Source organism: Octopus bimaculoides, chromosome 1 (genome assembly GCF_046866305.1).
Source record: "Octopus bimaculoides isolate indiv1 chromosome 1, ASM4686630v1, whole genome shotgun sequence".
Classification (NCBI taxonomy): Eukaryota; Metazoa; Mollusca; class Cephalopoda; order Octopoda; family Octopodidae; genus Octopus; species Octopus bimaculoides.
The window spans coordinates 160,748,590-160,892,768 of NC_142928.1; the positions used below are offsets into that span (position 1 = coordinate 160,748,590).

General features: G+C 35.7%; 3 protein-coding genes, 1 long non-coding RNA gene and 1 pseudogene across 11 annotated transcripts in view; 2 read left to right on the forward strand and 3 right to left on the reverse strand.

The window, feature by feature from the left end:
• The first annotated feature begins 3,122 nt into the window (after positions 1–3,122).
• On the forward strand, positions 3,123–17,515 carry LOC106882874 (phosphatidylinositol N-acetylglucosaminyltransferase subunit C). 2 transcript variants are annotated; one of them, XR_001411041.3, is made up of 8 exons: positions 3,123–3,279; positions 5,038–5,107; positions 6,037–6,188; positions 7,164–7,332; positions 9,117–9,264; positions 10,654–10,820; positions 11,287–11,432; positions 12,998–17,515. XR_001411041.3 is itself a non-coding variant. In XM_014933677.3 (7 exons), the coding sequence occupies exons 1-7, from the start codon at positions 3,183–3,185 to the stop codon at positions 11,354–11,356; spliced, it is 873 nt and encodes a 290-aa protein (XP_014789163.1). In that variant the 5' UTR covers positions 3,123–3,182; the 3' UTR covers positions 11,357–17,515. The 2 variants fall into 2 exon arrangements, 1 of the variants encoding a protein (XP_014789163.1); XM_014933677.3 differs by having other exon boundaries at positions 11,287–17,515.
• On the reverse strand, positions 17,516–90,659 carry LOC106882875 (putative sodium-coupled neutral amino acid transporter 12). Of its 6 annotated transcripts, none has more exons than XM_052972180.2 (10): positions 90,535–90,659; positions 55,678–55,799; positions 48,118–48,193; positions 29,441–29,522; positions 28,296–28,333; positions 27,279–27,309; positions 25,312–25,411; positions 22,604–22,703; positions 21,803–21,896; positions 17,516–19,589 (listed from the first exon to the last, which is right to left on the reverse strand). In XM_052972180.2, the coding sequence occupies exons 2-10, from the start codon at positions 55,746–55,748 to the stop codon at positions 18,823–18,825; spliced, it is 1,359 nt and encodes a 452-aa protein (XP_052828140.1). In that variant the 5' UTR covers positions 55,749–55,799; positions 90,535–90,659; the 3' UTR covers positions 17,516–18,822. The 6 variants fall into 6 exon arrangements, with proteins under 6 accessions (XP_052828140.1, XP_089217778.1, XP_052828132.1 ...); XM_089361652.1 differs by lacking the exon at positions 90,535–90,659 and adding an exon at positions 81,211–81,355; XM_052972172.2 differs by lacking the exon at positions 90,535–90,659 and adding an exon at positions 80,124–80,303.
• Positions 51,481–52,079, reverse strand: LOC149137835 (uncharacterized; annotated as a pseudogene).
• LOC106882876 (N-acetyltransferase 9-like protein) lies at positions 83,370–117,878 on the forward strand. The gene is made up of 7 exons (XM_014933679.3): positions 83,370–83,750; positions 102,370–102,479; positions 107,671–107,727; positions 109,096–109,176; positions 110,100–110,159; positions 111,462–111,556; positions 117,396–117,878. The coding sequence occupies exons 1-7, from the start codon at positions 83,674–83,676 to the stop codon at positions 117,513–117,515; spliced, it is 600 nt and encodes a 199-aa protein (XP_014789165.1). The 5' UTR covers positions 83,370–83,673; the 3' UTR covers positions 117,516–117,878.
• An 8,452-nt stretch (positions 117,879–126,330) lies between these two features.
• The window catches only part of LOC128249208 (uncharacterized), a 20,733-nt gene continuing 2,884 nt past the window's right edge, over positions 126,331–144,179 (reverse strand). Inside the window, exons 1-2 of one of the 2 annotated variants that reach the window (XR_016244035.1) lie at positions 137,579–138,400; positions 126,331–127,238 (exon numbers count right to left, since the gene is read on the reverse strand). This is a non-coding gene — a long non-coding RNA (uncharacterized LOC128249208). Of the gene's footprint in view, positions 127,239–137,578; positions 138,401–144,179 lie in introns of those variants that run through there. The other variant, XR_008265324.1, reaches the window with a different exon arrangement.

The window sequence follows — 144,179 nt, forward strand, 5'->3', positions numbered from 1 at the left end:
GTCCGCCATCATTCTAATATCCCAACGTCCTTGGTGTCTTTCTTCCATCACTCTGATGTCCTGATGAAAACGCTCTCCTTGTTCATCACTAACATCACCACAGTTTTCAGGAAACCTGTCCAAATGACAGTGAAAGAAGTGTACTTTAATACTCATGTTAGCTCTGAGAGCATGATAGCATGTCAGCATATGTTCAACAAGATGCTTATAGTCCGCTGACTTCTTACTCCCCCCCAAAGTTTTTAATGTCAGCTACAAATGCATTCCACGCGTTCGATTCTATGACAGTCATACTGCTTACAAAGTTCTCACCCTGAATAAGTTTTCGTATATCAGGTCCATCAAAAACACCTGCTTTCAGCTTCTCGATGCTGAGACCAGGAAATACTTCACAAATATACTTGAAGCAACGACCTTCCTTGTCTTGAGCTTTCACAAATTGTTTCATTGAACCCAGTTTTATGTGGAAAGGTGGGAAAACTATTTTCTCTCTTGACACAAGTGGAGGATTTATGACGTTTTTCTCTCCGACTATCAATTCTCCCCGAACAGGCCAAACTTTTTTCACTCAGTGCTGTTCTTTGGCATAAAAAAGCATAAAAAACATGGGTATTTTGTGTAGCCAGACTGTTGTCCAAGTAAAATATTTACCATTTTTAAATCGGCGCAAATGATCCAGTTATGACTAGAGTAGTTAATACCTCCCATCACCTGTTTTATCGGCTCGTACTTTTCTTTCAGTGTAGTGGAGTGTCCAATCGGTATGGAAGTATATACGTTAGTGTTGTGTAGCAGTACGCACTTCAAACTGCGTTTTGAACTATCGATGAATAACCATCATGAACAAGCATCATATTCATCAACACCCAATCCAAGAAGTAACTGTTCAGTTTCTTTACAAAACATAAGATCGTCGTTTTGTTCAAATAATGGGGTAAACTCAGCATCTCGGTTGCGGTAGAAAGTGATATTTGGTTTAGCTGCTAACAATTTTTTCTCGCGAAGGCGTGATGCTAACAACTCTGCTAACTCTTTTGATAAATTCATGTCTCGAATTGAGTCACTCAGTTCATCTTGATTGAACAATTTTGGTTCATTTACTGATTCAAAACAGTTAAAATCACTGTCAGCTTGACTGGCATTATCAAAGTCAGGGTTAGAATCGCTTTCATCTCTTCGTACTCTGGTTGTTGGGCAAGTCGTGTGACTACAGCGAGAACTGGAATATCAGCAAATCCCTTGAAAACTGGAGCTGGAAAATCTTCAAAATGTGGTACGGGCCGAATGACAGAGGCAATGGAGGGGTAGGATATTTTTTTCCTCTTCTTCCTGTTGAATCCAATCAAACTAACCATTGCAAAAGTAGCAGTCATCATGATGATTCTTCGGTTCACGCCATATCATCAGAATCCCAGATTTAAGGGAGGTTTGAGTACCTTTTGTCCACAGGCGTATACTCTCCTTGCATGACAGTAATGTTTATAGTGCTTGTTTCAATGCCAATTTGCATTGTCATAGCTTGAAGAACTAAAAATAGTATTTAGATATATCAAGACACAATAGCATTTTGGGTCAAAATTTGTGATGTTTTTTGTTGTTTTTTTTTATGCAGCTCAAACCTGACGTGATGAGAGAAAATGGAAGTAATTTTTGGATTCAGCATCCCAAAATTAGCAAAGAAAGGTTTCTTGTCCCAGCAGAAAAACTGTGTTGACCAGTGTAATAGACATCACTATTACAGAGTTGAACTGCAATCACCTTTGTTCTTGAGAGTAATCTTAGCAATTAATTAAGCTGGATTTTATCCATAAATGGCCCGGCACAATGTATTTTTTTTATTACCCACAATGGCCCGGCACAATCTTAACAGTTACATGGTCATTTTATCCTTTAAGGTAGGGTAAACTTAAAAGTGATCCAAGACGATTTAGTTCTGGTTGTAGAGAATGTGCTATTTTTAAGTCTAAGGAATAGTGATAGGTAGACATTTTTAAGTCGAATATTTCCTATATTTGCAGAGCCAAAAAAATATCCCTGTCCCTGTTTTCCAAGATCATATAGATAATAACGAATGCTAGTGTGTTGGGCAAATACCTTGCGTTATTTCTACCAACTCTTTATACCTGAGTTCAAACCCCGCCGAAGTTGACTTTGCTTTTGAGGTCAATAGAAATAAAGTATCAATCAAGTACTGAGGTCGATTCCCCTTTTCTTTTTTTATTTTCCATTCATTCGGTTGATATCCGACTAGTTATTGCCATTGAAATGAGGGTGGCAGCCAGTACAAGCCCAGGTAAAAGAAAGAGGCTGAGCTAGGGGCCTGCCACTACCAATAAAAACTAGCATGTTACAGGAACATCCTAGTAAACCAAAGAAAACCTTTGTAGCCCAGAAGCAGTTGGTGGGCGTGGACAAAATGAGGAAGTCCCTAAGATTTGATACTATTTTCTTTTCGTCCAATATTCTTTTAGAAGACACCCTCGACGCACTTTAAATAATTTTAAAATTTGTAGGGTCACATTTGGATTAGAATTTAATAAGCGTCCCACGTAGTGGATTGTCGATTAAGATTTAAAACTTATTCCATGCCTAAACTATTAACTCTTTAAGTTAGTATGCATCAAATAGTCTCTTTGCAGTCGTCAAGGTTTGCCAGAAACTCTCTTTGTATATAAGAGTTTTTCTTTCTTTCTGAATAACAATATCAAAAGAGTGAAGGTAACACGACATTCGAACCGAGTTTTCTAGTTTTGTTCTTTTTACATTTCAAGTAATTTATTGTAATCTTAAAGTACACGTGATAATATTCAGGAGTGTGATAAGTTAGCAGAAATAGACCTGCAAATTAAATACCTTATACTTCTGTCTCTTTAGATTATGAATTCGTACTTCGAGAAGTCGAGTTTGTTTCCGAATACCTATGGGATGGATAGACTAAGCACCAGCACTAGACTGCAGCCAACCCCCACAAAATATTGGTATAATGCTGCTCTAGGAATGACAGTATCTTAAAGATGAAATACATTATTTACTATTCAGAATTATGCCTTTCCAATTTCACTTTGAGTATAGAAAGTTTTGTGTGCGTGTGTGCGAGCGAGCGAGCGAGCGGACTAATTAAAGCAGCTTGGATATTATTTGCGAGTCGACAATTTAATAAGTTCACCGAAAAAATTTAAAAAATGACGCGATCTAAATGGCAAAAGATTTTGTACGAGGATCAGGGAGTTAGTGATAATTATGTTGATGAGACATTTTTGGATGAACTCAGAAAAAATCGTATGTCATTATATTTAATGCATAAGTGTTCTTCTAATTAAAGCATTTTTATTCATGTATTGATCGACCCTTATTTAGTTTTAGAGTTGCTTGATTTTAGGCATAGCGTTTTCTACGGTGTAGTTTCGTCGCTATCCGGTACGAGCAAGCCACGAATGAATGAATACAACACTGAAGAGACAAATTGAAACTAAATGTGTATAAAAGAACATTATTTATCTAATTCTCCAGTTATAGATTCACTAGCTAAATTCATAAAGCATCAATAAATGAAATTAACCATCCGATTAAGCACATAATAGTGATTTATGTCGTTGGTAATTGGCATCCCTGGGTTATTTCCCTCGGGCTTTGTTTTGTCCCACCAACATGTATATCATTGTATATGTATAAATATTTCTCCGTTTCCGTTGATCTGGCAGAAAAGTGAATGATTATGTGTCTTTGAGGAAAACTAATAATACTGAACTATTCCCAAACCTGACTGTGTTTGTTAATGATCAGCCTATTCTTCACCTCACTGTAGTTTTTAAATTTCAACTTTTAATTAATAATGACTGGCGCCTCAATTCTTTTCATTTTTGTTTTTAAATTTCATATTTTGAGTTGTCACCCCTGCCTATGTTTGATTTCTCTTAAGCGTTGTTCGGCAATGTTTACCTCTACCTATAGTTTCATTAATTAAAATTATTGTGTTCGCCACTCTTACGTTATGTGAGCACTTATTTCACTGTCCTTACAGCACAGGAAAATCGATGTGCGTGGTATATACATATATATATATATATATATATATATATATATATATATATATATATATATATATATATATATATATATATATATATATATATATATATATATATATATATATATATATATATATATATATATATATATATATATATATATATATATATATATATATATATATTTATATATATATGTATATGTATATGGTTTCACTCGTTGGACTGCGGCCTTGCTGGGCATCATAAAAAGTTTAGTTAAACAAGTCGAGATGGGTTCGTCTTATGAGCCCACGAAACTTTGGATCTTTCTGATCCGCCAAATCAGAAAGACCCGAAACTTTTAATAATATAGAGCTGAGTCAAACTGTTATTAAATCATAAGCTCTATCTTTTTTTTTTCTTTGATAAGATACAAAGTCAGTCAATAGTCAAGGATTTAAATTGATCCTGTTAAGGGATCAAAGTAAAACTACTATGAAGTGAAACTTGATAACCAGAAAGATAGCCTGTCGTGTATGTGAGCGTAAGTGTATACAGGTGTTATTTTTTATGCTATGGATATTGAATAAATGTCTGATTGAAGTAAATACTGGGTTTCAAGTTAATGAGGGGACTTTTACATACATGCCCATTTAAATTGCTAGAAATAAGTCAACTCTCCTTAAAACATATCGTACCATCTTAGAAAAACACACTTTAGATAATGTGGTCTGTTATACTGAAAACAGGACGGGATAATCATACCTTAAATTCCTTTTGATCATAGGTTTTCTCAACCACCGCTAACTTGGAGGTAAACAAGTACTTGGGTTAATGTTAACAAAACCCTTGAAGGCAGTGCTCCAGCATGAGCACTGTTTATAACTGAAAATCTATGTAAAGTGTGAAAATGAATTGAATAATATTGATGAATAGATTGAAATATTTTATAAATTATTAATAATTGTTGAAGGATATTCCTTAAAAACGCAGTGGATACTTCATTAATCATTATTTCTATTTTTAGTGTATATCCGATCCTATGATTACTGGAGAGCTGCTCAGGAGTCAGGTACATTTACTCAACAAATGTGCAGGTATGTTGAGATTGTTGCACTAAAAATTACATCATTCATTCTCCCTTTTCATTAGTTTTTTTGCATCTCCCATTAGCTTTGTATCCGTGATTGACTTTGTCCCCACCAATTTGCAAGTTTTAATATTTTTTTCTGTTTAAGTGGTGAGCTGGCAGAATTGCTTGCACATCAGATAAAATGCTTAGTGGTATTTCTTCCAGCTTTTTACATTCTGAGTTCAAATTCCTCCAAGGTCCACTTTGCTTTTCATCCTTTCAGGGTCAGTAAAATAAATACCAGTTGAGTACTGGGGTTGATGTAATCAACTAAGCACTCACCCCTAAAATTACTGACCTTGTGCCAAAATTTAAAACCAATATTTTCTCTGTTTACCTTCCATTTTTAGTGTTAAAACATGTTAGCAACATTGGAACTTAAATATATTGATAAGTTAATTTGAGATATTCTGATAGTAATTTCTATGTTAGCTTGTGTCACATAGCCATCTGGAAACGATGTTTCCTGGGGCTAAATAGCAGTAGCATTCTTCCCTTTCCTGGGACTACCACATTAAGTTGGCAACAAACCATCACTTTTTCCATTATTTATTTTATCTTTAAATTTTTATTTATAGGATTCAATTAAAAATTCTTAAGCAATGCTAGAAAACAATATTTTTTCTCCCTCATTAATTAACCTTGGAATATTAAATGTCGGAAAGAGCAGTGATAGAAACCCTGGTTCTGTGTTTTTGAATATTTAATTTAATACCTTTTTTTCTGCTTCATTTCAAATTTAGTTGTGAACTATATTGCTTGCTATTTCTTTTGAGCCAGTCCAATAGGCTATACTTCACCCCTTCAAAAATGAATGTTGTGCTAGAAAAATAAAATCAATCAATAGGAAATTCAATTGGTTTCTTTTTTTTTCCTAAATCTCTTTTATTTCAGTGTTTGCATCTTTGTTGTTGTCTTCATATACATGGATCAAGAAAAGTTGAGCCCTCAAGTACTTTTCATTGTTTCTTCTCTTTTGACTCTTATTGGTTATTGCATTAAAGTTATCATACATGACAAACAAGAAATTGACAATAAAAGAACAAGTAAGTGAATTATTGTTTTATCATTATTTTCTTTGTTATCGCTATTTTACACAATCATTCTCCATGTTGGTATATTTTTATGGTTGAATATATTGAAATGGATTGCATAGCACATTACTACTGCAGCATAATTTTTTTTTCCCTTATTGTATTTTATTGGTGCAAGTTCAATTAGGCTTTATTTAACTCTTGCTTTCTAACCTAAGAAAAGCACACTTTCATTTTAATTGCTATTTAACCCCTAAAACTATATCTTATTTTAAGTTAGTAAGATGTGGTCAGCTGGTTGAAATGAAAAAAATTATTGCATTGTTTCTAACACTGTGTTGTGTCCTTAAGAAAATACTTAACCTTTAAAAGTTCAGCCCACCTGGCCATAAATAGATGTATTGTAAACTACTGTTTACAAGCAGTGATGATTTCATTAGTTTGCTCAGCTGGTCTCAAAAGTGCCTTTGCAAAAAATCTGTGATAGATTGACATCATATCCAAGAGAAAGAATACTGTAAAAGTACTTCATACAGAGAGATATAAAACTTCCATGACATACTACGGTAAAGAGCATTAGATGAAATAAGACTTGGTACTAACATTATGAAATTATTGGTTTCAGATTTTGGCACAAGGCCAACAATCTCGGGGAAAGGGGTAAGTTGATTACATCATCCCCAGTGCTCAACTGGTACTTATTTTATTGATCCTGAAATGATGAAAGGCAAAGTAGACCTTGGCAGAATTTGAACTCACAATGTAAAGATGAGCAAAATACCGCTAAGCCTTTTGCCCTGTGTGATAATCCTGCCAGCTGTATGAAATTATTGAAAAATATTTAGTGTTTGATTTTTCACTTCAAAAATTTACCCATTCCTATGAAGATTTCTGTAATGATTGATTAACTTTTAAATAGTTGTTATCAACAGATAATTTTGACAGAACATTTTGATATTGGATATTTCTAAATTTATTCCATTACAGAAATGGATGATCTGAAGACAGCTGTGATATTTGTATCATTCAGTTTAATTCTGTGTCCAGTACTTGTATCTTTGACACAGACCATCAGTACAGATACCATTTATTGCATGAGTACAGTAATGTTGCTCTCCAATGTTCTCTTCCATGACTATGGTCCTCATTCTGCTGTGTAAGTATATGAGACTTTCAATAGTGATTCTATAGTACATAATTCAAGTAATACAAATTTGTTTCCTTTGTAATACATGTTAGCATTTTCAAAGATTGTTATTACCAAAGTATTAAAAATGAGAAAAAATCCATAACATCCACTGCTCTTATGGTAGGAAAGACTAGTGATACATTTACCACTTTCAAATTTGTTGTTGTTGGCACTCCGTCGCTTATGACGACTAGGGTTCCAGTTGATCCAATCAACGGAACAGCCTGCTCGTGAAATTAACGTGCAAGTGGCTGAGCACTCCACAGACATGTGTACCCTTAACGTAGTTCTCGGGGATATTCAGCGTGACACAGTGTGACAAAGCTGACCCTTTGAATTACAGGCACAACAGAAACAGGAAGTAAGAGTGAGAGAAAGTTGTGGTGGAAGAGTACAGCAGGTTTCTCCACCATCCCCTGCTGGAGCCTCGTGGAGCTTTAGGCGTTTTCGCTCAATAAACACTCACAACACCCGGTCTGGGAATCGAAACCGCAATCCTATGACCGCGAGTCCGCTGCTCTAACCACTGGGCCATTGCGACTCCACACCACTTTCAAATATAAAGTTGGAACCAGCAAAAAATTTGTTAAAGGGTATGAGGTCCACATGGAGCAAATGAAAATGTTTTAACAAACTCTATATTTGTTTTAGCTTAACCAGATACATCAAAGAGAAATGGAAATAATGTTGAATCCTCATTCTGTAATTATGGGACACAACAGTCCAAACTATGAGTCACCTGCTAGTTTGTCCATTTTTGGATTCTCCTTGTTTGAATTATTTGATATAGACATCAAACACCATACAAACATTTTACTATAGAACTATTGCTTTCATTAAATTAATTTGTTAATGGGATAAATGAGCCTTGTATTTAGTTTATAGAAACACCTTCATCAATTGACTTGCAGTTGTTTTGAGGTTTTCTTATGATAGGTGAGTCTTATTTTATATATCTACAGCAAGCCAGCTTGGTGCAGTCCATCTTGATGTTGTACCTACAGGAAAGCACTGCAAGCTAAATAAAATGCTTCGATTTGACAGGGTTGTTACTCATAGCAGTACTTTATACCACCCTATGATACCTGCTAAAAGTTAGATTAACTAGGCCATTGAGAGCTAAATGTCTTGGTTGCAGATACAACATACTTCCAGTAATTCATCCCTCCAACTTAATATTTTCACTCAGTAATTCTATTCAATAAAGACCTTGAAAACCTTAATATTTTAGCTCTCTTAAATGAAGTGCTCATTAAAAAAAATTACTACTTTAAACAGAATTAATCTTAAAAAGTTTATATGTGCATTGTCCTTAAATTTTAAAATTTTATCTATTAATACATTGTTATACTTACATCTTTTGCCAATTAAACATCTGCACTATTTATTTGATCCTCACTTTAATTTTATTAATTTTTTTTTTTTTAGTTTGTCAAAATTTTTATTTCGTTTTGGAATAGGCAGAGCAAGAGGAGACACATGGGTCAGAGGGTCACTGAAGAGGTCACAGAAAGTGACAAAAGAACTTTGACAGATAAATAAACTAAAAAAAAATAATAATACTTAAACTAAAGTGCATGTGTTTAATTGGCAAAAAATGACCATCCCCGAGTATAACAGTATTTGTTTCAACACTCATTTTCACATCAAGAATCTTGCAAGACAAATACACAAACGTATTGATTCATTGTTTTATTTATTATATATATATATATATATATTTTGCTATTACTTCAATTTTCATTCCACAGTGTGTCAAGTCCTTTGTCATTGAATGCAGCTATCTTTGCTGCTGTTTGTTTAGCATCAAGACTCCACACACCTTTACATGCTTTCTCGATTGTGACTTTTGCACTTGAAATCTTTGCATTGTGGCCTATGCTTCGAATAGAGCTAAAGGTAATGAAAAGCATGATTTTATTGGTTTATTAATGAATGCAATATATTGTCTTTGCTTAAACAAACAATTCTTTTCATAAGCAGAGTGCATCATTATTTTAATTTTAGTTTTTCACTGCTAATATGTGAGTTGAATAGTCTGAAAAACAAGTTTCTTCCAAAAGCTTTTCTAGTTTCATTTGAGTATCTTAATGTTTCTATTAGATATTAGTTTACTGAACAAAATTATAAATTCTGTTTGATTTTAACATTTGTAGAACTGCTTTGTCACTCATTGCGTGTTGGGTGGTTATATATAAGTTGAAAGTTCTACAAGTTTTATATAAGTTGAAAGATTATCAAACATTATTAGATCAAGTAGTGTTAGATAGCTGTATGATCTTTCATCAGTTACATTACACAACCTTGAAATGGGAGTGATGCATGTTTTAGATTGAGAGTGAATTACTCAACTTCTCTGACTATATATATTAATGCAATATATATGGTATATATTCAGTAATGTATACCCCTGCAGCTAGCTGCTATATACAAATCAATATTATGAATGATAGTAACACAGTGAGCTGGCAGAATCACCAGCATGCAAATTGCTTAGCAGAATGTTCGTCTTTACATTCTGAGTTCAAATTCCACCAAGGTTAACTTTGCTTTTCGTCCTTTCAGGATCAATAAAATAAGTACCAGTTCAACTGTGGGGTCGATATAATTGACTTACCCCATTGCCATAAATTGCTGACCTTGTGCCAAAATTCGAAACCAATACTATGAATGATGGCACTAGCAATTGCTGTTACAATCAGCAATTAATGTTCTGCTTGTGTTGGAAATTGAAATAATACTTTTGTAAGTTGTATTCAACTTTGTTGCTCAATACCAGTTCACACAGTAACTGTATAATTGGATCATTGATGATAGTCAATGCTGTAAAAAGACAGTTGGCTCTATGGTACTAACAGTAATAGTTCAAGTCTCTCGTATGTATTACTGATATAAGACTCTATTACTATGAGATTGTGATATAACATATAATTTGATGTATTCAATACGCATTATATGGTGTGCACAAACAAAATCCAGGTATGTATGTTGTATGAAGATTACATAACATTTGTCTCTAATCTGTCCCACTGCCCAGCTGCTAAGGTAATAAAATACTATATTGGATGCTTTATGTTATGTAGTTCAGTATTTTTCTGATCCAATGTATAACTAGGGTCAGCTTTACTTATTGTCTATCAAGGTTCAATAAAATAATCATCAGAATATGCTATACCTTATCTGTTACAATTATTCAAAATGAATGCAAATGACAGTATTAAATTATTATTTTTTAATTGATTTCTTGATTCTTAAATGAATTTTTTTTTCTGCTGTTTATCTTTACAGAAAAGAGGCTCTATTTGCCAAAATACAATGAGTGTTTTAGTTGGTGTGATAGCCAGTGTAGCATTGTGGTCTGTGTCACCTTTTGGAGCAACCATTTTTATCACTGTTCATCTCCTGATCAATTTTGCTTGTCCAGCATGGCTTTGCAGGCTTCAGTCATCTAAGAAGTAAGATTTAAGCATTTTATATTTTTTCTGGTGAAATAAACGTGTTGTTTCATTGCTTATACTTACTTAGCTGTCTAGAGTTTCATGATTATTTCTCTAAAATCATTTAAGATATACCTTGCTTCAGTCTCATATTAGATCATACTATACATTCTACAATAGAATGAGTTCCTTGTGGGGCATAGTATAACATTCAGCTAAAAAAAATCATTACAAGAGGATAATGTAAGCAATAATTATGTATAAGTTTTTAAGAAAGAACAGCATTACCTCTTCATTTGAAGATATTGATGTAAATCATTAATGGAAGCTATCTAGTAATAATATCTTACTTGTACAAGTTATATATGAATATAATATTAGAGGACTGCAAAATGACATAGGTTTTAACAAAGCCAGATGATTCCTAGTAACTTTAGTTTTGTTAGTATATAAGCATTTAATAAACTTTTTCTTCTTCTTTCAGCAATATTTATGGTCCTTGGGATGAAGCCATCATCAACAGCATAGAACATCCAAAGGCTACTAGAAACTGATAAATTCACCAAAGAGTTAACAGTTTTTTTTCAATGTTGATGTATATATTTAAAAGCTGAAATGTTCCAGAAGTCTGTAAGTAATCATAAACTAGGAAGAATTTGAGATTCTATAAAAACACTTGGCTAAAGTCTCTTTGATTGGGTGAATGTCACTCATCAACTTGTAAACATCCTTCATCAGTATCTGCTTCAAGGTTGATAATGAAATATCTGAGATTAACAATTACTTTAAGAGACCATGTCTTTAACATTACGAAACAAAACTAATTTATTTGGTCGCTTCTTAAGGGTAATCGTAATCTAACCCTTTCGTTATTGTCTCACTAGTTATCAAGATTCTACAATCAATCTGTCAAATAATCCTTCACTGCTCACCACCACTGTTAATATCCTGAACAATTTCCTTGATTGATCCAGTTAACATCAGAAATGATTTTATGTTGGTGAAATCCTAAGTATTAAGAGTGTGAATAATCTATGTAGGTAGAGATTAGGTTTGATAAATAGCAAGATATTGCCTCTTCCTTCTTGAATTTAAACTTCTGAGAGGATTTTACTTATGCTGTCTTTATTGCCACCTGTTTCTTGTTTGAGTGATTCTTTAAGGACAGCAATGGTATGAAATTGGTTTCTTTATCTGGAATGAATCATTGTCAAAATGTTTATCAACAGATAACATGGTGTAATTCGTTCATCTTGTTCAGGGAAAATAAAGGCAAAGTATGTAGAGAATATATAATTTTTTCCTTGGTAAATAATTAATAATCCAAGGCAATATATTTAATTTCATTTACATATTTATCTTCATTTGTAAAAAGCTGTTCTGAGATGTCATTTCACATTAGTCTGAAGTGTTAGACAATCTTGTATATTATGTTCAAATAGTTGAAGATAAAAGAAGGTTAAGTAATAATTGATAACTATTTTTGTTAAAATTGTGTTGTGGATAACTCAGAAAGAAGAATAGTGGAGTAAATTGATAAAGCTAAAATGTTTAGTTTATAATTAAAATAAAGAGCAATAAATGAATACTTGATTGTTGCTGCTTTAGGCTTAAAAAGAGTTAGCTAGATGTTAGTATTATAGGAAAACTTTTGGGAAATTTCCATTGCAGCCTTTTGGGAAGGCAGGGAAGTTGAGTGTTCAACCATTTATTCTTTTTTTCATTTCAGTCATGTGGCTGCAGTCATGCTAGTGCACCACTGTGAAGGTTCTTGACATTCCACATGTATATGCCCAAAATGTGAGTTAAAATAGCTGATTGTCTCTCTGCCTTCACCAATAAACTGAAATGGAAAATTTCCAGAATTTTCCTGAGGTTCCACGAAATGATCAAATGAACTAGGAAAAAAGTTTGCCAGCTTTTTCTCTGTATTGAAATGACATTGTGGACTTTATTGATCTCAGAAATTCTCCTGTCGACTACAATTTTGTTTTGTCTTCTAACAGAGGCTTTCAAGCATCTGTAGAGATTCAGATTGATACTATTCTCTGCATGGGATCATTGGTAGTTTATCACTGATAGTGGCCAGTCTTTTCTCATCTGATATTTCTGGTGCTTCCTGTCTTTTTTGTCTTGTTCAAATAATTTGTAGCCCAAATAACAGACTTTCTTTTTTTCTCTTTCCTTTGCAACAGTTTTGAACTGTTTTGGCTGGATGTCACAGAGTGTGAGGTTTCACTTCAAGATGTCTCTGAACTTCAGTTATGGTCTTCCAAGATGACGCTTTCCTGTCACCAGTTCAGAATTAATATAATCTTTGAAGAGTCAATTATTATTCATCCTTTGAATATATCCAATGCAGCTGAGTTGATGTCTCATGATCATTGTTTTGATGCTTGCAATTTTTGCTTGTTGTAGGATATTGGTGTTGGTCTTTTATTCCTAATTAATACCTAGTGCTGAGAAACGTTTTGATGGAACTATTCATTAAGAAGTTGATGTCTTGCAAGCATAAAGAAGTGTGCTGATAACTACCGCTTGGTATGCAGACAATTTGGTGTACCAAGCAGTAGTTATCAACACACTTCTCTACACTTGCAAGACATAGACTTCTTAACAGACAGGTTGGTGGTAGTTTTGAGTTTGAGGTCCTTGAAAACTCTTTGATAAACTATTCTATATGGAGTATGGGCCGCACATATCCTGTTGTTGATTTTGTCAGTGGTTGTATTTGAAGATTAAAATGGAACCAAGTTATAGAAAGCAGGAGACCTGTTTGGATTGTTGTTGACAGTTATTGTGATGTTTTGTTGTGGGGATCTTGGAGGGAATTGATACAGGTTTCTAAGTCATGCTAATCATTAGGCTTAAATCACTTATTTGTTAGAAGTAATTTTGGTCATGTTTGGATTCAGAATTAACATCTGCATTCCTGAAATGGTGTTCATTGAGGTTTATACATCAACAAAAATTAGCTTTGATTGAAGACACCTGTGTCATACTTGCTTTTTCTACTTGTGAAGAAGACTCATTTTCGTTTACAACAATCAAATGAATATCACAAAGGTATAGTGAAAAGGGGGTCGGTGCAAGTATGTTCTGTAGCTTCACAACAGTTTTCACCTTAAATGCTAGCCATGTCAATTCATTTGATAGCACTTAACACTTCAATTTGTTGTAAAAGATGGCTATAATATTGGTTGGATGCTTTTACGTTATTTTGAATTATGGCAAAAAATTTCAATGGAATGCTAAGTTTCTGAAGTATTTTCCACGGTATTTTATGCATATCCTATGGAAAGATTTTGCCAGATCATAAAACAAGAGATGTAGGGGCTTGTGCTTTTTGGCTTTTTCTTGCAGTTGACACATAGCAAAAATTATGTCTACAAAATCTGCTCTGTGACTCAGAGAAAAGTTTCAATAATTAGCTGGCAATCTACTAATAGGCAAGTTAAGATATAGATTCTGTTTATTAACAGCAGATATTATTTTTTAGTATTAACAATTGGCCTTTGATTTCCTGATACATCTGAGAAGGCTACATGCAATATTTTTTCATTAGTGCTATATTTGGCAGCAGCCAAATATGTTTCATGTTTTAACCATTGCCTTAGTTGTGTTGTGAAGACATATATTTCTGCTGCTGCTCTACTCACCAATATTTGATACTAATAATAATGATAAAGATGGCTATGATATTGGCTGTCAATATTATTTTGGTATTTTATTCTGAGTTCAAATCCTGCAAATGTTAAATTTGTTGTTCATTTGAGTTTTGCTAAAAATAACCACCAGTAATATACTGGATTTAATTTAACTGATAATACATCCTCTTAACCAAAAATGACTGCTTAGTTCAAAGAAAACAATATTTCAACATTAGAAACTATCATTCTTCTTGATTCAATTGATTTTTGTGGTGTACTACAAGATTCAACAAATGGTTTTAATTTTTTATATTAGTACATAATAACCAATGCTATTTTCTGTCTGGTGCAACAGTAAAAATTATTCATAATATTTTTATGTTGGAAATTTCTAACATCACTTTTTTTATACTTCAGTATATGAAAAGTCATGTTTTACTGAAAATTCACTATTGTTGCCTCCTATTTTAATTGTTCTAGATGAGACAACTCTAGATTTCTTATCTCTGGAAATTAACAATTTTATAATCTGCTCTCCCTTTTGAAAAAGAAAAAAAATCCATCAACCTGGTCAACTCGTTGAATCTACTCAATCTTCCAAGAAGCTGGATGCCTTGGGTCTAGTGAGGCTGATGAAAGTCTATATTGATGTAGAATTTGATACTGGTACTAGTTTTTTCAAGATTTGTCACATGGTTATTGAAATATATTTTTTCAGTAAACATGTTATCAAGAATCTTTATAATGTGAATGAAATCCCAATCTGAAGTAGTTGCTTGTAAAGCAAACACTTCTAAAAGTTTTGGTAAATTTGTGACATGTATCAAAAGAAGTAATGATCTTTGTAGCTTATTTTTGCTTTTTTTTTTTTTTGCTGATTAGATACATCCTCAGAAATGTGCTTATGAGTAAGGATTTCAAAAAATGAAAAAAAAAAAAGAAACATATTCATTAATTATGATGTCGAAAAAATTACTTAGTAAACCTTGCAACTCTGTTGAGAGTTCAGACCCCTTGGCATGGTGAGGTCATCTTCGAGTGAAATATGAATTATTCAATTCTAATATTAAAGTTCATTCTTTAGAACATGGTCTCCATTTATAAGTTAATGATTAAGGTAGTGCCAACTGGTTTAAGTTAAGTACATATCTTGATTTGGCTCTATTTTAAATTTTATTCATATTTTCAATCTTACTTGTGCTCTGACTTTTAAATCTTGGATTAAATTTTTTATTCTTTAAAATTTACTATTGTTTCTATGGCAATGTGATGTGAATTTTGTTTGAAGGGCATCCAGCTGTAGAAACTCTGCCAAATTAGATTGGAGCCTGGTGTTGCCATCCGGTTTCACCAGTCCTCAGTCAAATCGTCCAACCCATGCTAGCATGGAAAGCGGACGTTAAACGATGATGATGATGATGATGATTGTTATTTACATTGTTGAATTTATCTAAACTTCGTTTTTGAAACTGTTGTACTTAAATTGCACATGAACTTTTCTTGTAAAGTAATCAAGGGGAGTCAATCAGATTTTTCTTCAAATATTTCGGTGAATGTTGTTGAGATTTACTGATGATCTTTCCAATGATCAGAGCAATCTCACACCTTTTAATCTAAGCACTGATGAGCTCCAGGTGAGCCCAATTTTCAACCTAATTTTAGTAATTTTGCTTCACTTATGCTGTTGTTACACTGAAGCTGCTGCTACCTCTTAAATATAATGAAGGCAATGTAAAAAGAACACATTTCATCATTTGATGCATGTAATTTATTTGCAAATCATGTCCTGAAACATGTGGAATATTATTCATTTCAATTTTGGTTTAGTGCAGTTTAAATTGGTTTGACTTTTTAATAGAGTTGTAAGGACTAAATGTTTTATATGATTTAATTTTATCGTCACATTCTGTGTTCAAATCTTACTAGAGCCTGCTTTTCCTCTCATCTTCCAATGAGTGGAGAAAAAAAATAGTGGTTGAATACTCTATATCTTCCCTCCCACAAGCATTTGTAACCTTGTGCCACTAGAAATATTGATGCAAGGTCACAAATGGATGTGGCCTTCTGTGTCTAGAATATTTCTAGACACAATCTAGATTTCTAGAGGTTGGGGATTAGAAGAATTCATAGAGTTAGAAAAAGGTCCTTTGATATTTAGTTATATCACTTTGTTCTGAGTTCAAATCCTTCAAAAGTCAAAGCAAGTACGAATAGTAAACTGGAGTTGATTTAGTTGACTGTGCTGTTTCCAAAAATTCATAGCTTTACGCTAATGTTAAAAATTGATACTTCTGATTTTTACTGTTGGTGTATTTAAACATTTTAAAAATTAGTTTATCATTTCACTCTTCTAAAAGAGTATTGGTAGATTTTGCTACATTTGAGACTAGAACTTGTCTTTGTTCAATATTTCTAGCACCAATTTCAGGCGATGAGCTGGCAGAATCATTAGCAAGTTAGACAAAATGCTGCTAAGCATTTTACCTATCTATGTGTTCTGGGTTCAAATTCTGCCATGGTCGACTTTGCCTTTCATCCTTTTGTGGTCAATAAAATAAGTACCAGTTGAGCTCTGGGGTCAGTGTAACTGATTTACCTCTCTCCTGAAATTGCTGGTTTTGTGCTAAAATTTGAAACCAATATTTCTAGCACCAGCCATTGTTTAAACAGTGAAAAAGTTATGTATAATTTCATATAAACTGAGTTGTTTTTTCAGTTTACTAAAGACGTTGAAAATTTGCTCAAGAGAAATATTTCAGTTAAAATTTGCTCAAAGAGAAACTAGTTAAATTTTCAATTTTTAATTTATTTAAAATAAAAAAGAGAATATTGTTATTTTTGTTATTGTTTATCATTGAGAGACTTTTTACATTAATATATACTGCTAATGAAATCTTTTTAAATTTTATTTATTATTGAAGTTTTCAAAATTTTAAAAATCATTCATTAACACTAAATCATTTGTTGGCACACATATCTTTTATATTTTCTTATCTCTCGGAAATAAAACAATTACAATTTTGATCTGTGTATTATTAAAAATAAAAGAGTAATACTTGGAAATCCAGTTTTTTCAGTTTTATTAAAATATATGAATCAAAAAATTTGTCATTGTAAAACTGTATGTTATTAGAAAAGTATGACAAGAACGAATGAAAGAAATATCCCAAATTCTAGGATTCACATTTGTGGATGGATGGTGATATAAGAAATAGTTGTTTGTAAATCACAGTAATAACTTATTGGAAACGGTGAATTTAAATTTATAAGGAGTAAAACCTACTGCCACTTTGTGATTAGGGAATCCTGTTTTTTGTAATTCAAATGAAATCAAAATATTTGATATCATTTAGCTACTGTGAAAAACTTATTTCCCTCTTCTCTGAAGCAGATTTAAATGTTAGATTTATACTTGTAAAATACCTGTTCAGAATTCACTAAACATTAATTATATATATGTATAAAAAAATATTTTGGCCAATTAATTTGATGTTGCCTTACTTTGAAACCATTTAACCAAACATTTACAAGCATCAATTTTTGAGTGGGTATTGTATTCAGTATGTCTCATAATTCAGAGATTGAAAAAAAATGTATAAAGTGATAAATATAATTCAAAAATCTTTATTTTAAAAATCTCAATTCCCCAAGAAATAATTAATATTTAGGAGCATTCTAATCCTTTCTAATCACTATCTTTATGACAGTAGCTAGTTTATAATAATCAAAATCTCCAATATGGAGCACCAACTTAGATACAGTAATTTCATCTTTGGTGATTCAAAGCTGAAATTAGACTTTGGTTTTGTCTTTCTCCACTTCTAGTAATGATAAAATCAGTCATAGTAAGACACTGAGGTTGATTATAACAATCACATACCCGTTTCAAAATTGATTTTTATACCTAAAGCAAAGATTTTTTTTTTTTAAATAAACATTTTTTAAATGATTAAAATGTCAGTATTGTTAGTCTGCTTTTGTTGCTTGCTCTAAAAGTTAGGAATCTTAAAATCTAGCAATATACAAGGTGTAATCTCTTTTAAGAATTTTTAAAGTAATTGAGTATTCAGATCTTTTAGAAGCTGTAACTATAAAGTCCACATGCATCATCAATTGATACTTCCTAGATAACTTCACCTGTGTTATTGTTCTTAAAAATAGGTTTGTTCTTCATAGATAAAATAGTTTAAATAAAATTGGTCATAACATATTTGTAATTTTCTTTCCCTTCAAATATTTAATGTGTGATAAAACATCAGCGAAACAGATCTATAAGTTATAGCTTGTTCTTTTATACTAAAAGTCTTCTGTTGCTAGACTCTTATTGAAGAGGAACTTTTTCTTCACCTGTTTGATAAATATCCATAATATCAAGATTTTAAAATGACATGATTTGCAGTAACAAAAATTAAACAAAAAGCTGACCAAACCATTACAAACCACACCCAATATTTACTTTTGAACATAGACATTTTGTTTTTAGGTAAAGGGTTAATTGTTAGAAATTCTTCTTTACGAGCAAAATATACTAACAAAGCTGGAACGATATACTGAATTCCACTGCCAGCATAGGAACCTGTAATTCCAACGAGGAATTCTACTTCATCTGTGATGATAGCTATAATCAAAGGCGGTATGATAGCAAGCAATGGGAAGAAGATTCTATCTATAAACCAATGGTATGGTTTCTCGGGATTAAAAAACAATGTTTTCAAATTGTTCCGAAGTGTAACAGCTATAATTGGGAAATTTGTACTGAGTGTAAACACAGGAAAAAGAAGGAGGAAATATTGGAGAAATTTACTGTCAGTTATTAACTGTTGTGAATCACTGTTTGAATTTGGGAAGAAATTTAGTGTGTAGACATCATTAATATTATCAAATGCAAAAATGGCTGTAAATGATAGCAAGGCATAGAAAAGTAAAATTAAGAAGTAGTCTGCTGCTAGAAGATTGAAAATCTGGTTTTTGTTCTTGATTGGTGTCACTAATGATGGGAGGGAGTGATGACACATGAATGAGTACACACATACACCAAACAGATTTGGAATTCCGGAAAAGTTAAAAATTGGTGGATGGCCTTTCCCTTCACCGTGGCCTAATCGAATAGCAGTCAGTACAACCATAATAGTAAATGCTGCAAAACAATTGAAAGAAATAAGAACAAATTAGAAGAGAAATGATATTTTTAAATAGACTAAAAGGAATACTTCAATGCTTACTATCATTGTTAAGCAACTGATTTTCCATGCCTGCATGAGTTTGGTGGGCTTTCTTTTAGGCAGGGTCTCATGGCCAGATTCTTCTTTGTAGTAAACATTTTCAGTTACCTCTTACAATATGCAGAGACAGTGTACTTATTCTAAAATGGAGATACACATGCTAAACAATTCTAAGCTATTAAGTTATGCTTATATAATATAGCTTCACAAAATCCTAGTGTCTAAAATGTCAAAACAGAAAATTCATTCATTTCCATAATTTTACAAGTTTTATATTTTTAAGCAGATAATATTTTATTTTCAAAATAGGTTTATAATGTTCTAAGCAGATGAGCATTCGTATACCAAACGGAGATAATTTTGAGCAATTTTATTTAGAACGTAGTTCAGTGGAATATGAGTCATATAATCATAGCAAATACTAAACAAGAAACATTGAAGTGACAGTCATCATCATCTTTGGTTTGATCGTTTTTTTTTCTTCACACAAGCAAGAGTTGGACAAAACTGAAGTGCATGATCTTCCAGATATGTTCATTATTCATTGTCTGACCTATGAAACTTGCTTTTGTAATATATTTCACAATCATGAAGGTTCATGGCCAAGTGGTTAGGGTGTTGCACTTACCATGATGAGATCATGGGTCTAGTTCTTGGACCGAGTGGCACATTGTGTTCTTGAGCAAAACACTTCCTCTCACAATGTTCTGCGATCACTTCAGCACCTGACATGTGGTACACTGTGCACCTGCTCAGGAAACATCAATTTACTGGAGGTAGTGAGCTAATGTACAATATATACATTTGATCACTAAACAAATCCTTTGTGCAGGTTGTTCAGCAAGAAATTACAGAACTGTCTTTCTCAGACTACAAGAGACTGTCATCTTGTATCTAATGATCTCATGTTATATTCTATCCTAAATTTGGATGGTTCTTCAAAATTTTTAGGTTTTTAAAATGTTAATTTCAGTATCACACTAGAGAAATCATTTAGCCCAGGTCAGCCCCAACCAAACATACACATTAACCATTTTCAGGGGTATGATGAATTATATGTGTCCTATCTTTATATAAATTGGTAGGGTGAGATTTTGCTGCTATTTCTGACAAGTTATGTAATCATGTAAAAGGTTCTTTGCTCAAAATTATGGGAGTGATATTCTATTGTACTTGACAAAATTACAGGGCTTTAGTCATTGAATTACTGAGCTCAGAGTTAGAAATTTTCAGATACTTTTCACTCCTTAACTTCCTACATAGAGGTGTCATCTTCATGCAACATAGACACCTAACACTGATCCAATCCTGCATTGCTTCTTTAAATAGTGATCTTGAAAACATTCTTCAATGGTAACATGATAATCTAGTATCTTTGAACAACACAAAGATAGCACCTTATGAAAATCCTCATATTCTCTACAAGTAGTAGCCTTTGAAACATTGGAGTCCTGTTCATATATATGGGACAGTGCTGCTGCCATATACCCAAGCATTCATGACCTCATAAAAATAGAGATCTGGTTAATTGTCAAAAATTCATTCATTAACAGATGCTTAGGTTCAGAGATGGATATTTGGAAATGAGATCTCACTGTGGAAGCTCCACAGCAGAGATGTATACTTTTGAATTATCTCCTCACCCATGTATTCCAATCAGGTTTCAACATACAGATGTTCTATCTGTACAGCAACTACTTTAACCTCTCCAGTTTTAAGCCAGCAAAAGTGTCACTCTGTGATTGCTCAATGTACTATAGAAATAGCAGCAAAATCTCCCTTAAATCACATCATACCATCAGATATTATGGTCTCTTATATTTCCTATACTCAGGGAAAAGACAGGATAGTTACAGCTGGATGTCTCTGATCATATGTCTGTTCAATCAGAATTGATTTGAGGCTAAACATAAAAAGCAACAACAACCCCATTAATCTGGGATTCAATAAATAGGTGCTGCCATTTATTCTCTAAATAACAGAACAGAAAAGTATTCAACATCCATCTGAAATAATATATAATTGGTGTCAGCTCCAAAACTCATGGCCTTTGTAGGTGGATTACAGTTGTTTAACATTTTACAAGAAATATTACAACAGATCAAAATTAACAAAAAAATAATCTTACCTGTCCATCGAAAGACTGAGGTAAAAACCTGAAGATATCCGGTTTTTTGAACATTAAAAAAGGTAAATGGACCCAAAACTAAAGCAAATACAACCTGAAATACACAAAAATCACATATTTAGGATAGCACAGATGGTAATATTTGCTTCTCTAAAATTTTCAGGCCATTGTTTTTATGGAAGCAATACATATTGCTGCTTAGAAGGAATATTTTTGCAGTTGTACATGTGACCAACTTTAATATATAACTATTGTAGTTGTTTTAAATGTTGTCACTAATGTCTTTAAAAAAAAAAAACCCTGTAACTTAGCAGTTCAACTAAAGTGTCTGAAAGAATAAGGACCAGACTTTAAAAAAAATGAAGTACTGGGATTGATTTGTTCAACTAAAACCCTTCAAGGTAGTGCCCCAGCATTATTACAGTCTAATGACTGAAATGGGTAAAAGAATAAAAAACAATATTAGAATATTGTTAGGAACATTATTTACCAAGAGGGTATCTCTAGTCCATAAAATTTGCCACAAGACCTCATTTATATTTCTCTTCTATAAATGAGGTCTTGTGGCTAATTTTATGAAGTAGGGATACACTCCTGATAAATAATGTTCCTAACATTATTCTAATGATTGATTTCATTTCATTTATAATGAAAAATGTACGAACACTCCACAGTTACATATTCTCCTCTCTCATATAAAATATAAGGCCTTATAGTTAAATAAGAAAATAATATAAATGATGAAAAGTTACATCATTTTAAAAACCTTCATTGAAAAAAGGTGAGAAAAAAAGTACATACAATAAAAATACGGTAAGCATTCTTCCGAGAGATATCAGATCCTGGCCAGCAGATGTCATCATCACTTACAGTTCTATTAGTGTCTGTTAAGTTGGTGGTGCTGAAATATTAATTACATAAATATAATAAAAACCTTTTGTAAATTTTAACATACACACATAATACAGACATGGTTCTGTGGTTAAGGAGTTTGCTTTGCTACTACATGGTTTTAGGTTTGATCTCATTGGATGGCATTTAGAACAAGTGCATTACTCTTAGATTAATCAGAATTTTATGAGGGAAATTTGATATCTGCATTAATCAGAATCATCGTATTAAAAGAAAAAGTCAAGTGAGTAAAAATGTTAATTCTTGCATCTCAAGCAAGTATGAAAGATAAAAAAAAAAAGCAACAAAATTAAAATGTCACCATCAATTTCTAACAATTCTTGACTTTGTGAAACTTTAAACAGGCATAAGAGAAATATACACCTTCAATTTATAATCATCAGTGGTTTAAAAATGAGAAGCACCAATTTAGGTCCTCTCTGAAAATATTTAGCAATATCAACCAGGTTTAACCTTTTAGCATTCAGCTTACTGTCACATGTTATGCTTATTTATTCACATTGTTTTGAATTACTCATACATTATCTTTTTGTGTTGAGATTTCAATGAAGTGCTTGATTATTTTTAATATGACATCATAGGATAGGTGAGAGAGCTGCATATGACCAGACTGTACATAACACAGGTATAACATTTGGATGGGAAATGGCCGGTTTAAATACTAAAGGATTAAAGAAACTCTTTATATATTAGCAATGTTAACTGGGTTATATGTTTACTTCTGTTATGCAGAGGTAACATACCCACTATTAATAAAAACACTTCTCTGCAATGTATTAAATTTTCTCTCTGTACTTCTGCTTCAAACAGAATTCACAACAATAAAGAAAAGCAACAACAACAGTATGGTTCTTTCTGTGACACCGCAATAGTCATCAGCAAGCTTTCCACACATGAATATCACCTTCCAACACTACTAAGCTCAAATAATCATTAATCTTCTATTTGACCTGACAATAATCTAAAACAAACAGACTCTCTTTGCTCTGAAATGATTTATAACAATGATCAATTGTTAAACTATCACTACTTTGATTTAAACATCAGCAAATAAGTTACCAAAGGCAACAGCAGTTATAAAATGTACTAGTTTTTCAACTTGAAAATACAGCATAATTTCTGTATTTTTTGTTTTAACTATTTTTTCTCCAATGATTTTTTTTTTTGTTTATGCACAAGGTTATTTTAGTAACCTATACCAGGCTATTACTGCTACATAGTATATAAAAACCGGTGGAATTCAAATGCAAAATTCTAAGTTATTGAATTAGCTAAAGGTAACCACCACCACCAATTTGGTAGATGGAAACTGTGTGGAAGCCCATCACATAGACAGACAGACAAACAAGTATATATGTGTGCATCTGTGTTTGTCACTCCACCATCCACAAATCACTTGACAACTGGTGTTAGTTTGTTTATATCCCTGTAACTTGGCAGTTTTGCAAAAGAAACTGATAGAATAAGCACCAGATTTAAAAAATAAGTACTTGGCTTAATTAGTTTGACTGAACCCTTTGAAGTAGTGCCCCAGCTTGGCCACAATCCAATGACTGAAACAGATAAAAGATAAAGGTAACTGAATTAACTTTAGTATATTACTGGTACTTATACTTTAGTGACCCTCATGGAATGGGTGGAGAAATTGTTTCTAGGGACAAGATTATACACTGAAAGGCATTAGTCCAACATTTTGTTCATCCCTTATGTTAACTCTTCACGTTATGCTTTAATCATTACAAAGCACTTGATGTTACATTATAAACTGGTTTCCATAATTTCACTCTTAGTATTATATAGCTTCAGAATGATTTCAAACTGAAACACCCAAGCCTAACACAGTAGAATGTCTATGTCATCAATGACAAAATATTGATTTCAAATTTTGGTAGAGAGCCAGCAATTTTGGGAGTGGGTAAGAAAATTACATTGATACCAGTGTTCAACTAGCACTTATTTTTTTCTTTCTCAACACTGAAAGGATAAAAGGCAAAGCTGACCTCAGCAGATTTTGAACTCAGAATGTGAAGACAGATGAAATACCACTAAGCATTTTGCCCAGCATACTTACAATTCTGGCAGCTTGCTATCTTTTTGACAAAATTAATATTGATTTCAAATTTTGGCACAAGGCCAGCAATTTCGGGGATGGGGGTAAATTGATTACATTGACCCCAGTGTTCAACTGGTACTTATTTTATCGACCCCAAAAGATGAAAAGCAAAGTCAACCACAGTGGAATTTGAACTCAGAGCATAAAGACCAATGAAATACTGCTAAGCATTTTGTCGGTGTGTTAATGATTCTGCCAGCTCATTACCTTTTCGACAAAGTTAATATTAAAACCAATATTAGATTCGATATGAACAATGACATGGCAGAAATGGCATTGTATTAGAGGTCTTACAGTATTTAGTTTTGTTAGTCTATATTTTCAATGGGCTTGATTTTACCTGTAACTCCTTCTCCAGAGCAATAAAAGAAGTACTAATAACATATCAGGTTGTTTTAAGTGACTATACTCCATATTAACACACACACATGTACACACACACAAGTATAAAGAAAGAAAACCCATAATTTAAGTAAATATTTACCAAGCTAAATTCCTTAAAGATTTTGGAACAGCTGCTCCATAAATTGCCAAATCTCCATACAGGTAAACTATTATGCAGATGTAGAAAAATAGTACACCAACTGAAACAAAAAGAATTGAAGAGTTCCACAAATAAACAGAAAAAGTCATTAAAAATTGGTCATCATATGAGATTTGCTGTGCTTAAGAAAACCCCACCATGTTTATTGCAGCTGCATCTCCCTTCCTCCACTCTCCCTCATGTACCTACCAGCATACAATATGTCCCTGTTCAATACCTTCCCCACAAAATATCCTCCTAATACCACCTCCCTCTACAAGTCTCCAATTATTACACCCCCCCCCCCAGTTCCCCCCCTTTGTTTTGAAATCTTGCGAACTCACCCACCAACACACCCTCTCCAATCCTTGGTCCACTTCACTATATACATTTTCCTGTAACTTGGATGTATGGTCCCTGCCCCCTCATCATCACAGCCTCACCATCTTTCCTCTCTATCTCTCTGAGTTAGTTGTGTTTCTCTTCTAATGCAAGATACCTTTTCTGAACCTCAATACAACTCCCTGCACTTGAGGGATTTTGCCCTGCTAGTTATTTGGTGACCTCACTGCAGCTGGTGCCACATAAAAAAGCACCCAGTACTCTTTGTAAAGTAGTTGACGTTATGAAGGGCATTCAGCCATAGAAACCAACCCAAAACAGATAGTAGAGCTTGGTGCAATCATCTGACTTGTCAGTTCCTGACAAACTATTCTACCCATGCCAGCATGGAAAACAGACGTTAAATGATGATGATATGTGATGTGAAATCAAATGAGCTTGCTAAATTTTCTTCTCAAACTAAACAGTATATAAATGTTTAGCTGCAGTATCAAAGAACTTGCCTCAACATGGATCAACACATTTTATGTGGATAATTCTTAATGTAGGACAAGCACAAATGAAGTACTCACAAATTTTATCAACTGAAAAATTCAAGGCTCAGATATTGTTGAAACCAAAATCTCTAAACATTCCTCCAGAAAATTTGTAATGAGTCCAGTTAGAATTTATGTAGTTTAACTTTAGCAAAGTATTTCCATGGCATAACTATTCACAATGGTGTGGAGAAGAGAGTTCTACAAGGTAGTGATTACTGAGGTAAAGAAGTCTTTTTTTATCATATTTAGTATGTCCAAATATTGGTTTCACATTCTCTTAATACTTTGACTGGAATCTGACCAGATCCAGTAGTCAGGTTAAAGTTAATTATATTTATTTTTATGTTTTTAAGCCAACACTTGTACAGGCACTATCTCAGAAAATTGTCTGATGTCAGCTTTCGTCATGTATTACTTTTCTGCAATAAGATATTGACATTACCTTTTACCAATACGCATACAGTTGTCCAGTTATTCAATCATTATCTCTTTCCTCAATAAAGTAACATTTGTTTGAAATATTGGTTTCTAAATTTTGGCACAAGGCCAGCAAGTTTGTGGGAGTGGGAAAGACAATTACATCAACCCCAGTGCTCAATTTGCATTTATTTTATTGACCCTGAAAGGATGAAAGGCAAAATCAACCTTGGCAGAATATGACAGACAAAAAGCTGCTAAGCATTTTGTTCAGCATGCTCATAGTTCTGCCACTTCTATGCCTTATTTGTTTGAAATATCAAAGACAGTTATTACACAAAGCACAAGGATACATACAACCAGTGCTTAACCTTGATTTCAATTATGTTAAATAAATTAAAAGCACATTTCCTCTTGCCTATTGCTTATGACTTTTCCAAAACTCTTAAAAAAAACTTTCTTTACAAATAGGTAAACTGAGACAAATAGAATAAAGTACATTTCACTTAGACAAATGAAACTAAGAGATGATCTATTCATCTGACCAATCTTACATCAGTTTTTTTTTTAATTTGCAAACAGACATTTGATCTAATGATAAAAGTTAAGGAATAAAATAGAAATAATTACCTTTGTTGAAGAACATTGATGCCATGTGACCCTGTTGAAAGAAAGGTTTGACTATATTATAATAGTTAAGTGGATTATTAGTTAGTAATTCTAATATTCTCTAATACTTCCATTTTAGGGAGAAGGTGCAGCCTGTACTTTTATTAAATTAACTGAGATAATTCGGGAAGAATACATTGTCTATGGTCATAATAAAGCCAGTGCACACATATAAACACACACACAAACATACACTCACACAGTCAATGCAAGCAAAGGTTACACAAAAGGACAGTATGACCTCTGGAAGATTGGTAAGCAACCATGACTACAATGTACTAAACCTACAAGAATAATAGATGTACCCATGCCTTGCTTGATTGATACAGTAGTAGTTAATTTCTGTTCCTTAGTTCTAGATGTGTTTGTATGTAGCACCTTTATGATATAGTATCTAGAGCAAGAAATGAGAAGAAAAGAATCAGGCAGCTGTTTTTTCTGTTAGTAACAACAAAAGAAAAAGGAGTTTCTATAAGGTTGCTTCATTTGCATGAAATATCAACCAATCCTCCCCACATCACTCTTTACAGTCTTAAAAATGTATTAAGAACACGTTAGATAATGTAGTCCTCAATATCTCTACAAAGAATAGTGAAGGCTGAAATAGTTTTGATCATACATCTGTTTGATTTGATCTGAATGGCAACAATAACAAAAAAAAGCAGTGTAGCTAGATCTTAGTGACAGGCCTCACAGCATATAGGATTGCGAGTGGAGGTGATTGATTGCCCAACTGGCTTCAGAAAAAGATTTGGAAGTCGCAAAGTTCATACTTTAGATATTTAGGAATCTAAACAATGTTGCACACTCAGCTATACAGGGCTTATTTCACTACACACATCTAGTCATTCAGTCTCTCTCACTCATTCATTCATTCATGCCAACACATACACACAAGACACAAACAGCTTGTTATTTCAAAATCATTAGAAAAAAAATAGAGCAGAAAAGAAAGAAGCAAATAAAAACTTAACATACCATTTCAACTCTCTCTGTGATATCATACAATTTGTTAGCTGAAACAAATAAAATTATATATTATGGAACACTATTATCTTACATTTATATATTAAATGTAATTGTTGAGAACTAATGAATGATTCATAGGAACACTAACTAGAATTGTTTTCTATATCAGCCAAATTTAATTTAGATTTATATTGATAGTTATGACAACAGAATATATTGTAATATAGTTCATTTACATGTGAACACTACAAAGTTAAGGTGTGTTCAAATGAGCTACATCTTTGATTTAACTTTAAATTATGGTACTAATCATGTCACCTAAGCCCACTTAACTTTCCTCAAGGAGCAAAATCGGTGTCAGGTATCAAACTGACTGGATTATAGCAGGTTAATAAGTTACAGATTTAAATTCAAATCCTCTCTTTAACATACTATATATTTCCCCTCTCAAGATATTAGGAAATGGCAAGGGTCTCCATTGTAAAATACCACTACTGTTGCAATGTCTCCATTAAATGAAACTGGCCATCACTTGAAAATATTTGGAAATGTGTATTTTGTGACACTGTCAGCTAGCGGAATTCTGCTTTATGCATGCCATATAACCCCTCCTAAATCAAAAAAAAATTTGGGGGGAATTTTCAGAAAATTTTCACAAATTTATGTTCTAAACACAGGAATTCATACAATTATGAAAAAAAAAATTTGTATGTGATTTAAAGGCTATTTAGCTGTTATTTTTAGCACATCTCATGCCCACCTGATACCTTCCTCATTTCTTTGTCACTCTGACATATTGACGCTTTTCATTATCTTTTCTTCCCATAAACACATACAATGGTATATTGCTGAAATTTGAGCAAAAGATTTGGATTGTCCATATTTTAAATTGTGATTAAAAAAAAAATTTTGAAAAATCAAAAATAAATTTTTTGTTATAGTAGTGTGAATTCCTGTGTATAGAATACAAATTTGCAAAAAATTTTTGAAAATTACAAAAAAAAAAAGCTATAAAGTTATATGGCACACGTAAAGCAGAATTCCACCCTTTAATCATTGTTAAGTCAATGCAAATTATTTGAAAAATTAAACATTAGAAAAACATTATAAATAGCTATCAAGAAATCTAAAACAAATCTATGATAATTTCTCACCATTGCCATCACTATCATCTTCCTGATCCAAAAGTGGTTGTTCTTCATTATTTTCATACACGATGGCATCATTTTTATGTCTCTATAATAGAATATTGGAAAACGCATTAGTAAATGTATGATCATGCACTAACCTATTTAGATCATTAGGGTTCTTCTCATCTCTTCATTTTCATGCACTGTATCCATCTACAACTGAAATAATTCACCAACAATGAATTTTGTCTATAATCAAATATTTAGAGCAGACATTTTCAAATGGTGTGCTGTAAATTTATTAAAAAAAGAAAAAGAAAAACAAAACCACTTAATCCATACTAATGCTTAAGCATATTGAAAAATGTGTTATTCTAATTTTGTTCTACTCAAAAATGATCAATGAAATAAAGAAACATTTTTTTTTTGGAAATTTTAAAAGTAAATAACAGGTTTTTTAAAAAAATTTCCACACTAAATACTGTTAATTGTTTTTATTTCATTTCCATTGTAATGTAAAGTTAAAATGAATTGAGACCCACTAATTATTCTTTCAAGAGTTAGGATACTTCTTTGAGCATTCGTAATAACAATATCCGTACATATCTTTCTTAATGTAATGTTTTTTTTAAATATTTTGAGAACTCATATAGGTTTTATTTCTAAGTAATCTATGGACAAATAATCAATTTTTAAACCATAGTTATAGTTTTTTAAGGAAATGCATAATTTTTAACTAGTGGTATCGTTATGAGAATATCACAATCCTTAATCCTTTTGACACCAACCTGCCTGAAATTGTCTCTGTTTCTATGATAGAAGCTTCTTAGTTTAAAGCAGTAGTTCTTAAATTTTTGAGGGGCACACAGGTCACATTCCGAGTGACCCCCCCTTCCCGCCCCATTTCCTACTCACCGCCACAAACATATAGACCACTTTCTGCATCAAATTCAAAATATCTGTATTTCACAAATAAAACTTAACCTAGTCAACCCATTATTTTGTTGCTTTTACATCCATTGCCCCCTTTTCTTCAGCACTTCCCTGGATCTTTCCACTGCCTCCAGAAGGGCAACCCCACCCACTTTGGGAGCCACTGCTCTGGCAGATGTGCTGGAGCAATAAGCCCCAAGAGCACACGATAAATAGATTTTTCTCAAATGCCCAGGAAGATCCATAAATGTAGCAGACAGTTTCTGTTACCTAGGTGACCAAATTAGCAGAGGAAGAGGATGTTCTGAAAGTATACTAGCTAGAGTAAGAGCAGGGTGGAGAAGTTTTAGGGGGCTGTTATCTTTGTAGGTATCTAAACGTTTCTATCTTGAAAAGTAAGGTAGACTATATGATGCTTGTGTATGAACTGCAATGCTACATAGTAGTGAGGCTTGGGGTCTGAATGTAGAAGGTCAGTAAAAACTACAAATAAATGAAATGAGCATGCTCTGCTGAATGTGCAATGAGTGTATATGAATGAGGAAGTACAAATAAGTTGATGAAAAAAATGGGTATAAGAGAAATCAAATGTAGTGCTGGAGATATGAAAAAAAAAAAAAGCATCTAGTATACTCTGTAAAGTGATTGGCATTAGGAAGAGCATCTTCAGATCCTACTGAACCATCAAACCCATGCCAGTGTGGAAAATGGCCTTAATCACTCTTTTAATCAAATCCTGGTTTATTTCATTCCCAAAGGAAGCAAAAATTAGAGTAAAAATGTCACAAAGTTTTTAGAAAAAAACTAAAATATTTAGTGCATTTTCCTTTGAAAATTGCAATATAAAACCCACAAAATTACTTGAAGGAAGTTTGATGTAATATATGAAAAAGTGCAGTATAATGTGATATTTCGATATATAAAATTAAAATAGAATTGTAGTTGTCTGTATTGACATGATATTAGAGTAAAATCTAATTATATTTCTAAGAAGAAAGGCTAGATGTTTACATAATGAACAAAGATATAAACATAGTAAAATAACAACATAACAGTTATCATTAATCCACAGTGTATTCATAACAATCAGCTCATATCTTGCTAAAGATGTGTTGCTTTCCAAAGTAAGTGACATAACTCTGCTTGTCTTGGTTTAGAGTCTCTCTAATTTAAATAATGAGTTTTTAATTTTTAAATGGAATCAGCTATAAAAAATACTTATCATCACTTAACATCTGGTTTGACAGGAGCTGGCCAGCTAGAAGCCTGCATCAGACTCTTGCAACTGTTTTGGCAGGATTTTTACAGTTGGATGCCTTTCCTAACACCAACCGCTCAGCTGAATGGACTTAGTGCTTTTTACATGGCACAAGCACAGGCGAGGTTAGTTTTGGCAAGGTTTTTACAACTGGATGCCCTTCCAAATGCCAACCACTTTACAGTGGAGACTGGGTGCTTTTAAGTGGTACCTGTACTGACAGGGTCACCAAGTACTTGCAAGACAAAAAAAAAATCTCTTTTGGGAGGGGAGGGGGCATTGGAGGTGGTGGTCTTGTGTCAGATGATGAAAGATTATAGTGAGATAGATAGACAGAAACAGGTGCACTGCCGCAAAGGAAATACATGGTTACCCAACCTGAGGCAAGTGCAGGAGAAGGGGAGAGAGAGTGGGGACAGCAGGATAGAGATGGTGGCAAAGTGCCAGGCATACTCAAAAGGAATGGGGATCAGAATATAAATGGGATGGTTGAGTAAAGGAAGAGAGAGATATAGATGGTGGTAAGTGCTAGGATATTGTAAGGAATCGTGATCAGAGAGTGTGGAGAGGATGGCGAAAACCTGGGTATATATAGAGTCAGGTGGGTACTGGATAGCAATGATACAGAGAAACAGGGCCATGAGAACAGGATTGGGGAGTGAGAGGTAGTCATAGTGTATGAAGGAGGAAATGTGAGGAAGAGATGTAGATTGGTTTCTTGAGGTTGGGTGTGTGCACTAACGTAGCTAGGTGGCAGGGGCACTTTTGGGTTTGCTGGAGGCAATATGTGTTTTTGTGGGGTCCAGCAGTGGCAAATGGAAGGGCCACCCCAGGCAGCACACACACTCTAGCTATGCTAGTGGGTGTGTGAAAAGTTTTCTTGTTACATGTGGGTGGAACACACAGGTCAGGGGCTAGTAGATATCAATGATACAGTGAAACAGGGTGTGTGGGTGGAACATACAGATCAGGAGCTAGCAGAGAGCAATGATACAGTGGGACAGGGCCAAGAGGATTGGGGAGTGGGTAGTTTGATTTGTTGGGGTAGAATGTGTGAGATGTTTTCTTGTTGAGTGTGGGTGAGACACACAGCACTTCTAAAACTCAGTTTCGCTGATGTGGGTAGGTCTTCAAAAGAACCTCATATCGCCAGACATCTCGGTCTATTGTCATTTTCTCCGTGAGGCCCAACATCCTGAAATCAAATAATGCTAATTATGTTTTCTTATACATAATGAAACTACTTGTTTATTGTGTGATGTATTACAGATATATTAACACACAAGGCCCAATCAACCTATTTGCTGGTTGATTTAGGCCTTGTATGGTGAAGATGGTAAAAATGGTAAAAATAGTAAAACCTAACTTAGGAGGCTAAATAGAGACCCCCCCCCCCCCCCCAAAAAAAAAAGATATGGGTCAAGATTGAAATATTGTGTTAGGTACCCAAAAACCAGCAAGAGAACTTATACTCTCATAGTATTGGTCATTGTAGAAGTGAAGAGGAGGGGGTAAATTTTTAAATGAAGAAGTGACCAAATGATTATGCTGTTGGAGAAATATTTACTGAAAATATATAAATATATATATTTTTATAGTTATTTTGAATAAGGATGGTGAGTTGGCAGAATCATTAGCATGCTGGGGAAACATGCTTAGTGATATTTCATCTATCTTTATGTTCTGAGTTCAAATTTAGCTGGGGTTAATTTTGCCTTTCATCCCCTCGGGGCCAATAAAATAAGTACCAATTGAGCACTGGGGTTGATGTAATCGACTCACCCACTCTCCTGAACTTGCTGGCCTTGTGCCAAAATTAGAAACAGTTACAGTTACTCTACATCTTATGATGATCAACTGTTGTATGAGGAAAAAAATACTGTTTATTTATTTAAAAATAAAAAAAAAATTTAGGTGTTGTACATATTTCTAGTCATTAATTTTCCATTTTGTTTTGATTTTGTTTGTCAAGGGATAGATTTGAAATTAAACTCTTCTGGGATTTCAAAGGTTAGAAAATATGGCTGTTTCTGGCTGTTATTTGATACATAAAAAAATAAATGACAAAAAGAAAAAAAAGAATTATCAGTGGAACTGATTATTTTACTTATGAATACTGAATAAAAATAAATGTGGGGTAGACTATGGGGTTAAAGTACAATAAAAAACCTGATTGCAAGTTGTATAATGAATCTGAAGGTGAAATGAAGGAAATTAGTGGGATAACAATAATGAGGATAAAGTGAAAATGTAAAATAACAAGGAGGACAACAACAAAATTAGTCACTGTTGAAAACTGATGAATGATTTATAGCAACAATAACTGGAATATTTTGTATATAGCACTCTGATCTAAGTTATATTGATTAAGACAATACAGTAGATTTGTTTCATCCCATCTATACCCTGATACCCATTCCTTGCGAGTATACCCTGGCACTAGCTGCCATCCCTCTCCCACTCTTGCTGTCTTCTACTTTCTCTCTTTCTTTCACTTGTTCTTCCCTTTGACTGAGTAATCATGTATCTCCTCTAGAGCAACAAACCTGTTTCTGCCCACATTCTTGATCACCCTCTCACCTTCCTTTTCTTGCTCTTACCTATGGTTAGGTAACCATGTATCTCCTTTACAGCAGTACACTTCTTTCTTGTTAAGTCTCCCTGTCTCTGGGTAACCATGTCTCTACTCTTCAGCAGCACACCTGTTTCAGCCCTCATTCTTAACTCTCGCTCTCTTTCTCTCACTCTCTTCCTCGCTCTTTCCCTCTCTCTGGCTGAGTAAGCATGTACCCTTCTACAGCAAGACATCTGTTTCTGTCTCTCTGTCATACTCCAACCTTTCATCATTTGACACAAGATCGCTTCCTCCAATGCTCCCTCCCATTTCAAAGATTCCGCATCTTACAAAGTTACTTGGTGACCCCATCAGTGCAGGTGCCACTTAAAAAGCACCCAGTTCACACTGTAAAGTGGTTGGCAATTGGAAGGGCATCCAGCTGTAAAAACCCTGCCAAAACTGACCTTGCTTGTGTGAGTGCCATGTAAAAAGCACTCAGCCCACTCTATGAAGTGGTTGGTGTTAGGAAAGGCATCGAGCCATAAAAACCATGCCAAAACAGACACAGAAACATGGTGCAGGCTTGCCTTGCCAGCTCCTGTCAAACTGTCCAATCCATGCCATCATGGAAGGAGGACGTCAAATGAGTTCACTGCTTTCCACCACATCCTCTTTATTGTTCCTGTTCATTGACAGTCACATTGCGAAGCAGTACACCCCCATCCTGGAGTAAATAATCCATCAATACTACCACCAGTATGCAGGCATGATGACCACATGGAAAGCAAAAATGTCTTCAGGCTTGCACTGCATACAAGTTCTCTCAACTTTCTCAAGTGTAATTAGGTTTTCTGTTCCTTTGTTGAGAGGAACTCAACAAACTTCAAACTTTGGAGACTATCTAACTCTATTCAACAAGGATGACTCTGTAAGAAGTACCCCTGTTTATGAAGTCATTACATTTTTTGTCTGCTTTGTTTCAGATTCCACTCTGTGCAAACATGCTAGAAATCCTCCAAAATTCATTGCCTAGTAAAGTCTGTAAGCTTTGCCACCTAGCATGTATGTATAATCACTAAGTGTAAAAACCTCTCTTGTCACTTCAACTTCACAAAATAACCAGTCTTGTTCCCAAATAGTTTTTACTCATAAGCCAAAACTTATTTTCATCAATATTTTCAACATTCCGTTCTTAACATGCATGCATGCATGCATGCGTGTACACACACACACACACGTAGTTTCTTGATCTAAGAAAGACAGTTCCACAATTTCTTGCAGAACAACTTGCACAGATGATCTGTTAGTAGTGATCAAATGTTTGTGCTACACATAAGCTCACCCCCTCTATCAAATCAATATTGCCTGTGCAGGTGTACAGTGTGCAACATGTTAGGTATTGAAGTGATCACAGAGCAATATGAGATGCGTTTTGCTCAAGAACACAAGGCACTACCTGGTCCAGGAATCAAACCCACAATCTTGGAATCATGAATGCAACACTCTAACCATTAGGTCATGCATCCCAAGGTGTATGTGCATATGCATGCATACATACATATAAACATAACCCACCCCTAATCTATAGAAATCCATGGCAGGGTGTTCCAGACACCCTTCCCTGAAGGCAAACTCTCAGATACTTCCAGCATCTTAAAAGTGATCAAGGCAGTTATAAGTTAATATTTTTAAAACTGTGTTTCTCTTTCTCTTACACATCTCGCAGAGCTCCAGTATTTGAGCTAACACATCAGTCTTTCATCTTTGAGAATGATATTGAAAGTATTTTTAAACCTTCAACCATGTCTAGCATGTATTGACAGAAATGCTGTGAGCACCACCTATCTCTTAAATTGGAAGTTTTTTTTTCAAATGCTCCATCACAATCTATCAATTCTAATGTGGCTCAGAACTCAGTTATGTTCTCATTCTCTTTCTTCTATGCATTATTAACCTACATGTTGCAACTTCTAACTTAATACATTCTCACACAGATGGTACCATCTGACACTCAATGATAATCTTTCATATCCAAACAACAACATAGAACCTAGACATCTCACATCATATTACATTATTCCCAGGAACAAAATTATTGAAAACATCTTCCAAAGAGAATACATCAACCAGATCTCTTTTAACATTATGCCCTCTCTTCTAATGAACAACTCAGTAAAACCTTCCCAAACTATGTAAATGCCAGGCATCTCAATATCAGGTCTTTCACTTTGATAAAACTGCATTCTCTGTGAAGTTAGATATTCTGTTTAAAGTTAGACAAGCTCTGAATAAGTTCTGAACCTATAAAAGGTAGATATACATTGACAACATGTACAAAACAGCTGCAAAACACAAACATTCCAGGTTTCAAATGAAAATATGCCGCTTATTGGCAAGTTTTCACTCACAGATGGAATAAGTATACCAATGTGTTATGCACGCTATCCCTGTTCTATACTATAGTCACAATAGTCAACTGTGTACTATCTCCATCTGAAACAACCTAATTCAATGATCTTGCTACTTCTTGCAATCTCTACTACCTTATATCCCATATTTTCACATCAAACCTTTATTCCCACTATTGTGATCTGCATCCATGTTTTCTTACAGGCATGACATTAAAGATCATTTGCATCAGCATTTAGTGGAGCATGAAGAGGTTATAGGTAGCAACGCTCTTCCTTGAATTAAACTGTAAAAATTGAGACAAGCAATTCATAGGATAAATTCTTCCACAAGAAAAATAAACCAATTTCAGAGTGCTTGTATACTTATATATCAATTCAGTTTACAGCACAACAACAACAGCATATCGATTCACAGTACATCTATGGATTTTTTTTTAGCCAATATTGTATGTTATGACAAATGTAGACAATATACACAATATCTTTCTTGACAGAAAAACAAGGAACCTGTTTCAAACATGTCATGCTTCAATCCTGTGTTGGGATTTCATCAACTGCAAACCTTCTTTCATTGCACATGAACATACTGATTGTGAACTCACTGATCTCATTAGCTTAACTAAACTGGACGGACCACTTTGCATATATAACATTTTCTTAACAGTCAGTTCTAATAGTGGTCTATTATCAGTGTTTTATTTCATTGCTACAATGTATTAAAGAATATATCTATACATTTTTTTAGCCATTACTGTATATAACAATGAATGTAAACAATATATCTATAGCATGATATTTTTGTCAACAGTAAAACATTGAACAGCTGGGATTTCATAAGCAATGTTGGTTTGTGATTCCCAGTTGCTGAGGAAATCAGTAATAGAGTACAATGACACAATAAGAATACTAGTCTACTAACTTACTTCCCAGTACAACAATATACCAGTGTACCAATTCCCTTCACAATTCATTTAAGGCAGTATACCAATTCTGTCTCCAATACAATAAATATACCAGTATACTAAAATACTTGACAATATTTTACCAGTATATCAACCCATTGGTTAAAAGGTCAATGGTTTGTGTCTCTGACACAAGTTCATTTAGCTTTTCATTCTGTGGAAGCACAATTCACTGCTAAAGAAAGCAAGTGTAGTGCAATATTCGTTTCTTTCAGGTTGAATTATTTCTGGAAAGGAAAGAAGTGCAAAGTTCTCTTCATTCAACAGCATTGCAAGTAAAGAAAAGTATGTTAAATTTTATAGTATTGCCATTGCATACAGTGTATAACAGCTGAGAATCAGTGATTAATAATTTGTCACTACCACCAAGTTATGTATGAGGCAGACACAACTCTTCATATAAGTTCATTGAAGTGTAAATAGTAGGTACTACAGTCTGGTGTACTTTACGGATTGCTGTAAACAGTAACTGCACTATGTCACATGGGTGATTGAATTTGTTACAGAATTCAACCTTTCTAATAAGAAAAGTTGCTTTTAATAGACTGACATCTCAACCAAGACAAGATTTCTTGTTCATCTATTTAATAGCATGAGAACTAGAGATAAACACTAGCCAAGTTTTGTTTAATAACAGTAGGCCAACCCTCAATATGGTCTATGGTCAAAAGCATTCCAGCCATGACCATACAGTCTTTTTATTAGACATTATGTATCTAGAATTCCTTTAACTAGTATCTTTCCCTTTTTCTTATGAAAATAGGGTGTGATTTGAGGGAGGTTTGACAGTTTTTTTCTAGCAGGTCAAGTAGCTTTCTTGTTGGCTCAAGCACTGGCCTTATAGGCTGGAGAGGGTAATGAAACAACAAACAGACTTCTAAATTGTTAAATTAAAATGAAACAAAGTGGAACTTTTAAAAATGTGTTTTCTTATACATCTTTGACACATTTTCCTTCTAATTAAGCAGAAACTGTAGTGTTTTGTAAGAGAGATAACAGTTTATCTATTTGATTGCTACAATGTACTAATTTAAACACAGATAAATGATAAATAGTAATGGAATATGATATCTTGTAAAGATGAGAGCATCTAGATTTATCAAGGAGAAACAATGGGAAGTAGTTACATTCAAGCCCTTTTTTCAAGAAAAGAAGTGACATAAATGAAATAATCCCAGTTAGGAAGAGAAACTTGTTTGTGGCTGCTCAGTAAACTGATGATCTACAGCCATATCCCAAATGAAACAAGCAGTGACATATCATAAGCCCTTTCTAATTAAATAAGATTGGTAACTATTAAGGAAGATGAGTAGTTTTCCTTATTACATAAACTCTGTTTCAAACAACTGGAAGATTGTTAGTTTAATAAGTAAAGCAAGAAAAATATAAATTAATCCAGCAGACTGGTAAGCATATTAGGGAGACAAGAAAATCACTTACAATTGGTCTCCAACCAAGAAAAGTATGTCGTCGAGCAAATATCGTACGGATCTTAAAAATTCAAATGATTCACTATTATGCATTCTTAGTGTTAACTATAGATCTATAAGTGACCAATGTTTTTTTGTAAAAAAGTCAAATAGAAAAAGAAATTAGAATAAGAAAATAACTAGACAAGGAATTGAAATTAAATGTTAGCATTCATCATTGCTAATGATTTTATTGAACTTATAAAAGCATACCCTGTAAATGGTGGGTATGTTTTTGAAGGACATATCTCATTTGGCTAAAATTAACTTTAGCTAATACTTGCTTCTTTTTGAAATAAAAAAAAAATCTACATTTCTGGATACATAAGTACCCTGAGATATAATAGTAATCCTATTCTATATTTAAGAGATGAGGAATTATGTACATTATTTACATTTGACGGGTATTTGTCCTCATCTTGTTTGTTGTTAACACAACGTTTCGGCTGATATACCCTCCAACATTCATCAGGTGTCTTGAAGGAAATTTCGAATCTGGGTTCTCATTCCTAAGGTATTTTTTGATATTATTACTATTATTATCATTATTATTATTATTCAGGTCACTGCCTGGAATCGAACTTAGAATCTTGGGGTTAGTAGCCCACGCTCTTAACCACTACGCCATATGCCTGTGGGCATATGGCATAGTGGTTAAGAGTTCGATTCCAGGCAGTGACCTGAATAATAATAATAACATCGAAAAATACCTTAGGAACGAGAACCCAGGCTTGAAATTTCCCCCAAGACACCTGATGAAGGCTGGAGGGTATATCAGCCGAAACATTGTGTTAACAACAAACAAGATCAGGACAAATATCCATCAAATGTAAATAATGTAAATAGTAATCCTATTTCTGATTCAATGAAAAGAAATATATTAGCACAAAACTGGTAAGACCCGAAACTCAAACAATTTCATGGAACATTTCTTAAAAATTAATCGTAGTCAATTTTTTAACTCGGCAGACATGCAAAAATATCTATTCTATATGCTCTCTATGCATGGCCTCACATTTATATAGAAACAATGGGAAGATTTGCAAAGGCAAGAGAGAAACACACATGTATGATAAGACAGCAGTAGGGTATTAATGCTATTAGTTAATGTATGCAAGGGAGGTTGCTGCACTTGGAAGAACATGAGAGAAACAGCATTGTATGATATCACCAAAAGGTATCCATAGAGAATGATAAAAAAAAAGGCATTGGAAGAAGTGATGAAGCCTGATCAGGATGCTGAATCTTTCAAACAAAATAATAAAGGACCAAAGCCACACAGGTAACTCTTCCATCATGAAAGGATCAGGTAATGTGCATGGGGAAATTAATGTAAGCATGGAAAAAAATGAAGGTACATATTATATAAAAAAAAACAAAGGAATATCAAGACAAATTTAAGCTTCATATAGAAAATTATGACATGTCAATAATAATGATAATAATAAGCTCCTACGGAAAGTTTGTCTCGTAGGGACAGCAAGGATTATCAGGAGGATTCTAACCACTTGAAAGAGAGCTGAAAACTTGTGGATACCTAAGGTTACATGTAGTAACTCGCTACTCACATAAATCCTACCAGGAATAAGACTGAACCTGAGCCAAACCAAAATAATAATAACTAGCTGGACCTGTGAAAAATTCATGGAAAACATTAAAAAATGTAAGCATCTGTAAACAGTGTACTGGTGCCATGAGAAATGTTTGCGTATTATGACCGTCTGTCTTTACGTTCTGAGTTCAAATTCTGCCAAGGTTGACTTCACCTTTCGTCCTTTTGGGGGTCGATAAATTAAGTTGTGTACTGTCCCCCTCTCCACAAAAATTTCAGGGCTAGAAAAGTATATTGTGACAGTCACAGAATATAGAAAGTAATCTAATACCAATGGCTATATAATCCAACCAAAATATCTCAGTTATACAAACATAAGCGGAATTACTATTTAACCTTAAAATACATCATACATATTCAAAGAACCTTCTTGGTTTAGTGGTATGGAATGTTTTTCTGGTGTTCTTTCATTCTTTTACTTGTTTCAGTCACTTGACGGTGGCCATGCTGAAGCACCATCCTTTAGTCGAAGAAATTGACCCCTGGACTTATCCCCTGTAAGCCTGGTGCTTATTCTATCGGTCTCCTCAGCTGAACAGCTAAATTACAGGGATGCAAATATACTAACATCGGTTGTCAAGCAATGGTAGTGGTGGGACAGACACAAACACACACACACACACACACATATATATATATGACAGGCTTGGAGGTAGTGGTGATGCTGGCTGGTGCAATTTTGTGGTTTGCTAGTATGCCGAGAGAGATCCAATGGGCCCCTAACTGGTTCCCTGATCTTAAAGGTGTAATGTGGATGTGTAATGACGGAGCGGCTGGTGTGGTGGTCTTCCTCAAAGTACTTCATGGTAGACAATATTTTGTGTGTACATCACACCACGTCTTTGGTCTTGCCTGTTATCCCAACTGAGTGTCATAACTCGTGCTCTTGAAAATGCGACATATAATTGGCCATTAGAAAATACCGGTTGAGGCAAATGTATTGCAATTTTTTCGAATGTTTGCCCTTGAGCCTTATTAATTGTCATTGAATATGCAAGTTGAAGTGGAAACTGAAGTCTGTTTAGTGTGAATGGAATATTTGCATCACTTGGGCTAGGTTTAATTCTAGGAATTAGAACTGTACGACCTCTGTTGGAGCCTGTTACCAATGATGCTTCTACACAATGTTCATGAAGTCTTTGCACTTTCATGCGAGTTCCATTACATAATCCTTAATTGATCGAAAGATTGCTTAGCAGCGTTACAATAGCCCCTACTTTTAAGTCGAGGCGATGAGGAAGCGTACTGGATGGATTGAGTGAGTTTATGAATTCAAATGGATAATTCTGAACCTCCTCTTCATTATTACAGGACACTGAATCTGTGCTTAAGTATGTTTTAAGTGCCTCTGGTATAATATTAAGAACTTCTTTATTTATTGTGAGATAGAATTTTTAGGAGATAAAATTACTTGTTTTTCCATTTCTTCTAGCGTGCAGTTGTTGAAAATTTCTGAGTACAAATTGAAATGCAAAAGAATGAAATAACAAATGAATTTATGAATGAAAGTTTGGTAATTGTGTTTATTTCCACCACACGACATTTATTATTGCAAACGTTTTAACTAACCTATACTTTAAACACACACACACACACACACACATTCATATACATATGTCTTGAGTTGTAGCTGTAATTCAAAGGGGCCAGCCCTGTCATATTCTGTGTGAAGCTGAATCTCCTTGAGAACTACGTTAATGTTATGCATGTCTGTAGAGTACTTAGCCATTTGTGAGTTAATTTTATCCTCGTGTGGTTAATGAAAAGTGAAATTGACAGCTAATATTTGCTGTGTCTATGTATCTATGAACTTTTCTTTGGATTTATGTATCTACTGTCTCTCTCACTTCCTTTCTGTTCCTCTTCTCTCCCGCTTTTGATTTAACAATGTGTATATGTGTCTATGTATCTACTTCTCTTGCGATGTGATAAACATTTAAAACCACAAAACGAATGCCGTCACCACTCACTGTCTCTTTCACTTTCTCTCTTTCTCTTTCACTTCTCTCTCTCTCTCTCTCTCTTACGTCCTCTCTGAAACATTTAAAAACACAAAACAAATGCTGTCACCACTCACTGTCTCTTTAACTCTCTCTCTCTCTCTCTCTCTCTCTCTCACTCTCTTTCTTTCTCTCTTATGTCTTCTCTGAAACATTTAAAAACACAAAACGAACGCCGTCACCACTCACTGTCTCTCTCACTCTCCCATTTTCTCTCTCTCACTCTCTCATTTTATCTCTCTCCCTTTCTTTCTTACTTCCTCTCTGTCCTACTCTCTCTCATTTTGCCACTTCTTTGAAGTGTGACGCACACAACAGGTACGTACAAAAACAAAAAGTTAGCATATTAATATTATTGATAATATTGTTTTGAGTCAAAAGTTTTGCAATATTTTGGTAACTTATTTGCTTTATCAAATTACAACTAAAGCAGCCTAGCATTCAAAGAAGCCATCGTGTTGCACCATCTGAAGCTACCTTTCTGCCAGTTCTTTGATCACGCACTGATAACAGTTCTTGTCCTTTGAAGTGAAGAGCTTTTTCACTGAAGCTTCCACAAGCGCAGAAAGTGAGCTATGGATCAGAAGTAATAATCTGAGGGAGACATTTTTCTGCAATCCTAACATGTATAAGCAGTGGTTAAGCAAGGGCCAGCTTCCGGAATCTGTTGCCAAACACAGGCATTTCAAAACAAGGTGATGCTCTGCATCTGGTAGAATTATGAGGGGGATAATTCACTATGAGTTTGTTCCAGATGGTTAAACCATTAATGCCAGCCTGTAATCCAAACAGCTGAAGTGGATGTATGCCATTGTGTAGCCAAAATATTCGGCTTTGGTTCATAGAAAGTGAAATCTTCTGCAGTAAGACAACGCAAGACCTCATACTGCTCAAATGGTCCAGAATAAACTCCAGGAACTTGAGGGAATTGAGCTGATGCCACACCCAGCATACAGTCTAGACCGAGCTCCCTTGGGTTGTTAGTTGTTCTGATCCATGACTCACTTCCTGAGCTTGCAATACCTCATCAACCAAGAGGAGGAGGAAGCTTCAGTAAAGAGTTCTTTACCTTTAAGGACAAGAACTAGTATTAGCATGGCAGAAAGGTGGCTTCAGACAATGCAACACAAAAGCCTCAACTCTGAATGCTTGGCTGCTTTTGTTGTAACTTGACGAATAAAGTAAATAAGTTACCAAAATATTGCAAAACTTTTGACTCAACACAATAACAATAATAATAATAATAACAATTATTATTATTCTTTAGTAGCAGTAGTAGTAGTATTTCATGTTGTTCATTGTTTTTGTTCAAAATATGGTGAGATTTTTTTGTGCATTTCTTAAAGTAAGACCCTCTACTTCACTGTGTGGAGAGAGGGACAGCAAATGTAGACCATTTTGTTTGGTCAATTTTTACATGCTTAAAATTGTGGTATTACCAAAAAATATGCCTCTGAATAGGCTGCATGACATGGTACGAGGAATGGTGTCTTCTGCCATTACCACTTATATAAGTGAAGCTAACCCTCCCTTTTTTCAATTATCACTACCAACCGCAGCACCAAAACAATTTTGCAGTGTCAGCATCCAGCAACAATAACAAAAACAACAGTAACAACAGCAGCATATACGAACTGAATGGTACGAGTTTTTAACAACATCAACAAGTGGAACAACAATAATATAACAGCAGTTGCAACAACAACAATTCCAACAACAGTAAACAGCAGTGATGATAGAGACAGGAGCAGTAGCAATGACAGAACAAAAGGTAATGACAACAACAACAACAGCAGTAGCACGTCTAGCAAAGCCTCTCTCATGGGAGTGGTTTCCCATAGGAGGCTGTATAGCTTCTTGCTGGAGGCCAAGAGGGCCAGGCTAGAGGGCACCGCCAAAGTTGAAAATTTGAAGGGAGAAAAGCTGCACTGGTAGCCTCATTTGAAATTCTAGTGGGAACAATTAGGAAAGCCATTATATAGTAATGCATTTCTTTAAAAAGTCATCACCTAGAAATGGCAACACATATTAGGGTAAAGTAGTTCAGTGGAGAAGGTGTCAAATTTTTATTTAAGACAGAAGCCCTCAACACTGCAATGTTCTGTAGTCCTTTCCTAGGGTGGAGATCTAACTCTCTCCCCACATTGTAGAAAAATAACATTGAGTCTAGCTTGTATTATCCTGAAAGGGAGAATTATCTGCTGGATATCAAAAAGTTGAGGCAGGAGGATGATCTGGGATTACACAAGATTCTTCTCTCGGTTGAGCTAGAAGACAAGAAGGATCCCAGACCACACCTCCCTGCTGAATAGGGCAAATCTTTGAGTTATAAAGGAGGGCTGAAGACATAGGTGCCACTTATGTAGTACCACTGACTATGAGAGAGCTTTCTGTTCACACAACCAAAACAGGAAAGGGGAAAGGAAGGCTTCACTGCTGCCAATTACGGGAAATACAAACTTCTCAGCTTTCTCCCAATCTCTCTCTCTTCTCCTTTTCCTCCTCATACATGCACAAACATAGACATGCACACATACACATACTCACATGACAAACATACCCTTATCCCTGATGAGCTGGAACTTTCTGACTTAGCAACATAATTTTGCAATGAAAAGAGGGAATGATGAAAAACAAATAAATAAATAAAGCAAAAGGATAAAGAAAAAACATGCACATAACAGCACAAACTCTACTAAAAAGTCAAATCAACAATAGAAAATACATCACCACCATTACCTCCACTAACAGCAACAAAGAGCAAACACATAAATGCAACAACAATGAAACCATTAGAGTAACACCAGGAGACAAACACAGAAAACCAACAACAACAACTAGGAAAACGTCAACCAAATACACAGCTACATGCACAGCAACAACAAATTGGATACGCACCCAACTTTAGGCTATGTAAGAATTGTTGTCTTAGCACAAAACAAGGAAACTAAAGTTATATCACTATAAAAGTCAACAAGAACTTAAAAATGGCAAGACAGCCAACTGGCACATACAAAAAGATTAGAGAGAATTTCTAGCATCATGGCTAAAAATTACTTCTTCTGGGCTTCCCTAAGGAGTCTTATATGGAGATGGATACCAATAAACCCAAATGCCAACAGGAGAACCACAAGGGTATGTGACCATTTCTTCTTTAGCTACTTTCCTACAATGGCAGCTTTGAGACTAGATTGTATAAATGCATGTGGACTGGTGATTGTCCTGGAAGTGAAGTTGTCTGCTCAATGGCATGAGGTCTCAGCACAATGGATGTGATAGCCCTCAGTAAGACCAGGATTTCTGACATAAGCACATATTTTTGCTGACTTTGAAGTCTACAAATCTCTTAATCAACCTGGAATAGGAGAGGGAACAAAATGATGGTGCTGCTCTGAAAAGGACCCATATGGCAAGTTGATGATCCTGGATATAAACAACAGGAAAGCAGATGCCTTCAAACTAGATGTCACCTACACCCCAACAGGTGTCAGGTTTTTCTGGGAATGTCCTACTCTTTAATACCAGTGGGCAATTGGAATATCATCTTGGATGCACATTTGGACCATGTGGAAATAATTAATAGGCGAGGGGTGCAAAAGCCTTGCAAACCTACTCAGATGCAGAGTGTGATATTAGAGAAATTTGATGGTCATTTCTAGCTATTAACCACATAGATGTTCCTTCATTGAATCATAGAAGAAAGATTTTACTAGAGTTGTAGATAGAAAATAATAATAATAATGTTTCCTAGCCTATAAAGAACTTTTAGAGGTCCAGTGCTTAAAGCGCTTAAAAACTAATTGAATGATATTAAGCAAATAAATGATAAAGTTACTCTATCACAGACAACATTCTTGAAGATATGGTATTTGCCACAGACAAGCAGATACATCAACTGAAGTTTTGTATAATTAAGTCTAATATCTAGGGAACAACAACATTCCTGCAGAGATTATGTAAACTTGCAAAGAAAGAGATATATATTCTTAGATATTTCATCTCTACACAGAGAAATTGTAGCACAAAGTAGGTAAAACAGAGGAAGGCATAACTGGGTAAAAAAAATAATAAACAGCGAAAAGCAAATAACCAAAAGCATAGTGTTATATTTTTTTCAGTTTTTCATGACATGATTAAAATACACAAGTTTTTAAGAGTCATCATGAACATCAACATTATTGGGGTCAAGAGCAACATTAACCCTAGAATACCGAAGGTGTCAATATGAAGAAAAATTTATTTCTCTTTTTAAGGTAAGCAAAAAAGTAAGAAATATATTTTATTAAAATTAATTAGATTTTCTCATACTCGCATATAATTTAAATGTCAATAATTCTGCAATAGCCATCAGATACAGGGTGTCCCAAAAGTCACTGATGGGTTTCAATTTTTAATAACTTCCTTAACTTTACAAATAAGTGCTGGAAATTTTGATACAATACAAAGGACATAATGGAAATTAATATGCACGATTCAAATTTTGCATCACCAATACATCACATATGAAAAATGAGATCGCTTAAATGACAGCCATTTTCAGCTTTGCACATCCGTCCTATTTCTAAAACTTGCACCATAACACTCTCAAGAGTTTCAGACCCCACTTCTCTGATTTCTCTATTGATGTTCTCCTTCAGTTGTACCAGGGTCTCCGGTTTGTTGATATAAACCTTCTCTTTCAGGTATCTCCACAAGAAAAATCCGGGCTAGTCAAGTTTGGGGAATGTGAAGGCCATTCAAAGTTGACCTCACACATCATTCCAGCAAAGTGGGGCAACTGCTCATGCCACAAGAGGAACAATGCAGTTGCTATGGCAGTGCTTTGGAGAGAGAATAATCTCCTGCTATGGCAATGTCAACTGGCCTTCATGTTCCCTAGACCTGACTAGTCTGGATATTTTCTTGTGTGGATACCTGGAAGAGAGGGTTTACATCAACAAACTGGAAACCCTGGTGCGACTGAATGGGAACATCAAAACAGAAATCAGAGAAGTGGGGTCTGAAATTCTTGAGGATGTTATAGTGGAAGTTTTGGAAAGAGCACGGGCGTGTGAAGCCGAAAATGGCTGCCATTTAAGTGATGTCATTTTTCATATGTGATGTAGTGGTGTTTCAAAATTTGAATTGTGCATATTAATTTTCATTATATCCTTTATATAATATCAAAATTTCATGCATTTATTTGTAAAGTTAAGGAAGTAATTAATAATTGAAACCCATTAGTGACTTTTGGGACATCCTGTATTATAATTGCCTTAATGGAATGATGTCATTCAAGTAATTATAATTCAAATAAAAAATCTTTAAAGCTTGTCTGTTATTTTCCTTCCTATTAAAGTTTAGCATTTGAAGTATTAAAAATTATTAGCAAAAGGGGTTATAGGGTTTAAAGTATATATATATAAAGAACCTGGGTAGCTATGAAATAAAAGCAAACACATTTAAAAAGTGATAAGAAAGAAAAAAAAACAGTAAGAATGCTCTAAAATGCATTTGTACCTTATTGTTACGACCCATCTTTAATTTAAAATTAGCAACTGCCATGGCTTCTGTGACAAAGGTAACCGTCAGATAACTGGAGTCAAAAAAAAGACAGAAATAAATGTAGGGTTAAGGGTAAAAGAAATATACAAGGACAACAAAATTCATAGTACAAGCAGTTTGTGTGTGTGTGTGTGTGTGTGTGTAGGAGAAAGAGGTAGAGAAAAGAAATAGAGAGAGTGCTTCCCAACCACATGGTTCCGGGTTCAGTCCCACTGCATGGCAACTTGGGCAGGTGTCTTCTGCTATAGCCTCAGGCCGACCAAAGCCTTGCGAGTGGATTTGGTAGACAGAAACTGAAAGAAGCCCATCGTATATGTGTGTGTGTGTGTGTGTGTGTGTCACCAATATTGCTTGATAACCGATGCTGGTGTGTTTACGTCTCCGTAACTTAGTGGTTTGGCAATTGAGACCAATAGAATAAGTACTAGGCTTACAAAGAATAAATCCTGGGTCAATTTGCTTGACTAAACGCGGTGCTCCAGCATGGCCGCAGTCAAATGACTGAAACAAATAAAAGAATATAAAGTGTTCTAAAATAAAAGTACAGGTTGTTGAAGGAAATACCTCACCCGTGACCTACTGGCAACGACCTCGCTCGAATGATTTTCTAACATGCCACCAGCACAAGTGCTAGAAGGCAATGCTGGTAACGATTACGCTCTAATGGTGCTATTTGCGGGTCACTAGCACGGAAGCCAGACTGCTGCTCTGGCAATGAACATGCTCGACAGTGCTGTTAGTGCTCCACTGGCGCGGTAACCAGTCATCGAGTATGGTTCAATTACGATTTCACTTGCCCCAACAGGTCTTCGCAAGCAGAGTTTTTAGTGTCCAATGAAGGAGAGGTCGGCATGGGTGCCAGTCATCGGATTCGGTTCGATTTTGATTTCAGATTTCAAATTCCAAAATCATTTGCCTCAACAGGTCTTCGTAAGCAGGGTTTTTAGTGTCCAATGAAGTAAAGATACAGATTAGTGAGCTGGCTACACTTCTGGCAGAGATCACAGATTATGCTCTCACTTGCCTTCCCGGGTCTTCTCACGTACTGCATATTTCCAAAGGTCCCGGTCACTAGTCATTGCCTCGGTGCGGCCTAAAGTTCGAAGGTCGTGCTTCACCACCTCATTCCAGGTCTTTCTGGGTCTACCTCTTCTACAAGTTCCCTCAACTGCTAGGGTGTGGCACTTTTTCACACAGCTATCCTCATCCATTCTTGCCACATGTCCATACCAGCACAATCGTCTCTCTTGCACACCACAACTGATACTTCTTAGGTCTAACTTTTCTCTTAAGGTACTTACACTCTGTCGAGTATGCACTCTTACATTACACATCCATCAGAGCATACTGGCTTCGTTTCTTGCAAGCTTACGCATGTCCTCAGCGGTCACGGTCCATGTTTCACTGCCATGTAGCATGGTTGTTCGTACACATGCGTCATACAGTCTGCCTTTTACTCTGAGTGAGAGGCCCTTTGTCACCAGCAGAGGTAAGAGCTCTCTAAACTTTGCCCAGGCTATTCTTATTCTAGCAGCTACACTTTCAGTGCACCCTCCCCCGCTACTGACTTGGTCACCTAGGTAGTGGAAGCTATCAACTACTTCTAGTTTTTCACCCTGGAGTGTGGTAAAGGTTGTTTCCTGCACATTCTCAGTGTTAATTGCTCCTGGGCATCTGCCACATACAAAAGCTATCTTGCTAGTTAGCCATCCTTTGATATTACTGCACCTCTTATGTGTCCATAGCTTACACTGGGTACATCTTATGGAGTTTCTACCTATGCCTTTTCTACAGATCAAGCAGGACCATCTACCTGAAGTGGTTTGTGTTTTGTCTACCTTCCTACTTATTAGGACTTTGGTTTTAGCTAGGTTGACTCTAAGGCCCTTCGATTCCAGTCCTTGCTTCCACACCTGAAACTTCTCTAGTTCTGATAGTGACTCAGCAATTAGGGCAAGGTCATCAACATAGAGGAGCTCCCAGGGGCATCCTGTCTTGAATTCCTCTGTTATTGCCTGGAGGACTATAATAAATAGGAGGGGGCTGAGGATTGAACTTTGGTGGACCCCTACCTCTACCCGGAATTCTTCACTGTATTCGTTGCCAACCCTCACCTTACTGACAGCGTCCCTGTACATGGCTTGCACAACTCTCACCAACCACTCATCTATCCCTAGTTTCCTCATTGACCACCAGATAAGGGAGCGGGGGACCCTGTCAAAGGCTTCCTCCATGTCAACGAAAGCCAGATAGCAGCCATTTTGTAAATTTATAAAGGACAAAAGAATACTCCAACAAGAAACTGCAACTAATAAAACTGGTACTTATCTTTGGACATGGTAGTGTTAAGCAAAATTAAAGTAAATGGAAAGAACACTAATATTTCTGGGGTAATATTGGTTTCACATTTTGGCTCAAGGCTAGCAAGTTCAGGAGAGGGGGTAAGTTGATTACATCAACCTCAGTGCTTAATTGGCACTTATTTTATCAACTCCCAAAAGCACTAACATAGCAGCAGCATCATTTGGCCAAACCATTAGAGAACTAAACAATTAACTGAGAATCTGGCAGTTTGTATCCTCTCATTAACACTGTATAGTAACATATTTAGATATATTTGATAAACACACTGAATAATTAATATTGCCTCTGAGAACTAGTGGCAATAATGTTGTAACTACTAAGTTTGATGGTTGCCATGTACAAAGTTCTCAAATATAGATCATGATTTGGTTTTGATATTTATTTGGAGCAACTTCATTTAGATATCCAGTAGACTTCACTGTGATAAACTCCTACTTCTCCTCAGAAACAAATCTAAAGTATCATATCTAACTTAACTGTTTATCATTGTATTATTGCAATTTTTGTTTGTTTTTTTTATATATTTTTTTAAAACAAATATTTCAAGACTTTGCAATCTATAAATAAATTTTATCTAATTCATTGTTAAAAAGCACGTTTTTAGTGATATGATGCACACACCTCCAATTAAGAGACACACACCTTCTGATAAATGATAGCACACCTACCAATCATACAGCTCTTGATTAGTGCATAACCTGATTATACAGTTTTTCTAAAATGCAACTTAGATAATTATAAACGATCATTGATTAATGATTATTTATATTATGCTTACAACTTTTTGTTTTACTGAGCAACTTTGGTTCTTGACCATAATTTGTTCAGAAAGTCTATTCTAAAACCGAATTGTTCTAGAACCAAATAATTTTTTTCCCATTACAATTAATGTAAAAGAGATTAATTCATTTCCAAGCACCATATGAATGCTTATTTACATGCTTAAACTATATATTTTAATATAAAAACGTTTATTCAAATTGTAAATAACACACAAAAGTGTGTTATTTCTTAGAAGGGGAGTCCCCTTCCATAAAAACTTCTGATAACTGTCTTTCAGGGGTTTCTTCCCTCCTCTGTCTCTTTGGTTCAGGTAAATCTTTTTCTGGAGTTTCTTTTCTTTTTTCTTTCAATAAAAACCTGTCCAATGTTGTTTTTGCCTGCATTGTAAAACTTTTCTAAAATGAGACATGACATTGTCATTGAAAAGGTTTACTGCTCAGGGTGACATTTTTCCACAAAACTTTGCACATCACCCCATTTAGCACACGTTTCTTTCCTTCCTTCTCCTCAGAAGACATTTCCTCAACCAAAGTCTTTTGCTGTTCATTTTGAAGGTGTATGAGCTCTTCGGTGGTAAGCTCAGTATGGTGATCTCCCACCAGCTCTTCAATATCTCCACTGTCGACCTCCAAGCCCATAGTTTTTCCCATAGAGACAATATCATCAACAATAACAATTTCCTCAACAGCAGCAGTACTTGTAGCTGTCTCAAATCCCTCAAAGTCTTGTTCTGGTACACAGTCTGGCCAAAGTTTCCTCCATGCTGACATGGAACTAAGTGAGTTACAGAACCATGAATTCAGCATGGAGGAAACTTTGGCCAGACTGTGTACCAGAACAAGACTTTGAGGGATTTGAGACAGCTACAAGTACTGCTGCTGTTGAGGAAATTGTTATTGTTGATGATATTGTCTCTATGGGAAAAACTATGGGCTTGGAGGTCGACAGCATCTATATATATAAAAATGAGAATGTGTGTGTCTGTCTGTCTGTGTGAATCCCTAAAACTCGAGAACTACACAACCAATTTCATTCAAATTTTACAGATGCCTTACTTAGGGTTCCAGTTGTGTTTTAGTCAAAAAACATTTTAACTTCTTGCAGAGTTCGAGCCCACAGCAACATAATATCTCCTCCACTATTTAAGTATTACGTGTCAAAAGTGAAACAAAGACACTCATGTCAAATACTTTCACTTTAAAAATGAAACTATTCCACTAACTGAAACAATCACATTTCGATACTGTAATGACAGATACTTTCAGAGAAAGAGAGAAAGAGAGATGTATATGTATACATAAAGATGTATATGTACACGTTATTCCACTAACTGAAACAATCACATTTCGATACTGTAATGACAGATACTTTCAGAGAGAGAGAAAGAGAGAAAGAGAGAGAAAGAGAAAAAGAGATAGAAAGAGATGTATATGTACACGTATATGCATAGATATATATATATATAGATATAGATCTATATGCATACATGTATATGTATACACATGTGTAGATGTATATATATATATATATATATAGATGTACATGAAATATGTACACATATATACATATATATACATGCATACAGATATCTATACATATATACACCCATCACACACAAACACATGTACACAAACACACACATTAGTCATTTGTTTTCTTATCCAAAACTACGTCAAAAGTACTGAACGGATCTTTATGAAATTTGGAAATTATATTCTATGTATAACGGCCATAACTCCCATGAAAATTCATATATTTTTGATGTTGATGAAATTTTAACCCTAACATAACAGATGAGCATTATTTGTAATTCAACGGTACAACAGTGCAAGACTACCCTTTCAGATATACTTTCATTGTGATTTCTGCAATGTGGTGCATAAATTGTCAAGTAAATGAGACGCATCTTTGCCTCCACTGATTCACTTGCAAAGTGTTGAGTAAAATTATTTCGTTGCAGACCTCCTTTGGGTCTTTTTATTATCACTACGACACACATAGTCCCCAGTTGGTAACATTGATTTCAAGGCCCTCCTAGATGAGAGACTGGCATTCCACTTAATGTCTATGTTCCATGCTGGCATGGATTGGAGAGTTATTAATGTAGAAATATGGTATCATAGCTACTAACAGTTGAGGGTTGCGTAGTCTAGACGGCGTTTTTAGATTTCATTATTCTCTTTAACCCGGGCAAAGCCGGGTATTTCTGCTAGTTATCAATAAGATTAACACAATTTAGGATACTGAAATGATTTTTCCAAAATTCTCTGAGAATTAACTGAGTGTCATTAGTGACTTGAAAACACTTTCGAAACAGGGCTTTTGTGTAAAGTTTCTTAGAGCTTGCAATGACCTGTTGGTCCATTGGTTGTATCAGAGGAGTTGTGTTAGATGGCAGGTATTTGACCTGAATAAAATCAAACTCTTCAACTAAGTCATCCTCCAAACCTGGAGGGTGAGTGGGAGTGCTGTCTAACACAAGAAGGCATTATAGTGTATATGTGCGTATATATTATGATTGACCGTTGACTGAACACTATTCAATTTTTTTTCTCCGTGTTTTTCTCCTTGTCTCCGTATTCTTTCTGTTGAAGAGCGTAGCTCGAAACGTCAAAGACTTTCTGTATTCCCGAGCGTCATACTAATATATACTTTTGTTATTTACACCACCTGTCCTCGTCTGTTGTTATTTTTTGTATATTCTCCCATATATATATATATATATATATATATATATATATGTGAGTGTGTGTTTAATTTTGGGGAAACTTTATTATTTCAATAAAGTGTATTTTGTATGTATGCATGTATTAAAGAAAGCAAAAAATATCAAAAAATGATAAAAGCAAAAGGCCCAAATGAATGTGTAACGTGTAAAAGAATTCAGTACTCAGTATTTTGGCTAGAATGGTTAAAGGTTAAAAGTGCAATTATTTTTGACAGTGGTTTGGTTGAGGTCTTTGTATTTATGTGTATGATTGTATGTATATGTATTTTTATTTTGTGGGGGATTGTATACATACACAAACGTGTATAGTGGGAGAAAGATGGGGGAGGTAAGATAAAACTTCTTGTGGTGTGTTCGATAGAGAAAATCCCTTTGTAATGGCACCTATTCAGATTTTGGACAAGCACAAACACACAGCCACATACACACACACGGCTATGGTAGGAGATATTGGTGTCACACACTGGTGCTAAATCCAGAAACATAGCTAAGAAACAAAGTTCTTGCCACACAGACAGGACTGTGTCTTACAACAGAGCTTATAGAAAAAATATATATATAATCGGTAAATATATAACCAGCTTCCAAAAAATTCTAATTAATAATTATTATTAATTTGCATTTTATGTTTATCTCTTTTAGTGTAACAACATAAATAAAAGTTTCTTTGGGATCTTGTTAAATTTCTTTCCGCTTTTTGCCAGAATATTTTAAAAACGCGTTCTTTAGATGTAGTTTAAGTTTATAGTTTAACAACACCCAATTTCGGTGTGAAATATTTGCTACTCTTGATTTTGATTTCTATCTTAGATATGAATAAGTCATCACTTTGAAACTGTTTTCTATGCTGGGCAAGTCTCAGTGTCTCACCACATGGTGTAGTTTTTGTCATCTGACACACACACAGGAAGAGAGATAAAAATCAGCTCATTCTTTTTTTTCTACTCTGTAAATTGTCAGGTTTTGGGCATGTTTTTCTTTTTTATGACTGGATGTCCTTTCTATAACCAAAAAACTTTACAGCATGGACTTGGTTAATTTTATTAAGGCAGTAACATTACATGGAAGAGATAATAGTTTCAGTGTAGAACATGTTAGGTATGAAAGAGAAAATTCACACTGGTTGAATCTGAATTCTGACACAGAGAGACCAGATGAAATTTTGAAAGATAACTTCATCCAGTGCTCTTTCATCTCTTCCAGCATGTTGCCTATAGTGCTCTTAATACTGATTTCTGATGATGGCACAAAATTGTTTCTAATCATAATATTAGAAAAGTTTATGACACAAAATGTTACAAGAATCTCCTGGTGAAACACTCTACCTACAGGATTTATCACAAAGTAACTTATTGTAGTGGAACGTTTGTGAGTGATTGTTTCCTAACACACTCTTAACTATAGAATCTTTCAACTCCAAATCTAAAAACTGGCACTGACTAAAGGTCCATTATCATTCTACACCCTCTTTCTCCTTTACATGGGTAATTTATACAAAATCTTTGTGCAATTTTTTTTTATTCACTAATGTTAAATTTCATGCCAGTAAACATTTAAACTGTAAGATATACACTTAGAATATTAATTTCACAGAAAATATATTTCAAAATATAAAAAGAAGGATCATTCATTCTACTCACCTAATGAATGCTAGTATAACAAGGAAGATGATACTCAGCAGCCAACCAGCACTGTGGAAAGACTTAGGCATTGCAAGAGCTCCAGTACCAACAATCAAGTTAAAAACGTATATTAGTCCCAACTGAAATTTATAAATGGACAAAATCAGATGATTATAAAGAGTGAAATAAAATTAAATTTAAAAAAAAAAGATATCAACTAAATTATTACTGATTTCGAATGAAATAAGATCTTCAGTTGTTGAGTCTCACAGGGGCAATGACAAGTGACTGAGACTTCTGGCAATTTACTGTGCTTGAGAAGACATGCCAAGCTAAGTGAAACTGTGTTGACCAGTGCCGGTGACACGTAAAAGGCATTTGTGCTGGTGACACAAAAAAAAAAAGCACCCATGCTGGTGACACATAAAGGACACCCAATACACTCTGTAGATATATATCATCATCATCATTAACTTCCATTCACCATACTGACATAGGTTGCATGGTTTGAAAGGAGTTGGCAAGCCAGAGGATTGCACCAGACTCTACCCAGTAAAAGGCAGAGTGTATGACGCATGTGTACGAACAGCCATGCTACATGGCAAGTGAAACATGGACCATGACCACAGAGGACATGTGTAAGCTCGCAAGAAATGAAGCCAGTATGCTCCGATGGATGTGTAATGTCAGTGTGCATACACTCAACAGAGTGTAAGTACCTTGAGAGAAAAGTTGGACCTAAGAAGCATCAGTTGTGGTGTGTGAGAAAGACAATTGCGCTGGTATGGTCATGTGGCGAGAATGGATGAGGATAGCTGTGCGAAAAAGTGCCACACCCTAGCGGTTGAGGGAACTTGTGGAAGAGGTAGACCCAGGTAGACCTGGGATGAGGTGGTGAAGCATTAGGCCTCACCGAGGCAATGACTAGTGACCAAGACCTTTGGAAATATGCTGTGCGTGAGAACACCTGGCAAGCCAAGTGAGACCATAACCCGTGGCCTTTGCCAGGGGTACAGCAACCCACTTATGTGTACCTTTCCTTCATTGGACACTAAACTCTGCTTGTAAAGACCTGTTGAGGCAAGTGAAATCGAAATTGAACCAAATTCGATGACTGGCACCCATGCCAACCTTTCCTTCATTGGACACTAAACTCTGCTTGCGAAGACCTGTTGGGGCAAGTGAAATCGAAATCGAACCAAATTCAATGACTGGCACCCATGCCAGTGGGGTGCTAACAGCACCGTCCAAGTGTGATCATTACCAGCGTCGCCTTACTGGCACTTGTGCTGGTGGCACGTGAAAAAAACATTCGAGCGAAGTTGTTGCCAGTGCTGCTGGACTAGCTCCTGTGCAGGTGGCACATAAAAAACACCATTTGAGTGTGGCTGTTACTAGTACCGCCTTACTGGCCCTCATGCCAGTGGCACGTAAATGCACCCACTACACTCTCGGAGTGGTTGGCGTTAGGAAGGGAATCCAGCTGTAGAAACTCTGCCAGATCAGATTGGAGCCTAGTGCAGCCGTCTGGCTTGCCCAGTCCTCAGTCAAATAGTCCAACCCATGTTAGCATGGAAAGCAGACGTTAAATGATGATGATGATGATATACAGGGTGTCCCAAAAGTCACTGATAGGTTTCAATTTTTAATAACTTCCTTAACTTTACAAATAAATGCATGGAATTTTGATAGAAAATAAAGGATATAATGAAAATTAATATGCACAATTCAAATTTTGAAAAACTACTACATCACATATGAAAAATGACATCACTTAAATGGCAGCCATTTTCGGCTTCACACGCCCATGCTCTTTCCAAAACTTCCACTATAACATCCTCAAGAATTTCAGACCCCATTTCTCTGATTTCTATATTGATGTTCCCATTCAGTCACACCAGGGTTTCCAGTTTGTTGATGTAAACCCTCTCTTCCAGGTATCCCTACAAGAAAATATCCGGACTAGTCAGGTCTAGGGAACATGAAGGCCAGTTGACATTGCCATAGCAGGAGATTATTCTCTCTCCAAAGCACTGCCATAGCAACTGCATTGTTCCTCTTGTGGCATGAGCAGCTGCCCCACTTTGCTGGAATGATGTGTGAGGTCTACTTTGAATGGCCTTCACATTTCCCAAACTTGACTAGCCCAGATTTTTTTTTTTTTTTTTTTTTTTTTTGTGGGGATACGTAGAAGAGAGGGTTTACATCAACAAACCAGATACCCTGGTGCAACTGATGGAAAACATCAATAGAGAAATCAGAGAAGTGGGGTCTGAAATTCTTGAGAGTGTTATGGTGCAAGTTTTGGAAAGAGGACGGGCGTGCAAAGCCAAAAATGGCTGCCATCTAAGCGATGTCATTTTTCATATGTGATGTAGTGGTGTTGCAAAATTTGAATTGTGCATACTAATTTCCATTATGTCCTTTATATTGTATCAAAATTTCCTGCATTTATTTGCAAAGTTAATAGCTTCCTTAACTTTACAAATATATATATATATATATATATATATTTATATATATATGATGGGGTTCTTTCAGTTTCCATCTTCCAAATTCAATCACAAGGATTTGGTTGGCCCGAGGCTATAGTAGAAGACACTTGCCCAAGGTGCCATATATATATATATATATATATATATATATACACACACACACACACACACACACACACATACATACATATCTTTATATAATACACACACACATCTTGGAGCACCATCAGTTTAAAAAGTAGAAAACAGCGCCAACAAACCACATACACATTGAAATAAAATTACTGAATATGAAAGATAAGCTGGATATATGAGGAGACAGAATTTGTTTCTGCAGCAGACTTCAATGATTGCAGTCAGTGTCACCACATGCACAATCATCCTTAAACGGACATTACAACAACATTCAAATATAATAATAAAAATAACATGTACACAAAAATAGCAGCAGCATTAATAGCTTTATTAGCCCAAGAACAACAACTGCTCTGTTATACTGAGGATACCCTGCTAAACTCTACTATGGCTGGTATCAGAACCTACCAATGAATAATGGAGAGTGAACATGCCAAGAATATCAAACATATTACTATATTTCTACTGAGATGCTCGGTGGTTCTTTCAATTAATTCTAAATAGAACAAAGAATTTAGTAAAATAACTTAGTTATAATTTAAGCTAGTGTTAGAAACATAAACTATGACTAATGTTTGGTGGAAGATTTTAATTCAGAACTTTTGAAAACAGGATATTTGTAGTACAGAGCCAGAGGCAGTTTCAGGTGAGTTGGTATCGAAAGGGTTAAACTTCATCATGTAAGATTGCCTGTGCACATAGCCATTAGCCAGGCAGAGGCATATATAGGACAAGAGATTTTTGGGGTGCACACAGATCTAATTAAAAAGCTGACATGATACTACATAACAACAACAAGTCATTATTTTACATTTCCAATTCGTTTTTTCATCATCCTAGGATAGGTCATCATAATTTTTAAAGCTTGATGTGTTTCCTAATAACCAGCCAACTCTAAAATAACGAAATGAGGTCAGCAACATTATTGCCTACAATCTAGTCTGTTTTAATCTTCAATTACCATTTCTATTGCATTGCTAACTTTTAAACAATAATCTCTCTAACTAAAGAAGAAAAAAAAGGAAAACAAATGAAATTTGTTGAAATAAGGTTTAGTATATTGAAAATTGATGGTGATGACTTTAGGGTGAATATTAATCGTAACACCTTCTTCATACACCACTACACATATTCTGGTACATATAAAGTTGGCATACTTCTACTTAAATGTTTTGAAACAGGATCTGCCAGACAGAATGAAAAGATCTGCCAAAATGAAAAGAGAAAAGAAAAAGAAAGAAAATTTTTAGATTTCATGTTTGTATGGATAACATGACAGGAAGAATCTCATCCTCACTAATGCTTCTTGAGACTCTATTAAAAGCTATGTCAAGTGTTTAAGCATGATCTGTCAGAATAAATGATACAGTCTGTGGACAGAATCACTAAATTTGAATATTATTCAGTTTCTCCACTTTATGATATTCACAGTTGAACTCAAGTGCAGTTGCTCAAGCAATTAGTTTTACTGGTAATAGCTTTAATTTCTTTAATTCAAATTTTTCAAACATTTTCACTGGTTAGTCTAATAATTCTTTGTTTATTCTGTCAATACTGGGATAACATATCATACTGCCTTCATGCATCAGCAACTTTAACTACATAATATAACACTCAACCTGCAAGAAATAGCAGTTAAATCGCCCTCAAATCACACCCAGCCAACCTAATAAAGGAAAGATAAATTGGATAGTGTCTGAAAATAAGATGAAATGGTTGCAATAGCAATGCTTCTCACCTAAAATTTGCTCAGTCACAACTTGTTGTTGTTGTTGGCACTCCGTCGCTTAAGACGTCGAGGGTTCCAGTTGATCCGATCAACGGAACAGCCTGCTCATGAAATTAATGTGCAAGTGGCTGAGCACTCCACAGATACGTGTACCCATAACGTAGTTATCGGGGATAATCAGCGTGACACAGTGTGACAAGGCTGACCCTTTGAATTACAGGCACAACAGAAACAGGAAGTAAGAGTGAGAGAAAGTTGTGGTGGAAGAATACAGCAGGGTTTACCACCATCCCCTGCCGGAGCCTCGTGGAGATTTAGGTGTTTACGCTCAATAAACACTCACAATACCCGGTCTGGGAATCGAAACCATGATCCTATGACCGCGAGTCCGCTGCCCTAACTACTGGGCCATTGCACCTCCACTATCAGTCACAACTGATCTGGGATTAAACAACAACAACAGTAACTGCAGCCGTACCAATACTGTACCAAGTCAGGTGTCATTTCTTTAAGACATGTGGCTCACTGTTTCCCTGATTATACTAAAACTTTTCCAATGATAAAGGACTTCCTGTTAAAAATATTGCCTTCATTTCAAATCTTTCAATTGTTAACCATAATTTTTTTTTTGTTGGATGTATGTAATGGTATTAGAATTCCAAAACATCAGCCAAACTCAATATTTGAAAGGGAATAAGAACTTCATACCAAATATAAAATACAAATATGCTGTGCGTGAGAAGACCTGGCAAGCCAAGTGAGACCATAATTCGTGGCTTCTGCCAGGGGTGTAGCCAGCCCATTTATTCATACCTTACTTCATTGGACACTAAACTCTGCTTGCAAAGACCTGTTGAACCAAATTCGATGACTGGCACCTGTGCCAGTGGAGCGCTAACAGCACCGTCCAAGTGTGATCATTGCCAGAGCAGTTGTCTGGCTTCCATGCTGGTGGCACGTAAATAGCACCATTTGAGCATGATCGTTACCAGCGTTGCCTTACTGGCAACTGTGCCAGTGGCACGTGAAAAAACATTTGAGCGAGGTCATTGCTAGTGCCACTGGACCGGCTCCTGTGCAGGTGGCACGTAAAAAACACCATTTGAGCGTAGCAGTTGCCAGTACCACCTGACTGGCTCTTGTGCCAGTGGAATGTAAAAGCACTCACTACACTCTCGGAGTGGTTGGCGTTAGGAAGGGCATCCAGCTGTAGAAACTCTGCCAGATCAGATTGGAGCCTGGTGCAGCCATCTGGTTCGCCAGTCCTCAGTCAAATCGTCCAACCCATACCAGCATGGAAAGCAGACGTTAAACGATGATGATGATGAAGAAGAAGAGAGCACAAATGACTTGAGAGTAAAAACTGGGCTTAAGAGTAAATAAATACCACATGTGAAACAAAAATGATTGCTGGTACAGACATGATGTGTATGGAAGATGACATTTGGATGACAATGCTAAGTGATCCAAGTGGAAGGAACTAAGTGATCCAAGTGGAAGGAACTAAGTGATCCAAGTGGAAGGAACTAAGTGATCCAAGTGGAAGGAACTAAGTGATCAAAGTGGAAGGAACTAAGTGATCAAAGTGGAAGAGAAAGGCTGAAGTAGACACAGGAAGAAAAGTGATCTAGAGAGACATGTGATGAAAACTAATCGAGAGAGACAGAACTGTAGTATGACTGTACTAGCATTACTAAACACATACATTTTTAACTTCAAGTAGGCTCAAACGACATTATAAGTTTACAGCTCCATTTGGTCTGCGATTGGCCAAACAAACAGGCACCCTCTACTAGGTCTAAACAGGCACCCTCTACTACATCCAAATAGGCTCCCTCTACTACGTCCAAATAGGCTCCCTCTACTACGTCCAAATAGGCTCCCTCTACTACGTTCAAACAGGCTCCCTCTACTACATTCAAACAGGCTCCCTCTACTACGTCCATTTGTCACATATATAATGTGGCTGTGGCCATGTTCCTTTACTTAGTTTCTCTAAGTGGCTTGTAGTTTGGTTCTATCACGTTTGCACTGGCGTCTCTCATCTGTGTGTGCTAGCAGGATTGACCAAACTCAATGTTGTTATCTCTCATGTTTTCTAGAAACATTTCTATCAAGTCTCTTTCTCCTTACACAAAGTACACCTCATATCTTCATGCATTCATTTACTGCTAACACACTATAGACATCTCTATAACACAAAACTTCTTTACAGAAATCTTACACAAGGCATTTTACATTGTACATAACCCACTGCTGTGAATAAACTTTGCTATATGATGGGCTTCCACAGTTTCTGTTTACTAAATTCACTCACAAGGCTTTGGTTGACCAAGGTACTGCACAGTGGAACTGAACCCAAAACCACACGGTTGCATAGCAAGCTTCATAACCATACAGTCATTTTTCTACCTATTTATTTATCATTATCATTTATCTATTTATCTAACCCTTTAACACTTAAACCGACCATATCTGGCCCAAATATTCTTCCTGTTTTATATTCAAATTGGCCAGATCCAGCCTCTAACACCTACCTAATAATGTCATTCTAAAAACATACAATCACGTCATTGAAATCTGCACAAGATAATGCATGAGTAATTCAAAATAATGTAAATAAATAAGCATTAGATTTAAAAGAATAATCTGAATGCTAGAAGGTTAAGGCAACAAGCTAGTAAAATCATCAGTACATTAGACAAAATGCTTAGTGGCATCTCTTTCAGCCTTACATACTGCTGAGGTCAACTTTGCCTTTCATCTGTTCAGGGTCAATAAAATAAGAACCAGTTATGACTGGGACTGATGTAATCAACTAATCCCCTCCCCTAAAGTTTCAAGCCTTGAGCCTATAGTAGAAAAAATTATTATTTATTCATTCAGTTGCTTTATGAAGGACATTAATGATGTAATTCAAGTGAAATACCTAGCTATAACTGAGATTCAAATATGATTCACAGGTTCATTTAAGCAGGAACTTAGCTCTATTTGGCAGAGCCTACTTCAAAACATTTAAGCATAAATATGGTAACTATGCTATGTACCAGAATAGTAAAATTTTGGATAAAGCAGATGGAACAGACTGAGAATATTGGTCTCATGGACATGTAGATGCATGACCAAGACAAAAGGCGACAAGATATACAGCATCCCTACTGAACTTGTAACAAAATAAATGCAAAAACAACAATTATTGATGAAGAAACCAATCCATGCCATAGTCCAACCCCACTTATGCCAGCATTGAACATGGACATTAAATGATGATTATGAAGAAATAATGATGAAAGTTCAAAGAAGAAACTGTTATGATGCCTTCATTTCAGGATGATTTGGAAATTTCTCTTCATGGAAGATATATAGACCCCTATGATCAAAGATATTATCCCACTGTTTTTTCTTTTCAGATTATATTATCCAGTGCGGCCTTTTTTGAGACAGTAGGATATGATGTAAAGGAGATTTGGTTGCCATTTCTAATAGGTCAAGTTAGTTTAAGATGTTGATATTGTTGTTTAGCCCATGGTCAGCTCTGATTGAGCAGGCCTATGATCAATGACTTTCCTGTATGCAGGGAACCCAATACCACCCAAGTCAACTTTTTTCTAAGATGATTGAATGTGATTTGAGGTAATTTGGTAGTTATTTCTAACTACTTGAATAACCAAGTAGAGGCTCCTTCATTAGCCCAAGAAGCTCCCTAAATGGTAGAAAGTAAGGGAAAATATGGTATGGTGTAATAAGAGCATGTGTTTGGCTAAAGAAAGAGAATGAGAGAATTTTGTGATACATTTGAGTTGATAAAATGAGAGAAAAAGCAAACTGTTTACATTCTAAGATAGAACCCCTAATCTTGAAGATCTTCCAGCTTGGCTCTGAACTGAACAACACAAGGTGATCTAAATCTGTTTTGGTCAGCTGAGGGTGACAGAACTAATCTAATCACCAACAAATTGTTGCAAACCAGACTATGGTGCACTGCTTTAACAACTCTCTGCTACTTAATCCCTGTCATTGAAAAGACCTTACAGATATCAACGGACAGGCAAAGAGCTATGTTGAGAGTGGTAAGCTGCTATATGACCATTACTAGGCTAAACGGTTAATGACAAGTGGAACCTATTAACAGGCTGCATTGACAGTAGATTTTCAAACCAAAACAGTTGAACCTTTTACCAATACCAGGTCATCCCATAAGTTCTGTCCAAATTTTGAATAAAGAAAACAAGTGATCAAATGTTATAATTAATTGAAATTTAATCATCAATGTATCTATGACTTCCTTCCATCAATTTACAAGCTTTTTAATCCCATCAATGTAAAACTCTTTTGCTTTCAAAGGGAAGAACTCTGAAATGTTAGTTTCGACCTCCCCCTGGCTTGCAAAAGTTATGTCCCCCAAATGATTCTGTAAACTACAAAACAAATGGTAGTCTGGAGGAGCAAGGTCAGGAGAATAAGGTGGATGAGGAATTTTTTTCCCAACCAAGCTCTTCAGCTTCTATGATGTGATCTTTGCAGTGTGGGGTCATGCATTGTCCTGATGAAACATCACTCCTTTCCGATTTACTAAAGCGGGTTTTTTTTCTTCCAAGCTTGGTTCAAACACTCTAATTGCTGACAGTAGACTTGAACATTGATTGTTGCATTAGGTGGTAACAATTCAAAGTGAATTACTCCTTTGCAATCCCACCAGATAGAGAGAAGAACCTTTTTCCCGTGAAGTTCCTTTCTTGGTTGTAGTTGAGCTTTTTCCCTTTTACCAAGCCACTGTTTATGACATTTAACATTTTGATAGAAGATCCATTTTTCGTCACCAGTCACAAGTCTATCCAAAAAGTGTGAAATGAGTTCGCGAGAATGGAGAGAAGAGCAGATATGAACTCGGGATTTGCGGTTGCTTTCGGACAATTCATGAGGCACCCATTTTCCAAGTTTAGGAACCTTTCCAAGATGTTGAAGATGACGATGAACAGTTGTATGGTTTGAACTAAGCTTTATTGCCAATTCTTCAACTGATAATGCAGGATTGTCTTCAAGTAATACCTCAAGGAGTTTATCATCAAACTCAACTGGACATCTTGTTCGATCTCCATCTTCAAGGCTGAAATCTCCACTTTTGAATTTTGCAAACCATCTTCTGCAAGTTCTTTCATTCAAGCATTCTTTCCCATAAACTGAATGTATGTTTCGAGTCGCTTTGGCTGCAGAGTTTCCTTTTTTGTACTCATAAAACATTATGCGCCTCAAATGCTCTTTAGATACTTCCATGTTAGAAAGGGTTTTAATCAAAGAAATTTTAACTATTATTCTATAAAATAATATTTAATTAGTTTAAATGTACATAAATGCATAAAAATAATTTTTAATTCTATTAGACATTCTAAAATACTATTAAATTTCATTCAATTTAAAAAAATGTAAAATCGGACAGAACTTATGGGATGACCTGATAGATGAAAAGCATTACTTTTGTTGCAATTTTCAAGGACAAGCAAACACTGGTGCATCAGTTACAGGTATATCTAGCTATGAAGGGGCCATCATCAGCACACAATTTATTTGTTCCAGCTAAGAAACTGGGAGGGAAAATATCTGTCATCACTTGCAGTAATTTCTTCCTAAAACCTTTACCCTCTCTTTATGGAGCCCACAAGAGATAAAATTCATCAAAGCAGGGTCTGTGCCAAAGTATTCAGAAAGTTGCACAATGTGTGCTGTCTTCTCCCGGCCCTACATCGTGCATCCCCCTCCTGCAGCCCTACAATGTGCTCCCCTCTTTAGCTTTACAATGTGTTCCCTCTTCAGTCCTACACTGTACGTCTCCTTTAACAATTTTTTTAATGTAAATTCATTCCGCCATGACCTTCTTTACACCTGTGAAAAACGTTGTTGAAAAATTATAATTGCGCACAATAAATATTATTATTATGTCTATCACCAGGTAAAATATAACAAAATCTTAAATGTTTCACGCCAATTTGTTTGATCATAAAATCACACGACCTTCTCGTCTTCTCCGTCCCACCTCAACAACAGCCCTCCATCATCTTTTGTTTTGCGAGTGACTCTCACCCACTCTATTACTGAGATTTCATGAAAGAGTGGGGATGTTATTTTGTTTGGGGGGGGGGGGGGGGGGTGTAAGAAATTTTGTCCAAATTGCTCAGAATTTGTGCAGTGCCCCAGATTTTCGCACCCTAAGCGAGCTCCCAGTTTACCAAGTGTGTAGCGCCGACTCTAGCACAAGAGGGTAAATTTTCAGATTAACACCCGCACGATTTTCACTAGAGTGTTAGGGTTAGGGTTTTAGGGTGAGGGTTAAGGTTTTAGGGTTAGGGACGGAATTCCCTAACCCTAAAACACTAACCGTAACCCTAAAACCCTAACACCCTAGTGAAAATCGTGCGGGTGTTAATCTAAAAATTTACCCCCAAGAGTATAACTATATAAAAAATGAGTACTTAAGAGCTATGTTTGTAAATTGAGAATGGTGTTTATCTTTTAAAGTGAACGTCTAACATTTTAAAAGTATAAAAATTGTTCATATTGAGTTAACAACAATTTTGTTTGTAAACAGTTACGAAAATAACGAAAAACATGAGAATATTAAACTGATGTAGTGTTAAAAACTTACCATTGTTGGGTACTGAGCCCCACTGCTAGTTAAATCTCCAGCCATTATTAAATTTACTTGAAAATGAGAGACCTAACAGTTTAGAAGTTGATATGCGAAGTCGTGTGTATGTAGTATTGACTTGGACTGTTCTTGTCAGCTAGTAAAATATAGGAAATGTCACAGACGTATGTGTCACATGAAAACAAAATTAGGTAAACATTATGTGACTGACAGTGAACACAGCAGTGATATTTTGTTCACCCTTACGATTCTGTCTCTTTACGAAATTTTGATTTCGTTAACTATGTAATATGAAACAGACAGTGAATAAACAGCACTGGTGTTTTTCGGAAAACACTATCTTATCGAAGTAAAAAAATAAATTTCTTCATCCTTTATTGACAACACAATGAAAAGCTTATCATCTGTTGTCGTCATTCTTAGCAATTAATTACGAATCATGTTCACTATCAGTTTTTGTTAAAAGTTCATAGTTTTCTTTTGACTAAATTTGATATAAATAAAGGTGAAGAAACTAGTGAATTACATCGATCAACTTTCATTGATTCACAAACAGAAAATTGTTATACCCGGTGGTTGATAAAATAATCTCTTTTTAATCACGATTCTTATGATACATAATAAAATTGTTTCTTACACTAAGTATTTTCTCTGATAAGAATTTTCTCTATTAATAATAAATAATGTAGTCATTTTATTTTAAAACTTTTTCAGATTATTTAATTATAATTCTCATCAAGTTTTAATTAACATTCTATTAATATTCAATAGTGGAATAATTTTCAATAGGTATATCATTTAGATGGGTGCCGTAGTTATTAAGAGTAATACGAAAAGTAAATCCAAAAGAATTATGGCGATCGCTGTATATATTAGGGTGTTTATTTTGTATTGTTAAGGATAGGAATGTTTAATCATGTCAGATCGTTTAGAATTTTGTTGTTCGTTATATTGTTTAAAATAAGTGACAATGAGTAGAGGGAGAACTGACCGCGATTTCAAGCAGATCAAACGACCTCATACAGGTTCCATTGTAAGTAGACAAAAATATTTTAACAACAGTAACAACCTATAAAATCATCAGCAGTAACAGCATAAAAATAATTATTAATTGCACCCATACATATCCTTCACGATAAACAAACTAACTGCAACACAAAGTACTTCCTTGTTTGCCAAATAAACTAACTTCTGTTTGACAAAATGAAAGCGGTACGTTATAATCAAAGATCGCCAGAATTTGTTATCAAGTGAGCATAACTTATCAGTTAAGTTGATCCAGTGCCCTTTGTCTGAGGAGAAATAAGAAGTGTCAAACTAATTTCTCTAGTAAAACTAAGTTCATGTGCTGCTATGTAGACCAACATTTTTTCTTTTCATTTTAATTGTAGTTATATATCCCAGAATTGAGACTTCGCTTCTTCATATCACAGCACAACTTTAATTCTTCATTCTAATCACATACTTGCTAAAGCAAACCTCCACCGGCCAATTAGAAACTGTTCCTTTTCTTTTTCCTTCTCTTTCAAACTGCAAAACTGAGTCTACGTTTCCCAACATGATTTAATTTTGAGGAAACATTGATAAACATTCCATATCCTTACATAAAATCCCTTCACATGGTAGATTGATTCTGCAAGTCACCATAGAAGTCGAAATCGAGGGCTATAATTTTTTAAAAAAATTATCGAAAAGAACACATACAATTTTTTTTTTTAAAACAAGGAAAAAGTTAATGGAAACGGGGATAATAAATATGGTTACCGGTGCCCCAACTTGGCCGCAGCCAAATGACTGAAACGAGTAAAAGATAAGAGATAGTGAGTGTGTGTGTGTGTGTGCGTGATTATTCAGTTTATTTCAAGATTTCTTGCAAATAGAGAAAGAGCCGGTTTCTAACCTAGATCGAAGGCTTCTTCATTGGAGTTTCAATATCAACAGGGTATGTATGTATGCATGCCATTATTCAATTTTATTTCAAGATTTCTTGCCAATTGAGAAAGAGCTGGTTTCAAACCTAGATCCAAGGCTCCTTCATTGGAATTCCAACATCACCAACAGGATATGTATGTATGTATGTATGCGTGCAGATTTGTGTTTTGTTTTATTATGTTTTCTCATGCATACACTTGCATTTCTAGACATACTCATATATATTTAAATGATAAACTTCTGGAAAGTTTTACAGATTTTCTCAGTTCCAGTGATGGCTTGGATCTGTAGTCTTCGAATCAGCTTTCTCCTTTCTTGTTTTGAGAAGCCTACTTTCTCAAGATTGGTATTTAGGTAGTGTATTACCTATCCCAGTGTCCCAATAACTACAGGTATAAACCTGAACTTGTAATCTGGATAGAGTAATTGCAGATTTCTCAATAGTTCAGTGTGTGTGTGTGTGTGTGTATGTATGTATGTGTCCAACAAAGCCACAGATGCAAAATATAAGTTAGTCTTAGAGCACACAATATTCCTGAAGGTCAGCAATGGTCTTCCTCGACCACAAGTGGACGGCCATCATGCATGTATGTATGTACGTACGAACAGTATCCCACAGAAGTATGTACACCCCTAAATAATTTCAGTAAAATTGCTATTTCTCTGATAAAATCGAACGAAATTCATACTGAATAAAATATATTAAACATGCAAACATTATACAAATTTGGAACCACAAAACACTAAACATTTTCAAAGATATGAACGAAATATTAATTTTCAAACGATACAAAAATATGTACACCCTAAAGGATTATTTACTATACTCAATATTTAGTGTGACCGCCCTTGCTTTCAATGACTGCATTATGTCTTCTGGACATAAAGTCGACTACATTTCTACATATAACCAATGAAATCGACCTCTATTCATCCTGAATGATGTCTTTCAACTGTGTTACATTGCGGGGTTTTTTTCTCCTCGACCTTCCTTTTCAAAACACCCAACAGATGCTCTATTGGGTTTAAATCAGGTGACATGGTAGGCCAAGGCGATACCTTTACCTTTTTATCTGATAAAGACTTAGTCGTCATCTTTGAAGTGTGTTTAGTGTCATTGTCCTGTTGGAATGTCTTCCTAATTCCATGATGCTTTTCAACATTGTTTTCTGCAATATGTCACAATAAAGCTTTGAATCTATTGTTCTCTCAATAAATGTGAGTCCTCCCACACCAACCACACACATACATCCCTAAAGCATAACACTTTCGCCGTCGTGTTTCACGGAAGGCATGGTGCATTTGTCGCTATTATCTTCACCTGGTCGTCGCCATACTCGTTTAATACCATCTGACACAAACAAGTTGATTTTAGTCTCGTCAGAAAGAAAAAAACAAACAATTTTATTCCCAAACTCCTTCCCCTTACTCACATAGGTTTCTACAAAAGAAAGACGACTTGATTTATGCCTGGTAGGGAGGAGAGGCTTCCCACGAGGAATGCGTCCATGAAGACCACACTGGTTCAAACTTCGGCGAACTGTTTGGGTGGATGCACTCTTTCTACCAACAGAGGACACTTCTTGGGCTAAAAATGAAGCGGCACGACGCCTGTCGTCCATCACGGAACGTTGGATGTGGCGAATATCACGCGTAGTTAAAATAGGACGACCTTTATTGCTTAGCCGTCTAGTAGCTTTGTACTTCTGAATTACTTTGGTAACTGTGTTTACACTAATATGTATTCGTTTGCTAATTAACTTGTATCCTAAACCATTCTTTGCAAATTAAAAATAATTTTATTTCAAATCTTCAGACAATTCTTTTCCGTTTTGTGCCATTTTAATCACAAATGAAGATTTTCACCACGATACACAAAAATCAGAATTCCTGCAGATAATATAACAATGACCATGGCGAAAATTCCAGAAATAATTTATTAGAATTGAAATTGTTAGCAATATCTGAATTTAGTAAAAAAAAAATTTTTTTAAAGTGGACACAATATTGAATATAGCAAATTTCCTTTAGGGTGTACATATTTTTGTAACGTTTGAAAATTAATATTTCGTTCATATCTTTGAAAATGTCTATTGTTTCGTGTTCCAAATTTGAATAATGTTCGCATGTATAATGTTTTTTTTTTTTTTTTTCAGTATAAATTTCGTTTGATTTCCTTCGATGTTATCAGAGTAATGGCAATTTTACTGAAAATTTTTAGGGGTATACATACTTCTGTGAGATACTGTATGTATGTATGATAACAAAGGCAGCTTGACGCCATATAAAACCAAAAAGGAAAATTCCAGTTGTCACTAATAGTGACAGAGTGCTGGGTAGCACCTATATTACTAGAAACAAAAGTCAAAGACCCTTATAACCGCAGGGCCTATACTGGCCGAAACCTATCAAAGTTATATATATATATATATATATATATATATATATATATATATATATATACATATATATATACACACGACAGGGTTCTTACAGTTTCCGTATACTAAATCCATTCACAACATTGGTCGGCCCGAGGCTATTGTAGAAAACACTTGCCCAAGGTGCCTCACAGTAGGACTGAACCCGGAACCATATGATTGAGAAGCAAGCTTCTTTATTTCTTTTAAATTGCCATAAGGCATTACACAGAGGGGGACACCACAACACATGTGGGGATATATAACAATTAAAAATATAAAAATAAAATATGATATAATGAATGACACATGAAAAACAAATTAAAATATGCTAACATGAATGATATCTGAAAATGATATTATGAAGAGTGTGCTACTTACCCCACACTGAATAACACCACTCGCTGCCTCTGGGTCCTATGTCCTTTTTCTCCTTCAGTCCAATCCTTTTTCCCCTTTCTCCATTACTTAGTGACATCATTCGTAACCTTTTTCACCGGGAGAGGCTCTAAATTTTGTGGTGTCTGTTCTTTTTCTTGTAGGGAAACGGGGTGGGTGGGTTTGGTGTCTGTATGGGGAGGGTGGGTCTGAGTGGTCTTGGGTGGAATGGAGTTGGACTGGGGTACCATATCATACTCAGTTTTTTTCTTTTTTTTTTCTCTTTCTCCTGCTCTCTGTAACTTTTCATTCTTCCTCCTTTTCCTCCATCTGTCTTTTCTTCCTCTTTTTCTCTTCCGTCTCCACAACTGTTTTCTCAGCCATTGTCCTCTGTAGAGAGCAGTATGCTCTAATGTGGCCCTTTTGGCCACATTTAAAACAACGTGGTACTCTGCCCTCTACCCACACCCTCAACACGATTTCCCCCAAAGTCACCGTCACTGCCAAGTGCTCCAGTTGACCCTCCTCCGTCTGAATAATGAGTTCAAGTGACTTTCCTTTCCACCCTCCTTCCGTTTCTGTGGCTTGGAGGACAGCCACCTTCTTCTCGCTTCCAACAAGGATGGCTGCCGCTACCCAAGTCACTTCTATATCTGGTGGAATTGCTTCTACCCTCACCTTGGAAGTCTTTCTTCTCAGGTATGTGAGCAGAAGCACTACTTCCTCTATTTTCACCGCCACACACGCCAGCTTCCTCTACTGTCCTAAATTGGACGACCATTGTCCCATATCTTCTTCCTTTGGTTATTTACGTTATCTCCTTTGTTTGTTCCCTCAGCGCCTTTTCCACGTCTGCCTCCACCTGCTCTGCTTTTTTTTCCTTTCAACGAGTACACCTTCCTCTCCATAATTCCTTTGGGGGGCGACAACTTCACGTCGCCGCCCACCTTCTGAGCTATCTTCTTGTACTCCTTCAGACCAGCCAAGTCCAGTTCCCTTCGCTTCACCTCCATGGCTTCAACAAAACTCCTTTTTTTTTCAACTTTCCGTCCATCTTTATGACCGCCCTAACCAGCTCCTCCTCTTCCGATGATAACTCAGACCCGTCAAGGTCTGAGTACATCTTCTAAGCAACACAAAAAACCACGTCCGACTCTTACAAAATCCAGACAGCAAATAACCCGACACACGCGCAGAAGGAAGCTTCTTTATTTCATGAAATTTGCCACAAGGGCAGTACAAAGATAGAAGCAATGCGGGCTAGACACAAATGAGATGAAATAACAAAATATGATATTGATGAGAGGAGCAACGACGCCTGCCGATCAATTTCAAGCTTCTTACTACACAGCCATGCCAGCGTGTACAAGGTGCATTTCAGAAGTTTTAAGACATTTATTAATTTTAAAGAGGTACTAGACTCTAATCTGCTTCAATGTAGAATCTTCTGACTTCAATGTACTTGTAGCGTTCCAGTCACTTCATGAGGGCCTCATGGAATTTCTCCAAAATTATGAGTTCCAGGGCGCTTGTCACAGTCTTCTTCATCTTGGGGAACAACCAAAAATCACAGGGAGTAAGGTCTGTACTGTGGGAAAGATGAGGGACAGTTTTGTTTCCCATCTCTGTCAAGTTGTTTACTAGGATGGAATTCTGGATTGGTGCATTGTCCTGGTGCAGGAGCTCTGGTCTTTTGCGACCAAATCTTTTTTCTAACCCCCTCAAAACCTTCACAAATTACTCTTTGTTGACTGTTTGACCAAAGGGAAGCCAATAAATGTAGATGATGCTGTCGCTGGTTATTTTCACTGTCATTTGAGTCGCGGATAATGTATCATTGCTGGCCCTTTCTTTGTCGGAGGAAAGCTGCGTGTAGAATAACTGAAGTAACAAACGGGCATTTTACTTTTATCCATTAATGCTAGACATAAAGATATTAGGTGTTAGCTATTTACAATGAGCAATATTTATAATTGTTGAATAGAGGAAAACCACCTCGTGTTCGTAGAAGTTACTTATGAAACATTGTGTGAATGTTTAGAATGGGTCTGTCAGAAGACCTGGAGTTGTTTGCGCAAAAGTCTGGAACTATCTTCATGGCAGGAGTGCAAGTTAGTCAGCTACCTTCAATACTCTGCGATTAAATGAGCGCAAAAAACGGTTTTTATAGGGGACAATCAAGGAAGTCGAGAAAGCCATATTATGCCACAGCTTCACGCTGATTGGTCGATTTATAGACCGATCACTTGAAACTAAGATGGTTCACGCGTAGTTCTGAATGTGTATTTAGCGGTTAGATTTCGAATCACAGCTACAATGCCCTTGCTGTTGAAAAGCTTTCCGGTGGACTTGTTTTGCCTGTCCTCTCGTGCCAGCGAAAAACACATGCTCGGCTCATACAAGTTAATCCATAAGCAGTCTGGAGCATTTCATAAGTTTCTGTAGCGTTTTTGCTCAGTTTAACACAAAACCTTATTGTATAGCGAGCTTCCACATATTCTTCACGTCCCGACTGCATTCTGCAAACTAGTCAGCTGTGACAAGCTATGTTCAGTAGGATGTGTTTAAAGTGCTGTTCCGGCCACATCTTTCCATCTCGAATAACTAAAGTTGGCAGGTCAGCTTACTAGATGCTTACTAATGATATACTAAAATTACAATAATCTAGGACTGTTATAACTCTCTCTCTCATATATGTGTGTGTGTGTGTAGCGGGGTCTTTGTGTTTGTTCCCCACCGCTTGATTACTACGATAACCGGTGTTGGTTTGTGTACCTCCCCTATAACTCAGCGACTCGGCAGTACTGGAGTCCAATAACATCCTCCCTTGTGCCTACATTAGAAACAATATTATAACAACAATGGTCTCTATAATGACGACCTCAATATGCTTAACGCTACATGTTCCTTACCCGAGACTTGTCCCAAGCACTTTTTATTATATTGATACAGTTTAAGGCAGCGAGCTGCCAGAATCGCTAGCACGCCGGGCAAAATGCTTTCAGGTATTTTGTCCGTCTCCACGTTCTGAGTTCAAATTCCGCCGAGATCGATTTTGCCTTTCATCCTTTCGGGGTCGATGAAATAAGTACCAGTCGAGTTCTGAGGTCGATGTAATCGACTTACTCACTCCCCCAAAATTTCAGGCTTGTGTCTATAGTACAAAGGATTATATTAATATATTTTATGTAAATCAGAAATCATTATATTTGCTTTATGTGAGGCAGTGAGCTGGCAGAATCGTTAGCACATCAGACAAAATGTTTAGCGGCATTTCTTCCGGTTCTTTACATTCTAAGATCAAACCACGCTGAGATCAACTTTTATCCTTTTGGGGTCGATAAAATAAAGTACCAGTCAAATATTGGAGACGATGTAACGAACTTACCCCTTCCCAAAATTAGAAAAAATTATGTTTGCTTTATGTAGAGTGGGTAATTACCAGTCTTTAGAGAAACATTGTATAAAATTCCTAGTGGTATTTTTTCCGAATCTTTGTGCTGTGAGTTCAAATCCTGTCATGGTCAATTTTGTCTTTCATCCTTTTGGAGGTCGATAAAAAAAGGTACTGATCCAGGGAGGTGTATTGGCGGAATCGCTATGGTGGATGGGGCTAAGATTAAACCGGCATCTTATTTGGCTCTTTGCATTCTGACAGCAACGCCTGGGACGATAATGGTGACAAGCTGTCGATCCAAGCCTTTCACTTTGGATAAACATAGGTGGTATAGAGAGTTGCATGCTCGGTAACTGCCAGTCTTATTTAAAAAATCTTGTCCAGGCCTGAGTAGATGCACAGTGAACTTTCACCGACGTAGGCCCTACATCGAGATGTATTTTTAAATTAGTATAATATCAGTCTGAAACTGATAATTACGATGTAATCTATGTATGCTATGGGTAAGGTTTAAATGTTTTATAATACTTGAGTTCTGATAGTTTTTAAGTTTGTGCTTAGAAAAAAAAAGTCTTTATACTTATCATATACAATAAAGGGCAATGGTACAGTACAATTGTTTTATGTTACCTTAGACTTAATGTTTTCATTAAAAAAAAATTGTAAGTTAAATTAGCAAAATATCTACAATAAGCTTCAACTTTTGACTGAGATATGATAATCAATGCATGTCGGACAAAAGGATTAACAACACTTCCGGCTCTTTACATTCTGAGTTCAAATTCTATCGAAGTCGACTTTGCTTTTCATCCTTGCAGAATCGATAAAATAAGTAACAATTGAATAATTGACTATCCCCTCCCACAAAATGCCAGGTCTTGTACCTATAGTAGAAAAAAAAAATATCATGGAATATATGAAAGCATATAGCCTAACGGTTAGGTCGTGGTTTCGAATCTCAGGCCCGGTAGAAAGTTGTGTCCTTGCACAATGTACTTCATTTTATGTTGCTCTAGTAAGCACAGTTGAGTTGCGTCTACCGAAGAGTGGCACCTCGCATTAAATATTGAAAACGCAAGATGTCATCGGTCATGGATAATGAACTGATAAATTACATTAGTACAAAATATTTCACTCTAGATTATCCTACTACAAGAAGTGTCCGATGATTTTAAATTCCACCATCTCTCATTAGCAAAGTTGCGATGGACGCCTCTGCACGCATACTTGCATACATATATAAAGTACAGTGTAGTGGTTTTCAGATTTCAAAATATCAGTCCTTTTCCAAATATTAATGAGAAGTTTTGCATCTCTTTAATAAATAGAAAACAAATTAGAGTTTGCATCTATATAGTTCTACTTTCTGTGCCATGGTGTGGGACTAATTTAGAAAGCTTAAAACCAAGCTCTGAGCTGGCAGAATTGTTAGCGCATCGGGGAAAATATTTAGCGGCATTTCTTCCGGTTCATTACATTCTAAGTTCAAATTTCGTCACGGACAATTTTGCCTTTCGTAATTTCAGGGTCGATAAAGTAAATTATCAGTTAAATACTGGAATCAGTATAATCGACTAACTTCCTCCCACTAAAATTGCTGACTTAGTACCAAATTTTGAAACTATTGTTAAACGTGTCAATTTCAATATACAGATTATTTAGATATGGTACATGTCTTCGTTAAATCTTCTGGCAAGAGATTTTGTTTTCCGGAAAAATACATAACATTAATAATTCTGTCAACAAATAGAATTATGACACAGGTGAGTCAATATCACAATGCTGCAATATTTCCCAGGTTAGACAAATTCCATCGAAGTAACAAGATTCAGTGCCTCGCGACCAAAAAGGTGAGCATCTGTTCACACTCGGGATGTCAGTGATAAAATATTTTCTCGGAAGTAAATCTCTTCAGGGGAACACTGTATAAAGTACCCTGTTCTTGACGCCGACGATGTCATTTCTGATACCAGCCTTGCATATGTCGAAATTCTGAAGTTGAGAAATGGTTTAACACATCTGACAATTCCAGAAATAATGATACATCTCACTGGCTTCAGCAATGCACAATGGGATACCCAGCCTTGATAACTTGGCTATCGATGTATTTCTTCCATTCCTCGGTCTTTATGTGTGAAATTGGGTTCTTGACAATGTACCTCTTCAAATCCAAGCTCAGGAAGGACTTCTCTCACGTTGTATGTAGTACTTCATATTCAGAAAGACAGGGTGAAGTCTGGAATGGCTTTGACCACAAGTTTGCTCAAACAGGACTGATATGAACCTAAACACTTGCTCATGTGACTGGGCTACCCAGTCGCGACTATATCACGCAGAGACTACGGTGACCACAGTTATCAAAATAGGTACGATGACTAAGTATAGTAACTTCTCTACGCAAAGAAAAAAAAAAGAGAGTTATAGCTATAGGTACGTTTTCATTTTAAACACTATCTATTCGCTTATGTAGACTACTTGCAATAGTAATCGATAAGACATCGCTAAGTGACGCCTTATCGATTGTTGTTTATGTTAGCAACAATCTAGAAGCGGAAATGAGGCTAAAGTAACGATTATGTTAGGGCAAGAGTTTTAGCTCCTTAGTTCTTTACACTCAAAGGAACCCGGCCCACTTAGGCCATGACGTCTAGGTGTCCTCCAACTGTTTTTGAAAAGCTTTTTGTAGGGACTGAACTCAGAACCTTTGAGTGATCTTATTTTCCTAGTGTGCATTGCCAGGAAGACCACCGCAAGAACTTGCAATGTGGATCTATTTCATATTGTTGTAAAGTGGGCCACATCGTGATTTGGTTGCATTATATTTTACTGGGCGAGTGAAAATTGATTTGATCTCCAGCCAATTAGAGGGTCATTAATTTCACCAACAAATAATCGTTAGTATTTCTGTATTTAATCCTTGCATTCCTAACCAGAGAAACCAACTTCACTTCTCAGATAGTCTGTACAGATTATACGCGCGTGCTGTGATGACAATTTAATGAGTCATCAATTTATGTGTCCCTTACTTGAAAAGTAGCTGAAAAGTGAAACTGGTTCATGCTCCCTCACTATTCAATGGTGCATCCTTGGATTTACTCCACTTTAGCATTATTACAAATTAGAATATTCTGGAACACCTCCTAGCTCTAAACTCTGGCGACAGGCTTAAGTCGGTTTCTGTTGGTGGAAACACTAGAAAATACGATGCAACCAAATCATGGTGTTTCTCGTTATAACATTATGAATAAAATATGAAGCCATACTGGTGATGGAACATCGACCATAATAAAACACAGAAGCTGCGTTATGTTTCATCGTATTTTTAAAGTTATTGTTGTTGTTGGCACTCCGTCGCTTACGACGTCGAGTGTTTCAGTTGATCCGATCACCGGAACAGCCTGCTCGTGAAATTAACGTGTAAGTAGCTGAGCAATCCACAGACACGTGTACTCTTAACGTAGTTCTCGGGGATATTCAGTGTGACACAGTGTGACAAGGCTGACCCTTTGAATTACAGGCACAACAGAAACAGGAAGTAAGAGTGAGAGAAAGTTGTGGTGGAAGAGTACAGCAGGGTTCGCCACCATCGCCTGCCGGAGCCTCGTGGAGCTTTAGATGTTTTCGCTCAATAAACACTCACAACGCCCGGTCTGGGAATCGAAACCGCTTGTCCGCTGCCCTAACACTGGGCCATTGCGCCTTCACTTTAAAGTTATAACCTTTATAATTAAAAATGATAAACACCGTCATGTCATCTTTGGAGGATATTTTCAAGGCCGCTGTTCTTAGAAACAGTGCCGGTCTGGTGCGAGGTATTTGGATGATGGTTGACTAAAAATAACAACAACCAGATCTTTATATCTATCTCATAATAATTTAAAATGATATGATAGATATAGCAGACCTAAAAAGCTGTAAATGAATTATCTGACTGGAAACTTACGATCACAGATGAAAGAAACAGATTCCCTACCGAAATACCTTAACTACAAGATTCTTGTGTTAGATGGTATGAAGTGTAATGTCATTGCTTTCCCATTAGGCCAATGAGAGGAGATTTCAGTCCAAGCCCGAAGAGTCAAAGGGAGACCAGTGACTGTTTACTGGGTCCTTCCTTAAAAAATAAATAATATAAAAATAAAATAAACAAAAAAAAAATTTCCAGAGCCCCTTCCCTCCATACCGAGACTAGAAACTTATTGTTTTCACGGAAGCTCTGTCCATACAATAAGATACTATAGGTGTGTCATGTAGTAGTCTTCACGCGAACTGGTTCTGCAGAAATGTACTGATGGTCGGCGTAGAAACAAAGTCAAAGTGTGTGAAATATCCCCTGTGTTTCCAAAGACAGAGGTAAATACTTTTAGAGAGACAAATTGTCCCTTCGTCGTCAATTGTAACATTAGAGACACTTGCAGATAATTTGTAAGTTATTGTAATTGTACAGAGGAAAAAGTTTACTTTGTATAACTTATTGATAGTCTTCTTTTTATTTATTCACACTGTGTTGATGGCTCGAAGACAACCGACAGATCTGTCGCGTGCAACAATTTTCAAATAATCTTTCCCGCTATCGGCACAAAGCCTGAAATTTGCGAGGAGGGAGCAAGTCGATTACATCAATATCCAGTTACTCGTCTGGTACTTATCATTTCGACCTTAAAGGATAAAGGGCAAAGTCGATCTCAGTGATATTTGAAATCAAAATGTAAAACCGGAAGAAATACCGCTAAGCATTTTGTCAAACGCGGTAACGATTCTGCCAGCACGCCGCATTTTATTTTCAACCTAGCAGAGATACCCGACTTTGCTCGGGATTAAAATAGCATAGTTTAGTTTGTATATATATATATATATATATATATTACAGTTTTGTTGAAACGTGATACGGGAAAATGCAGCATTGACGACAAAACATTTGTGGAGTAAATGAAGGGCTAATTTGACTAAGCGATATGACATGCGTCCATTTGGGGATTCCAGGCCCTAACTTGTCATGGAAAATTGGGTATGGGGTGTATGTGATTTTTGAATACACTGAAAAGTTGTCAGTGGATATAATCTCCTTTGCGGCGGTCGGCGCTGCGTCTAACACGACCCATTGTATGGTTGACTGTCGAATGAATGTAGGTGTAATGGAGATGTTGTACGTAAATGGGAACATTCTGGAAAGAGGCTGCAATGGGAGACGGTAAAGGATGAAGTGAACTGTTGACATGTTGCAGAAGGCGAAGGGTTGACTTTGGATTGCTGGTGTGGCTGTAGAATAAGAAACATAAAATGAGCCTATGCAGTCAAATGAGAATATGTAGTAATAAATTACTTGATGGCTTACCGCGTGGTTGGTGGGAGTAATTGGAGAATATGCTTTGATACTGAAGTCCATGCAGGAAACTGCTTTGTTGAGGCAGTCTTCGGGTTTGTTCGTAATATGCCGAAATGGTATCCATCTTCATTCACAAAGAGCAGTGGATTTTGGAGCGTATCGCAGGATGTAGTAATTCCTACAAAACTTCTTGGTAAACAATATTCGTTGTTTTCCCTTGTGGAACAAATGCAAATTGATTTTTCTTTTTTGCTTTCCACTCTAGAGAAGCCAACATTTAATTGCACGTGTGAGAAGCATGACTCTTCCAAGTGAAGTTTGACCCTGGAATTTGTTGATATATATTGCGAAGTTGATACGAATAGGAAATTGCACTCTTCTGAATGAAAAGGAAATTTCTGCTCCCAATGGAATGAGAGGAATTCTGGGTATGAAAACTTCCTCTCCTTTTCCACACCCAAAGAAAATGGTGGCCTCGATAACATGTGGCATCATCTTTACCACTAGGCACGTCCCATTGCAGAGTGTTGGTGGATCCAAATTCCTCAATAACATTACTGGAGTTCCAATCTGTGGGGAGGTAGTCCTGGAGGTTCCAATGAATTGAGAAATTCCGTTGGATAATTTACCACCTCTTCTGGATTAACTGACTTATAGATGTGAGGACTTCCAGGAATGTATTGCAGCAGCTGCTCAATAATTTTACTTAAGTGCTGTTTTTTGGAGCCATTATTGCTCTTTCACACAGCCAATTGAGATTGTGATAATTTTTTGACTAATGAATGTAAGAAAGACAATCAATTTCTGAAAGTTACTTCGCAAAGAGTTACCTCCCTTTTCCACATAATCCAGGAAGGGTAGGTTTCTGCTCTCAGAAGGCCCGTTACTCATTATGTGAAAACTTTTAAGAGTCTAAACCCTTTCTCTGAAACATAAGTAATGTATGTTCCCAGTTTGGAGAAGATCAATTGTGAACTTCAGAAGTTATGCGGGCTTACACACACATACACACAACCTCACTTTTATATGTATGTAAAGAATAAAACGTTTTGAATGGTACAACAATGCACTATGATACAAACAATGGGCTATATACCTGTTGTAATTTAGTCATCCATAGTCTGATAATATTTCGGAATAAAATTCCTTCTTCAGATATTCTTAGATGGAGTCGCTGCTATAATCGGTTTTCCAACGGCTTTTCTTTTCTTTTTTTTTTTTTCGGAAGCGTCTCAGCATTGGTCTCACGAAGCCCCTTCCGGAATTCTTCTTGAGAAGTGCGCGAGGTCGGCCATGTCTCAATCTTGTGCGTGCTGGTACATCGGTAGCGCTGCTTCTGAGTTATGTATTATACATGCAGCTTCCTATCCCCCCCTTTTTTTGTTATAAATAATAGATGAGCATATTATCAAAAATGAACCTACACGCATCCAGATGTAGCTAAATAATATATTGATTACCAACCTCTAGCCTGTTGTTAATTTGGGGCCCTAGTCTGTGTATTTCTTATACCTTTCCAACTGTTTTTGACAAGGCATCCAGAATATCAGTGGGACCTCTTTTTATTCACTTGGGTATCACAATTTTCTGGGCATCATGTGACTTCTCCTTTGTTTGTGTTACCACCTGACAGCTGGAGATAACCATGACTGTTTGTTTTAGATGATAACATGCTGCAAGTTTACTCAAAGATTTGAGACTTAGTATTGTAGACGACATTGCAGGACAAGTTCGCCATGCAGGGGGAAAATCTATGTATATATAGATAATGAACAACAAATCCACACGTTAGAAAAATTTAGTAAAATTATCACAGTTTAACCCTAGATCAACCTGACAGAAAAGACCTAAGATCAAAAGCAATACAGCTGAAGAAATCCCGTCTTTTTTCTTTGGGCAAGAAACCCAAGATCATATTCTCCAACGTGTTCCCCGCATCTTTTATTTTATTTTATTTTTTTAAAGCGGAATCTGTAGAAGATTTGACTTGTTTCTAATAGATTGAGCGACCACGTTGAAGTTACCTCGATGGTTAAAGAATGGTCGAAGAGTCTAGCGGAAATAGGACGAAGTTCGGGACCATATTGTTTTAGAATGATTTAAAGGTGAATTCTAGTTTAAGCACCCATATAACCCGTCATAACTTTTTTATTTTTATTTTTTGGAATTTTCAGAAAGTTTTGCGAATATGTATTCTACACACGGGAAGTTATGCGATCATGAAAAAAAAAAAAAAAAAAAAGAATTTTTTAAACAAGTCTTTAATCCCCTTACCCCCATAAACCCTAAAAGTCCCCTTCTTTTTCGAATTTTTAAAAAAAATCAGAGTTTAAAATACGGACAGTCCGAATATTTTGCTTAAATCACAGCAATGGACCACCTTTGGGTACATCATCATTCTATTAAATGTTTTTATGAGGAGAAAAATATTGAAAAAACGAGGAAGATGGTTGTGAGACGTGCTAAAACAAAAGCTAAATTGCTCTTAAATCACGCACACACACAATTTCATAATTGAAAGAATTATCACGTTTAGAATATAAATTTGCAAAATTTTTCTGAAAATTCCAAAACTCAAAAAAAAAATTAAGAGGAGTTACATGGAGTGCTTAAATCAGAATTCCGCTGGTATCAGGAACATCGACCGGATTGAGCATTTTGATGGGTCAAAGTGACTGAAAAAAAAAAAAGAAAACTCAAACTGGGTGTAAGGGGAAAAACTCATTAAACGCGAACCACTTTCATTTTGTCAAGCTACCTTGTATTTATTTGGTGACCGTGGAAGATTAAAAATTTTTTTATTTTAGATACCATGTTGTGGTCAGCTGGTTTCTCTTAAGGGAATTTTGGCGGCGGGGTGATGGTGTACAATTAAGAATAACTTTTTGTGTTGTTGGATTTTGTTGTTTTTAAAATTATTTTTGTATTGTTGGTGTTTTTGTGATGCTGTTCATTTTCATGTGTGTTAGATCGTTAAATATCTTTCGTTTATTAAGATAGAAGGCTGTGATTAAGTGATGATTGAGCAACGATTTCTAGCACGGCAAGTTACCGCATAAAGACTCCATTGTGAGGGCAACAAAAAATAAGTCTTCAACAAAAATAACAACATACGCAGAGAGAGAGAGAGAGAGATTAACTGTACCCACAAAATATTTTTTATGACAAATAAACTAGCGACAAAACCACCTGAAATTTTTTCCGTGGTAGGTAAACTAACAGATACTAATTACACCTTGAGTAAGTGAACGGTACACATAATAAATAATAAAGGATGCCTCGAACACATCGTTACTTTAGCCACTTTTTAAATAAGTAATGAAATTATTGTATACAGTGCTCAGGTGCACTACAACATGCTTCGTTTTAATCATGCTCACCAAAACGAAAACAATAAATCTACTTTTTTAAAGGAAAAACTACTGTGTCTGTGACTACAAGTATCTGCAATAATTTTATCTCAAACTTCAAATACTGAAGTTTTAATATAATATGACTGTCCAGAGGTGGAATACTTTTCAATGGGTACATAGTTTACATAGATACCGAATTTATCAACATGCTTATTAACTGTAACACGAAAATCATCTCCGATCGTATAATTTTGGTACCGTACGAAGCTGCTCATGTACCAAAGTAAGTTCTACTCAACCATACAAACCTATTTTTAAATTTTATTTAATGATTTTAAGTTTTGAAGTTAGCTCCTTATTTTGAAAAGAGCTACTTACCATGTCGTTTATCTTGATAGATCTATGACGTTTGTCGCTATGACAAATAACTTGTTTCTTTTATCAGTAAAACTGATTTTAGGCTGAATCAATAGAGCATCGAATAAATGCCTTGTACTCACGAGTACTGGAGTCAATATCTTCGATGTCACTATTGACTTTTTGCGGTCCTAATTTCGACATAACTACAGATTTCTGCCCCACCGACTTTGGATGATCATAACTTTCAGAAAAATGGATATTTTATAATGAAATTTTCTACGAATATATGTTATATCATGTAGATTCTGAATTTACAAAACTTTTGGGGAGAAAGTATTTTAGGAGGGGGTGGATGGAGAATTTCGGAAAATTCACCGGCATCCACTTCAATTCGTCTTAACTTTCGAGAAAATGGATATTTTTTAATGAAATTCTCTACAAATATACCTCGGACTATGTAGATTTCGAGAACATAGGAATTTTGAGGGAAAACAATTGGGGGTTATTTTTGAGGACCGTTCCCCACTCAGGGTGTTTCGGAACAAGTTCATATTTGTTTCATTTTCTCCGTTTGTGCATCCGTAGATTTCTACTGAAGCAACAAACGGGCCATGAAGGCAAATGAAGCCCTCACCAGAAAACTCTTTATGCTAAAAATAACAGCTACAGGTCTGGTACACAGAAGTATGTTATTAAGACGACTTAACTGTTGCATACGATCTTTTGGATCTTTTCCTTAGAAGTGTAAAGTATAATTTGTTACATAATCTCTGTAAATATGATATTGAATGGAATAATTCCTCGTTTGAACCTTTTTAATTACATGTGTGTGTGGTAGACATCTACGGATGCACAAACGCACACAAAACGGAGAAAATGAAACAAATATGGACGACTTGTTCTGAAACACCCTCGAGTGGGGAACGCTTCTCAAAAATAACCCCCAGTTGTTTTCCCCCAAAATTCATATATTCTCGGAATCTACATAGTCCGAGGTATATTTGTAGAGAATTTCATTAAAAAATATCCATTTTCTTGAAAGTTAAGACGAATTGAAGTGTTGTAATCTTAAAAATCTCATTTCAGTAGTCTTTACAAACCCTATTTCCTTCAGTGTAACTCTCATGCAGAGAATGCTTATATATTGAATGTTGTGCCCCCAAACTAAAGCCTTACAGAATGAAGTCCCTATTTTAAAGGTGGGGTTTGTTGAAAAAAATTATGCTTCTATATTGACCTGGACAAGCAGCAACACAGCAGCTCTGTTTGTAATGTTTTGATTGCTCATTGTCTCAGAATATATGAATTTTGTGTCACACTGAGTACAGATTTTGTTATAACCTTATTGCAATGCTTTTAATGCGATTCTTTTCAGTTTATCATTCTAACAAATAACTGTTAATAAGAAGTTGGTGTTAGAAAAGAACACTCCCAAAGATCTAAATAATAGATATTTGAAAAACATCATAATCATTTTATGTCTACTTTCTATGCTGGCATGAAATTGGATGGATCATCACAGTTAAGTCTGTTGGAAATTACTGCCCTCTCAGAGGATTGGAGGACTGTCTTGCTTATATGTTTCATTGTGATTTTAGTTTCTATAGCTGGATGCCCTTCCTATCACCAACCACTTTACGGAATGTACTAGTATTTTATTGTGCTACCAGCACTATGGAGTTGCTTTGTACTCCATAAAATTTGAAGAGTCTTCTCTACCTTATGATGTGCTCATTCACTCAAGGTAACATGACTGAAAGGTAATTAGATGAATTAAAATGGTGGGGTGAAGGAAACCAAAGAATGTAAAAACAAATTGATGGGATGACAGAGTAGTAGATGGAATGAGAAAGTGATGGGTAGTAATAGATGTGGACAATCTATTGTTTCTAAAAACAAAATATTTTGAGTTATTACTTAGGAAACATATCTGTTGCATTGTTTATGTTTTCCTTTTCCTTTTTCTTTCTTTCTTTTTTTTTTTTTGTTTTGGTTGACATTTTGAAATGTTAAACTTGAAACATTTGAAATTATATCAGATATAAAATAAGAGTAGAATTTGGTCTGAAATAGATTTCTCATCTAAAATTTTGAAAAATGATGTACTTTAAACATTCTTTCCCTCTCCGAGAACCCAGTCAGTGTGTCAACATATGACATGTGAGTTCAATTCCTATAGAGCTCTCAATTTTTATTCACTTTCACATTTGCTTTGTGTATCTGTACAACACCAGTTACAAACCAATCTTAATTTATTCATCACTAAATGAAATAGTGTAGCTTCAACAACCTACATTCATCACCCTAACAAACATTAACATCAGATAAATAAAATACTAGCCATATCCTTAAGAAACAATACAAAATGCTACCTAGCAAACAATCTGTGGTCAGCCAACACATGTATATAATAACATCGCGAAACTATATTTTCTTGAACTCTTTACCAAAAGATCTGTTCTCTTACCCATTCATTTTAACTTATAGTTACAAGTTTGCCCAACACCTCAGCAAAACAAACACACAGCCTCATATACAGGCTGTGTGCATTATATTCCACAGACAGGATATGCGACTATTCTAAATCCATACCAACCGCTCACAAACCTGGCTCTATGCAAATGAAATAGCTTTTCCAGATTTTATCTCCCTTTTTAGCAGCAACACTGGAGAACATCAGATATAACCTATCACCCACACACATTCACACACCCATCGAGAAAACAGAATTGTTAAGAATTTTGTATGACCTTAACCCTAAAACAAAAGCAAAAAAAAAAAAAAGCATGCAATGCACAAACACACCTAGAACACTCACAGGTATTATATTCAACCATAATAATGAAACAATAACATTGTAAATACATTATGGACTATGTGACTTCTGCTTGGGTTCCAATGTGTCCTTAAGAAATTGTAAATAACACAAAACAAGATACTTCATGTCATCACAGTCTGCACAATGATCACACCCAAAATACTCAAAATGAATGACAACTTGGATATATGAAAGGTAGAGTTTGGTTGACTTAATTCACATATCTCTCAATCCTTTCAACTACATGTGTAATTATCCATAAACACGGTTACACTTTACAAAATATTTCTGCAGCATTATACTAAGAATAAGAACAAACAAACACCAACATATAACATACATGAAATAGCAGTAGCATCAATAACATTATTAGAGTGAAATACGGCTGGGATGCTTACAATCAATCAGAGAGGAAGAGAAATTACAACAATCATGCTCCAACAAAGAACACTCTGCCTATACCTATATCATCATCATTATCATCATCATCATCATCATCATTATTTAACATCCATTTTCTATTCTGGTGTGCATGGTTTGCTAGCAAGTCAGAAGATTGTATCAAGCTCCACTATCTGCTTTGTCATGATTTCTGTGACTGGATGCTTTTCCAAATGCCAACTATTCTACAAAGTGTTCTGAGTGCTTTTTACATAGCACCAGCAACAGTGAGGTCACCAAATAATTTACTAGACGAGACCTCCTATGATGAGGTGTGGGAGTAGTATTGAGGAAGGTGGCTTTGATGTACAAAACACGAACTGAATAGGGAAAAACAAAGTAACACTTTGGCACTGGTACATTGCATCCTACACAATAAATCACTGTATAGGTGCAAGCATGGCTGTGCGGTAAAAGGCTTAAGCACCATCTGAATGTGATTGATGTCAGCCCCTTTGCCCTGACTGGTTCCTGTTCTGGTGGCACGTAAAAAGTACCATCCGATCATGGTCGATGCCAGCCCCACCTTGACTGGCTCCTGTGTTGGTGGCACGTAAAAAGTACCATCCAATCATGGTCGATGCCAGCCCTCTCTGGCTCCTGTGCTGGTGGCACATAAAAAGCACCCACTACACTCTCAGAGTGGTTGGCGTTAGGAAGGGCATCCAGCTGTAGAAGCACTGCCAGATCAGACTGGAGCCTGGTGCAGCTTCCTGGCTTCCCAGACCCCAGTTGAACCATCCGATCCATGTCAGCATGGAAAACTGACGTTAAACGATGATGATGATGGTCCTGGGTTCAGTCCCACTGCATGGCACCTTGGACAAGTGTTTTCTACTAAGCCTTGTGAGTGAATTTGGTAGACAGAAACTGAAAGAAACTCATCATATATGTGTGTGTTTGCGTCTCTGTTCTTTACCACCTCTGGACAACTGGTAAAATGCATACTGGAGTAAATATTATGGTCATTAGTTGCAGACATGGTGCATCAGGTGCAGTGAACCTACGTATGACACTTATATCTGTATCATGAGTTAAATCATTCAGGACTGACGTTGGTCCAAGAAAAAAGTAATTAATTCTCCAAATAAATAAATGAATGAAAAGAAAAAAAAAACAACTGCATTGCGGCAGATTTATAACTGGAGCCTGATGCAGCTCTCCACTTACCAGTTCCAATCAAACTGTATAACCCATGCCAGCATGGAAAAACGGACGCTAAATAACGATGATGACAACAACTTATTTTGAGTAAATGTTTCCAACGTAGACAACAGGCCAGAAAATTTGGGGATAGTTGAGTTGATTAAACCAACCACAGTAATTGGTTGATACTATATTTTGACAGGCAATTCCAGAAGGAATGAAAGGCGAAGTTGACTTTGACATACAGCTAACATCTGGTAGATTGGGTAACAAAGAGCAATAAAAATCGGCCAAGACTTCCGCCCCACCCAACCACCTTTCCCCCCAAATTTTTTTTCAACTCAACCCCCCGCCCTCCTTTTCGGCTACGGTGAATATGAATCTGCAAAAAATTTGGCAAAAATCAGCATTTCTAAATTACCACCCACCCCCATTTCCTTCATTTTTTTCACTTTTTTAGAATTTTTTTTTTTTTTTTCAAAATATGTGGAAAAATGCAAAGATTATGATTCTGAAAAAAATTTCCAAAAAGTTTTGTAAAATTTTTTTTAAGAATTTTTTTTTTTGTTCTAAATATGCAGAAAAATATGAACAGACAAAAATTTCAAAACATTTCTGTAGTTACGGTTAGGGGTAGGGTTTTAGGGTTAGGGTTAGTGCTAGGGAAAAAAGTCAAAATTGAAGAATTTGTGGGGAAGGAAATTTAACAATGCCGATTTTTGGCAAATTTCCGGAAACTCTGTATCCGACAACGGGGTTTTTTGGCAAAAAAATTTTTTTAAATAAGTAAATTTGGGAGTAAATGGTCGGGGAGACAGGCGGAAGTCTTTCCAAATCTTTGTAAATGACGTAGTTATGGGTTAGGTATCACTTTCGAGTACGGGGATTCTGATTCTGAAAAACAAAAAACAAAAAAAAAACAGCATTTTAAAATATTAATCTTCCCCCACCCTCCAAATTCTTCAATTTTCACTTTTTTCAGAAACTTTACAAAATTGTTTTTTCAGAATCATAATCTCTGTATTTTTCTACGTATTTCGCAAAAAAATTTCTGAAAAAAGTGAAAATTGAGGAGTGAGGGTGGTGGGGGAATTAAAAATTTTTAAATGCCGTTTTTTTTTTTTTTTTTCAGAATCAGAATCTCCGTACTCGAAAATGGGGGGGGGGGAGTCTGTAAAAAAAAACAAACAAAAGAAAACGAAAGGGTGTGCGGTCCACATTCTTTACGTCCGCCGACAAAAGCTGAAGCGAAACTCATCTCCCCCACTCTCTTTCTCTCTATGCGTTTGTGTGTGTAACATTGTTGATGTTAGTTGGCGAAGGATATAAATAACATTAAGAAAACTGACAACCAAATGTTTTCGAAGTTCCTTTTTTATATTTATTTTGTACTATTACAAAGATGGCTCTTGTTATTCTCACTGTCAGAAATATAATGAACCAGTAATTAGCCTTCTGTAAATCTGTAACCAACGACATTACTGTTTACTAATCACGATACAGCGCCTCAAAATGCTAATGAAAAATAAATAAATGTCTATTAGTAGACGTAGCTATTAAAAAAAAAAAAACTAATGTAATTTGCCTGACGGATTAACAGTAGAGTTATGTCCCTTGCACCAGTCTTTAATTGGATCAATCATTTATATTTGTTTCACTTTTCTAGTAGATTTCATTGACACATGGTTGAGAGATAAATACATGATGCAGTAATGTGTGTGATTCTTAAATAAGAATATTATTGACAGTGATTTCGAAGTTTCGGTCACTTAAGCCATGTCAATAATATTCTTGATTAACCCATTACTTACCAGTGATTTCGTATGAGATCACTTAAAAATTACAAATTTCGTAATTATCTGTCAATATTTACACATATCTAACCTTTTTGCTATATCTACTAGGTATATTTCTCTGATATTCAAATGAGGTTTGCTCATTTTTCACCCAATATCTCGCTTATTTCTATTTAAAATGTTATCTTGATCATTCCAGCGTGTTTCTAAGGCTGTTTTATGATAGAAATCAAAGTTTCATTAAAAAAATTCCAGTTAATACAATTATGGGAGGTAATGGGTTAAGAATAATAAATTTGTACTCTAGAAATATAGAGTAACCCATCAGATTAACGTAAAATTGTTTTCATTATAACTGAACATAAAAACAAACATTAACATAATATAAATATGTGTGTGTGTATTGTTTTAGCCATTGGATTACAGACATGCCGGAGCACCACCTCCAAGAATTTTTAAACGAATGAATTGACCCCAGTACATTTTTTTTAAAGCCTAGTACTTACCCTATTAGACTATTTTGCCGAACTTCGTAAACACACCAACACTGGTTGTCAAGTGGTGGTGGAGGACAAACGCAAACAGACAGGCACACACACATCTCTCTCTGTCTGTCTGTCTCTCTGTCTCTATATATATATCATTAACCATCATCATTTAACATCTGCTTTCCATGCTGGCATGGATTGGACGGTGTGATAGGAGCTGGCAAGCTCCAGAGCTTTCTTTCTACTTTGTTACCCTAGTGAAATTCCTTATACATACACACGCACGCACGTGCGTGGGCGCGCGCGCACACACACACACAGCGTGAGAAATATACAGAAAAAGAATGAGAGACAGTATACTAAATTTAAAGTGGGGAAGTTCACAATGAGAAAAGCATTAAAGACAGAGAGAGACAGATAGTGAAAGCCACATAGTCAGATGCATGACTGACTATAAAGTTCTTAGTTTCATCAATAGTTATAGACTTTAATCTTATTTTCTGTTTGAAGTGGTTGTTAGTGGTATTACTATAGTAAGTAGCAAGGATTGTTGAGAATGATGATGTTAATATCATGGCAAGGTTTTAAAATTTTATACCTCGCTATTGCCAATATTGTAATTTCTTTTTGGAAGGCTATATTAACTAATGACATAATTGACTGACATTTTTGTTTCATGTTCAGTAAACACATTGTTATAAATGCATGATCAGTGAGTGAAGAAGTGTCATGCTCATGTGTATGATGTAACAGTTTACATTAGGGAGTTAACTCAACTTCCAAGCTTACACTAAAATGTTTATATTGTGTTGGTATGCTCTGTTGCTTGTCAAATTACTTTGTGTTGATAAAGATGTTTTTAGTTATGATGTTTGTCATGAAGTACATTTCAGAAGTTTGCAGACTTTTTTAGGACATACTATTATAAATATCTGAGATTGTAATTTTAGTATATCATTACTATACATATAATAAGCTGACCTGTCAACTTTTGTTATTCCAGATCGAAGGAGACAGCTGTAACAGCACTTTGAAAACATCCTACTAAACATTGCTCATCACAGATGGTTAGTTTGCAGAAAGCAGTGGGGATGCTTAGAAGCTTGTTGTGCAAAAACACTACAGAAATTTATCAAATGCACCAGACTTATTATAGATTAACTTTTTCTCTGGCACCAAAGTTTCATAGATGATAGAAAGGAGGTGAGAGATGATGAGCAAATTGGGAGTGAGAGGGACATCAGAGCTGGTTGAGGCAATTTGCAATTTTCTGGACGAAGACAATTTGTATCTATAAAGACAATAAGCACACAATTTAGAGTTGGTATGGCAACTGTACACAGAATTATTCATGGAAATCTGGACATGTGCAAAATTTGTGCAAAGTTTGTTTCCAGGGTGTTCAGTGTTGAGCATCCTGGTAACCAATTACTTGACAGAGATTGGCATCAAAATTGCCTCTCATCCTACCCATAGTCCAGACCTTACTCCCTGTGACTTTTGGTTGTTCCCCAAGCTGAAGGAGAACATCAGGAACAGTCATTTTGATGATGAAGGAGGCTGTGACAAAGGTCCTGGACACCTTCACTTTGGAGGACTTCCATAAAGCCTTCACAAACTGGCTGGAGTGCCACAACAAGTGCATTGAAGTCAGAGGATCCTACTTTGAAGAAAGTTTGGGTTTTGTACTTCCCTGAAATTAATAAGGGTCTCTCCTGAAAAAGTCTGAAAACTTCTTGAATGCACCTTGTATATTTTTATTGATAGACAGTAGTTGAATGTAAGACTTGTGTTCTGTTTTATGATTTCTTTCTATTATAGGCATAGCTATATGGTTAAGAAGCCCACTTTGCAACCATATGGTTTGGGATTCAGTGACATTGCATGGCACTTTAAGAAGTGTCTTCTATGATAGCCCCAGGCTGACCAATGCTTGGCGAGTTACTTTGGGGGAGAGAAACTATGTGCAAGCATGTTGTGTGTGTATCATCATCTTCATTTAGCATCTGATTTTCATGCTGGCATGGATTAGACAGTTTGACTGGAACTGGTAAGCTGATTTGGCATGGTCTCTACAGCTGGATGCCCTTTCTAATGCCAGCCACTTCAAGAGTGTAATGGATGCTTTTTACGTGCCACCAGCACCAGTGCCAGTTATGTAACACTGGTATTGGCCACAACTATGATTTCACTTGGCTTGATGAGTCTAGTGAAATCATAGCCATAGCCGATGCTGGTGTCATGTAACTGGCACCTGTGCCAGTGGCATGTAAAAAGCACCATTACACTATATATATATGTTCGGAGGCGCGTGGCTTAGTGGTTAGGGTGTCAGCACCATGATCGTAAGATTGTGGTTTCGATTCTTGGACCGGGCGACACGTGTTCTTGAGCAAAACACTTCATTTCACGTTGCTCCAGTCCACTCAGCTGGCAAAAATGAGTAACTCTGCGATGGACTGGCGTCCCGTCCAGCTGTGGAACACATACGCCACTGAAACCGGGCCCATGAGCCTGGCTAGGCTTTAAAAGGGTACATTTATTTATTTATATATATATATACATATATATATATATACATATATATATCATCATCACCATCATTTAACATGTCTTCCATGCTAGTGTGTGTGTGTGTGTGTGTGTGTGTTCAACTGCGTTACAACTGGTGTTAGTTTGTTTACATTCTTATAACTTTGTGGTGTTGCAAAAGGAACTAATAGAATGAGTACTAGACTTAAAATATGTACTGGGATCAATTTGTTCAACTAAACCTTTCCAAGCTGTACCCCAACTTGGCCACTATCCAATGAGTGGAACAAGTAAGAGGTAAAAGGTTCATTCGTTCTATAGCTAGGGAGCATATAATTCTTGTAGTATTTATGTATGGTCTGTTTGTCCCCACTGGTTGTTGTATCTGTAGGCAGAAGTTGAACTGGTTTTTGCATTGTCCTTCTGTTTTGGTTTACTAATTTGTTTGATACAAACCAAACATCTCTCACATTCCCATAATAAATGGAACATAATCACTGGTTGTTGAAACTAACTTGGGAGGTAATACTTACAATTTCAAATTCTGCAACGATGGTATCTTCATTGACAATGTTGTTTCCTCAGTCCTTCATAGCAGGCAAAACATGAAAGACACAGGCACCCTGTAATTTTTTTTTTGTGTCTAATAAAATATCTAGACTCTACTTCTGTATTGAGTCCTTTTTCAGTGAACACTAATCTGTTGTTTTTAATGTAAATTTCACAACTCTTATTTCATATATGTGTGTAAACATGTCATCATCATCATCATCATCATCATCATTTAACATTTGTCTTCGATGCTGGCATGGGTTAGATGGTTTGACAGGTTGGAGAACTGCATGATGCTCCAGTGTCTACTTTGGAATGATTTCTTGGACTGGATGCCTTTCCTAACACCAGCCTCTTTACAGAGTGTGCTGAGTGCATTTTTCATGGTACCAGCACTAAGTGATGCCACCATGAAACATGCATGACTAAAGTGTCTCATCAACTGAGTGGGAATATAGTAGGTAGGGTGGCAGCTTTATGCCATGTGCTGAAAGGTTAAAGTATGATAGAAGGAACACATTGCTACTTCACATTATATAAGGGTGAGAGTAATACATCTACTATAAATTCACCTATAAGAGTGAGGTCATTTGTATATAGTAGTTATTTCCCATGTGTATCTGGTATTAAATTCCTCTGTTATGGCCTGGAGGACTATAACATAGAAAGGGACTGAGAACATAGCCCTGGTGAATCCCTGTCTGCTGTATTTGTTGTTAACTCTTGTCTTGCTGACAACATCTCTTCTTCTAGAAGAGAAAAAGAAAAGAATTTTATTAAGAAGCTTATAATAATTCTGAATAGACTATGATATGAAGAATAATAATAATAATATCAATATTTATATAAATTTAGTTGTGTCTGGGGAGAGTTATATTGTCTTAATGCCTTATTGTCTAACACACTCACTGGTTCAATTTCCACTCATTTATTATTTATATATTTTTTCTTCTAAAATTTTTGTTGCTTTTGCAACCTTGTCAATGGATGTTGACCAGATGCAAAAACGAAGATTCAAATTTAATTTTACTCAAAACTGTAGTAATACTGACAGTATTATCAATCCGAATTTGCATTTAATTTCATTTAAAGTTATTTAAGGCAGGACTGTGGTTTGTAGTATCAAATGTCTCACAACATTTTATCAAATGTCTCACAACATTTGATTGTAGCTAAATCCTCTATCTCTGATTGGTCCAAATGTTTTTATGAATAAGTGCTGTCAATGTCAGCTATGTTTCCGGGTTCATCAGCATGACACACTGATTGGTTAAAATAGTGTCTGCACGCTATAACCTATTGGAAGGTATTTCAAGGAAAAATCCCGTCATTTCATTACAGTTGTCAAATGTGAAGTACATTAGCTGTTTGTTAATGCTACTACATAGAGACATTTATCAGAAGTTTGTTATGAAACATGAAAGTATTTGTAAAATTTTAATATGTAAAAATTATGAATAAACAATAAAAAATATGAAAATCAGACTATATTTGAATTTGATTGACTAATACACACACACACACACACACACACATGCACAATAGTAAGACATGGAACTAAACTGCAAAATCCAACTCAGAAAGAAATTGTAAAAGCTGCCACTTATTGTTGCTTTATCTGAGAGCAAAACAGTTCTCAGATAAGGCAACAACATCCATCATGTAGTCTTTTATTCTTGTATTCTTTAACTTGTTTCAATCATTTGGCTGTGGCCATGCTGGAGCAATACCTTGAGGGGTTTTAGTTGACAGATTGACCCCAGGACATACTTTTTAAAGTCTAGTACTTATTCTATGAGTCTCTTTTGCTGAACCGCTAAGTTACAAGGACGTAAATACACCAACACTTGTTGTCAAGTGGTGATGGGGTGACAAACACTGGCACATAGACACATACACATAGATATATACATATATATATGATGGGCTTCTTTCAGTTTCCATCTACTGAATCTACTCATGAGGCTTTGGTTGGCCTGAGGCTATAGTAGAAGACACTTGCCCAAGGTGCCATGTAGTAGGACTGAACCTGGAACTATGTGGTTGGGAAGCAAGCTTCTTATCACACAGCTATGCCTGTGCCTGTGTATGGTAACAAATTCCATAGAAAGTAAAGCAGTTTTTCTTTTAGTAGATATCTCATTATCATTCCAGGTTCATACATTTCAAAAGCTATCTTGAAAATCAGAAATGGGTTCTTTGGCAGTCGCTTGATGACAGCCTGAACTCACTACATTTCCTTAGATCTCCTGCTTGACCAAAACCATGCTCCAGTCTCACATGCCCATTTTGTTTTCTTTTTTAGAGTTATAGAAACCTTATAGTCATCTCATGCAAGTGAGTATGACTTGGTAGTGTGTACTATGCTTTCACCAATTGTTTTAGGTGCTTATGTCATCACAAGTAGATGTAGACACTCTCTCAGTCATCCTGTCTTTGACCCAGGGTAATGTGATTATTTTTTTGTTTTTAAATGAGTAGCAATTGTATCTTTTTGCCATTAACAGAGACAAGATTTGTGCACCCCCATTGGAGGATGATTCCAAGGTTTCTTTTCACGGAGTCTGTATGTTTAGGTTGCAAATGGATAATGCATGGTTGGTGATTATATCATCGAGGTCTAAAAGATAGTGTTATCTGTGTAAGAATGAGTTTTGTTAAATGCAGTAGTAAGTCAGTCAATGGCAAAACTGAACCTTGTGGCAGGTTGGAGTTGATAGAATGAGGGACTAAAGAGCTTCATTAATATATATTAATAATATGATCTGATAGGGAGCTAAAAGATAGGTATAGCCCAGAGGCAGGAAGTTTAGATAGATTTGCATATTAGACACAGATGAGAGTTTTTCTGATGTTGAGGCCTACATTGCTTTCAACGAATTCTTCCAAGGCAAGCACCCACTGGTGGGTGACAGAGAACAGTAGGGTCACCCAGTGGATCTGGCTTTACAAAAACTGAGGAGAGAAAAATATTCAATGTGTTGGAGGACAATACATTGTAAATGGCTGACTCCATTACCCTAGGATATTGAAGTGAGTGTAATAGGAGAATAGTTGGCAGGGTTAGTGGGATTGATAGGGGTTTTTCTTTTTTTTCCAAGGTGGGATACACTGTAGCATGCTTCAAAAGATCAGTGTAGATCCCTTTAGAGAGGGAGAAATTGAAAACATGAAGAGTACTAGCTCTAGATGTAATGTTTGAGAATGATGGAAGGGACACCATCAGGACCTGTGACCTTGTTGGTTTGAAGTGATAAAAGGTATTTTCACACTTGGTATGTATGTAAGTAAGGTGACAGACCTGGAAAGGTGGAAAGAAATAGAATTGGAGAAGATTTGCCAAGTATGTGCAATGTAGTGTTGATTGCAAAATAGGAAGCAAAGATGAAGGCTTTCTCTGTGGGAGCTGTTCATGGAACCATTGCTATTATGAAGTGGAAAGAAAAAGGATTCTGTAAAATTGGTAAAAATTCAAAGGGACTGATTTTTGTTGAAAAGGTGGAATAAGTTGAGAGTTGTATGAGATACAATGTCATCTTTTGTTGTTCAGATAATGACCTTGTAACTGTTGCATGGCTGGGTAAATATCACATAGCTTTGGTGGATAGGTGAGTTTCTCCAGACATTGTAGGCCTTGCTTTTTGCATTACAATGAGTGAATGACTAGTGGGGACTTGGAGTATAGGGTTTTTACTGTGTATGGAATGTGAAGGGACAAGACGAGATGGATAGTTTCAATCAACTGCCCAACTGTTCCTGGTTGGTCAAAAATAAAGCATATATACCGCTTGGGATAGTATAAAACTGTTAGAGTTTCAACTAATCAATTGACTTAAAATATCATAGGATGTAGAGAGTTATGATCGTTGTGTTGTATGTGGATGTGTGGTAGATAGTTTCATTGTGGCAGTGGTTGGATGGCCCAGAAGTGCAGAGACAGTTTTAGTTTGGTATAGATTAGGTTTGGAGGGGTGAAAAAAAAACACTTTGGGCGTTTTAGGTTTCTGGGTGTCAATGAATAACACACCTTGTATAGCAGTGACACTCATATATATATATATATACAACTACCATGTGATTTCAAGACAAGGGAGAGATGAACATACACATACTCATGCATATAAACATACATTATGATGATGAAATACATATAATTCACCATCACTAAAATGTGACGAAGAGTGCAGGGAACACCAGCTTCCTGATGCTCCCTGCACCCTTCATCACATTTTAGTAATGGTGAATTATTTCTTTTTTAGTTTTGAATTGTGTTTAACCACCTCACTTATTAAAACAGAGAAACAAACACAACAAATTCAGATACCTCACTTGGTACACTGATTGGTCATTGCTACATCAATACCCATGATTTAAGTATAAATATTGCATGGCAATATTTTTATTCATTTCATTGTCCAAAGATAGGCTCAGGGTTGACAAATATGTGCTCAAGTCACTTGTAAAAAATTTTCACAACACACACTAATGCACGCCCCACTGGTGGGGTGTATGCCCCATGTTGGGAAATATTGGTCTAGAGTATTGCACAGTGGAACTTACCCAAAACCATATTGCTGCAAAGTGAACTTCTTAAACAAACATCCATGCTCATATGCCTATGTATACACAGACATGACAGAAGTAAATAGACACCCTTATAATCATTAAAACTTCTTCAAATCTGTAATTATTCATTCAAATTATTTATTAATTGTTATAATGTGAGCCTATTAGGCATGTTAATGATCAGATGATGAATATTCCCTTATGGAATTTCTTGCCAAGTTTCATGCAGTAATTTCAAAAGATGCATTCTGGTTCTTTTTATGAAGTGTCCTGTCTATTTTGTCCCAGAAGTATTCATGTCTGGTGACTGGCTTGGCCATGGAAGATTTTTAATGTCATTCTCATCCAACAAATCTTGGGTCATGCTAGCCATGTGACAAGGAGCCCCATCTTCCATAAATAAAGAGTCTTTTTTAATCATTTTCCTACTGGAGAAGATTGGAAGGAGTCCTTTCTGCAATATGAATGCATATTTATCTGAGTTTATGTTTCCCTCACACTCCACCAGCTATGATCAACCATTGCTCCAAATTGCTCCCCAGACCATCACAGAAAAGCTGCCATGTTTCATTGTTGGCTGCAATCTTTTCACATCAAATTCTTGAGCACAGAGTCTCCAGACCCACACTTAATCACTGTCAGGAAATACAGCAATTCTGAACTCATTAGAGAATATGACAGTGTCCCAAAATGCTAGTGGCCTCCTCACCATCTCACTGGCCCAATCTTTTCTCCGCTTGATGTTGGCTGGTTGAAGTGGTTTCCTTCCAAGTTTGCGGAGATACCTAACAGCTGCTCTGGGACTAACATCAGCTTGTTCTGCTATGTCAGAGGCCTTGCAACAAGGATTATCCTCCACATTTCTCTTAACAAAGAGAAGGGTCCTGTCAGAGGGCTCTGGTTGATCTGGGTGGGGTAATGTTGACTTTTTCCCATCTCTAGTGAATTGCACAATCTCTTTATTAATTGTCGAAAGCAGGATCCCAAGGTTTTCTACGATTTTTTGCTGTGTTCACCTTCAAACTGACCCACAATACGGCCTCTTGGAAATTCAGACAGTTCCAAGGCTTCTTTTGTACATGGCATGCTTAAACAATCACATATAGAACCTGAAGTATAAAAATGTCAATTAATAAAAAATATAAACCTTTACAAGTTAAAATAAACAAACTATGTTTTATGGGGTATTTATTTACTTCTGTCGTGTCTGTGTATATGTATATTCTTTTATTCTTTTACTTGTTTCATTTGTTTGACTGTGGCCATGCTGGAGCACTGCCTTTAGGCAAACAAATCAACTCCAGGACTTATTCTTTGTAAGCCTAGTACTTATTCTATTGGTCTCTTTTGACAAACCACTAAGCTACGGGGACATAAACACACCAACATTGGTTGTCAAGCAATGTTGTTGTTGTTGGTGGTGGTGGTGGTGGTGGTGGGGAAACACAGACACACAAACATATACGTGTGTATATATATATATATATATATATATACGATGGGCTTCTTTCAGTTTCTGTCTACCAAATCCACTCACAAGTCTTTGGTCGGCCCAAGGCTATAGTAGAAGACACTTGCCCTAGGTGCTACGCAGCGAGACTGAACCCAGAACTATGTGGTTGGGAAGCAAGCTTCTTACTACACAGCCATGCCTGAGAATAGTATTGATAGTAACTTCAAAGTATATTGTAATTAATTTATACATACATAAAATGACCCAGGATCTTTAGCAGGTCATGGGAGCACTCCTAATGTTTCATCATACTGACAAAGCTGGTCTTTCTCCAGAGTATTGTGTAAAAATGAATTATCAAGTAATTGAAATTCTATTCACTGAGAGGCTGACTGCTAATCTATGGAAGTTGTTCAAATTGGCAAATATTCATGTATTCTTTTATTGGTTTCAGTCTTTTGGACATTAGCCATACAAGTTTACCACCTTCAAGGATTTTTAGTTAATTATATTGTTTCAGTTCTTACTTCAGTTCCTATTTTATTGATTTCTAGTTATTCAATGGCTAAGTCTATCTTTGATGTAAAGAGTCATAACTCAATAATTAACTACAATAGTTTATTTTTGTTTGGTTCATTGATTTACACACACACACACACACACACACACACACACACACACACACACACACATATACATTCGTAGATACATACATACTTGTACATGAACACATGTCTGTAACTTTCTGTTGCTTCTTAATCAATTAATCAGATTTTTTTCTTCCCTTAGTATCTTGGTTCTTTGAGAATTTATTCTTAATATCTTGAAATAACTATCTTTTCTTATTCAGAATCATTGACAATCACCACTAAGTTTTTGTTTACTTTCTCAGCATATGAAGAAAATTTTAATAAATTAAGGTGCAGCCATAGCTGTTTGGTTAAGAAGTTTGTTTCCCACCATCTGGGTTCAGGTTCAGTTTCACTGTGTAGCACCCTGGGCAAGTGTCTTCTACTAAAGCCACAGGCCGACCAAAGCCTTGTAAGTGGATCTGATGAAAGGAAACTGAAAGACTGCCTACATATACATATATATATACATATATATATATATATATATATATATATATATATATATATATAGAGAGAGAGAGAGAGAGAGAGAGAGAGAGAGAGAAAGAGACATGTGTGTGTGGGTATGAATGGGTGGATAAGTGTTTGTGTGTTGTTTGTGTGTACCTTTGCAAAATAGTGAGACTCATATTCAGGGATAAATATTATTTCTCATACATTTAATACTACTGAAGATTTAAAATTTAAATGCCAGTTGCATGAAGGCATTTTATCATTTCACTCTCCTCTCATATTCACATTGAACCTTTGTGGTCCATACAACACCCAGGCCACTGCCATACTGTCTTTATTTTACTTTGTTTAGAGTTACTATGACACAGTTTGTTTATCAAAACTTGTCAAATGCATCCTGTCTTTATTGGATACTATTAATATCTATTAAAGGTAGGGTGCATTTGACAAGGTCAAGTCATTTAACTACTCACTGTTAATCATGCTGCATGTATGTGCATGTTTCTCAAGCTCTAAGTTCTTCACTAAATATTATATTCATGCCTGCATTCTGAGAATAACTCAACTGTAATACTCATTCCTGTGCAGGTGATCTCATAGAAGTGTCAACTTCTAACCTATAACTTTTTTAATACCAACAACCCACCTAAGACTATCCTTATTGTATGACATAGACTTGTTGTTTTTAAGTGATTTAAATTAAAACCTTCCATCAAAACTCCATATTTGTGTTCCTAACTCCAGTTTCATAATAAAAAAGTTATTTTACTAAATACTTTAATATTTTCCAAATTAACTGCAACAAAGGTAGAGTATTTCAAAAGAAATTTTGTAAAAAAAGGGTTAAGCTCTATATGAACTATATCTTCCTCACAGATCTCCCATGTACCCATTCTCAAATGATGCTCACAGAGTATAAGTAGTGCTAGTTTTTCAGGTAATTTGTGACACAACTTGTCTGAAGATCTTGTGTGCCTACAGGTGAAACTCAAAGTACCAAGAAGTTGACCTGACCCAAATATCATATCATTCATTTCTACTATAGTTGAATGGTCTTTTCTCTGACACTTAATACTAAAACGATTTGTATGTGTGTGTGTGGTATATATGTGTGTGTGCGTGCATGTACACACACACCTCACAAACACACACACACACACACCAACTGTAATTTCTCCCCATTGGTTCTTACCTGCCATTTTTTCATTGAATCCTTTTACTATTCCAACACCAGCCCCATGTATTTCATTGTCCCCAGTCAAAACACCCTTCTTTCCTGCTTCCTTTTCCTACCTTTCTTTTTCTTTTTCTAATTTTCTCTTTCTGTTTTCTTTCTTTTTTTTTTTGTTTCCTTACTTTTTCCTCTTCACCATCATGCGCTACAACAGGAATCCTAAATATTAATGTGTATATTCCATCATTTCTCCAGTTGAAGACCCTTTGCAACCACAGGCAAAACTCAAAATAGCAAGAGACTCACTCAACTGAAATGAACTATTATTAATCTCTACTGTGGTTTTGAGTACTCTTTTCTTTTCCACCCACATATCCATCTCTATATATGGACACATGCACACTTCCTACACAATTCCTGCCAATATTTGGATAATGAAGTTCTAGGAATATCTTTAATGTCTTCACTGAATGTATTTCCTCATTCTCCAGGTATAACTGCTGGATGCAATCTGATGAGCTGTTAAGCTTAACTGCTTCAGAGAGACTTACTTTGGAAGAAGAATACGAGAACCAAATCAGCTGGCGGCAAGATGAAAAAAGTTGGTAGACTGGTTTTCTTATTCATCAGTTTTATAAAAATTTCAAACATTTCACATATTACTTTAATCCTAACATATTATACTAGTGTAATACAAGTTGAGAAATTTTCTAGTATTGGATATAGCATTGATCTCAAAAGTATCCAATCAGGTGGTCCAGTTAGAACTCTTCATTCCATTGGAGGATTGCATTGAGGAGACAAATAAGTGTAAGAGAAGGAAATATGCTGAGCTGTGGAGCTATGCCAAAGCCATGGGTGACAGGCAAAGTATGATCCCATTAATGTGGAATGTAGAGGGTTTGCAGGCCAATCCCACTGCAGAGTTTGCAACATGCTTGGTATCACAGGAGCAATTAGGCAAAAGGCCATCAAATTGACTGTGGAGGCAGCAGAGCTGTTGCCTCAAGGTGGCTGTGGATCCGGAGGTGTGAGCCCTGGGAGGGGCAGTGCTAACTGGACACTAGCTGGTGTTTAATCAACCCTGGTTGGGTTGCTGGGTGAGTTTATCTGAGGTTGAAACACCCAAAACACCTCATGGCCCTAGGGAACACCACTGATGATATGTCAAGTTGCATCTCAGGATGATGTATGGGAAAACACATTTTCATAAATTGAAAAAAATGGTGTGATGCAAGTAGGTGACTTACTTATGTCAAGTATCATGCATCAAACTAGTTAGTAATGTTTCTGTATGAACAAACTATTGTAACAAAGTTGTAACAATGCCTTCTCTGCTACACTTTACTCCATGTAACAAATCATTGCATGGCAAAGTTTCTAAAGTAGACTGCAGTGTCAGATATATCTGGGATATTGCATAATAAATATTAAAATGACCACCTCTTCAGTCAGAACTGATCAGTTAATTGACAACATCAAGAACAACAGCTGTGAACTAAGAATGATTCCTATTTTCAAGTAAGAGATAGAAATAAACTGAGGCATATAACTTAATTATGTTAAAGTACCTCTCTTATTCACTTTTCATTTACTTGGTCCGTCATTTGTTCAACCACTGGTCATCTCCATGACCATCTTTTTTCAGGCTACATTACCTGATGTGTTTTGATTTGCAATACCAACTTGATTACTTATCAATTTCATGGGTACACAAGCCAGATTTACTACATTCTCACGAGAAACAGGGACAGGCAGATACTTGTGAATGCAGAATCTTTCCCAGGTGAAGAATGCACAACTCAACATAAGTTAGTGATTAGTGACTTCAGAGTCAGGGCTAGAAGAATCCAGAGACACAAACCAATAGGGAATTAGTTTGGATATCTCGCCCATCTATCAAAATCTGTACATTAAAGGGACACAGTAATCTGTGCTTCTATAGACAATTAAGGTCTTTCTTCACATATGATTGGCTATTGGCTTCTCTGAAAGAGGTCAGCTGCCTTTTGACTGATTGTATTTGTAAACTTAGTGGGAGTCTGCATATCCTCTTCACTCAGTAAACTAAGTTGAAGTGGGGGAGGCTTTACTTAATGACAACCCAACCATGTTACATATTACCAGTGGTAGGTTGAACCTGGAAATCTTTTGTATATTGTATAGAAAACATTTTTATAATGTGTGTGTTTAGTATGTATAGCTTTTTAAAATTATTGAGAATATAACTGGTGTTTAAATTTTAATTATTTTTTTAATGTCTTTTTTGCATATATCTTCTTTAGTTCTTTACAGTATGTATTGAATAGTAAGGTTACTGTTCTAAAGATATTGTGAAAAATTTAAGAGGAGCCATGTAAAGAAAATATGTGCTTACAGACACACCTATATATATACTACCCCCGCACACACCTATATATACTACCCTCGCACATGTCTATATATACTACCTCCTCTAAAATTGTTCACAATATCTTTAGAACAGTAACCTTATTATTCAATACATACTGTAAAGAACTAAAGGAGATGTATACAAAGAAGACATTAAAAACTAGTTAACACCAGTCATATTCTCAATAATTTTAAAAAGCTATACATACTAAACACACACATAAAAATGTTTTCTATACACTATATATATATACACACACAAAGACATGCTTAGATACACACATGTATGTATACACACCCACATGTATGAATACACACATATATTCATATGCTCTTATATCACTTATGCTCACACAAGCCAACAATTATGCCAGAATACATGTACTCAAGCATACTCACATAAACATCTACATACAGAGAAGCGTATGCAAAGTTACATGTGTACATATATTAATACATTAAGAATGAAAAACATAAGATACTAGTTGCAAAAGTTCCGGATGTAATGCAAAACATAAAAAATAGAGCATAACAAATAATAATCTGCACACATGCATTTACAGCATCCCAACATATATGCATATCAATGCAAAGACATACTGGATATTTGCATGTAATAGAGGCCTATGATAATGATCTTGTAGTTTTAAGCTGACTCTTTGCTACCCATCTGCATATCAACAGAAATATGGTTGTTTTTCTTATCCATTCACCTCATTGAAGGAAAGCAGAGATCTTCTTGTGTGCATTATCAATATCTATAAAACACAAGATGTTTGTGTGTGTACGTGATGTGGGTTATGCACGTCCACAAATTAGCACGCATGTCGCTCCAATTTTAGGAGGACATTGTTCATGACCCTATCTGTGTTTTTGTCAACTTTTTCTCACAGAGGCACCCGCGTATAGCTGTAAAAATCGATAAACTTTTACCAATTTTGAAGTTTGTTGACTTGGCGAAGTCAAATCTGTGCGTACGCGCGTGAAGGAGAGAGAGAGAAAGAAAGAAAGAGAGGGAGAAAGAAAGAAAGAAAGAGAGAGAAAGAAAAAAGAGAGAAAGAAAGAAATAGTGTGTTTGTGACAAGGGGAGAAACAAAGTGTTTGCCAAGCGTCTAAAAAAAAAAAATTAAAAAGTGGAAGAGGGAGACAAAGCGGCTAACGAAAAAAAAATTTCTCTCACCAAGACAGCGTCTAACAAAAAAAAAAAAGGAACGAACAAGTGGAAGAGGGAGACACAGCGTATTACGAAAGAAAATGTAGCTAAGGAAGACAGAGTAAAATGCATTTTTTTTCTTAAACATGAGATATAGTTTCAAATATAAGATGTTTTTGAAAGACACTATATTCTATAATAAGATTATATATACTTTCTCACACAACAATTCAAATATATTTATTTTAAATCATTTATTTATTTTAAATCGTTCATCTTTCTCCCCCCCCTCTCACTCTCACACATACGCGCATATACTACTTTGGGAGCGAAAGAGTTTTGTTTATATTTCACAACTATGAAACAAAAACGTATGTAAGAATTTGTCAGTCACCCCCCCCCCCCAACCCGTTTTTCGGACCACAAAAAGGGTTTGGTAATTTTTCAGATTAACACCCGCACGATTTCCACTAGGGTGTTACGGTTAGGATTAGGGTTACGGTTACGGTTTTAGGGTCAGAGTTAGGGTTAGGGTTTAGGGTTAGGGTTTAGGGTTAGGGTTAGAGTTAACATAGAAGGGACAGGCTCCTTATTTTTTGGTTAAGGTTGTTGGTAAGCTTTCCTAAGTTACTCCAATCCAGATCCCCAATGCAAACCTTCAGATCAACCTTCTCCTATGCAGATCTCTAATGCAACATTAAAAAAAAAGAGTCAATAAGTGAAAATAACAAATAAACTGATTCCTTATGGGATTTTCCAATCAAATTGCCAGCAAACCATTTTCAGCCAAACCAATTTCAACGGATTTCGCTCAAATCTGATGTCGATGTTACTTATTTTGGTTTGAAATAAAGGACTTAATCATTTAATAATCCTAGCTTAATCCCGAGCAGCGCCGGGTTATACTGCTAGTGATTTATATTTTCCAGTTCGTGATTCTGATGTAGTTCCTTGTAAAGATACATACTTTTAGGGGAAATTTGTATGAGTGATTTTTTTTATGCTTGCAATGAAATTTGTTAGTTAACAAACTTTAGTCTTAGTGGAATTTAATAGCCTACAGATTGGCTATTAAAGTTGTGCCTATGATCTTTAGATGTTATATGAGGTCTGTGGAGTTTTAGGCATTCAATCATGTCTTTTATATTTTAATCTGTTGCTGAAATTTGGTTTCTACAGTTATTGAGTTGAAAGTGTTGTAGTTTATTTTCTTGTATCTGTTTATTATACTGTTGTACAGGAGTCTTTTATATATGTGTGTGATTGTCGGTACTAGGTTGCTTCAATTCATATATTCCTTGTCTTCATCTTTGTGACAATGTGAGAAATTTTCCTTATCATCATCAACAGAATCATTAGAGTCATACAAAATGCCTCACGATATTTCTTCCAGCCCTCTGTATTCTGGGTTCAAATTTTGCCAAGGTAAATTTCTTTACCTTTCATCTTGCTAGGTTTGATAAAATAAAGTACCAGTCATGTATTGGGACTGATATAATTGACTCTTCCTCTTGCACTAATTGTAGGCCTTGTGCCTATGTTAGAAATACTTATTGTTGTTATCAACATAAGTAGTAGTAGTAGTAGTAGTAGTAGTAGTAGTAAATGTTTGTGGCTGAGATTTTTAGTTGTAACTATTTCACTTAACTTAATGACGAAAAGAAAGGTATCAATAGTACAAGTCATTATCTCCCCATTAGTGTTTGCTGTCATGACTATGAGGGTTGAAGTGAGTTGTATAATGTCATATAAGATCTAGGTTCCATAAGATAAGTACCAGTAAAATGCTGGAGTACATTCTATTCTTTTTTTTTTTAGGTGCCATGTCTAGAATGTAGGGCATAGGCATTCGTGTTCTGTCACAATTCTCTGTTCTTTGTTTGCTGTAATAGTTCCACTTCCTGATGTATAATGCCACTTTTTTCAAATAAGTTTGTCAAGCTTGATATCCATGTCATCCTTTTCCTTCCTCTGCTTCTTTTCCTGTCAATCTTTCCGGTCATCACTAAATTCTCCAGACCCTCTTTCCTCATCACATGACCAAGAAATCTCAGTTGTTTGGCCCTTATCTCATGAAGCAGTTTCCTATTTACTGCAGCCCAAGTCATCACTTCTTCATAAGACACTTTTTCTGTCCATGCTGTCCCCAATATTCTCCTTAAGAACCACATTTCATAGTTCTTAAAGTACTTATTCATATCTGTACAAAAAGAAGTTCTCGTATTTACATTATTTGCTTTGTTTTCAGAATGTACCTTCATTATACTGGATCATGAGATGTACAAGAATAGTGGTGATGAAATAGGTAAGCCTGGTATAAAATTGTTAGTGAGTCCTATTAAACCAATGAGTCATAGTGCTACCACTAAAGACCTTGTCTTCATGAAGTGTAATTAAAGTTAGATAGCTTATTCTTCTGCGAACAACACCTAAACAAATTAGTTGGTAGAGATCAGCTAGTGTCTTTGCAAAGCTCAGGTAGGACTCATCTTGGAATACTTCTCCCACATTTGGGATGGAGCTATTACTATACACAGAAATATTCTTGACTGCATCTAAATGAAAACTGACTGACTGCTTGGCAAAATTTCACTCACTGACACACCTCACTCTGACAGGTTTGTAATCTTCTCCCACTGCCTATTCTATTACTTCTATAATGGCCTCTGAGGATACATGGCCTAGCAGTTAGGGTGTTGCAATCATGATCATGAGATCATGATTTTAATTCCTGGACTAGGTGGTGCATTGTGTTTTTGAGCAAAATACTTCATCCCATGTTGTTCTGCAACCACTTCAATTCATTTTTACACCTGGTGTGAATCATCATGGTACAGGTAACTCTTTTCCAATATTCAGATAGCTTCCAATCCTCCATGTCAGCTAACTTTTTCTCAACTACAACTTTAATCTTTATGCTCTTTAATGCCATAGACTGTTCACTAATAAATCATGCTGTTCCAGAAAAAAAAAAAGGAGACATAATAAATATCAAATTTTTGCCCAAACACCCTGTATGTGCATATATGTATATATATAAACTGTAGTGAGCACCATGAAGCAGATGAATAGCTTCTAGTCACCTTCATCTGCCATCAGTCAGTTTTTAACTAGTCATTTCATTCACCTTCCCTTATAAACTAATGTTTCTCTGGTCTCATTTATTGTTTACAGTATAAGCTGTCTTATCTTAATTACACTTGCAATGGTTAAGATGTAACAAGTAGGGCTCACCAAATGAAACTATATAATTGTTACTGGTAGGTTGTGGCAGGTTGAGATGTGACATATGGAGATGTTGCAAGTTAGAAAAGTGGCAGTGTGTTGCATAATCAAAGAAATGATAAGTTGAAAAGTCTGACGCATTGGAGACTTTACTGAATTGTTATTAAGTTTCATAAAACCATCTGAATGATGGCAAAATTTCATTCATTAACACACTACAACTTTTATCTGGCAGACTTGCTGTCTTCTCTTACTGCCTATTCTGGACAAGGAAACGATATACATCACTTCAATCTTATCGTTCCCCCTGACAGAATTATGCCATCTATATCTGGCATTATAAGTTTTAAAAACAAATTAATATCTAATTCTGAATCCATTCAAGAAGTTATTCTGCCACTGATATATATTTTTCTGTCATATTTTCTTCCTTTCTTTGATTTCATAGAATCAATGATTGGAGATATAAATTTATTTTTTAATGATCCTTCTTTGGAAGATACTGCTGAAATTGAAGTTATGATAGCAGGTTAGTAATACTGTAATATTTATGTTACTTATTTTTATTATCTTTTGCTTTTATCTGACACTTCTTTTTTTATTACTGCTACTTGTCCTTGTTATATTTTTGTTCATAAAGTTGGCACAAGCAGTAAATACACTGATAATTCAATCTCTTATCTATTTAGGTATTTCATTGCTTTTTTTTTTATGATGTTTTGGGCAGGAGTGGAGCAGATGTATACTGGATATTCTTTTTAGTTTCTGTTTCTTTTTCCAAATAATCCTCCATTTTGCCATACGTTGTCTAGCTCACAACTCATGATTATTTTTCCTAGATGCCCCTCATCTAGATCTATCATAAAATGAAATATCTTAAGATTTTTTCACTGACTAAATCTATGACCACGATCCATCAAAGTGCAATGTTTAACATACTTTAGTTCACACTTACTTCACCTTGCATATCTTCAATCACAGAATATGCAATCAGAAAGTTGGATAAGTATAATGATATTGATATTACATACCCTAACTACCACTCTAAACTTCACACAACCACACACTATTTGGTAGCAAGTGCAGCATAGTCCCAGTGCTGACAACGTACAAAAGATCAACAAACCTAGAGTAAAAGTCCAATGGGTTGTCACTAAATACTTGATAGACCTGTTTAAGTTGAGCTGAATCTATCCAACCTTGGCAACAAAATTCAGTGAATACAACATAAGGTTTATACCCTTTTCTCTTTGTCTGTCTGGTATTATTTAATCTATCTCAGAAGGATGAAAGACTAATCTAAGAAAAAATGGAACTGTAGAATGTTAGGCTTTAGGCATTTTTCTGACAAGAATCAGTTCTGGTCTGCTGCTCTAACATTATGCTGTTTTATTTTCGTATGTTGATGTATATATATATATATATATATATTTTTTTTTTTTTTTTTTGCAGAAATTTCTTCTAGAAGAAAGGGATTTGGAAAACAAGCTGTAATCTTGATGATGGTATATGGTAATAATGTTTGTTTAAAACAGTTTAATTAATGATATTTATCTATGATGAATATAAGTGTATGTGTGTGTGTATGTGCTTGTGTGTGTGTGTGTGAGTTCATGTGTGTGTGTGTGTGTGTGTGTGTGTGTTTGTCTTATATATGTCTATGTGTATCTGTGTGTGTGTGTAACTTTTATTGTTTAATGTCTATTTTTACATTCTTGTATAAGCTTGTTGGGCCTGCAGTACACTATCATTTCATGCATTTTGATAGTGTGTCACTCTGTCTGAAAAGTTCAACCTCCTAAATATTTCTTTGTAATGCTTATTTGATTAACAAAGTATTCTTTCTCTGTCTGTCTGTCTGTCTGTCTGTCAGTTTGTCCATTTGTTTGTCTGTCTGTCTCCCCCCACCACCTTTTATAAATAAACTTTTCATTTTACTACATGGAAAATGCTGATAATGTAATGACACTACATGGTGCTCACAGGTGGGTTACTTTACAGGTGATGTCCAAAAGAATGAATCTAGCATTAGACATTCCAAAAAATAATACCTGGAGTTTTTTTTTCATCATAAAGGGTATGCATATGACTAGATAATATTTCTGAAAATAGAGACACAATATCTGTTAAAAAGAAAGTCAATTAATGCTCTTTGGTTAGCACAAACGGTGATGTAGTCTGTATTTATAATGGGCTCATAATGTCAGCTTCTATATAAAGTACAGAATACAACATGCAAGCAATTTATGATACTGTCATATGATTCTGTAAAGCTAGACAATAGAGATGTAGAAAAAAGTCAATTTACATTTTCTTTAGGAATATCATAACTAGCATATAAACAGATTAGTGTAACTCTTTAGCATTCAGAATATTCTGTTAAATGTAATGCTTATTTATTGGAATCATTTCGAATTAGTCCTGAATTATCTTGTAACTTCAAGAGTTTGACAATGGGGTAGTTTACTTTTAGAATGACATAGTAGTGTAGGTGTGTGTTGGGTGGGGGGCATATTTGACCAATTTGAACACAAAGCAGGTAGAATATTTTGGCCAGATATGGTCGGTTTAAATGTTTAAGGGCTAAGGAAGAGTCCTTTTCTAAATCAACCCTCTGCTAGGGAATAGTTATGAGCTTCAAATAAGAAATAAACTGTTTCTAATTAGTTGTGGACCATAATATTAGTGACAGACAATTATAAAGGAATGTGCTGTATGAAAGTTACTATATGTTTACAAACACTGAGGTTTGTTTTTACAATGGGTGAAATGAAGTTCAAATATGAAAACTTTATTGTCTTTACATCATTGCAGGAGTCGAAATTCTGAAAATAACTAAGTTCACAGCTAAAATCGGAATGAGCAACTCTATAAGCCTGGGTTTATTCCTCAAAATAGGCTTTATTGAGGTAGGTTACATATAAATTTTTTTCTTGACTTGCAGCACATTCTTCATTGCTTTTATGTTACTGATTAGCTAGAGTTTAATTGTTTAATTGAACTTATTTGTTTCAAATTTTTGCACAAGGCCAGCAGTTTTGGGGGAGGGGCCAAGTTGATTACACCAACTCCAATGCTCAACTGATACTTATTTTATTGACCTTAAAAGGATGAAAAGTGTAGTCAACCTCAGTGAAATTTGAACTCAGAATGTAGAGATGGACGAAATGCCACTAAGCATTTTGCCCAGTGTGCTAATGATTCTGCCAGCTCATTGCCTTAATTATTAGTGAAATTATTGATTAATGTTTTGTATCATCAATGCATGCTGTGGGATAAGATTTTGAAAAATGACATCAATGGTTCATTCTTACTCTTCACCTTAAATGACTTCACTATCTATATGAGTATCTTTATAGAATAGCACAAACACTGTTATTTCTTCTGTATTGTTCCTATGATCCTAAGGCCTTCCCTAGCACCCGTTCTCCAAAGAATCAAATTATCATCAAGTAAAATCCATGTGGCTGAGTAGATCAAACAGAAAGAGATCTAGTTTGTTGGTTTTACGACTCATAGTTGTGTTTGTATGTCATCAGATCCCTTTTTCAAATTCAATTAATTTTATTTCATTGGTTATTAGTTTTTCTTCATAGTCTCTTGTTTTTTTGTAATTTAATATTTATAGCTTTTTGTTTCTTATGGCTTAGTTTCACAAGTATGTTACTTCTGGTGTCAGCACATTAGTATTTTATCTTTGTAGGTGCAGAAATGACGGTGTGGTTACAAAGTACACTTTGCAACATGGTTTCAGATTCAGTCCCACTGTGCAACCAACACCTTGTGACTGAATTTGGTAGATGCAAACTGTAAGAAGCTAGTAACACACACATGAATGGATGGATGGATGGATGGAAGGACAGACGGACGGGCAAATGGACAGACAGACGGACAGACAAATGGACGGATGGATTTATTTATGTATTTGTGCGTGCGTGTAAGTTGTCTAAGAGGCCATAAGTCAGGAAAAAATATATATGTGTGTAGAAATAGAGGTATACAGAAGTCATGACCTGGATGTGGCTGGGCCCCCTTATAATGTAAGAGATTAAGGGGCAAAACATTTGCATGGGGTCTCTGAAGACCTTCTGCTGTTTAGCTTACCCTAGAGTGTCTTACTATTTCACCAACAAGAATGTAGTTAGAGCACATAGAAAGCACCCAGCATACTCTGTAAAGTAGTTGGTATTAGAAAGGGCATCCAGCCAATAGAAGCCATGCCACAGCGGACAATCAGAGTTTGGTCAGCTTCTCTCAAGCCATCCAACCTATGCCAGCATGGAAATTGGATATTAAACAATGATAATGATGAGGATGATGATGTGTGTGTATGTATATTTATTTATTAATATATATATATATATATATATATATATATATATATATATATATATATATATATATATATATAAAGAATAAGTCCTGGGGTCAATTTGGTCGACTAAAGGCAGTGCTCCAACATGGCCACAGTCAAATGACTGAAACAAGTTAAAGAGTAAAAGAGTAAAGAGTATATATATTTATATATGTATATATATATATATATATATATATATATATATATATATATATATATATATATATATATATATATATATATATATATATATATATATTTATATTTATATATGTATATTTATATATATATTTATATATATATATATATATATATATATATATATATATATATATATATATATATATATATATTTATATTTATATATATATATATGATCTATATTTTTATATAGATTTATATATTCATATATATATATATATATATATATATATATACACACACACACACACACACATATATATATATAGATTCAAGGTGAATATGGTACTTAAGTTTAGGCACCAGAATTAAGTATGGTATTATCCATACAATTTCAAAATAAGGTGATTAAAATCAAAATAAGCTACAAGGATATCCAAAGTTAATGCAGTATGATCATTTCATGCGACTCCATTTATTTAAGCAGTGTGAACATTACATCAAATGTAAAATGCAGAGTAATCCTCAGCTGCACAAAGATATAGAAATTTACTGAAATGGCATTTCAACAGAAGGACATATTTTTATAACTATATTTAAACTCTCCAATTAGAAAGGAAGAATACAAAAAAACATTTTGACTTAGCCAGACCATACAGGCATACTAGCCTGTACTTATAGGAACAATAATAACAACAATATTAGTATTTCTGGTATAAATTCCAATTGCATTCGTTTCCTTAGCTGTAATTCTAAGACTAGAAACTCTGTTTATCAATGTAAAATTACTTCCAGTTCTGATGTCTTTTTTACATAGGTAGTAATTCATCTCAGTTGTCCAAAAGAATATCTAAACATTACTCTACATTTAGACATATCAATAAATGCAACAATACTGGCTTAGTAAATTATTTTGGTCTCTCAAGGAACATAATAAATAATTTGATTTGGAATGGAATATTCTATCTAGGTCCTTTCCAAATGATAAAAGTAAATCTTCTTGTCTACTGTGTAATGAAGAACTCTATTTCATCCTGTTCTCAGAGAATTCTTTTGTAAACATGTTTAAAGAATGCACTTATATATTTATAAATGTAAAACGCAGAGCAATCCTCAGCTGCACAAAGATATAGAAATTTACTGAAATCGTCCAACCCATACTAGCATGGAAAGAAGACTTTAAACGATGATGATGATGATATGTATATATATATATGCATGCACACACACACATACACACACACACACAAAACACGAAAGATTGCTTATAAAATATTTAGTTATACCACCTAATTACAGCCTTAATATGTGTGTGTATTTGTGAAGGCAGCAAGCTGGTGAAATTGTTAGCAAGTCAAGCAAAATGCTTAGCAGTATTCCATCTATCTTTGTGTTCAGAGTTCAAATTCTGCCAAGGTGGACTTTGCCTTTCATCTTCTTGGGGTTGATAAAATAAGCAGCAGTTGAGTACTGGGGTTGATGTAATCAACTTATCCCCTCCCTTGTAATTGCTGGCCTTGTGCCAAAATTTTAAACAATATGTGTGTGTGTTTGTGTGTTTGTGTTTTCCCTAATTTTGACATTTTTGTGTTGATTGTAAGTGAAATCATTGTTCATAAAAGTGGTACCATACATTTGCAAACTTCTATGGAAACTATTTGGCCATTGAGTTGTTCATTGTGCAAATAACTAGGGTAAGTGTTACCTTGCTTAGAAACAGGTGTGGGAAGGTGACAGGAAGAGCTTCCAACCATGGAAAAATTATTTCAGTGTGTTTCATCTGAGCCATGCAAGCATGAAAATGTGGCCATTAAAATGATAATGATGATTACGAACACTAAATGTGTATGTACATATGAGTATATGTATATTATTTTCCCCTTTACATTGCATAAGTCTGTCACTGTCACTTCAGATTTCTAAACAATAACTGGTTATTTATAAATTTAATACAATATGATATGGCGGTAGAAATTTAAGTTTGACAGTGATACACTCTGAGTCCTCTGCTTGAATGACTTAAAATAAACACTGCTATCAAAAGATTACTCCTGCTCTCAACATAGTAATCACTTTATTTCATATATTAATGTATAATATATACATTAATTAGGTGCAGGTATGGCTGTGTGGTTAAAAAATCTTGCTTCCCAACCATGTGGTTTGGGATTCAGTCCTACTGCACAGCACCTATGTTTTCTACTATAAAAGTTGGGTAGACCTAAACCTTGTCAGTGGATTTGATAGATGGAAAATGAGAGATACACTCTTGGAGTGGTTGGCATTAGGAAGGGCATCCAGCTGTAGAAACCATGCCAAATCAGACTGGAGGCTGGTACAGTCCTCTGGCTTACCAGTTTCAGTCAAATCATCCAACCCATGCCAGCTTGGAAAGCAGGTGCTAGATGATGATGACGATGACGACAACGATGATATATCGTTTAACATCCGTTTTCCATGCTGGCATGGGTTGGACAGTTTGATTGAGGTCTGGAGAGCTAGCGGCTGCACCAGGCTCCAATCTAATCTGGCAATGTTTCTACAGTTGGATGCCCTTCCTAACGCCAACTACTCTGAGAGTAGAGTATAGTGGGTGCTTTTTACATGCCACTGGCACAAGAGTCAATCAGGTGGGCCTGGTATCGATCACATTTGGATAGTGCTTTTTACGTGCCACCAGCACAGGGGCCAGTCAAAGGGTACTGGCATTGGCTATGTTCGGATGGTGCGTTTTACGTGCCACCAGCACGGGAGCCAGTGTTTGGATGGTACTTTTTACATGCTACTGGCAAATAAAAAATATATATATTTATATATATATATATATATATATATATATATATATATATATATATATATATAGATAGATAGATAGATAGATAGATAGATAGATAGATACGAAGGGGTACCAAAAAGAAACTGGAATTTTGCAATATTATGTTATTCACTTGGGGCAAGTGAGATCGAAACTGAACCAAATTCGATGACTGGCACCCGTGAAGGCAATAAAAGTGTAAACGAATGAAAACATGAAAATTCATGTACTGATCTTGGCAGATAATCACTAAACAATTGATATGACTGGTGTGTCCTGGAGCTCCTACCCACGAATTTTGAGTGAGGAATTGTGAATGAAAAGAGTTGCAGCAAAATTTGTGCCTCACTTGCTCAAAGAAGATCAAAAGCAGTGATGACTGAATGCATGTCATGGACTGAAAGAACAGTTGGAAGTTGATCCGGACCTGTTTTTTGAAGTTTCATCACTGGTGACTGAAGCTGGTGCTATGGAATTTGCAGATGTGGAAAAAGTGAACGAAAAAATATGGAGGCAGTAAAAGACATCACTTTGCAAAAGTTTCGGCACTGCCTCAAAAACAGTCTAGCGAGGTTGTTGCCAGTGCCGCTGGACTGGCTCCTGTGCAGGTGGCACATAAAAAACACCATTTGAGCGTGGCCATTGCCAGTACCGCCGGACTGGCCCTCGTGCCGATGGCACGCAAAAAGCACCCACTACACTCTTGGAGTGGTTGGCATTAGGAAGGGCATCCAGCTGTAGAAACTCTGCCAGATCAGATTGGAGTTTGGTGTAACCATCTGATTCGCCAGTCCCCAGTCAAAACGTCCAACCCATGCTAGCATGGAAAGCGGACATTAAATGATGATGATGATGATGATGACATTTTGAAAACTCAAATAAGAGAAATTGGAGCCATCGTGACTGAGTGGTTAAAATGACTGACAATTTAGAATTTGAGTCTCACCAACAAAACCTTGCATTGTATTTTTTACTATGGTATAACATTTCATATAGTCAACTTATTTAAGACTTATAATACTTTCACCTCATGTTTGTACCATCTTATTGGTTAACTAGCCCATAATTCATGGGTTCATGTCTACCTTGCATTTTAATTTTTACTTAGATCCTTAATTATACATACTGTGGTTTATATCATGGGGAAAAATAGGTATCAGATTCTGTAGGAAATGACAGTTTGGTATCTCTAAAGAAGGTTGTTTTTCATCTGTTTAATGTTGCAGAAATGTTGAGTGGGTTATATTGTTTAGCCAGTAGTAATGGTAGAAGAGAGAAATTTAAAGTTTGACTGTAGGCCAGTAGAAGGAGAATTTTAATGAGTGTAAGTTGTTTTCAAGTTAAAATGACAAAATGATAAAAATATTATAATGTGAATCAAAAGTGCAATGTTTTCTCTCTGTCTTACAATTTTTTAATTATTTTTGCTTTCCAGGAATCTCGCAGCAGTGCGTTTCAAGAAATAACTCTCTCTTTACCTGTAACAGATAAAGTGCTTCAGTATTTGAGGCAAGAATCCCAATCACTTGGAATGAGAATTAATCTCTCATCATAAATATTGTGACTGTCAGAGAAAACTTTCCTCACAAAAAAAACTTCAGTTGCTAGTTGAAGCCATTTCACTTCATTTATATCAAAAATGCTTTTAAGAAAGGCATAAAAATCACATATTCTCATTTCTCTATCTTTATATGTCTGAGGCCTTGTACCTATGTAAGAAATCAATTCATCTATAATTGTTGCCACTGTGTGTGAGTTGAGTCTCACAATATTTCCAATGACTTTTTTATGAAGATTAAGTTTTGCTAATGAAATTTCTGGTTTATTTTCCATTCTACACATAACATCTTACTATTACTTTTCTAAAGGAAATAATATAGAAATAAATAAAACATAAAAGGAGAAATGTAATATTGCATTGAGCTGTTGCAGTGTAGTTATTTCTTTTCAGTTATCATCTGTTGATGCAGCATATATTTTCACACAGCTCTGTTCTCTGGGAATCAAGACATCTTTGGAGAAAAGTGTATACAAAATGATAGTATCACACTTACTTTCATGGGCACCAAGAAGGAAAAGGAATGGATGGCATTACTGAATGAGGAGAATCTATGGAGAGGATCTATGCCAAGTAGACCCAATAGGGAAACAGCTATTGATGTTGACAGCTATATGGTCAAAGGTGCAATTAATCTTTTTGATACCAATCAACCTGAGACAGTCCTTTGTCTTATGATACAAATTTCTTGTTTAAGGCGCAGGAGTGGCTGTGTGGTAAGTAGCTTGCTTACCAACCACATGGTTCCGGATTCAGTCCCACTGTGTGACACCTTGGGCAAATGTCTTCTACTATAGCCTCGGGCCGACCAAAACCTTGTGAGTGGATTTGGTAGACGGAAACTGAAAGAAGCCCATTGTATATATATATATATATATATATATATATATATATATATATATGTGTGTGTGTGTGTGTGTGTGTGTGCGTGTATATGTTTGTGTGTGTGTCCCCAACATCACTTGACAACCGATGCTGGTGTGTTTACGTCCCCGTAACTTAGCGATTCAGCATAAGAGACCGATAGAATAAGTACTAGGCTTACAAAGAATAAGTCTTGGGGTCGATTTGCTTGATTAAAGGTGGTGCTCCAGCATGGCTGCAGTCAAAATGACTGAAGCAGGTAAAAGAGTAAAAAGAGATGTATATGAAAACCTTCCATCAAAATTTCATGATAATTTTTGTTCTGAACACCATCTCAATTACTTTATTAAATCCTTCAAAATTTTCAAAATTAATTGAAACAAAGACAGTGACTTCAACAGAAATATAGTAACATAAGGCTTAAGGATATAAACACAAGGAAAGCAGCTGGACCATCAAAGAAAGTCACTTAGAAAATATTCAGTGAAGTAAGACATATGTTAGTCATCCACATGGTTAATTAAGTAGTACCAGGAGACGTTATTCCCAATGGTTGATGTAGCAGTATTATCATCAATTGTGATGAAAGTAAAGGAGATGCTTTGGAAAGAAGCAACAGAAGTATCAAATTGAAGGCCCATGTTATGAAAGTAACAAAAAAGTTACAACACAACTAATTAGGAAGAGCTTAGATGAGCTATCAGTTCAAGTTTGTGCCTGGAGTAATAAGGGTGGAGATCAGAGGTAAGTAGGAGTGAATATATAGAGAGTGATAAATAAGGGTAAATGGGGTTAGGACAATGGCTCATATGTGATGGTGTTCAATAGTGGTATGGGATGATATTGAGAATGCAAGATGGGTGACATGGAGAAGTGACTTCAAAGAAGAGGAAACTACTAGCACAAAAGTATGGGGGTGAAATTTGTGCACCTCTGCTCTCATACAATTATTATAAATAGAGAAGCTGAGGTAATACTGCAGCTAAAAGTGTGATGGAAGGATGGATGTCAGGAAGATGGGTTCAGAAAACAAAACAAAGCAGGGAAGCACTTGGTACCTGTGTCTATGTGTCCTGTTTTGGGCATCTTGCAATAGAATTTGAGTTTCAAGAATTCTTAACAATGGAAATGATGACTTTTGAAGAAGATAAGCTGTACTGTGCAGTTGTTGGGTACAAACCATTACATTTTGGTCAGTGAGTCAATATGTTTACAACTTGGCCAGTTTTTTTAATAAAAATACCATTGCTTACAATGGAATTTTAAAAATAATCTTTTATTTCATCTCATTACTAATCCAGACTTTGAGAATTTAATTTGGATTAGTTTTACAGTTTTTGTTCTGATATGCAGATATTTTGAAAATACCTTACAGAGTGACAACTGCACTCAACATAGTTACAGGCTGCTCTTTGACAAGTTAAAGTACCTGTTCGGCCACCTTGCCAGGAATATGGCAAAACCATGGGACTGCAGCATGGTGGAGTGTGAAGAGGTAGCAGAAGAGATCAACTGAGCCAATGGTACTCCTTACAATGATGCTGAGCAGAGGAATCCTAGAAGAACAACAGTCAGGATCACCAAGCTCTATCAAGAGAGTAACTGCAATGCATCAATAGGAGCAGCATCCATGGTTGTGTAATTAATTAATGAAAGATTCACTATGACTCAAGGTCTCTATTCAAATTCATAATAATGGAATTGGATGGTGGCAGAGAATTGTGGGAATCTGTGAAAGCAGTGAAAAAAACAAAATGTGTTTGCAATTATAATTTTTTATCAAAATCAATAAATACATTCTCATATCATTATAACTCATTTCAAACCTTTGTTTATAGTTTGAGATATGAACTTACTTCCTTCAGATTGCCATAAATGTGGACATCATTGTAAGAAAGAAAAGGTTCTTTAGTCTTGAATCAAGAAATCTTTATATTAATAACTTCCTGACTTTACAGCATATATACTTTTTCTCTTTTCTTTTTCTTTTTTTGAATTTTGCATTTATTACTAAAGGAATGGCACTTGAGTGGCTGTGTGTTAAAAAGTTTGCTTCTTAACCACATGGTTTTGGATTCAGTTCCACTGTGTGGCACCTTAGACTGACCAAAGCCTTGTGAGTGGATCTGGTAGATGGAAACTGAAAGAAGCCCATCATACATACAAACATACATACAAACATACATACATACATACATACATACATACATACATATGTATATGTGTATGCATGTGTGTGTGTGTATATTAGTGCCTCCTTGTTTCAACTTCGTTTAACAGTTGTAAGTGAGTGTCACCATCATGCAAGTGGTGTCCTTTGCTTCCAATCTTCTGTGCAAACATGTCTACTCATGGAGAAATACTAGCTTTCTTAGAAACAATTGAGTGTTAGTGACAAGGGTATCCAGTCGTAGAAAATCCATCTTGACAAATCCTGTCCGATTCATGCAACCATGAGAAAGTGGATTAAAACGATGATGATGATGATGATGACAGTGGTGGTGGCAGCAGTGGCAGTGGTGGTAGCAACGATGAGTGAATTTATACTGGTCTTTTAGATAATTTTGTAACAAGTAATTTATTTATAGAAGACATTTGCAATATGGTATTTTTGTTAGTATTAAGCAGATGCAAAACAAATCTCTCCTTTGCAAGAATGCTAGACCATCACATGTAACTTTACTTGTAAATTCTGATACTGTTGAACCTAACTGTGCTTATGCATAATATCAAACTAGAGTGACTTATGACTGATTTTTCGTTGTAGCATCTGTCAGCTAAATAATTAAAAGAATGAATATGAACTAAATAGTTAGTTAATTAGTGTTAAAGATATGCGGATGTTAAATATCTCATCCAGCAATTTTGTTTTTATTTACTATTTATTTTTATAACTGTCTGGATTTTATATGCAACCACTACAGCCAAAGTTGGATATTGATTTCTCACTTTGGCTAAAGTCCACAAATTTGTAGAGAAGCTGTATAGTTGATTAAAATGATTCCAGCCTTTACTTGTTGTTTATTTTATAAATGTCAGAGGCATCAAAGAGGCAAAACTAAATACTGCAAAGCATTTATTTTGGCATCTATATCTACCACTCCCCAATCTCCAGAAATGCAGTATATGAAAATAATGTTTAAAAATCAAATGCACAAATCTATATGTTGCTATATTGCTATTCAAGTAATGGGATAAGTGAAATAGTTATTTAAGTATTTTAACAATAAACTGCATTAACATTTGTACTATTATCTCAGTGTTGGTGCAGTATAACTGAATTGCTAAGAAATTTATTTCACAAGCAGCTTCAGTCCCACTGTGTGGCATCTTGGGCGAATATCAATTTCTATAGCACTAGGTCGATTCATACTTTGTGAGTGGAATTGGACAGACAGAAACTGTAAAAAATCCTATAGGGTGAATTGTACCTGCAATTCAAAAGGATCAGCTTTTAACACGCATTGTACCACACTGATTCTGCCTGAGAATTATGTTAAGGGTACACATGCCTGTGGGATGCTCAACCTCTTACATGTTAATGTCAGGAGCAAGTAATTCAATTGACTGAACAACTGGATCTTCATCACTGAATCATGAAGATTCACCACTATCTCAGATATTAAGATTTTCTGACTGAATTCCATGAACATAACTGATTACTTTAGCTCTGACTCAGTTATTTATAATTCATCATGTACAATACTCTTCTTACCTTAGTTCTGAATTCTTCGACTGCAATGGAGTGGAAGTGTTTGTCTTGGAGGAAAGGATATTTTGAGCAGTCTCTCATATCCTTCTCATAACACAGTGCAGGCAATTCTAAAAGAGAGAGAGAGAAAGAGAGAGAGGGAGAGAGAGAGAGAGAGAGGGAGAGAGAGAGAGAGAGGGAGAGAGAGAGAGAGAAGAATGGGTGAATTGACCCCAGTATTTGCAATATTTATTCAGCTCTTTATCTTTTGAGTTCATTTCCTGCAGAAGTTAACTTTGCCTTTTACTCCTTTGGGGCCAATAAAATAAAGTACTTATCAAGTACTGGGATTTAATTGACTAGTTGACTAGTCAGCAATCAACTAATTGACTAATCAGTGGTTGACTCATTGACTAATCAATGATCTTCAATCAGTGATTAATTTAATTGACTAAACAGTGATCTTTCAGTATTAGTAGACGACAAGGCAGAGAGCAGGCAGAAACGTTAGCACACCGGGTGAAATACTTAGTGGTATTTCATCTGTCTTTACGTTCTGAGTTCAAATTCCACCAAGGCCGACTTTGCGTTTCATCCTCCTGGGATCAACCAGTTGCATACTGGGATTGATCTGATTTCTTGTGCCTAGAGTAGAAAAGAGTATTAGTAGATGACACTCACTCATGTAACATTTCCTTGTGACATAGATATAGAGAGAGGCTAGGCTGAAAAAAAAGGTAAATGATATTGTCAAGTAATACTGGAAGATTGCCTACTAACTTCCTTCCCACCTTTTAGGCATTGTGCCTATGTTAGAAGCAACTATTAAATGTGGTGAATTGACTGAATTATTAAAGCATCAGATAAAATGCCTTGTGTTATTTGTTCCAGTTTTTTACTTTTTGAGTCCAAATCCTGCTGGGTCAACTTTATCTTTTACCCTTTCAAGGCTGTTAAAATAAAGTTCCAATTAAATGCTGGGGTGAATGCAATCAACTAATCCTTCCCCACAAAAACTAGTTGCCTTGTGTCTAAATTAGAAATAACGTGGCAAGCCGTCAGAATCAGGAAGCTAAACAACTTTTGTGCTACACTGTTGGGTCTGACACATTTGCTTGCTGTTTTCTGCTTGGCTGAGAATAAGTGCAACCTTCATTTCATAGTTGAATAGTTAACTTCTTATTTCTTTATTGCCCACAAGGGGCTAAACACAGAGGGGACAAACAAGGACAGACAAAGGGGTTAAGTCGATTACATCAACCCCAGTGCGTAACTGGTACTTAATTTATCGACCCCGAAAGGATGAAAGGCAGACGAAATACTGCTAAGCATTTCGCCCGGCGTGCTAACGCTTCTGCCAGCTTGCTCACCACTAATAGAATAGTTAATTTCTATTGGTGAAAATACTACAATTATGACCATTCATGAAAACATAACTACCCACAAAAACTATTGTGAAAAAATACCCAACAGCAACAAAAGTTGGTGACTTAAGATTATAAAATGTACTTATCACCTACCAATATTGACATTTCAAACTGAATGCCAAGCATTCTTGTCTTTATGCTTCTAACCAAAGTTAATATCAATTGATTATGCACTTATCTTTATGGAGTGGAATTTTTCCTTATGATTATTATTATTATTGTTGTTGTTGTTGCTGTTGTTATTATCTTTATTCAAATTCAAATGTTAACTTTAAAAATTTGTGAATGTGTAGTGGGGTTACTTAAGCTTTAAATGCATTTAATGATATAAGTTGACATTAAGTAGATGAACCAATAGTTCAGTGCTAACAGCATGTGATTATATAATGAACGCCTTGAAATAAATACCAATTATATAATTTATTCCTTCAAAATAACCCTGCTAGTATAATCATTATAAGAAACATGCCAGTTAGAATTATCTAGGAAAAATGAGTCATTATCATTTGATCATTAAAGAAATTTTTATACTACTCACTTCACCATATTTTTTTCAGTAATTTCTTTCAGTAGTTTTTTTTAATAAACTTGCTACTGTAACATAACTATAGAACATCTATTGCAGCATGGAAGACTATAGACATTCAAAACCATGCAAAAACTGTTAACTTCACTTACTCTTTTACTCTTTTACTTGTTTCAGTCTTTTGACTGTGGCCATGCTGGAGCACCGCCTTTAGTCAAGCAAATCGACCCCAGGACTTATTCTTTAGAAGCCTAGTACTTATTCTATCGGTCTCTTTTGCCAAACCGCTAAGTTACGGGGACATAAACACACCAGCATCGGTTGTCAAGCGATGTTGGGGGGACAAACACAGACACACATACATATATATATATATATATATATATATATATATATATATATATATATATATACATATGGAGCCTGGTGTTGCCATCCAGTTTCACCAGTCCTCAGTCAAATCGTCCAACCCATGCTAGCATGAAAAGCGGACGTTAAACGATGATGATGATATACGATGGGCTTCTTTCAGTTTCTGTCTACCAAATCCACTCACAAGGCTTTGGTTGGCCTGAGGCTATAGTAGAAGACACTTGCCCAAGATGCCACGCAGTGGGACTGAACTTGGGACCATGTGGTTGGTAAGCAAGCTACTTACCACACAAGCCACTCCTACACCTATATTTTAAGTGGAGTTAACAGTTTTTGTGTTTATAAATGGCTAATGCATGTCTTCCACGCTCCAATTGTTTTACTTTTAGCACACAGTCTCAGATCAAATCACTTGTCTCCCATGTACATCTCTAAAATATGATACATTTGTCTTTGTAAATCTAGAAAAGAAAGCCTCTGACACATCAAAAGAATATCAAAAATGTAGATAAATCATCAATCAATCTATCAATCAGAAATTAACTTTATGCATGAGAAAAAGCTATAAGAAAGATCTTCATTAAGTGGGTATAGAAGCAGAAAAGACAGACAAACAATAACAGGTGTAAGAAATGTATTTATATGAAAAGCAGCAGCATCATCATCATCATCATCATCATCATCATCATCATCATCATCATCATCATCGTTTAATATCTGCCTTCCATGCTAGCATGGGTGGGACAAATTTGTATGATATAATTAAGTCTTATCTTTACAGCTGCTTCAGATAATTGATGACTGGTTGCTATAACCATGCATATTAATGCAATGAAGTTCAATACTGAATTAATATTGTAAATGTAATAGCTAGCATGGATTTTTTTTATAGAACCATGAGAAAAATAAGAAATTCTATGATGATATTAGAATTCCAATTAATTAGTTCTATAAGATAGAGTAATTACTCTTTTTTTCACCATGTCATGGGGTGACTTGAAGTATACAGTATTTGATGGCGTATAAGATGCATGGGCATGTATGATGCACCCCTATTTCAAAAGGTAATATTCAGGAATAAAATGTTTTAAGTGTGAGCATTTAACGTTGATTGAAATGTGTATTGTAAATAAAGAAGATTGAACAACCTGTACAACTAGGACAGTTGGAAAATCACCATCACTATCACCACCACCGCCACTGCCGTCACCACCACCATCACCACCATCACCATCATAATAATAATAAAAATGGTTTCAAATTTTGCCACAAGGGCAGCCATTTTGGGGGAGGAGATAAGTTGATTACATCGACCCCAGTGTTTAACTGGTACTTATTTTATCGACCCTGAAAGGATAAAAGGTAAAGCTGACCTTGGAGAAATTTGAACTCAGAATGTAGGGACGGACGAAATACTGCTAAACATCTCATCCAATGTGCTAATGATTTTGCCAACTCACCACCTTAATAATAACAATATCATCATTGTCATTCTCATTTGATGTTCATATTTCATGATGGCATGGATTGGATGGGTTGACCGGATCCTTTGTGCCAGAGGTCTGCATCAAACACTGATGTCTGCTTTGCTATGGTTTTTATGACTAGATACCAGAGTACACTTTACTGAGTGTAGTATGTACAAAGTGTACACTTCTGGTACACTTTACAAAATGCTTTTTTTTTCCATGGTGCAGACACTAGTGAAATCACCAAGCAACTTACAAGACAAAATCCATTGACTGAGTTGTGGTGAAGTATTGAGGTAGGTGGCTTTGTGCCAGGTATTGAGAAGCTTAAGTATAATTGAGAAACAGGTGTCTTACATGGCTACTCTGGCTGGAAAGGAAGAAAAGATGGTGATGTTGACCTGTTAGGGCATATCCTTAAGGTATAAAAAGGGGGATATAAAAAAGAAGAGAGTCAGGTGGATGAATTTGTTGGGGCTTTTTATTGCATTTATTTTAATCTATTTTTCATCTACAATCAGAGCTGTCTTTGCAGCATTATAGGTCTCTAAGCAAATAAATGTACTGGGCCCTATAGTATGAGGTGGTATCAAAAAATTCCTGAACTAGTTATGTTAAATAAAGGATAACTTATTTACCTAAGTTTTAACATCATCTCATTTGAAATAGTCAACTTGTACAGTAATACACTGGTCCCAGCATTCCTAACACTTTTGGAATCTTGCCCGGAAGTCATTTTCAGTAAGCAAGTCGAGGACCTTTTGTGACTTACTCTGGATTTTGGCAATAGTATTAAAACAGCAACCTTTGATCTGCATTTTCATCTTGGAGAAGAATTAGAAGTCTGCATGTGCTAAGTCTGGAGAATAGGATGGTGCAGATGCAGAAGCGATACCATGTTCTTTTGGCAAAAAAATCACGAGTGAGGAGAGCTCATTGCCATCATGAAGAAACCAATTCTTTACAATCCACAGATCTGGTCACTTTTGATGAATGTCCTCCCTCAAATGCTTTAAAACATTGCAGCAGAACTGCAATGATTGATGATTGATGGTCTGACCCTAGGGGATGAATTCTTGATGCACAATACCACAGATGTTGTAAAAATGATGAGCATGTTCTTGATTGAGCTGTGCCACTTGAAACATTGTGTACTACCCAATACCTCGTTGCTGTAAGCTAGCCAAAGCATGCTCAATGTTTCTGTAGTGAAGATGCTTCTCTATAGCAGTGTGGGAGTATTCCATTTTCTCTGTCAGTTCCCTTGTTGTTTGATGAGAATTTTCGGGCAAAAGTTGGTTTAATGGCTCTTCATCGAAGGAGGTGTCAAAAATGCTTGTTTATCTTAACTTGACATTCCATTTTAATGATCTGAAAATAAACAAAAATTAACTAAAATTAACTAGAAAAAAAAAAAAAAAGGTTCCAAAATGATTCAAAAATAGAATTCTCCCTCCCCCCCCCAAAAAAATAGATTTCAAAATTTAAAAATGCAATAAATTCCAAAATTTTTTTAAATGGCGGGAACTTAGTTGCCAACCCAATAGAATCAAACATGGTTCACCTGGTTCTATTCCCTAGGTGCTTACCTCTGATTCTACAACAGTTGATAAAGACTTAAAGGAAACATGTTAATACCTTAACACTGAAGACATTTAGAAAACTTTGATGGAAATATCTGGGGCAAAAGCAGCAGTGAAATCATTATTATCATCATCATTTAGTGTCTGTTTTCCATGCTGGCATGGGTTAGACTGTTTGACTGGAACTGATGAGTCAAAGAGCTGTACCAGGTTCCTGTCTGATTTGGCTTGGTTTTAGGGCTGGATGCCCTTCCTAACACCAATTACTCCAAGCCTTTTACGTGCCACTGGCACAGACCATAACTATGATTTCACTTGGCTTGATGGGTGTTCACAAGCACAGCAAATTGCGAAAGGTCTTGATCATTTGTTATCATCTCTGTGAGATCCAGCATTCAAAGATCATGCTTCACCCCCATGTTTCATGTCTTCGTGGTCTACCACTTCCACAGGTTCCCTCCACAGTTAAAGTATGTATTAAAAATGTACTGCTATGTAACAGTGTCAAATTTTGGTACAAGACCAGCAATTTTATAGGGTGTGGGTTAATTGATTACATCAACCACAATGCTCAACTGATGATTATTTTATTACCCCTGAAAGGCTGAGAGGCAAAGCTGACATCAGTGGAATTTGAACTCAGAATGTAAAGAGCTGGAAGAAATGCTACTAAGTATTTTGTCCAATGCTCTAACAATTCTGCTAACAGACAGCAATAGTAGAAAATTTGCAGACATGAATAAAATGAATGATCTATTGCTGGGAATCTGGTATATAAAGAAGGAAGTTGGTTGTTAATAACATCATGAAATGAGAACATTAAGTAAGGACATGGCTTGAAATAGTATCAGTTGGGGGAAAGGGGAACATTCAGGAATTAGGTTATTTGGACTGGCCTAACAGTATTATAGACTAACAGAGGAAATGACCAAGGAAAGTAGCAAATGGAACTGCGTTATTTTGGAGAACCACCGAGAATATGCCAAGAGGATGTTGAGGTGAGTGTGCATGGATATGTACGTAAGTATGTATGTATGTATGTATGTATGTATGTATGCATGCATGCATGTATAACATTTTATTTATAATTCTTCTGATATTATGTTGAGAGGAAGTGAATTTTATTTACTACACTCCCTGTATGTTCAAATGGCTTCAGAGAAGTAATGCAGAAACTGAAGATGCTAAATTAAATTTCAAGTAACATTTACTCTTCATTTATCTCATAATAATGCAGCCTATTGTAAAGTCTCAAAATGTTTTGGTGAAGCTGATCACTGGCACAATTCTCTTATAGTTTACCAGATCTCAGAAATGCAACAAAACTTTCTGACATTTCAAAAATAAATGCAATGAAACATAACAACCTATGTATTTTTTTTAAATATCTAATATGACTCTTCAATGATGCAATTGTTTCAGTTTCAACACAGTTTCATATCAAGTTACTAAATAAGTACAGCTCTGAAATAATTAGTCAATGCTCTTGTTATAATATTGCAGGTCTGTTATTGAAGACATTCTGGCTATGATCATACCATCATCTTTAAATAGTGCAACCATGACATTTCAAATTCAGTCCCACAGCAATGTGGCACCTTAAGCAGGTGCCTTATACTATAGCTCTGGACTGACAAATACTTTGTGAGTAAATTTAGTTGATGGAAATTGTGTGGAAGCCTGTCAAACACTCACACACACACACATGTGCATATGATATATATATATATATATATATATATATATATGTATGTATGTATGTATGTATGTATATATGTATGTATATAATATATATATATATATATCTATATATATATATATATATATATATATATATATGCATACATACATACATACATATATATATATATATATATGAATAATAATAATAAATGGAGCAAAACGCATATAATCAATAAGTTCCTTTAATTCCTACATATGTTTCAAAATATATGTGCACTCTACTCCAAAGAAGTAAGAGGTGCTGGAATTGCACATAAATTCATCATCAGGGAACCAACATACCAAAGTAAGACATGCATTAAATTAAGTTGAAGTTGTAGTTCTGATGAACGAAAAAATGGCAATGACAACGTTACCTGGCCAGTAAAGTCATAAACATGCACGCACACGACGATATACCATCATGAAAGTATTATTTTCAAGCAACAGTAACTTGTTTCATTATTTACATTTGACGGATATTTGTCCTCATCCTGTTTGTTGTTAACACAACACTTCGGCTGATATACCCTCCAGCCTTCATCAGGTGTCTTGGGGAAATTTCGAACCTGGGTTTTCATTCCTAAGGTATTTTTCGATGTTATTATTATTATTATTATTATTATTATTATTCAGGTCACTGACTGGAATCGAACTCGGAATCTTGGGGTTAGTAGCCCGCGCTCTTAATCACTACACCATATGCTGGTGGGCAATTATGGAGTGAATTTTTAGGGCTTATAAATCTAATATTTTCCTATCCTTCCTTAATACTGGTTCCCATATGCTATTCATATCTGCACTCGGTCTGCTTAGGAGGTCATTGTGTCCTAGCATATGTGCTGCTTCTTTTAGATTTCATATTTTCCAGTGGTGTTCTATATCATTCCACAGATATACCTTTAGTTCATATAAGTGATATTTACCATTATATATAATTTGAGCATTGATTTTCTTCTTAAATTTCACTTCCACTAGATATATCTTTTTTCAAGCTTTTAAGCTTTGATTTAATTCACATATCACTCTATATTTTTCCTTTATTAGTTTTCTGCTTATTTCTTTCCTTTACCTCTCCTCTTTCTATAAGCTACCTTTGACGTTATATCCTCTAACGGTTTTTAAATAAAACTTAATAGCGTTCTGTTCATCATTATATACATCCATCACATTCTGTTAAAATGTCTTATTGATGAGTTTGGTTTCTTTCTCTCTTTCCCTGATGAGAAGATTACATTGTTTTACACCATTTATTCCTTTGGAATAATACCAATGTTGTTTCGAAACATATGTCGGAAGTAAAAGAATTTGAATAACACCTGTGTTTAACTCCATTTATATCATCATCATCATCGTTTAACGTCCGCCTTATATATATATATATATATATATATATATATATATATATATATATATATATATATATAAATATATGTATATACATATACACACACATATGCTCAAAATATCTGGCAGTGTTGGCTATAGCCTAGTCACCCGTATTACGAACCAGGTGATACACGAAGGAGTCATACCCTATGACTGGTGTAGCAGCATCATAGTCAACTGCTACAAAGGTAAAGGGGACGCTTTAGATACAAATAATTACAGAGGCATCAAGCTGTTAGATCAGGTTATGAAAGTTACAGAGAGGGTCATAGCCCAACTAATTAGGGAGCGAATCAATTTAGATGAGATGCAGTTTGGGTTCGTGCCAGGTAAAAGCACTACTGATGCCTTATTTCTAGTGAGACAGTTGCAAGAGAAATACCTAGCTAAGGATAAACCTCTGTACCTGGCTTTCGTTGACATGGAGAAAGCCTTTGACAGGGTCCCCCGATCCCTTATCTGGTGGTCAATGAGGAAACTTGGGATAGAAGAATGGCTAGTGAGAGCTGTGCGAGCCATGTACAGAGATGCTGCCAGTAAGGTGAGGGTTGGAAATGAGTACAGCAATGAATTCCGGGTAGAGGTAGGGGTCCACCAAGGTTCCGTCCTCAGCCCCCTATTATTTACCATAGTCCTCCAGGCAATCACAGAGGAGTTCAAGACAGGTTGCCCCTGGGAGCTCCTCTATGCTGATGACCTTGCCCTAATTGCGGAGTCACTATCAGAACTAGAGGAGAAGTTTCAGGTGTGGAAGCAAGGTCTAGAATTGAAGGGCCTTAGAGTCAACCTAGCTAAAACCAAAATCCTAATAAGTAGGAAGGTAGATAAAACACAAACCCCTTCAGGTAGATGGCCCTGCTCAGTATGTAGAAAAGGAGTAGGTAGTAACTCTATAAGATGTACCCGGTGCAAGCTATGGACACATAAGAGGTGCAGCAACATCAAAGGCAGGTTAACTAGCAAGTTAGTTTTTGTTTGTGGCAGATGTTCAGGTGCAATAAAGACTGCAAACAAACAGGAAACAACTTCTATCTCATTCCAGGGTGAAAAACTAGAGGTAGTCGATAGCTTCCGCTATCTGGGCGACCAAGTTAGTAGTGGGGGTGGGTGCGCTGAAAGTGTAGCTGCTAGAATAAGAATAGCCTGGGCAAAGTTTAGAGAGCTCTTACCCCTGCTGGCGACAAAGGGACTCTCACTCAGAGTAAAAGGCAGACTGTATGACGCATGCGTACGAACAACCATGCTACATGGCAGTGAAACATGGGCTGTAACTGCTGAGGACATACGTAAGCTCGCAAGGAATGAAGCCAGTATGCTCCGTTGGATGTGTAATGTCAATGTGAATACCCGTCAGAGTGTAAGTATCTTGAGAGAAAAGCTGAACATTAGAAGCATCAGTTGTGGCGTGCAAGAGAGACGATTGCGCTGGTATGGACATGTGGTGAGAATGGAGGAGGATAGCTGCGTGAAAAAGTGCCACACCCTAACAGTTGAGGGAACCCGTGGAAGAGGTAGGCCCAGGAAGACCTGGGCTGAGGTGGTGAGGCAAGACCTTCGTACATTGGGCCTCACCGAGGCGATGACTACGGACCGAGACCTTTGGAAATGGGCTGTGCGTGAGAAGACCCGGCAAGCCAAGTAAGATCGTTGCCAGTGCCCCTGGACTGGTTCTTGTGCGGGTGGCACATGAGATGCACCATTTTGAGCGTGGCCGTTGCCAGTACCGCCTGACTGGCTCCTGTAGGATTTTCGAGCGAGATCGTTGCCAGTGCCCCTGGACTGGCTTGTGCGGGTGGCACATAAAAGACACCATTTCGAGCGTGGCCGTTTTCGTGCGGGTGACACGTAAAAGCACCCACTACACTCTCTGAGTGGTTGGCGTTAGGAAGGGCATCCAGCTGTAGAAACTCTGCCAAATCAGACTGGAGCCTGGTGTTGCCATCCGGTTTCACCAGTCCTCAGTCAAATCGTCCAACCCATGCTAGCATGGAAAGCGGACGTTAAACGATGATAATGATGATGATGATGATGTACACATATATAAGCACACGCACACGCACACACACATATTTATACTTAATCATCACTCTTCATCCTTCACTATGGAATGACTTTCATGATATAGAAAGTTTCATATTTCATAATTTTCAAAATGCATAAAATTGAAAATATGATCTTGTTATTATAAGTAGAGTTATCAAAGTAATATTTTTTCATCAGCAATAATAGTATTTTCAACCATTTTAAGTGGTAGTTTTTTCTGAAACCTTAATCTGTGTCTTTGTAAGTCTTGCATCTTAAGCTCTAGAAAACCTAGTTTTTCTTCTTCCAGAACTTTGAGGAGTTTATTTTCATGTAAATGTGATAATCTTGTCTTCCACACACATTTCCCTGTTGAACACACCAACAATGTACTGTGATACTTCAAATGAAAAACATGGCCTTTGATAATTGTAGACAAAATGCAAAATAATAATAATGATGATAATAATAATAATGATGATGATTATGATAAATAAAAAATTTTAAAACGCTTTTTTCTTTTACATGAAACAAAATATATGTTGTACAGCAAGGGTGCGCAATTTATGGCCTGCGGGCTGCATGTGGCCCGCCACAGAGTTTTCAGTGGCCCACAGAATCATTCAGCAAAAAAAATTTTCCAAGTCTAAAATTTTCATAAATTGATCACCGTTTTCTCTTTGCATCAATAAGATCTGTAATGTTCCGACCCAATAAAACATGAGCCCTCTTAAAAAGCACAGAATCGAAAAAGAATGCTGTGCATTCAATGAAGACTGGAAACACAAATATTTGTTCAATAATTCAGGGAATAAGGCAGAGTGTTTACTGTGTCATGAGACAGTTGCCAAATTCAAGGATTACAATTTGAAATGACAGCACCAAACAAAACATGGTGAGTTTGGTAGTCAAATGTCCAAGAAAAAACGCAGGAAAAAAAAAGCTGCAGATCGTGTTGTGAAGCTGAAGAAGCAACAGACCATATTTACGAAGCAATTGACACTTCAGGATAGTGCTACAGAGGCAAGCTTCATGGTTGCATACAACCTTGCTAAAAACAAGCCATTTTCTGATGGTGAATTTGTTAAGCAGTGCTTGGTTGTGCAAATGTCCTGTGCCCTGACACAAGAAGCAAATTTGAAACCATTTCATTATCAAGGACTATGGTGCAACACATAGACTTAATTAGTGACGAACTAACAGAAAAGCTGAACACTGTGAGTAAAACTTTTGTTTGGTTTTCTTTGGCACTGGATGAGATCACTGATAACCAAGACATTGCACAGTTACTTATCTTTGAGGAATTGATGAAAATTTCATCATCACAGAGGAACTACTCAGTTTGGAATCAATGAAAAATACAACCACTGGTCAGGACTTGTTTGAATGTGTTGTGGATTGTGTGGAGAAGAGTGCCTTATTATGGAATAGAATGGCAAGCATTACAACAGATGGGGCCAGAGCATTTACTGGAAAAAATGTGCATATGATTAAACTTTTAGAGAACAAGTTAAAATCAGAACACCTAGACAATAATATCATGTCTTTTCATTGTATTTTGCATCAGGAATCTAAAGTATGTGGTGGATCCTGTAATGAGCATGGTGAACACAAGAGTACTCAACCACCAAAAATTTAAATCTCTGCTAGAGGATATGGAAGCAGAACATGGAAATGTGATTTACCACAACAGTGTTTGGTGGTTGAGTCTGGGCAAAATGCTAAAACAGGTTTCCGAATTACAGAATGAAACCTTCCTCTTTCTGGACATGAAGGGGCTTTCATGCGATTTTGTAACCAAAATGAGATATGAGGAGTGGAGATGTGAGATAATGTTTGCAGCTGATATGTTTGAGAAATTGAATGAATGGAATGTGACATTGCAGGGAAAGGGGTTGTTTGTACATGAAATGTTTAGGCATGTGAGATCATTCAAAATAAAAGTAGGTCTATTTGCAAGGCTAGCTGGTGAGGGCAAGTTTTGTCATTTCCTTTTATTAAGAAAACAGAGTGCCAGCAAGTGTTTCTTCCAAGATTAGAGATCATTTGTTGAGTTTGGAAGATGAGGTCACAAGAAGATTTCAGGATTTTAAGAAAATTGAGCCTGATTTGAATTTGTTACCTTATCCTTTCACTGCTGATATTGATACAGCACCTGAGGAGGTGCAGCTTGAACTAACAGACATGCAGTTAGATCATATGCTGAAAGTAATGTTTAACTCTGTGACATTGATAGAATTTTACAAATCTCTGTCTACTGACAAATTTCCATGTTTGAAGAAATTTGCTGGGAAAATGTTTTCTATTTTTGGATCCACATATGTTTGTGAGCAAAGATTTTCTTGCATGCAAATCAACAAGAGTAAAAATAGATCCTCTGTGAGTGACATAAACATGCAGGCAATGATGAGTGTCTCAACAAGCAACCTCACTACTGATTTCAAAATAACTGTAAATAAGTGTGACAGGTTACATTTGTCTCATTAAATTACTTGTGCTGGCTGATGTGTAAATTGTACATAAATGAATTTAATGAAACCTTTTCTGTGTACCACTATTGTTTAAGTTTTATTTATTTATTCTTATTATTATGTAATTTACACTTCGCATTAAATGAAATGTAATGTTAACTAATGAATATGATCCGTTATAGAAGGTACAGCCCTCTGCTAACCACGACCCTCTCAAAGTGACCCCTGAGCCAAAACAATTGCCCACTCCTGCAGTACAGCATTTCTTTAAACAGCTCCAGTTTAACAGTTGCTGTTTAACATTTTCTGTTTAATTACTTCTGTTTAACACTCTTTGTGTCATTCAATAAATCATGTGATTTGTAAACACAGGTTTGAAATAGGATGGAACATTCATAGACTAAAACAATGACAGATAATATGTTTGGCTATGCTATTTTAATGAAAAGACATGTAAAATGTACATTAATATATTTGTTTGCTTTACAGAGTCAATTTGTTAATGCGTATAGGAAAATGTTTATGACAACAACAATAATTTGTAGAGTCAAATGTGTGTAAGCAGATAAATGGTCATTAGTAACAAAACAAAAAAAAAAGTGAAATCAGCTAAACACACATGCATTTAAACTGGTGGAAATTACTCTGTTGAGACTAGACCAAAGCGAGAAAAGAAAACAAGAGAGAATAAAATAAGATAGCTATCTGTCTCTACTAAGACAGCTAGTGAATGGTCTGCAAAGCATTTGACTTTTCTTTAAATAGCCAAAAGGTGGCTCAACAAACTATTAACTTCTTATAGGCCCAAATTTCTAAATGGTAACTTTAATACATGTATGTAACAAGACATTGAAACCAAAGTTGTTACTTGCATTATGCAGTCTGGTAATATTTCAAACTGACAATCTCTAATCAGATGAAGAGGCATTCTTTGAGTCAATGAAGGAGTCTCAATGTATTGATTTGACTTGCTACAAATATCAGTTAATTATACCTTAAATCACATATTAGTGTCTTAGAAAAGAAAAGACATGTTAGATAATATAGCTCTAGATATACTATGTATGAAAAAAATAAATAAAAGTCAGTATAGTCATTGCTGGAACACTTCTGATCATAAGTTTGCTCATTCAGAGCTGATCTGGAGTTAAACAACTACAACAACAAAGGATGATTCCTATCTTCCTAAAAAAAGTCAAGCTGTTTAAAGTTATAATACAGTAGAACTTGAAATTGTCCTGAATGAAGACTACAATATTTCTAATACTAAGTGAGTAAATGTCACTTCAAAGTGAGCTCTTTCTACTTCAAATAGAGATTTATGATTCAAATTAATTTATGTCATTTTAAAGTAAGAACAATGATTTCAAAGTGAGATTAATACAAAAAGATTGACTTAACAGAAAATATAAAATCAAAGTCAAAACATCAACTCTTTGCGGTAAATTTAATGTAATGTCTTCATTTTTCTTTCACAAGTTCAGTGATTGACTGTCATTTAATGCATAGTACAGATAGGCATACATCTCATTATCAACCATCACATCACATCTTTTGCCTTTGGGTAAAATTACTTGTTTTTTTAATTTTATATTGTCTAAAATTATAGTTTATTGTCCTTAAATGAATGTCTATATATGAAGTAGGTCATTGTAATCTAATCCCCCCATCATAACAATTTATGAATAGATCAGAAGTGATGTTGGTCATAGGCATTTTTGTTTGAGAGAAAACAAGTTATACGGTGGGAACTAACTCTCTTCATAGCCACAACTGTTAATTAAAAAATAGCAGTTTCTTTTATTTTGTTTTGTGTTTTATATCACAGCATTATATTATTATATTCTCTGATTGACACAACATTTGACAGAAGTTTTGATGGGAATATGCCACCAGTATTCTTTCAGTTGGTGTTTATGAATGTATTCCATAACAGAGGGATTTTCTAAGTTTATTTCAGGACAGTCTTTTTTTTTGAATGGCATTTTAAATTGTTTTAGCAACAACATTGTGCTGCATAGGGAGGTAGTACTGTAACAACATTTTAGGACAGCTGCTAATCACATGCGTAATGTCTTCACAGAAGCATATCATAGCCTACATATGCAGTTGCACATTGGGATTACAAGAGCATCACTGTCTCTCTTATTCACCAGGTACTTTGTGGCAATCTCCTGTTCCTGGATTGCATATATATATGTATGTATGTATGTATGTGTGTATGTATGTATGTATGTATGTATGTATGCATGTATGTGTGCATGTATGTATGCATGTATGTATGTATGTATGTATTGTTATTGGTCAGTCTGAAGCTATGTGTGGTAAAGGCATTTGCTCAAAGCACTCCCATAGTAACCAAAACCCAAAACTATACAGTTGTGAGGCAAAATTCTTAACTTCACAAACATATATATACTCATGAAACCATAAAATAATTGCCAATAACATACTGGAATTAATCATTCAATCAAACTACAACTTCTTTTATTTACAAAAATTTTAGAAATCAATATTCACTCACATATTCTCTAAAAGACTAATACATTGATGGTTTGGGGAGTTATTGGTGATGTTAGGTTTTCACCAGTTGGAATCGGTGTGAGTGCTTTATCTTAAATTCCATAATGAAAATTCCTCAGTTGCTGGATTACCTCTGAATTTACTGCTCTTACCATTTTTCCCCCTTTGTTTCACTCTGAATATAATATGAAATCTCACACATTTCTCCTCTTTTCATAGCTGAGCATTACTGCAAATGTATATCTTTATATTTTATTTCATCTTTATTAATCATATAATGTGGTAAAGATTATCTAGTTATATGATTTGTAACCGAAATCCCTTGAGGCTTTAATCTGTAACTGGTATATTTAATTAATTCGAACATGACAACTTAATATGATAAGAGCTGAACAAAGCTTAAAAACAGATTTGATATAATATGATATTCTGAAAAGAACAAAATACAGAATAATGAACTAGAAGCAAGACTGCTCCGGAGTTTGTGATTGACTGGGATTTTTGGAATCGATGCTAATAAATATAATACGTGTGTGTGTGTGTGTGTGTGTGTGTGTGTGTGTGTGTGTGTGTGTGGTGTTATGTGTGAGCATGTGTGCGTGCTTGTGCGGTGTGTGTGTGTGTATTTGTGCGGTATGTGGGTGTGTATATGTATGAATATACAGATATCATCATCAGTCGTCATCGTCATCGTCATCATCATCATTGTTGTCATCATCTTCATCATCATCATCACCATCATCGTCGTTGTTGTCATCATCGCCGTCGTTGTCATCGTCATCGTCGTCGTCATCATCTTCATCATCATCATATGTATGCATGTCATTAACTGTTGTAAGAGAGATTATGAATAAGTATGTAATGCAAAATAGAAGCTGTTAGAAATTCAAACGGAGTAAATTTTCCTTTTTTTTCTTTCTTTCTCTCTCTCTCTTTTTTGTTTTTGACTTTGTGGGTACTAAATCAGCTAAGCATGTAGCCTTACTAATGAAGCTGACCTTCAGGCAGTAAATTATGCCTTGTGGATTTTGAGTTAGAGTTAGAGTTGCAGAGAAGTAGAGATGTTTGATTTAGACTACGAGCTGAAACATAGATGGTTTGTATATCCTGTTAATAATACTGCTGCATGCTTATCGATAAGACCAATTTAATTGTTAAACAACCCAACCTGACTAACTGTAAACACATACTACAGTGCAGGAATGCAGTAGAACTGATAAAAATTTTGATAAATTGAAGCGATAGGTTTAGCTTCTCAAGAGATAGTTTACATAAGAACAGGTCCATCAAGATAACTTGTCCCAGATGCTATATATTATTATCATCATCATCATCATCATCAGCATCAGCATCATTTAACGTCCATTTTCAATGCTGGTATGGGTTGGACGGTTGACAGGAACTGGTAAGGCCAGGGACCACACAAGGTTCCATCGTCTGTTTTGGTTTTTTTTTTATGGCTGGATGCCCTTCTTAATGCCAACCACTCCACAGAGTGTAGGGGGTGCTTTTTATGTAGCACCATCATAGGTGCTTTCTAAGTGGCACCAACACCAGTGCTTTTTATGCGGTATCTTGGTTTTAAGATCTCAATTCTGTTGTGGTGGGTTGGTCTTCTCAAGTACAGCAATGTGCCACATATCTCAGTCCTCTGTCATCTCTTTTGTAAGGTTCAGTGTTTTGAGATTGGCCTTGAATACTTCATCCCATATCTTTCTGGGTCTCTGTCTTCTACAACTTCCCTCCACTTTAAGTGATCTGTTCTTCTTTATGCAGCTGTTCTTATCCATGCACATCACACGACCAAACCAGTGCAGTCTCCTCTCTTGTGCATTACATCTAATCCCTCTTATACCCAACTTCTCCTTCAACACACCAATGCTCTGTCATACATGCACACTAACATTGCACATCCAACAGAGCATACCAGCATACCTATATATTATGTAGGAAATAATCTTGTTCACTAAAGGTTCTGAAATTCTACAATAGGGTTAAGACTAGGAAATTGAGTAGATTTACAAATCAAAGCTTGAGAATGAGGCTTGTTGCAGCAATCTCCTGGACATCTCTGTCATTAGCAGTCAAATGAGATGACTGGGCACAGCTGTTTGTATGCTGACATTTTTGCATGGATGACTGAACTTCCATCCCGTTTGTAGTGAGTGTATGTTTTGGTGCTGGAGGCAAACGTGCACACACATACACACACACATGCACATACACACACACATGCACACACACATGCACACACACACACGCACACACACACACACACACACATGCACGCGTGCACACAAACACGCATGCACACACATGTATGCACACATGTGCATGCAGATATATACATATATAGACAGAGAGGAGAGAGAGAAGGAGAGAGATATTACACATACATACACACATACCTAGATGCTCACATATATAAACAAGGAAATAGACTGATAGATAGATAGATTGATAGATAGATAGATAGATAGATAGATAGATAGATAGATAGATAGATAGATAGATAGATATAAATAGAGAGAGAGAATGAGAGAAACATTAACCCTTTAGCATTCAGATTACTCTGTCAAATGTTCACATTGTTTTGAATTATCTATCTTCTAGCTTTGAGATTTCAATGATGTGATTGTTAATTTTTAGAATGACATTGCAAGGGAGGTGTGAGAGGCTAGACCTGGCCTGTTTTAACATAAAACAGGTACAATATTTGGGTTGGATATGGCCAGTTAAAATGTGAAAGGGTTGAAATGTTTGATGTCTAATAAGTCTGCTTTGAATTGGTGATGCTCAATGGGCAGTGCCAAAATGTCTGATACCCCATCAGCTAAACCTCTTTGCACAAGAGTTACTCTGATTTCATGAAGAAAACTTGAAAATTAACAACAAATTGTAAGGCTGAATTTAAGAAAAGTAAAAGAAAGTTGAATTTTATAAATTTACACTAGCTAAAGGGACTTCTAAATTTATAGCAAAATAAAGGTATTTCTAAACCCACTGCTAAATAATGGTATCTAAACTTATAGTCAAATAAAGGAGATTATTAAGTTGAACTCAAATTAAGAGTAAAGAAAAGTTATGAGTGTAATAAACTGTGGTTCTTAAATGGTGCATCCTGGTATAGTGATACATTGTGAGTAACTAAGTAAAATACAGTTTTTAAAAATATTATTAAAAATATAGTTTTAGGCTGGCAAAAATCTATACTAATGGTTGAACATCATACAATATGTCTTCTTCATAATTTTGTTACATATGATTATGATTAACAAAACAAGGCAAGCAATTTTCTTCATTTTAAAAAATTTTTAACTTCAAAACATAGCCTTTTTTTTAGTTTGTATGTATGCCAGCAATTATTTATTTGATCCTCAGTGTTCATAAAGTCAAAATGGTTGAGATCCACAGGTATAAATAGAATAAAATCATTTGTTAAAAGTACTTGGATGTTGAAGACTAGAATATAGCTATATATAATTTTTCTGGTTTTAGTCATTAGACTTCGGTCTTACTGGGAGCACCACTTATAGTAGAGCTTAAAAAATGTAGAAATTGGAGGCTGAAATTTCTATATAAGGTGTTGAGTAAGAGAAGTAACTCACATTTATTTAAGATAGTGAAAACTGAAGTTTGATTAGTGCTGGGTTAAAGGAAAACTAGATTGTATCATGAGGAAAAGCTGTTAATTGTTGGAGAAAGTGTATGTTTGAATTATTTTAATTTTAAGAAATTAAAGATGTAATTAGTTAAGGCTGTTTACTGGTTTTGAATTCTGGCACAAAGCCAGCAATTCTGGGAGAGGACAAGTCGATTACATTGATCCCAATGTTCAACTGGTACTTATTTTATCAACCCTAAAAGGATGGAAGGCAAAGTCAATGCCAGTAGCATTTGAACTCAGAACATCAAGTCAGAAGAAATGCTGCTAAGCATTTTCCCAATGTGAAAATGATTCTGTCAGCATGCTACCTTATTAAGGCTGTTTATTGAAACTTAGGGACTTGAAGAATTGAAGAAGAATTTTTGAAGATTAGCAAAAATAAAGAAATAAATTACAATTTGGGAAGGTAAACATTTTTAAGGCATATATGAAAAATGACTAGATACAAAATGCATAAATGAAAACATATTTAATCGAATATCATATCTAGGGTACACATATAAAATAGAAAATAAGAAATAAGTTGAAATATGGAATGGGGAGATATATTTATATGAAAATTGGTAAATACAGATATTAAAGTTGAATTATTGAACAGAAGTAGTTAAAAATAGTTGTTAGAAATGTGTTTTTGAAGCAGAAAATATATAAGTTCAATATTTGAGGATAACTCCTGAGAAATTGAAATGGTTAATGGTGTTCAGTGTGTCCTTAGGCAGAGGAAGACTTGATAGTTACACCTCCACATCACACCTATGTGGGTGTTCTCTTGTGACACAGGACAGGGAGGACATGACATTCGTAAAGACTAACATAGCAAGTATGCAAATGACCAGAGCAATATCAAGACTAGTTCTCAACATCTTTTGAAAGGAGTTTATGTTGGTTAGCCTGGGAACCATAAAACATCCCAGGAGAAGGAAACTGATTTTAACCTGAGCAGATGGATCTCTTGAGCATGGGCAGCATTATGATCATCTGAGGGAAGGAACCCTGACAGGAAACCAACACCATTTCAAGTTTTGTAGGTTGAGCATTGGACAAATCACCCGATATTGGAAAAAGTCTTCTGATTACAGACATTATAGACGGAAACTGAAAGAAGCCCGTCGTATATATGTATATATGTGTGTGTGTGTGTGTGTGTGTTTGTGTATCTGTGTTTGTCTCCCTAGCATTGCTTGACAACCGATGCTGGTGTGTTTATGTCCCCGTCACTTAGCGGTTCGGCAAAAGATACCGATAGAATAAGTACTAGGCTTACAAAGAATAAGTCCCGGGGTCGATTTGCTCGACTAAAGGTGGTGCTCCAGCATGGCTGCAGTCAAATGACTGAAACAAGTAAAAGAATAAAAGAGTAAAAGAGAGAGAGTTACCAGCCCTTTAGGAAACCCAAGAAAAATCTAATGAACGTTAATGTACCAAGTACTTTCAATGTCCAAACTAAGTTAAATAATTTGGTTTATAAATTTTGAACCAAATTATTTGACCATGCTTAGAGAATGAAGGCATGTGTGGCACTGTATTTACTTTTAAATAGAATGACCCTTGCAAGACGCAAGCTATACAGAAATGGAACTAAAACCTGTAGATTGTGTAAAGTTGAGAAAAAATCTTCTAATTATGAACCATAATAAAACTGTTTATCATTTAATTGTAAGATCAGAGATTTTCAATTAGTCTAGACACCTGGGAAGTTACATTTGATTAAATGGAAATATACATAGCCGTTTGACTGAATATAGTCAATGCAGTTACTTACCACAAAAACTAGCACATTCACATAATCATTCTTTTCTGTATGACCTCTAATTTAAATTTGCTTTCAGTCTACTACTTTCGCACTTAAAATACCAATCTTATCGTGTCATTATTCTTCACTATATTATCTAAGTTACTCTTTTAATATCATACTAATTAGGGTGGCGAGCTGGCAGAATCATTAGCACACTGGACAAAATGCTTAGCAGTATTTTGCCTACCGTTACATTCTAAGTTCAAATTCTGCTGAAGTCAACTTTGCTTTCATCTTTTTGGGGTTGATTAAATAAGTACCAGTTACACGCTGGCGTTGATGTAATCAACCTAATCCCATTGTCCTTATTTGTCCCCTTTATGTTTAGCCCCCTGTGGGTAATAAAGAAATAAATTTCGTACTAATTTAACTTGTTCCTTTTCATTTTTATAAGGATGTATCTTTTTACATACATACAAACACATGACTCTTTTTTTTAAATATCTAATTATTTCAACATGACCTTAGCTAGCCCAAGCAATTTATGACAAGAAATTTATAATGAACAAGCTCAAACAATTTATAACTGACAAGCATTTACTAAAAAAATTTATCACATTTTTGCAATGGCACAGCTGACATGACCAGTTCAAACTAGTTTTCATCACCAGTAACAGGTTTTGTCTGTTGTTACCGACTGAAGATTATCATTGCATTATGAAACTTTCGTGCAAGAGAGACGATTGCGCTGGTATGGACATGTGGTGAGAATGGAGGAGGATAGCTGCGTGAAAAAGTGCCACACCCTAACAGTTGAGGGAACCCGTGGAAGAGGTAGGCCCAGGAAGACCTGGGCTGAGGTGGTGAGGCAAGACCTTCGTACATTGGGCCTCACCGAGGCGATGACTACGGACCGAGACCTTTGGAAATGGGCTGTGCGTGAGAAGACCCGGCAAGCCAAGTAAGATCGTTGCCAGTGCCCCTGGACTGGTTCTTGTGCGGGTGGCACATGAGATGCACCATTTTGAGCGTGGCCGTTGCCAGTACCGCCTGACTGGCTCCTGTAGGATTTTCGAGCGAGATCGTTGCCAGTGCCCCTGGACTGGCTTGTGCGGGTGGCACATAAAAGACACCATTTCGAGCGTGGCCGTTTTCGTGCGGGTGACACGTAAAAGCACCCACTACACTCTCTGAGTGGTT

Bases quoted from the DNA above. Each gene is read 5' to 3' on its own strand.
- LOC106882876 (XM_014933679.3), top strand. From the start codon at position 83,674: ATGCTTATTAACTGTAACACGAAAATCATCTCCGATCGTATAATTTTG. The intron at 102,480-107,670 runs GTTGGTAGACTG...CTTTGTTTTCAG, and splicing joins CTGGCGGCAAGATGAAAAAA to AATGTACCTTCATTATACTG. The intron at 111,557-117,395 runs GTAGGTTACATA...TTTGCTTTCCAG, and splicing joins TCAAAATAGGCTTTATTGAG to GAATCTCGCAGCAGTGCGTT.
- LOC106882874 (XM_014933677.3), top strand. From the start codon at position 3,183: ATGACGCGATCTAAATGGCAAAAGATTTTGTACGAGGATCAGGGAGTT. The intron at 3,280-5,037 runs GTATGTCATTAT...TTCTATTTTTAG, and splicing joins GGATGAACTCAGAAAAAATC to TGTATATCCGATCCTATGAT. The intron at 9,265-10,653 runs GTAATGAAAAGC...TTATCTTTACAG, and splicing joins TGCTTCGAATAGAGCTAAAG to AAAAGAGGCTCTATTTGCCA.
- LOC106882875 (XM_052972172.2), bottom strand. From the start codon at position 80,174: ATGGACTTCAGTATCAAAGCATATTCTCCAATTACTCCCACCAACCAC. The intron at 27,310-28,295 runs GTATGTTAAGTT...TTCTTTCAACAG, and splicing joins TCACAGAGAGAGTTGAAATG to GGTCACATGGCATCAATGTT. The intron at 25,412-27,278 runs GTAATTATTTCT...TTTTTGTTTCAG, and splicing joins ATCAATGTTCTTCAACAAAG to TTGGTGTACTATTTTTCTAC.